A 135,943-nucleotide genomic window follows, 5' to 3' on the forward strand; every position below is an offset into this window, starting at 1 on the left:
TGGTGAGTGGGCTAGGTATGTTCCATGGGCCGAACTAGCCCAGAACTCCTTACGCCACTCCTCTACTAACTTGTCTCCTTTTGAGTGTGTGTTAGGTTACCAGCCGGTCCTGGCTCCATGGCATCAGAGTCAGACCGAGGCTCCTGCGGTGGAGGAATGGGTACAGCGCTCCAAGGACACCTGGAACGCCGTTCAGGACTCATTACGGTTAGCGGGAGAACGGCAGAAGAGGAGCGCTGACCAGCACCGCAGTGAGACCCCCGTGTTTGCACCGGGGGACAGGGTCTGGCTCTCGACCCGAAACCTGTCTCTCCGCCTGCCCTGTCGGAAGCTGGGGCCGCAGTGTGTGGGGCCGTTCAAAGTCCTGAGGAGAATAAACGAGGTGTGTTATAGGTTACAACTTCCTAGGTATTACCGTATTAACCCCTCGTTTCATGTGTCTCTCCTCAGGCCGGTGGTGGCTGGTCCCCTGCAAGAAGGTGAGGTGTCTGAGGTCCCTCCGCCCCTTCTGGACATCGAGGGGCCCCCGGCGTATACAGTTCGAGGCATTCTGGATTCGAGACGCCGGGTGGGGGGCCTACAGTACCTCGTGGACTGGGAGGGGTACGGCCCGGAGGAGAGATGCTGGGTTCCGGTGAGGGACATTTTGGACCCTTCTCTCATGATAGAATTCCACCGCCTCCACCCGGATCGCCCAGCACCTCGTCCTCCGGGTCGTCCTAGAGGACGGTGGCGGCGCAGCGGGAGCCTGGGGGGGGGGGTACTGTCACGACTTCCGCCGAGATTGGCTCTCCTGCCCGTTCAGGCGGTGCTCGGCGGTCGTCGTCACCGTCCTACTAGCCACTACCGATCCCTTTTCGTGTATCTGTTGGTTTTGTCTGATTGTTTTCACCTGTGTGTTGTTTAGTTAATTAGTGTCTGTATATAATGTAGGTTGTCCCACCCTTGTTTTGTGCGGGATTGTTTATTTTGTCATTCATTTTTCTTCTGTCGGTGTTATTGTGTTTCTTATTCTCCGGTTAGTCTGTTATCCTGTGTTGGATAATTTCACCCTGTGTGTGTTTGGGTTGACCGTGTTTGTTTTGTTCACCGGAGAATAAACTCTATATCGCATTCTGCTCTCTGCGCCTGATTCCACCCACCTTGATTAGACGTGACACCATGAGGTCGAAGGAATTGTCCTCCATCCTTCCTAAATGGAAGAAGTTTGGAACCCCAAAGACTCCTATAGCTGGCCGCCTGGTCAAACTGAGCTATCAGGAACCTGATGGTCACTATGACAGAGCTCCAGAGTTCCTCTGTGGAGATTAGAGAAACCTCCAGAAGGACAACCATCTCTGCAGCACTCCACCAACCAGGTCTTTATGGTAGAGTGGTCAGACGGAAGCCACTTCTCAGTAAAAAGCACATGACAGCACGCTTGGAGTTTGCCAAAACCCACCTAAAGACTCTCAGACCATGAGAATCAAGATTCTCTGGTCTGATGAAACCAAGATTGAACTCTTTGGCCTGAATGCCAAGCGCCATGTCTGGAGGAAACCTGGCACCATTTCTACGGTGAAGCATGGCGGTGGCAGCATCATGCTGTGGGGATGTTTTTCAGCAGCAAGGACTGGTAGACTAGTCAGAATCGAGGGAAAGATGAACGGCACAAAGTACAGAGAGATGCTTGATGAAAACCAGCTCCAGAGCGTTCGGGATCTCAGACTGGGCCGAAGGTTCACCTTCCAACAGGACAACGACCCTTAGCACACAGCCAAGACAAACGCAGGGGTGGCTTGGGGACAAGTCTCTGAATGTCCTTGAGTGGCCCAGCCAGAGCCCGGACTTGAACCTGATTGAACATCTCTGGAGACCTGAAAATAGCTGTGCAGCGATGCTCCCCATCCAACCTGACAGAGCATGAGAGGATCTGCAGAGAAGAATGAGAGAAACTCCCCAAATACAGATGTGCTAAGCTTATAGCGTCATACCCAATAAAACTTGAGGCTGTAATCGCTGCCAAAGGTGCTTCAACAAAGTACTGAGTAAAGAGTCTGAATATTTATGTAAATGTGATAGTTTAGCTTTATGTTTCCTTGAAAAATTTGCACAAAAATTTCTAAAAACCTGTTTTTGCTGTCATTATGGGGTAGATTGATGAGAAGAAGAAACAATAATTAATCCATTTTAGAACAAGGCTGTAACTTAACTAAATGTGGAACAAGTCAAGGGATCTGAATACTTTCTAAATGCACTGTAGGTACATTTATTCACTACCATGTACAGTAAAAGAACATTAATTGCACTCGGTCGGTGAGATGTTTTATATTTATATAATTGTAAACATACAGTAGATGGCCTAGAGTGGGTACATGCTTTGTGGTGTAGGCTGTTTCTTCTGGTGGTCTAGGGCAGCCTGATGTCCAGGTGGTCTAGGGCAGCTTGGTGTCTAGGTGGTTTAGGGCAGTGTGATGTCCTAATGGTCTAGGATAGTCTGATGGTGGTCTAGGGCAGCTTGATGGTGGTCTAGGATAGTCTGATGGTGGTGTAGGGCAGCTTGATGGTGGTGTAGGGCAGCTTGATGGTGGTCTAGGGCAGCTTGATGGTGGTGTAGGGCAGCTTGATGGTGGTCTAGGGCAGCTTGATGGTGGTCTAGGGCAGCTTGATGGTGGTCTAGGATAGTGTGATGGTGGTGTAGGGCAGCTTGATCGTGGTGTAGGGAGGCTTGATGGTGGTCTAAGGCAGTTGATGGTGGTCTAAGGCAGCTTGATGGTGGTGTAGGGCAACTTGATGGTGGTCTAGGGCAGCTTGATGGTGGCATAGGGCAGCTTGATGGTGGAGTAGGGCAGTCTGATGGTGGTGTAGGGCAGCTTGATGGTGGTGATGGGCAGCCTGATGGTGGTCTAAGGCAGCTTTATGGTGGTCTAAGGCAGTTGATGGTGGTGTAGGGCAGCCTAATTCGATTATTCTGATGTTTCTTGGTGTGTGGTACGTGCTACTCCAGGTGGTCCCTGAGCGCTGTGCCTCTCCCTGAGTTTAATGATGGGTTCTCCTGGTGCTTCTCCTGGTAGTGAGGGGCCTGGTCTCCTTCACCTGCTCCACTTCAATGAGAAATGACAGGGAGATCTTACATGTACATACAATGTCTGAAAAATAACACATACAGAGGGATTACAGGTTAAAGGCATAACTCTTAATGCGTGGTCAATGAATCATCTTTCTAGCTTTGGTAAACACTTTTTTTTTCTTGATAACTCATTGTCGTCATTGACTCCATTTGTGACATTCTTCTCAAATTTGTGGCCTAGAGCCTTACCTGCAGACATAGAACAGGATGTAGGCAGTCTGTGCAATCTCCTTCAGCACAGTGGCCTCATCTGTCCTAAAGACATGTGCGTCATCCAGGCAGAGCCACCCACTGCCACGGCTGTCCAAAACATCACTGATGTAGTGGCCTAGGGAACAAGGGAAATAAAATAGAGTGTATATTAAGCTTTCATAATTGTGTGTGCGTGCCTGCATACCTGCGTGCCTGCATACCTGCGTGCCTGCATACCTGTATACATGTTGTCTCCCAGATGTGAGATCACACTTGACAATTTGTAGATATTGTCTGGCTGGTGTCTCTGTAAGGAAACACATTTAATAATAGGATTGTTATTTTGTCTACAGGATAGGGGTGCCTTCTGTTATTTTTCTCTCTCTCTCTCTCTCTCTCTCTCTCTCTCTCTCTCTCTCTCTATATCTCTCTCTCTCTCTCTCTCTCTCTCTCCTCACCACACCGGCTGCCTGCTGCTTTTTCTCACTGTCAGCTGGTTTCTCTAGCTGGTCAGAGGAATTTGAAGCTGGTGGGGGTATATCAAATATAGTGTAAATACAAACCAGAAAGTGAAGTGGAAACCCATCAACAAATATACTCTTAACTTCAGCTTCCGACTTGCTTTCCTCAACAGTCCTGTTTCATGAGAGGGTGTTCTGCATGAAGTCAGTAACACAATGTCTTACCTGGTCTATCAAGGGTGCCTTTCGGGGAGTTTGCAGGTGTGTTGTCCATGTTGTTTCTCCCCAGGGAGCTTGCCCTGTGTAAATTGATGGCATTGAAAATAAATATCTAGTGTGTGAAAATCATGGTGTGTGTTGGCTACTCAATGTGCAATGTGCCCAAACAGAGTGTAAACCAACCTGGCTCCATACTGGACATGGGCTGTCTTCCCACATACGGCTGGGAGGGTTATTTCTGCAGGGATGGACATGGGATCATCCAACTTCTCTGGCTCCCAGTCGCCTGCAGTAAATCGCTTGATATGAAGCATTAGGACCCTGCTCAGAGACAGACAGGCAGGCAGGCAGGCATTCACAAAGACAGACAGACAGACAGACAGACAGACAGACAGACAGACAGACAGACAGACAGACAGACAGACAGACAGACGGACGGACGGACGACCAGGCAGGCATTCACACAGACAAAGGAATCAGTCTTGTACTCAATTCAATAACCCAGTTTGGTGAGTTAGATCAGGACTGTCAATTGCAATCTGAGATGATGATGGGGGGACTCACCGGGGCAGCGTGAGGAAGTGCCTAGTCACAGATGCTGTGCTGCCTGAGCACACCCTGCATGCACACTCTAACGCAGATGGCTAGGTGACAAAGGATAGCAATACAATTATGAACATTATGACATTAATGATAGTGTTCCTTGACATACTAACTCTTGGTTTAAGCTAAGTGCTGACCTTAAAGTAGAGGTCCAGGCTGTGTGGCAGGTAATGGCTCAGGCTCAGTGACAGGTGATTATAATCCTCCTGACCATACACTATAACTCCACAGCTTCAGAAGTACGGAGAGAAATGCATCAGCTATCCAACACAAATCTTTTGATCCCTCTACACACTATCTTAATGCTTTACCTCTGTATCCTGCATGTTATGCTGACATTAAACCTCTTCACAAATGTGATGACATCAAGGTACACCGTATACAAATGACAGCTGTTACCTGGTGCAGGTACGGGAAGTCTTCAGCTTGAATTCTAACTGCTTCACGGGGCAGGTGTATGGCTCTGGTGAGCCCTTTAATGCCATACCCTCCTCCTTCAGCTGAAAGAGGAGGAGCAACACACATTCATGGGCATCCTAAGAGAAGAATGGGAAAGAAGCAGAAAATACATCAACAACTACAACTGAAACAGAGCTGAGGAAAAACACTGTCACGTGTCCCAGGTTTATTGTTAAGTGAGTCTTTTAGCAAATAATATCTTACCTGTTCATAGTCTTCCTCATAGTCTTCATTGACAACGGAGAGACAGCGCTTGACTGTTTGAAGGATTTTCTTATTTTCCTTGTTCTTAGCATTAACAGTGCCTCCAGAAAGCCTGGCCTGATGTAACTTGGCAAAGCAGCTGTGGAGGGAGACAAAGAGCATGCATTCAGGTTTCAATCTCTCACCTTGGCCACAGATTAGCTCTGTGCTTCTACTTGAGCTTCTGGTCAAATATGATTCAACTCATTCCTGACTGTGACAGGAAATCATCTCTGGTGTTAATCAGAAGCTGAGTTGGGTTTGTTTTTATCTTAAAAATCATGAGACACTAAGAGTGTACGAAGGACAATATATATCCATCCATCCATCCATCCATAGACAGATAGATAGATAGATAGATAGATAGATAGATAGATAGATAGATAGATAGATAGATAGATAGATAGATAGATAGATAGATAGATAGATAGATAGATAGATAGATAGATAGATAGATAGATAGATAGATAGATAGATAGATAGATAGATAGATAGATAGATAGATAGATAGATAGATAGATAGATAGATAGATAGATAGATAGATAGATAGATAGATAGATAGATAGATAGATAGATAGATAGATAGATAGATAGATAGATAGATAGATAGATAGATAGATAGATAGATAGATAGATAGATAGATAGATAGATAGATAGATAGATAGATAGATAGATAGATAGATAGATAGATAAATAGATAGATAGATGGATACATACAAACATACATACATACATATCACAGGAGGTTGGCACCTTAATTGGGGAGGACGGGTTCGTGGTAATGGCTGGAGCAGAATCAGTGAATATTTGAATGCTATCAAATATATCAAACATATCGTTTCCATGTGTTTTATGCCATTCCATTTGCTCCGTTTCAGACATCATTACAAGCCGTCCTCCCCTCAGCAGCTTCCACTGAGACATACATTGAGGCGGAACTTGTGTACTGTAACTATAAGCGTCTAAGTGGGTGGGTCAGTGTGTGTACAGGTGGGACAGGAGGGTGAGAGCGAGGCTGTATACCATAGCAGTTTAGAGGAGGGGGAGGAAATCCAGATGTTCTGCTGTCTCAGGATGTCTCTGCAAAATGCTGGCAGCCCCAGCAGGCACTGCAGAGCAGAGTTCATGAAGCAGGTGTTGCCAATATTAGGCAACCTGTAGGAAAGAAGCCATCAGTTACACACTAATATCTGAACAGTGGACCAAAGGTAAACTAATGAATGGATTTGTAAGGCATGAACACAAGATAACTCTGAGTACCACACTGAATTATTTAAAACAAAAAGCAGATCTCATAGATAAGAGTAGGTTTGTGTGTGTGTGTGTGTAGATGTGTGTGTGTTTTACCCGAGGAGCTTGGTGTTGTCTTCGCCCTCGCCTGTGCAGCTCTGCTCCCCCAGCTGGGTGCTACTCTTGCTGACCAGGTTGGGGAGGCAAGCCATGGCTTCCCGAGACCTGACCAATGGCCTGGAGGAAGAGAGACAGGGTAGAGGCCTCAGTAGCAGTAGCTCAACACCAATCGGTCTGTTTGAACACTGTTTTAATGTACAGGCATACATATATTCCTTACCATGTCATGGTGTGAGTGACCACTCTTATGTAGAGTTTAGTGAGATGATGGTGGCTATTGTATACAGTACTTACCTCTCCAAGGAGACAGAGGAAGTCTTCAGGTCAATGGAGGCCTCTGCAGAGAGAGACCGAGAGACAGAGAGCGGTAAGAGAGAAGCTTTGTCAAAGATGAATTGAGACAAATAGCACCAAAAAATGGCACCCGTTTACAGACCTGCGATGCCAACAAATAGGGGTACCATTCTCTTTGTCTGTGGAACAACTGCCCCCACCTCTTTGACCTCAGAGCTCATAAGATCTCTGTAAAGACACACAGACATATGCATTAGGTTAGCTATATTATATTGTCTTTTTCATTTCAATCTAATGGTGTTGGTTGGCATGAAATTTGATATCAGGCTGCAGTACCTGGCAGTCTCACTGTCTTTGTTGGTCTCTCCATGGTGGTCCAGGGGGTTTGGAGAGGAGGACTGGGGGGCAGGGGAGGAGGAGGAAAACTGAGTTGAGACAGCCAGGGAAACAGAAGAAGCACTAAAAGGGGAGGTGGTCTGTGATCCTTCCAATGAAGAAGAAGAAGAAGAAGAAGAAGAAGAAGAGAGAGATGACATGTGGAGAGAGGAGAGGGAAGAGAGGCCGAAGAACTTGAAGAGAGTCGAAGGGGATCTGACAGGGGATCCAGGGGGTGTGGGGGGTGAGGGAGTGCAGATTGGTGTTCGGCCAGACAAGGGGTCGAGGGGTGTCAGAGATGTTGTAGACGGTTTCAAATGGAAAGAAGAGACAAAGGAAGATTCAAGTTGGTGGTGATCCTTTACGTTCTTCTTCTCCCGGTTTTTCCAAACTGACGCAGTTACCATGCCGGCATCCAATGACGTCAGTTTGGGTGGGATTGGGAACGGCGATGGACAGCGGCTCCCAATCCCGAGGCGAACTCTGCACTTCTTTTTCTGTTTGGAGAAACATTATATATGTTATATTTGAACTAGCAGCAAATGTCACACCCAAACCACATGATCTGACCATAAAATAAAGAACTCGTCGCCCAATCATATTGAATTCTGTATCATAGGCTAACAAATAGCAAAAATACATGTTTATAAAAATAAAACCATTGTAACCATACAGTTATACCCTCTGTCCCAAATCCTGCCATTTGGCACAAATAAATAGACAATGAAACAACTAGTAATAGCTGAAAAGAATAGAATATACTCTAAATTGTAACAGAATTAGACAAATTCTAGCCCAGAATAGACACATACCTTTTTACAGCAACACAAACATCCCATTTCAGTGTATTTGTAGACTGTGCCTTATTTGACAGAACTTCAAAATATGTTGCCCATTTCACATTGTGATGTCATAAACCAAATTATGATGCGCCTATCTACGCGTTACCAGCATAAATAGCCAACAAATCTCACACACACCAAAATGTTGAAAAATTATTTACAAAATGAATTGATCGTGTATTCAGAGTTATTCCTATTTCATAAAATATACAAAATAACTAGATTCTTGCCAATACACCTGTTTTTTATTGAGAAAACATTGGGTTATCTTTCTCCCACGCTCCCTGGGCCACTGACGTGTGATTGTATGGGATATGGGAAGAGACTAGGACATTCAAAGTAACGTTACTGTCTATCAAAATCAAAACAACTTTTATTGGCCAAGTGGCCTACATTCACACATTCACAGAATTTGACTCGATGAATTGGTGCTGCCATTAATAGACAAACGTAAAGACACATTTACAGCCTATACAATATACAGTAAACATAAAACATATTTATTAGCTTCTATCTTCTTAAGATACTTTAGAGTAACATTTTATTATTGTCACGTTCTGACCTTAGTTCCTTTGTTTTGTCTTTTGTTTTAGTATGGTCAGGGCGTGAGTTGGGTGGGTTGTCTGTGTTAGTTTTTCTATGTATTTCTATTTCTGTATTTGGCCTGATATTGTTCTCAATCAGAGGCAGCTGTCAATCGTTGTCCCTGATTGAGAACCATATTTAGGTAGCCTGTTTTCCTTTGTGTTTTGTGGGTGGTTATTTTCAGTCTTTGTGTGTCTGCACCAGACAGAACTGTTTCGGTTATCACTTTGTTGTTTTGTATTTTGAAGTGTTCTTTCATCATTAAATAAGATGAACACTTACCACGCTGTGCTTTGGTCCTCTCCTCCTTCCACCTACGAGGAGAATCGTTACAATTATGGAATGTAAAATGCCTATTCCACTTCAGTTGACTCTGGTCTGATACAGATCGAACATAGCTTTGCAATGGCTGTTAGGAGGACCTTTGAAAAGGAGAGCTGCACACTCTAGCGCAGACTCAGTCATTTAATAACCTAATATCCAACCTTTCCGACCGACAAGCTGTCTTCATCAGCGTATACTGTTAGGAGCACCTTAACACAGATGGATCTATTAATCTCTGACCGTACCTCATTGAAAAGGTGCCACTCTGCCTAGTGACTGTAAACTAAACAAAAATACTAACGTTAGTACATTTGTTGTATATTTGCTGTTCTGTAAACCCAGTTGGTCACTACCACACCAGTCACAACTGTCAACAGATCATTACATAAATGCAAAGCATCATTTGTTCTCGCAGAGTAGATTGTAGATCCGACTACCACCAGGGAACAATCCATTATTCAGCCCTACCATAAAAAATACTCTTATCTTTCTCTCACTTTCCCCTCTCTCCTTCATTCCCTGTTTTCCTCTCTCCACCTCTCTCTTCCCCCTCTCCTCCCCCAGATGGACACCCTGACCCTGGAGCTTGTGGCAGAGCGCAGCATGACCCAGAAGAGTGAGAATGCGCGCCAGCAGCTGGAGAGGCAGAACAAGGTCTTGCGGGCCAAGCTGGGTGAGCTGGAGGGCTCCGTGAAGTGCCGGTTCAAGGCCTCCATCACCGCCCTGGAGGCCAAGATACTGCAGCTGGAGGAGCAGCTGGAGCAGGAGGCTAGGTGAGAAACACAGCAACTCTCTTATAACAACTCCATATCTTATTAGACAAGGTGAAATAGGAGACCAAGACTCAGGAGTTCATGAGGGCCTTAGAACAAGCTCAGCCCGTTGGAAGAGAGGTTCTTGAATGTGATCTAAATGTTAATGTGATCAATGTAATGAGTCAAAAGCAATCTTAAGAGATGTACTTGAAGATCTATGACTGACAGCCTTTGTTACAGTGCGGTTCCTGTGGTGCTCTAACTGTCCTATGACCTCATTCCTCTGTCCTCCTATCAGGGAGCGAGCAGCGGCCAATAAGCTTGTGAGACGGACAGAGAAGAAGCTGAAGGAGGTGTGCATGCAGGTGGAGGACGAGCGCCGCCATTCCGACCAGTACAAGGAACAGGTGAGGAGCTTGTCACGGAAGTTTGGACGTCCCAGATATTATGTACATATGTACAATATGTAACTTTTTGGGAGACTTAACCAAATTAACATAGACATTTGAGTTATAGATATTTGCAAAGGTGGGCCAGGATTGGATAGGTGTGAAGATTTAGGATTGAAGTCTTTCCTAGAGTAGGTTATTTCCAGTAACCACTGGACCATAGGACTGCTGAGTATGGTAAGTATTAGTATTGACTGTTCATCATTGTTGATGTCTGTTGTGACTCCTGGCTGGGTCAGATGGAGAAGGCCAACTCTCGCATGAAGCAGCTGAAGAGGCAGCTTGAGGAGGCTGAGGAGGAGGCCACACGTGCCAACGCCTACCGCAGGAAGCTGCAGAGGGAGCTGGACGATGCAACTGAGAGCAGCGAGGGTCTCAGCCGTGAGGTCAACACACTCAAGAGCCGACTCAGGTATTTAGAGTCCCCCCCCACACACACACAAACAGATGTGTATATTGGCCAAATTGATGGTCCTCGTTAATAATACCTCTCCTGGCCCCCTCTGTCCCCTGCAGGCGTGGAGGCCCCATCAGTTTCTCCTCCAGCCGCTCAGGCAGGCGTCAGCTGCAGGTGGAGGGAACATCGCTCGACCTCCTATCCGACGATGAGGTGGAAAACAAGACCACGGACGCCAATGCCAACGAGACGCCAGCAGCTCCCCAACCAGAGTAGACGGTCTCCCTCAAGCCCACACGCAGCATGGCCTCCGCCCCCACAAACCTTACCCCTGTCCTCCTAACCCCAGACACCAGCAGTGGACCCCACTACTCTGCCTTACCCCTCTATGGCAAGCTGCAGGGCCAAGCAAATCCATCATCTCCTCTATATGAATATACCGCACATCCAGCCTTGGATTCGTTTTTAACATCAATTGCAGATAAAAGTGCATTTAAATTGCATAGGCGTCTGAGTGTGCATAGGCACTCGAAAACAAATAGCAGGAGTTTACCATAATTATGTTAAGCTACTTCCCTGGAACAGCCATTAGAATCAAACAGCCCTCTTGCTAGAATTAACCTCTGTCATTTCAGCTGGTTTACTGGCACACAGGTGGACGACTGCACACAAGTCGGTAAAAACATGTGTCTTTCATGATTGTACAGTATTGGACCAGGAAATGTAAAACAAAGCACAGCATAAGCGAGGGAATTATTTTTAAATGGTAGCCTAAATGATGATCCCACCAAATGTTTTCATCAAAACCACCACTGTCATAGAGATACTGCAATCCACTTAGTTTAGTATAAAAATAACTAGGTGAATAACTCCTTAGTAGAAGGTTGGTAGTAAATTAGATTGTACCACGCCATGTTGCCTCAGCATTCCCCCTATATATATGACCAGCAAAAGACCCTGTTAACTTTACCAATATAACCTTGTCCAATAACCCACCATTTTATATTTGACATATCAATCTACTTTAAGTGGTGTACGATAATGTGTGGAATTAGGTTTGTCAGACTTGGAGCAAAGGCCCTTTTTTTAGGAAGACAGCCCAAATGTGTGCTTGACATACTATAATATTGCTATGTATAATTCTGGCTATTCAGTTATGTTTTCTGTACCATGTACAAAATACTTAACTCAAAAAGGTCTCTTTGACATCTCGTGTCACCTTAATTTCAATACATTACAAATGGCTGAATAATATTAGCATGATTTACAGAAGGGTAATTCATGTTTTATTGAGTGTTAGAGCGTTGGTTTTAATTCAGTGGTTCAGGGTAGAGCAATCGATCAATTTGAATATGCACACTTGTTGATGCCTTGATTATTAAATGTTAAACATAAATGACCATTTTGTAAATGACTAATTACATATTTGAGGTCTTTATTATTATTTTAAACCAGAACAAATTGGGGGGAAAAAGGTTTATCTGTTTCTTTTGAAAGACAATAAAGACATGAGGGGAAAAAGTGTATCGTGTTTGAACCAGTTTCATAGCTTTAGTGTCATATTATACCATAAGCACCTCTCCCATCGTGTTGGTGTGAACCAGTGTTATAACAGAATGATTTATGGAGCCTTCTGTCTGCCAGGCAGAAAGTAGGATTTCATTGGGTTCAAAGCTTTAACATCCTGAAGGTTGTTATTATTAGTGGACTGGCTGTTGACGACCAGGTATTCATCATCTCCTTTTATTTCTTGTATTTCTAGACTTTTTTTGTTGTTGTTTGTAAAAGACCAATAAACACATCCATTATAGAAAATATTTTTTTTCTTCTATATTTCTTGTGCAACACATTGATGTCCTCTTAGTCTTTCCCACAGTAGTTGTAGGTCAAGACTGTCTCCAAACTGATATGTGATGTATGGTCTATGTTACATTGCCATTCATTGTTCCCTTACTTCATTGTATTTGTGGTTATATTAAAACCCTGAGGGAGTGCGTAGATAGACTGTGCACAGACAAACAATATTGTTGTAATATTAACTATTTCCTCTTTTTACGCAACATGAATGAATGATAGAGATTGCCTCTTATACAGTGCATTCAGAACGTATTCACACCCCTTGACTTTTTCCACATGTTATGTTACAGCCTTATTCAAAATGGATCTAAAAAATCATCAATCTACACACAATACCCCATAATGACAAAGTGAAGACAGGTTTTTAGACATTGTAGCAAATGTATACAAAATAAAAACAGAAATACTTGTACATGATTGTACATGATTTGAAAAGGCACACAGCCATCTATATAAGGTCCCAGTTCACAGTGCATGTCAGAACAAAAACCAAACCATGAGGTTGAAGGAATTGTCCTCCATCATTCCTAAATGGAAGAAGTTTGGAACCCCAAAGACTCCTAGAGCTGGCCGCCTGACCAAACTGAGCTATCAGGAACCTGATGGTCACTATGACAGAGCTCCAGATTTCCTCTGTGGAGATTAGAGAAACCTCCAGGACAACCATCTCTGCAGCACTCCACCAATCAGGTCTTTATGGTAGAGTGGCCAGACTGAAGCCACTTCTCAGTAAAAGGCACATGACAGCACGCTTGGAGTTTGCCAAAAGCCACCTAAAGACTCTCAGACTATGAGAATCAAGATTCTTGAACTCTTTGGCCTGAATGCCAAGCGCCATGTCTGGAGGAAACCTGGCACCATTTCTACGGTGAAGCATGGTGGTGGCAGCATCATGCTGTGGGGATGTTTTTCAGCAGCAGGGACTGGTAGACTAGTCAGAATCGAGGGAAAGATGAATGGCACAAAGCACAGAGAGATGCTTGATGAAAACCAGCTCCAGAGTGTTCAGGATCTCAGACTGGGGCGAAGGTTCACCTTCCAACAGGACAACGACCCTTAGCACACAGCCAAGACAACGCAGGTGTGGCTTGGGGACAAGTCTCTGAATGTCCTTGAGTGGCCCAGCCAGAGCCCGGACTTGAACCTGATTGAACATCTCTGGAGACCTGAAAATAGCTGTGCAGCGATGCTCCCCATCCAACCTGACAGAGCTTGAGAGGATCTGCAGAGAAGAATGAGAGAAACTCCCCAAATACAGATGTGCTAAGCTTATAGTGTCATACCCAAGAAAACTTGAGGCTGTAATCGCTGCCAAAGGTGCTTCAACAAAGTACTGAGTAAAGGGTCTGAATTCTTATGTATATGTGATAGTTTAGCTTTATGTTTCCTTGAAAAATTTGCAAAAAAATCTAAAAACCTGTTTTTGCTGTCATTATGGGGTAGATTGATGAGAAGAAGAAAAAAATAATTAATCCATTTTAGAATAAGGCTGTAACTTAACTAAATGTGGAACAAGTCAAGGGATCTGAATACTTTCTGAATGCACTGTAGGTACATTTATTCACTACCATGTACAGTAAAAGAACATTAATTGCACTCGGTCGGTGAGATGTTTTATATTTATATAATTGTAAACATACAGTAGATGGCCTAGAGTGGGTACATGCTTTGTGGTGTAGGCTGTTTCTTCTGGTGGTCTAGGGCAGCCTGGTGGTCTAGGGCACCCTGATGTCCAGGTGGTCTAGGGCAGCCTGGTGTTCTGGTGGTCTAGGGCAGCCTGGTGTTCTGGTGGTCTAGTGCAGCTTGGTGTCTAGGTGGTTTAGGCCAGCGTGATGTCCTAATGGTCTAGGATAGTCTGATGGTGGTATAGGGCAGCTTGATGGTGGTGTAGGGATAATTGATGGTGGTCTAGGGCAGCTTGATGGTTGTCTAGGGCAGCTTGATGGTGGTGTAGGGCAGCTTGATGGTGGTGTAGGGCAGCTTGATGGTGGTGTAGGGCAGCTTGATGGTGGTGTAGGGCAGCTTGATGGGGGTCTAGGGCAGCTTGATGGGGGTCTAGGGCAGCTTGATGGTGGTCTAGGGCAGCTTGATGGTGGTGTAGGGCAGCTTCATGGGGGTCTAGGGCAGCTTGATGGTGGAGTAGGGCAGCTTGATGGTGGTGTAGGGCAGCTTGATGGTGGTCTAGGGCAGCTTGATGGTGGAGTAGGGCAGTCTGATGGTGGTCTAGGGCAGCTTGATGGTGGTCTAAGGCAGTTGATGGTGGTGTAGGGCAGCCTAATTCGATTAATCTGATGTTTCTTGGTGTGTGGTAGGTGCTACTCCAGGTGGTCCCTGAGCGCTGTGCCACTCCCTGAGTTTAATGATGGGTTCTCCTGGTCCTTCTCCTGGTAGTGAGGGGCCTGGTCTCCTTCACCTGCTCCACTTTAATGAGAAATGACAGGGAGATCTTACATGTACATACAATGTCTGAAAAATAACACATACAGAGGGATTACAGGTTAAAGGGATAACTCTTAATGCGTGGTCAATGAATCATCTTTCTAGCTTTGGTAAACACTTTTTTTTCTTGATGACTCATTGTCGTCATTGACTCCATTTGTGACATTCTTCTCATATTTGTGGCCTAGAGCCTTACCTGCAGACATAGAACAGGATGTAGGCAGTCTGTGCAATCTCCTTCAGCACAGTGGCCTCATCTGTCCTCAAGACATGTGCGTCATCCAGGCAGAGCCACCCACTGCCACGGCTGTCCAAAACATCACTGATGTAGTGGCCTAGGGAACAAGGGAAACAAAATAGAGTGTACATTAAGCTTTCATAATTGTGTGTGCGTGCCTGCATACCTGCGTGCCTGCCTACCTGCATGCCTGCATACCTGTATACATGTTGTCTCCCAGATGTGAGATCACACTTGACAATTTGTAGATATTGTCTGGCTGGTGTCTCTGTAAGGAAACACATTTAATAATAGGATTGTTATTTTGTCTACAGGATAGGGGTGCCTTCTATAACTGCCTTATCTTGATCCGCCCACTATCTCAACTGGATCTAATTATCTGTTCTTTATTTCTCTCTCTCTCTCTCTCTCTCTCTCTCTCTCTCTCTCTCTCTCTCTCTCTCTCTCTCTCCTCACCACAGCGGCTGCCTGCTGCTTTTTCTCACTGTCAGCTGGTTTCTCTAGCTGGTCAGAGGAATTTGAAGCTGGTGGGGGTATATCAAATATAGTGTAAATACAAACCAGAAAGTGAAGTGGAAACCCATCAACAAATATACTCTTAACTTCAGCTTCCCACTTTTTTCCTCAACAGTCCTGTTTCATGAGAGGGTGTTCTGCATGATGTCAATAACACAATGTCCTACCTGGTCTATCAAGGGTGCCTTTCGGGGAGTTTGCAGGTGTGTTGTCCATGTTGTTTCTACCCAGGGAGCTTGCCCTGTGTAAATTGATGGCATTGAAAATAAATATCTAGTGTGTGAAAATCATGGTGTGTGTTGGCTACTCAATGTGCAATGTGCCCAAACAGAGTGTAAACCAACCTGGCTCCAGACTGGACATGGGCTGTCTTCCCACATACGGCTGGGAGGGTTATTTCTGCAGGGATGGACATGGGATCATCCACCTTCTCTGGCTCCCAGTCACCTGCAGTAAATCGCTTGATATGAAGCATTAGGACCCTGCTCAGAGACAGACAGGCAGGCGGGCAGGCATTCACAAAGACAGACAGACAGACAGACAGACAAACATTCACATACACAGACGAGCAGGCAGGCGTTCACACAGACAAAGGAATCAGTCTTGTACTCAAATCAATAACCCAGTTTGGTGAGTTAGATCAGGACTGTCAATTGTAATCTGAGATGATGATGGAGGGACTCACCGGGGCAGCGTGAGGAAGTGCCTAGTCACAGATGCCGTGCTGCCTGAGCACACCCTGCATGCACACTCTAACGCAGATGGCTAGGTGACAAAGGATAGCAATACAATTATGAACATTATGACATTAATGATAGTGTTCCTTGACATACTAACTCTTGGTTTAAGCTAAGTGCTGACCTTAAAGTAGAGGTCCAGGCTGTGTGGCAGGTAATGGCTCAGGCTCAGTGACAGGTGATTATAATCCTCCTGACCATACACTATAACTCCACAGCTTCAGAAGTACGGAGAGAAATGCATCAGCTATCCAACACAAACCTTTTGATCCCTCTACACACTATCTTAATGCTTTACCTCTGTATCCTGCATGTTATGCTGACATTAAACCTCCTCACAAATGTGATGACATCAAGGTACACCGTATACAAATGACAGCTGTTACCTGGTGCAGGTACGGGAAGTCTTCAGCTTGAATTCTAACTGCTTCACGGGGCAGGTGTATGGCTCTGGTGAGCCCTTTAATGCCATACCCTCCTCCTTCAGCTGAAAGAGGAGGAGCAACACACATTCATGGGCATCCTAAGAGAAGAATGGGAAAGAAGCAGAAAATACATCAACAACTACAACTGAAACAGAGCTGAGGAAAAACACTGTCACGTGTCCCAGGTTTATTGTTAAGTGAGTCTTTTAGCAAATAATATCTTACCTGTTCATAGTCTTCCTCATAGTCCTCATTGACAACGGAAAGACAGCGCTTGACTGTTTGAAGGATTTTCTTATTTTCCTTGTTCTTAGCATTAACAGTGCCTCCAGAAAGCCTGGCCTGATGTAACTTGGCAAAGCAGCTGTGGAGGGAGACAAAGAGCATGCATTCAGGTTTCACTCTCTCACCTTGGCCACAGATTAGCTCTGTGCTTCTACTTTAGCCTCTGATCAAATATGATTCAACTGATTCCTGGCTGTGACAGGAAATCATCTCTGGTGTTAATCAGAAGCTGAGTTGGGTGTGGTTTTATCTTAAAAATCATATGAGGCACTAAGAGTGTACGAAGGACAATATAAATCCATCCATCCTACATACTTACATTCATACATACATACAGTGGGGCAAAACATTATTTAGTCAGCCACCAATTGTGCATGTTCTCCCACTTATAAAGATGAGAGAGGCCTGTAATTTTCATCATAGGTACAGTTCAACTATGACAGACAAAATGAGAAATAAAATCCAGAAAATCACTTTGTAGGATTTTTTATGAATTTATTTGCAAATTATGGTGGAAAATAAGTATTTGGTCAATAACAAAAGTTTATCTCAAAACTTTGTTATATACCCTTTGTTGGCAATGACAGAGGTCAAACGTTGTCTGTAAGTCTTCATAAGGTTTTCATACACTGTTTCTGGTATTTTGGTCCATTCCTCCATGCAGATCTCCACTAGAGCAATGATGTTTTGGGGCTGTTGCTGGGCAACACAGACTTTCAACTCCCTCCAAAGATTTTCTATGGGGTTGAGATCTGGAGACTGGCTAGGCCACTCCAGGACCTTGAAATGCTTCTTACGAAGCCACTCCTTCGTTGCCCAGGCGGTGTGTTTGGGATCATTGTCATGCTGAAAGACCAAGCCACGTTTAATCTTCAATGCCCTTGCTGATGGAAGGAGGTTTTCACTCAAAATCTCATGATACATGGCCCCATTCATTCTTTCCTTTACACAGATCAGTCGTCCTGGTCCCTTTGCAGAAAAACATGCTTCACAGTAGGTATGGTGTTCTTTGGATGCAACTCAGCATTTTGGTTTCATCTGACCATATGACATTCTCCCAATCTTCTTCTGGATCATCCAAATGCTCTCTAGCAAACTTCAGACGGGCCTGTACATGTACTGGCTTAAGCAGGTGGACACGTCTGGCACTGCAGGATTTGAGTCCCTGGCGGCGTAGTGTGTTACTGATGGTAGGCTTTGTTACTTTGGTCCCAGCTCTCTGCAGGTCATTCACTAGGTGGGGGACCTAGTGAATGACCTGCAGAGAGCTGGGACCAAAGTGTGGTACTGGGATTTTTACTCACTGTTCTTGTGATCATTTTGACCCCACGGGTGAGATCTTGCGTGGAGCCCCAGATTGAGGGAGATTATCAGTGGTCTTGTATGTCTTCCCTTTCCTAATAATTGCTCCCACAGTTGATTTCTTCAAACCAAGCTGCTTACCTATTGCAGATTCAGTCTTCCCAGCCTGGTGCAGGTCTACAATTTTGTTTCTGGTGTCCTTTGACAGCTCTTTGGTCTTGGCCATAATGGAGTTTGGAGTGTGACTGTTTGAGGTTGTGGACAGGTGTCTTTTATACTGATAACAAGTTCAAACAGGTGCCATTAATACAGGTAACGAGTGGAGGACAGAAGAGCCTCTAAAATAAGAGGTTACAGGTCTGTGAGAGCCAGAAATCTTGCTTGTTAGTAGGTGACCAAATACTTATTTTCCACCATAATTTGCAAATAAATTCATAAAAATTCGTACAATGTGATTTTCTGGATTTTTTTTCTGTCATAGTTGAAGTGTACCTATGATGAAAATTACAGGCCTCTCCCATCTTTTTAAGTGGGAGAACTTGCACAATTGGTGGCTGACTAAATACTTTTTTGCCCCACTGTACATAAATACATGCATACATACATACATACATACATACATACATACATACATACATACATACATACATACATACATACATACATACATACATACATACATACATACATACATACATACATACACACACACATACATACATACATACAGTATACTGAACAAAAATATAAATGCAACATGTGAAGTATTGGTCCCATGTTTCATGAGCTGAAATAAAAGATCCTATACATTTTCCATACGCACAAAAAAGCTTATTTCTGTGCACAGATTTGTTTGCATATCTGTTAGTGAGCATTTATCCTTTGCCAAGATAATCCATCCACCTGACAGGTGGCATATCAAGAAGCTGATTAAACAGCATGATCATTACACAGGTGCACCTTGTGCTGAGGACAATAAAAGGCCACTCTAAAATGTGCAGTTTTGTTACACAACACAATACCACAGATGTCTCAGGTTTTGAGGGAGTGTGCAATTAGCATGCTGACAGCAGGAATCTCCACCAGAGCTATTGCCAGAGAATTGAATGTTCATTTCTATACCATAAGCCATCTCCAACATTGTTTTAGAAAATTTAGCAGTATGTCCAACCGGCCTCCCAACCGCAGACCACGTGTAACCACACAAGCCCAGGACCTCCATATCCAGCTTCTTCACCTGCGGCATCGTCTGAGGGGGTGCTGAGGAGTACTTCTGTCTGTAATAAAGCTCTTTTGTGGGGAAATCTCATTCTGATCGGCTGCGCCTAACTCCCCAGTGGGTGGGCCTATGCCCTCCCAGCCCCACCCATGGCTGCACCCTTGCTCAGTCGTGAAATCCATAGATTATGGCCTAATGAATTTATTTCAATAGACTAATTTCCTTATATGAATTGTAACTGAGTAAAATCTTTGAAATTGTTGCATGTTGCGTTTATATTTTTGTTTAGCACACATACATAAATAGATAAATACATACATAGATAAATAGATAAATACATACATACATACATACCACAGGAGGTTGATGGCACCTTAATTGGGGAGGACGGGTTCGTGGTAATGGCTGGAGCGGAATCAGTGGAATGCTATCAAATATATCAAACATATAGTTTCCATGTGTTTGATGCCATTCCATTTGTTCCGTTTCAGACATCATTACGAGCCGTCCTCCCCTCAGCAGCCTCCACTGACACATACATCGAGGCGGAACTTGTGTACTGTAACTATAAGCGTCTAGGTGGGTGGGTCAGTGTGTGTACAGGTGGGACAGGAGGGTGAGAGCGAGGCTGTATACCATAGCAGTTTAGAGGAGGGGGAGGAACTCCAGATGTTCTGCTGTCTCAGGATGTCTCTGCAAAATGCTGGCAGCCCCAGCAGGCACTGCAGAGCAGAGTTCATGAAGCAGGTGTTGCCAATATTAGGCAACCTGTGGGAAAGAAGCCATCAGATACACACTAATATCTGAACTGTGGACCAAAGGTAAAGTAATGAATGTATTTGTAAGGCATGAACACAAGATAACTCTGAGTACCACACTGAATTATTTAAAACAAAAAGCAGAGCTCAGAGATAAGAGTAGGTGTGTGTGTGTGTGTGTGTGTGTGTGTGTGTGTGTGTGTGTGTGTGTGTGTGTGTGTGTGTGTGTGTGTGTGTGTGTGTGTGTGTGTGTGTGTGTGTGTGTGTGTGTGTGTGTGTGTGTGTGTGTGTGTTTGTTTTACCCGAAGAGCTTGGTGTTGTCTTCGCCCTCGTCTGTGCAGCTCTGCTCCCCCAGCTGGGTGCTACTCTTGCTGACCAGGTTGGGGAGGCGAGCCATGGCTTCCCGAGACCTGACCAATGGCCTGGAGGAAGAGAGACAGGGTAGAGGCCTCAGTAGCAGTAGCTCAACACCAATCCGTCTGTTTGAACACTGTTTTAATGTACAGGCATACATATATTCCTTACCATGTCAGGGTGTGAGTGACCACTCTTATGTAGAGTTGAGTGAGATGAAGGTGGCTATTGTCTACAGTACTTACCTCTCCAAGGAGACAGAGGAAGCCTTCAGGTCAATGGAGGCCTCTGCAGAGAGAGACAGAGAGACGGAGAGCGGTAAGAGAGAAGCTTTGTCAAAGATGAATTGAGAAAAATAGCACCAAAAAATGGCACCCGTTTACAGACCTGCAATGCCAGCAAATAGGGGTATCATTCTCTTTGGAACAACTGCTCCCACCTCTTTGACCTCAGAGCTCATAAGATCTCTGTAAAGACACACAGACATATGCATTAGGTTAGCTATATTATATTGGCTTTTTCATTTCAATGGTTGGCATGAAATGTGATATCAGGCTGCAGTACCTGGCAGTCTCACTGTCTTTGTTGGTCTCTCCATGGTGGTCCAGGGGGTTTGGAGAGGAGGACTGGGGGGCAGGGGAGGAGACGTGGGTTGTGGAGGAAGGGCAGGCAGGACTGGGGGGAGTGGCAGAGGAGGAAAACTGAGTTGAGACAGCCAGGGAAACAGAAGATGCACTAAAAGGGGAGGAGGTCTGTGATCCTTCCTCTGAAGAAGAAGAAGAAGAAGAAGAAGAGAGAGATGACATGTGGAGAGAGGAGAGGCAAGAGAGGCCGAAGAACTTGGAGAGAGTGGAAGGGGATCTGGCAGGGGATCCAGGGGGTGAGGGGGATGGAGTGCCGATTGGTGTTCGGCCAGACAAGGGGTTGAGGGGCGTCAGAGATGTTGTAGACGGTTTCAAATGGAAAGAAGAGACAAAGGAAGAATCAAGTTGGTCGTGATCCTTTACGTTCTTCTTCTCCCGGTTTTTCCAAACTGACGCAGTTACCATGCTGGCATCCAATGACGTCAGTTTGGGTGGGATTGGGAACGGCGATGGACAGCGGCTCCCAATCCCGAGGCGAACTCTGCACTTCTTTTTCTGTTTGGAGAAACATTATATATGTTATATTTGAACTAGCAGCAAATGTCACAAATTGCCTAGTAATATAAAGGTAAAATAAAAAAAATAAACATTATCTGACCATAAAATAAAGAATTTGTCGCCCAATCATATTGAATTCTGTATCATAGGCAGACAAATAGCAAAAATAAAACCATTGTAACCATCATACAGTTATACCCTCTGTCCCAAATCCTGCCATTTGGCACACATAAATAGACAATGAAACAACTAGGAATAGCTGAAAAGAATAGAATATACTCTAAAGCGTAACAGAATTAGACAAATTCTAGCCCAGAATAGACATATACCTTTTTACAGCAACACAAACATCCCATTTCAGTGTATTTGTAGACTATGCCTGGGTTTGCAGAACATCAAAATATGTTGCCTATTTCACATTGTGATGTCATAAACCAAATGATGATGCGCCTGTCTATGCGTTACCAGCGTAAATAGCCAACAAATCACACACACCAAAATGTTGAAAAATAATTAACAAAATGAATTTATCGTGTATTCAGAGTTGGGATATGGGAAGAGTCTAGGACATTCGAAGTAACGTTACTGTCTATCAGAATCAAAACAACTTTTATTGGCCAAGTGGCCTACATTCACACATTCACAGAATTTGACTCGATGAATTGGTGCTGCCAGCAATAGACAAACGTAAAGACACATTTACAGCCTATACAATATACAGTAAACATAAAACATATTTATTAGCTTCTATCTTCTTAAGATACTTGAGAGTAACATTTTATTATGGAAAGTAAAATGCCTATTTCACTTCAGTTGACGATCATCTGATACAGATCGAACGTAGCTTTGCAATGGTTGTTAGGAGGACCTTTGAAATAGAAAAGGAGAGCTGGACACTCTAACTCAGACTCAATAATTTAATAACCTAATATTGTCACGTTCTGACCTTTATTTCCTTGTTTGTCATTATTTAGTATGGTCAGGGCGTGAGTTGGGGTGGGCAGTCTATGTTTGTTTTTCTATGATTTGGGGATTTCTATGTTTCGGCCTAGTATGGTTAGTTGTCTCTGATTGAGAATCATACTTAGGTAGCCTGGGTTGCACTGTTTGTTTGTGGGTGATTGTTTGTTTCAGCGCAGTTCGCATTAGCGTCACGGTTGTTATTTCGTTTATTGTTTTTGTATAGGGTTTTAGTGTTCAGTGTTTTCTTTATTAAAATTAATGATGAACACATACCACGCCGCATTTTGGTCCTCCGATCCATCTCGCCTCTCCTCTTCAGATGAAGAGGACGACCGTGACAAATATCCAACCTTTCCGACCGACAAACTGTCTTCATCAGCGTATACCGTCAGGAGCACCTTAACACAGATGGATATATTAATCTCTGACCGTACCTCATTGAAAAGGTGCCACTCGCCTCCCGGTTGGCGCAGTACTGTACTGCAGCGCCAGCTGTGCCATCAGAGACTCTGGGTTCGCGCCCAGGCTCTGTCGTAACCGGCAGCGACCGGGAGGTCCATGGGGCGACGCAGAATTGGCCTAGCGTCGTCCAGTAACCACTGGACCATAGGACTGCTGAGTATTGTAAGTATTAGTATTGACTGTTCATCATTGTTGTCTGTTGTGACTCCTAGCTGGGTCAGATGGAGAAGGCCAACTCTTGCATGAAGCAGCTGAAGAGGCAGCTTGAGGAGGCTGAGGAGGAGGCCACACGTGCCAACGCCTACCACAGGAAGCTGCAGAGGGAGCTGGACGATGCCACTGAGGCCAGCGAGGGTCTCAGACGTGAGGTCAACACACTCAAGAGCCGCCTCAGGTATTTAGAGCCCCCCCCACACACACACACACACACAAACAGTTGTGTATATTGGCCAAATTGATGGTCCTCGTTACTAATACCTCTCCACCTCTCCTGGCCCCCTCTGTCCCCTGCAGGCGTGGAGGCCCCATCAGTTTCTCCTCCAGCCGCTCAGGCAGGCGTCAGCTGCAGGTGGAGGGAACATCGCTCTACCTCCTATCTGACAATGAGGTGGAAAACAAGACCACGGACGCCAATGCCAACGAGACGCCAGCAGCTCCCCAACCAGAGTAGACGCGCTCCCTCCAGCCCACACGCAGCATGGCCTCTGCCCCCACAAACCTTACCCCTGTCCTCCTAACCCCAGACACCAGCAGTGGACCCCACTACTCTGCCTTACCCTTCTATGGCAAGCTGCAGGGCCAAGCAAATCCATCATCTCCTCTATATGAATATACCGCACATCCAGCCTTGGATTCATTTTTAACATCAATTGCAGATAAAAGTGCATTTAAATTGCATAGGCGTCTGAGTGTGCATAGGCACTCGAAAACAAGTAGCAGGAGTTTACCATAATTATGTTAAGCTACTTCCCTGGAACAGCCATTAGAATCAAACAGCCCTCTTGCTAGAATTAACCTCTGTCATTTCAGCTGGTTTACTGGCACACAGGTGGACGACTCACACAAGTCGGTAAAAACATGTCTTTCATGATTGTACAGTATTGGACCAGGAAATGTAAAACAAAGCACAGCATAAGCGAGGGAATTATTTTTAATTGGTAGCCTAAATGATGATCCCACCAAATGTTTTCATCAAAACCACCACTGTCATAGAGATACTGCAATCCACTTAGTTTAGTATATAAATAACTGTGAATAACTCTTTGGTAGCAGGTTTGTAGTAAATTAGATTGTACCATGCCATGTTGCCTCAGCATTCCCCCTATATATATGACCAGCAAAAGACCCTGTTAACTTTACCAATATAACCTTGTCCAATAACCCACCATTTTATATTTGACATATCAATCTACTTTAAGTGGTGTACGATAATGTGTGGAATTAGGTTTGTCAGACTTGGAACAAAGGCCCTTTTTTCAGAAAGACAGCCCAAATGTGTGCTTGACTGTCACACCCTGACCATAGTTTGCTTTGTATGTTTCTATGTTTTGTGTGATCTGAGTGGGCATTCTATGTTGGATGTCTTGTCTGTTTCTGTGTTTGGGCCTGATATGGTTCTCAATCAGAGGCAGGTGTTAGTCATTCTCTCTGATTGGGAACCATATTTAGGGAGCCTGTTTGGTTTTTTTATTTTATTTTTTTATTTGATTTCACCTTTATTTAACCAGGTAGGCTAGTTGAGAACAATTTCTCATTTGCAACTGCGACCTGGCCAAGATAAAGCATAGCAGTGTGAACAGACAACACAGAGTTACACATGGCGTAAACAATTAACAAGTCAATAACACAGTAGAAAAAAAGGGGAGTCTATACATTGTGTGCAAAAGGCATGAGGAGGTAGGCGAATAATTACAATTTTGCAGATTAACACTGGAGTGATAAATGATCAGATGGTCATGTACAGGTAGAGATATTGGTGTGCAAAAGAGCAGAAAAGTAAATCAATTTAAACAGCATGGGGATGAGGTAGGTAAAAATGTGTGGGCTATTTACCGATAGACTATGTACAGCTGCAGCGATCGGTTAGCTGCTCAGATAGCAGATGTTTGAAGTTGGTGAGGGAGATAAAAGTCTCCAACTTCAGTGATTTTTTTTTTGTTGCAATTCGTTCCAGTCACAGGCAGCAGAGAACTGGAACGAAAGGCGGTGTTGGGGTTTGTGGGTGATTGTTCCTGTCTTTGTGTTGGTTACACCAGATAGGGCTGTTTTCGTTTTTTCACGTTTTTGTATATTGTTCTATTTTCATCTTTATTAAAGATGTATCACAATAACCACGCTGCGTTTTGGTCCGCCTCTCCTTCAACAGAAGAATCCCGTTACATTGACATACTATAATATTGCTATGTATAATTCTGGCTATTCAGTTATGTTTTCTGTACCATGTACAAAATACTTAACTCAAAAAGGTCTCTTTGACATCTCGTGTCACCTTAATTTCAATACATTACAAATGGCTGAATAATATTCGCATGATTTACAGAAGGGTAATTCATGTTTTATTGAGTGTTAGAGCGTTGGTTTTAATTCAGTGGTTCAGGGAAGAGCAATCGATCAATTTGAATATGCACACTTGTTGATGCCTTGATTATTAAATGTTAAACATAAATTACCATTTTGTAAATGACTAATTACATATTTGAGGTCTTTATTATTTTAAACCAGAACAAATTGGGGGGAAAAAAGGTTTATCTGTTTCTTTTGAAAGACAATAAAGACATGAGGGGAAAAAAGTGTATCGTGTTTGAACCAGTTTCATAGCTTTAGTGTCATATTATACCATAAGCACCTCTCCCATCGTGTTGGTGTGAACCAGTGTTATAACAGAATGATTTATGGAGCCTTCTGTCTGCCAGGCAGAAAGTAGGATTCCATTGGGTTCAAAGCTTTAACATCCTGAAGGTTGTTATTAGTGGACTGGCTGTTGACGACCAGGTATTCATCATCTCCTTTTATTTCTTGTATTTCTAGACTTTTTTTGTTGCTGTTGTAAAAGACCAATAAACATATCCGTTATAGAAAACATATTTTTTCTTCTATATTTCTTGTGCAACACATTGATGTCCTCTTAGTCTTTCCCACAGTAGTTGTGGGTCAAGACTGTCTCCAAACTGATATGTGATGTATGGTCTATGTTACATTACCATTCATTGTTCCCTTACTTCATTGTATTTGTGGTTACATTAAAACCCTGAGGGAGTGCGTAGATAGACTGTGCACAGACACACAATATTGTTGTAATATTAACTTTTTCCTATTTTTACCCAACATGAATGAATGATAGAGATTGCCTCTTATACAGTGCATTCAGAACGTATTCACACCCCTTGAATTTTTCCACATGTTATGTTACAGCCTTATTCAAAATGGATCTAAAAAATCATCAATCTACACACAATACCCCATAATGACAAAGTGGAGACAGGTTTTTAGACATTGTAGCAAATGTATACAAAATAAAAACAGAAATACTTGTACATGATTGTACATGGTTTGGAACGGCACACACCTGTCTATTTATTTAATTTATTTTTGATTTCACCTTTATTTAACCAGGTAGGCAAGTTGAGAACAACTTCTCATTTACAATTGCGACCTGGCCAAGATAAAGCAAAGCAGTTCGACATACAACAACACAGAGTTACACATGGAGTAAAACAAACATGCAGTCAATAATAAGGTATAAACAAGACTATATACGATGTGAGCAAATGAGGTGAGATAAGGGAAGTAAAGGCAAAAAAAGGCCATGGTGGCAAAGTAAATACAATATAGCAAGTTAAACACTGGAATGGTAGATTTGCAGTGGAAGAATGTGAAAAGTAGAAATAGAAATAATGGGGTGCAAAGGAGCAAAATAAATAACATAAATACAGTAGGGAAAGAGGTAGTTGTTTGGGCTAAATTATAGGTGGGCTATGTACAGGTGCAGTAATCTGTGAGCTGCTCTGACAGTTGGTGCTTAAAGCTAGTGAGGGAGATAAGTGTTTCCAGTTTCAGAGATTTTTGTAGTTCGTTCCAGTCATTGGCAGCAGAGAACTGGAAGGAGAGGCGGCCAAAGAAATAATTGGTTTTGGGGGTGACCCTAGAGATATACCTGCTGGAGCGCGTGCTACAGGTGGGTGATGCTATGGTGACCAGCGAGCTGAGATAAGGGGGGACTTTACCTAGCAGGGTCTTGTAGATGACATGGAGCCAGTGGGTTTGGCGACGAGTATGAAGCGAGGGCCAGCCAACGAGAGGGTACAGGTCACAATGGTGGGTAGTATATGGGGCTTTGGTGACAAAACGGATTGCACTGTGATAGACTGCATCCAATTTGTTGAGTAGGGTATTGGAGGCTATTTGTAAATGACATCGCCGAAGTCGAGGATGGTAGGATGGTCAGTTTTACAAGGGTATGTTTGGCAGCATGAGTGAAGAATGCTTTGTTGCGAAATAGGAAGCCAATTCTAGATTTAACTTTGGATTGGAGATGTTTGATGTGGGTCTGGAGGGAGAGTTTACAGTCCAACCAGACACCTAGGTATTTGTAGTTGTCCACGTATTCTAAGTCAGAGTAGTGATGTTGGACAGGCGGGCAGGTGCAGGCAGCGATCGGTTGTAGAGCATGCATTTAGTTTTACTTGTATTTAAGAGCAATTGGAGGCCACGGAAGGAGAGTTGTATGGTATTGAAGCTTGCCTGGAGGGTTGTTAACACAGTGTCCAAAGAAGGGCCAGAAGTATACAGAATGGTGTCGTCTGCGTAGAGGTGGATCAGAGACTCACCAGCAGCAAGAGCGACATCATTGATGTATACAGAGAAGAGAGTCGGTCCAAGAATTGAACCCTGTGGCACACCCATAGAGACTGCCAGAGGTCCGGACAGCAGAGCCTCCGATTTGACACACTGAACTCTATCAGAGAAGTAGTTGGTGAACCAGCCGAGACAATCGTCTGCCGACGAGGATGTGGTGATTGACAGAGTCAAAAGCCTTGGCCAGATCAATGAATACGGCTGCACAGTCATGTTTCTTATCGATGGCGGTTAATATATCGTTTAGGACCTTGAGCGTGGCTGAGGTGCACCCATGACCAGCTCTGAAACCAGAGAAGGTATGGTGAGATTCGAAATGGTCGCTAATCTGTTTGTTGACTTGGCTTTCGAAGACCTTAGAAAGGCAGGGTAGGATAGATATAGGTCTGTAGCAGTTTGGGTCAAGAGTGATCCCCCCCCTTTAAAGAGGGGGATGACCGCAGCTGCTTTCCAATCTTTGGGAATCTCAGACGACACGAAAGAGAGGTTGAACAGGCTAGTAATAGGGGTGGCAACTATTTCGGCAGATCATTTTAGAAAGAAGGGGTCCAGATAGTCTAGCCCGGCTGATTTGTAGGGGTCCAGATTTTGCAGCTCTTTTAGAACATCAGCTGACTGGATTTGGGAGAAGGAGAAATGGGGAAGGCTTGGGCGAAATGCTGTGGGGGGTGCAGTGCTGTTGACCGGGGTAGGAGTAGCCAGGTGGAAAGCATGACCAGCCGTAGAAAAATGCTTATTGAAATTCTCAATTATAGTGGATTTATCAGTGGTGACAGTATTTCCTATCTTCAGTGCAGTGGGCAGCTGGGAGGAGGTGTTCTTATTCTCCATGGACTTTACAGTGTCCCAGAACTTTTTTGAGTTAGTGTTGCAGGAAGCAAATTTCTGCTTGAAAAAGCTAGCCTTGGCTTTTCTAACTGCTTGTGTATACTGGTTTCTAGCTTCCCTGAACAGCTGCATATCACGGGGGCTGTTCGATGCTAATGCAGAATGCCATAGGATGTTTTTGTGTTGTTTAAGGGCAGTCAGGTCTGGGGAGAACCAAGGGCTATATCTGTTCGTGGTTCTAAATTTCTTGAATGGGGCATGCTTATTTAAGATGGGTAGGAAGGCATTTAAAAAAAAAAACAGGCATCCTCTACTGACGGGATGAGATCAATATCCTTCCAGGATACCCCGGCCAGGTCGATTAGAAAGGCCTGTATAAGAAAGGTCTATATAAGGTCCCAGTTCACAGTGCATGTCAGAACAAAAACCAAACCATGTGTCACGACTTCCGCCGAGGTTGGCTCTCCTGCCCGTTCAGGCGGTGCTCGGCGGTCGTCGTCACCGTCCTACTAGCCACTACCGATCCCTTTTCGTGTATCTGTTGGTTTTGTCTGATTGGTTTCACCTGTGTGTTGTTTAGTTAATTAGTGTCTGTATATAATGTAGGTTGTCCCACCCTTGTTTTGTGCGGGATTGTTTATTTTGACATTCATTTTTCGTCTGTCGGTGTTATTGTGTTTCTTATTCTCCGGTTAGTCTGTTATCCTGTGTTGGATAATTTCACCCTGTGTGTGTTTGGGTTGACCGTGTTTGTTTTGTTCACCGGAGAATAAACTCTATATCGCATTCTGCTCTCTGCGCCTGATTCCACCCACCTTGATTAGACGTGACAGAATCCCGCACCCGCCATGGAATCAGCAGGAGCAGCAGCGTCTCCTCTCCCATCGATGGAAGAGAGGGTCCTCCATCATACCAGCGTGCTTCACCGGATTGGTTCTGCTATGGACCAAATGATGGAGAGAATGGATCGATGGGAGAGGAGTGGCCTCCCCACCTCACCTCTAGCAACCCCTTCTCCAGCACCTCCTGTTTCTGCGACCACATCTGGCTCTGGGGCTCTTCGGCTGACACTCCCACGGGAGTTTGACGGATCGGCGGCTGGGTGCCAGGGTTTCCTCCTTCAGCTGGAACTATACCTGGCTACCGTGCGTCCTGCTCCCTCTGGAGAGGAGAGCGTGTGCGCCCTCGTCTCCTGCTTGACTGGGCGAACCCTCGAGTGGGCCAACGCAGTGTGGAATGGTCCGGACACTGGAACTATACCTGGCTACCGTGCGTCCTGCTCCCTCTGGAGAGGAGAGCGTGTGCGCCCTCGTCTCCTGCTTGACTGGGCGAGCCCTCGAGTGGGCCAACGCAGTGTGGAATGGTCCAGACACGGCTAAGGATAATTACCCAGAGTTCACCCGCCGATTCCGAGCTGTTTTTGACCATCCACCCGAGGGTCGGGCGGCGGGTGAACGGCTGTTTCACCTGCGTCAGGAGACGAGGAGCGTACAGGATTTTGCCCTAGAGTTTAGGACTTTGGCAGCAGGAGCAGGATGGAACGACAGGGCCTTGATTGATCATTTTAGATGTAGTCTCAGTGAGGACGTCCGCAGGGAGCTGGCATGTCGGGACACCACATTCACTCTGGATGGACTTATCGATCTGGCTATCCGTCTCGACAACCTGCTGGCTGCTCGCGGGCGTTCGGATCAGGTCCTGTCGTTTCCAATCCCCAGCCCCCCTGTTCCTATCCCTATGGAATTAGGAGGTACGGCTTCAAGGGGGACCGGAGGAGGAGTGTCCTCCTGCACCAGTTGTGGTCGACGAGGGCACACGTCCGACCGGTGCTGGAGGAACTCGCCTAGGAGTCGGGAGGACAGGCGGAACACTGCTCGATCACCCCAGGTGAGTAAGCACCAAACTCATTCATTCATTCATGTGTTTGTATTGATTTCTTTCCCTGGGTTTTCCCCCTCTCTACAGCATAAGGCGCTAGTCGATTCAGGCGCAGCTGGGAATTTTATGGATCGTGGGCTTGCGTTAAGGCTAGGGATTCCCCTGGTGTCGTTAGATCGACCTTTCCCCGTGCACTCCTTAGATAGCCGACCATTAGGGTCAGGAGTAATTAGGGAGGCTACGGTGCCGCTGGACATGGTAACGCAGGGTGATCATAAGGAGCAGATTAGCCTGTTCCTTATAGATTCACCTGCGTTTCCAGTGGTGTTGGGGGTTCCCTGGTTAGCTCAACACAGCCCGGTGATTTTCTGGCGACAGTGGGCTCTAAAGGGGTGGTCAGAGGAGTGTTCAGGTAGGTGTATAGGAGTTGCCGTTGGTGCGACTACGGTGGAGAGTCCAGACCAAGTTTCCACCGTGCGCATTCCCTCTGAATATGCCGATTTGGCTATCGCCTTCAGTAAAGGGAGGGCGACCCAATTACCAACTCATCGTCGAGAGGACTGCGCGATAAACCTTCTGGAAAACGCTGCACTTCCTAGGAGTCACGTGTATCCATTGTCCCAGGAGGAGACAGTTGCGATGGAAACATATGTTTCCGAATCGCTGGGACAGGGGTACATTCAGCCCTCCATATCACCCGTCTCCTCAAGCTTCTTTTTTGTGAAGAAGAAGGATGGAGGTCTGCGTCCGTGTATTGATTATAGAGGTCTAAATTCCATCACAGTGGGGTTTAGTTACCCACTACCTCTCATCGCTACGGCAATGGAATAATTTCACGGGGCTCGATTCTTCACAAAACTGGACCTGAGGAGCGCGTATAATCTGGTACGTATCCGGGGAGGAGATGAGTGGAAGACCGCATTTAGTACTACTTCTGGTCATTATGAGTACTGCGTCATGCCATACGGGTTGAAGAATGCTCCAGCCGTTTTCCAATCCTTCGTAGATGAGATTCTCCGAGACCTGCTCGGGCAGGGAGTGGTAGTGTACATTGATGACATCTTGATCTATTCTGCCACACGCGCGGAGCATGTGTCTCTGGTGCGTAAGGTACTTGGGCGACTACTGGAGCATGACCTGTATTGCAAGGCGGAGAAATGTGAGTTTTTTAAACAGTCCGTTTCCTTCCTGGGGTATCGTATTTCCACCTCCGGGGTGGTGATGGAGGATGATCGCGTTACAGCCGTGCGTAATTGGCCGACTCCGACCACGGTGAAAGAAGTGCAGCGGTTTTTAGGGTTTGCCAATTACTACCGGAGGTTTATCCGGGGTTTTGGTCAGGTGGCTGCTCCCATCACCTCACTGCTGAAGGGAGGACCGGTGCGCTTGCGCTGGTCAGCAGAGGCGGGCAGAGCTTTCAGTCGTCTGAAGGAGCTGTTCACCAATGCGCCCGTGTTGGCGCATCCGGACCCCTCTTTAGCGTTCATAGTGGAGGTGGATGCATCCGAGGCTGGGGTTGGAGCCGTGCTGTCCCAACGCTCGGGCGTGCCATCCAAACTCCGCCCGTGTGCTTTCTTTTCGAGCAAGCTCAGCCCAGCGGAGCGAAACTATGATGTGGGGGACCGGGAGTTGTTAGCTGTAGTAAAGGCTCTGAAGGTGTGGAGACATTGGCTTGAGGGGGCTAAATACCCTTTTCTCATCTGGACTGACCATCGTAATCTCGAGTACATCCGGGCAGCTAAGAGACTAAATCCACGTCAGGCTAGATGGGCCATGTTTTTTACTAGGTTCCAGTTTACCCTCACATATCGACCAGGCTCCCAAAACACCAAAGCTGACGCACTGTCTCGCCTCTATGATACCGAGGAACGGTCAGTAGAGCCAACTCCCATCATTCCACCGTCATGTCTTGTGGCACCGGTGGTATGGGAGGTGGATGCTGAGATAGAGAGGGCCTCACGGTCAGAGCCGGCTCCTCCTAACTGTCCAGTAGGGACCAAGTACGTGCCGAGGGTGGTCCGGGACAAGCTGATTAGGTGGGCTCATACTCTTCCCTCCTCGGGTCATCCTGGTATCAAGAGGACAGTGCAGAGTCTGAGAGGGAGATATTGGTGGCCCACACTGGCTAAAGACGTGAGATTTTATGTCTCCTCCTGCTCAGTGTGTGCTCAGAGCAAGGCTCCTCGGCACCTACCTAGAGGGAAATTACAACCCCTCCCCGTTCCACAACGGCCGTGGACACATTTATCGGTGGATTTTCTTACCGACCTTCCCCCGTCCCAGGGAAGTACTACGATCCTGGTCGTTGTGGATCGGTTTTCTAAGTCCTGTCGTCTCATTCCGTTGCCTGGTCTTCCTACGGCCCTGCAGACTGCTGAGGCTTTGTTTACCCATGTCTTCCGGCACTATGGGGTGCCTGAGGACATCGTCTCTGATCGGGGTCCCCAATTCACATCCAGAGTGTGGAGGGCGTTTATGGAGAGACTGGGGGTCTCGGTTAGCTTAACCTCAGGTTTTCACCCCGAGAGTAATGGGCAGGTGGAGCGCGTTAACCAGGATGTGGGCAGGTTTCTGCGGTCCTATTGTCGGGACCGGCCTGGTGAGTGGGCTAGGTATGTTCCATGGGCCGAACTAGCCCAGAACTCCTTACGCCACTCCTCTACTAACTTGTCTCCTTTTGAGTGTGTGTTAGGTTACCAGCCGGTCCTGGCTCCATGGCATCAGAGTCAGACCGAGGCTCCTGCGGTGGAGGAATGGGTACAGCGCTCCAAGGACACCTGGAACGCCGTTCAGGACTCATTACGGTTAGCGGGAGAACGGCAGAAGAGGAGCGCTGACCAGCACCGCAGTGAGACCCCCGTGTTTGCACCGGGGGACAGGGTCTAGCTCTCGACCCGAAACCTGTCTCTCCGCCTGCCCTGTCGGAAGCTGGGGCCGCAGTGTGTGGGGCCGTTCAAAGTCCTGAGGAGAATAAACGAGGTGTGTTATAGGTTACAACTTCCTAGGTATTACCGTATTAACCCCTCGTTTCACGTGTCTCTCCTCAGGCCGGTGGTGGCTGGTCCCCTGCAAGAAGGTGAGGTGTCTGAGGTCCCTCCGCCCCCTCTGGACATCGAGGGGCCCCCGGCGTATACAGTTCAAGGCATTCTGGATTCGAGACGCCGGGTGGGGGGCCTACAGTACCTCGTGGACTGGGAGGGGTACGGCCCGGAGGAGAGATGCTGGGTTCCGGTGAGGGACATTTTGGACCCTTCTCTCATGATAGAATTCCACCGCCTCCACCCGGATCGCCCAGCACCTCGTCCTCCGGGTCGTCCTAGAGGACGGTGGCGGCGCAGCGGGAGCCTGGGGGGGGGGGGTACTGTCACGACTTCCGCCGAGGTTGGCTCTCCTGCCCGTTCAGGCGGTGCTCGGCGGTCGTCGTCACCGTCCTACTAGCCACTACCGATCCCTTTTCGTGTATCTGTTGGTTTTGTCTGATTGGTTTCACCTGTGTGTTGTTTAGTTAATTAGTGTCTGTATATAATGTAGGTTGTCCCACCCTTGTTTTGTGCGGGATTGTTTATTTTGTCATTCATTTTTCTTCTGTCGGTGTTATTGTGTTTCTTATTCTCCGGTTAGTCTGTTATCCTGTGTTGGATAATTTCACCCTGTGTGTGTTTGGGTTGACCGTGTTTGTTTTGTTCACCGGAGAATAAACTCTATATCGCATTCTGCTCTCTGCGCCTGATTCCACCCACCTTGATTAGACGTGACACCATGAGGTCGAAGGAATTGTCCTCCATCCTTCCTAAATGGAAGAAGTTTGGAACCCCAAAGACTCCTATAGCTGGCCGCCTGGTCAAACTGAGCTATCAGGAACCTGATGGTCACTATGACAGAGCTCCAGAGTTCCTCTGTGGAGATTAGAGAAACCTCCAGAAGGACAACCATCTCTGCAGCACTCCACCAACCAGGTCTTTATGGTAGAGTGGTCAGACGGAAGCCACTTCTCAGTAAAAAGCACATGACAGCACGCTTGGAGTTTGCCAAAACCCACCTAAAGACTCTCAGACCATGAGAATCAAGATTCTCTGGTCTGATGAAACCAAGATTGAACTCTTTGGCCTGAATGCCAAGCGCCATGTCAGGAGGAAACCTGGCACCATTTCTACGGTGAAGCATGGCGGTGGCAGCATCATGCTGTGGGGATGTTTTTCAGCAGCAAGGACTGGTAGACTAGTCAGAATCGAGGGAAAGATGAACGGCACAAAGTACAGAGAGATGCTTGATGAAAACCAGCTCCAGAGCGTTCGGGATCTCAGACTGGGCCGAAGGTTCACCTTCCAACAGGACAACGACCCTTAGCACACAGCCAAGACAAACGCAGGGGTGGCTTGGGGACAAGTCTCTGAATGTCCTTGAGTGGCCCAGCCAGAGCCCGGACTTGAACCTGATTGAACATCTCTGGAGACCTGAAAATAGCTGTGCAGCGATGCTCCCCATCCAACCTGAAAGAGCTTGAGAGGATCTGCAGAGAAGAATGAGAGAAACTCCCCAAATACAGATGTGCTAAGCTTATAGCGTCATACCCAAGAAAACTTTAGGCTGTAATCGCTGCTAAAGGTGCTTCAACAAAGTACTGAGTAAAGGGTCTGAATACTTATGTAAATGTGATAGTTTAGCTTTATGTTTCCTTGAAAAAGTTGCAAAAAAAATCTAAAAACCTGTTTTTGCTGTCATTATGGGGTAGATAACAATAATTGAATCCATTTTGGAATAAGGCTGTAACTTAACTAAATGTGGAACAAGTCAAGGGATCTGAATACTTTCTGAATGCACTGTAGGTACATTTATTCACTACCATGTACAGTAAAAGAACATTAATTGCACTCGGTCGGTGAGATGTTTTATATTTATATAATTGTAAACATACAGTAGATGGCCTAGAGTGGGTACATGCTTTGTGGTGTAGGCTGTTTCTTCTGGTGGTCTAGGGCAGCCTGATGTCCAGGTGGTCTAGGGCAGCCTGGTGTTCTGGTGGTCTAGGGCAGCCTGGTGTTCTGGTGGTCTAGGGCAGCTTGGTGTCCAGGTGGTTTAGGGCAGTGTGATGTCCTAATGGTCTAGGATAGTCTGATGGTGGTCTAGGGCAGCTTGATGGTGGTCTAGGATAGTCTGATGGTGGTGTAGGGCAGCTTGATGGTGGTGTAGGGAGGCTTGATGGTGGTCTAGGGCAGCTTGATGGTGGTGTAGGGCAGCTTGATGGTGGTCTAGGGCAGCTTGATGGTGGTCTAGGGCAGCTTGATGGTGGTCTAGGGCAGCTTGATGGTGGTATAGGGCAGCTTGATGGTGGAGTAGGGCAGCTTGATGGTGGTGTAGGGAGGCTTGATGGTGGTCTAGGGCAGCTTGATGGTGGTGTAGGGCAGCTTGATGGTGGTCTAAGGCAGTTGATGGTGGTCTAAGGCAGCTTGATGGTGGTGTAGGGCAGCTTGATGGTGGTGTAACGCAGCTTGATGGTGGTCTAGGGCAGCTTGATGGTGGTATAGGGCAGCTTGATGGTGGAGTAGGGCAGTCTGATGGGGGTGTAGGGCAGCTTGATGGTGGTCTAAGGCAGCTTGATGGTGGTCTAAGGCAGTTGATGGTGGTGTAGGGCAGCCTAATTCGATTAATCTGATGTTTCTTGGTGTGTGGTACGTGCTACTCCAGGTGGTCCCTGAGCGCTGTGCCTCTCCCTGAGTTTAATGATGGGTTCTCCTGGTGCTTCTCCTGGTAGTGAGGGGCCTGGTCTCCTTCACCTTCTCTACTTCAATGAGAAATGACAGGGAGATCTTACATGTACATACAATGTCTGAAAAATAACACATACAGAGGGATCACAGGTTAAAGGGATAACTCTTAATGCGTGGTCAAGGAATCATCTTTCTAGCTTTGGTAAACACTTTTTTTTTCTTGATAACTCATTGTCGTCATTGACTCCATTTGTGACATTCTTCTCAAATTTGTGGCCTAGAGCCTTACCTGCAGACATAGAACAGGATGTAGGCAGTCTGTGCAATCTCCTTCAGCACAGTGGCCTCATCTGTCCTCAAGACATGTGCGTCATCCAGGCAGAGCCACCCACTGCCACGGCTGTCCAAAACATCACTGATGTAGTGGCCTAGGGAACAAGGGAAACAAAATAGAGTGTACATTAAGCTTTCATAATTGTGTGTGCGTGCCTGCATACCTGCGTGCCTGCCTACCTGCATGCCTGCCTACCTGCATGCCTGCATACCTGTATACATGTTGTCTCCCAGATGTGAGATCACACTTGACAATTTGTAGATATTGTCTGGCTGGTGTCTCTGTAAGGAAACACATTTAATAATAGGATTGTTATTTTGTCGACAGGATAGGGGTGCCTTCTATAACTGCCTTATCTTGATCCGCCCACTATCTCAACTGGATCTAATTATCTGTTATTTATTTTTCTCTCTCTCTCTCTCTCTCTCTCTCTCTCTCTCCTCACCACAGCGGCTGCCTGCTGCTTTTTCTCACTGTCAGCTGGTTTCTCTAGCTGGTCAGAGGAATTTGAATCTGGTGGGGGTATATCAAATATAGTGTAAATACAAACCAGAAAGTGAAGTGGAAACCCATCAACAAATATACTCTTAACTTCAGCTTCCGACTTGCTTTCCTCAACAGTCCTGTTTCATGAGAGGGTGTTCTGCATGAAGTCAGTAACACAATGTCCTACCTGGTCTATCAAGGGTGCCTTTCGGGGAGTTTGCAGGTGTGTTGTCCATGTTGTTTCTACCCAGGGAGCTTGCCCTGTGTAAATTGATGGCATTGAAAATAAATATCTAGTGTGTGAAAATCATGGTGTGTGTTGGCTACTCAATGTGCAATGTCCCCAAACAGAGTGTAAACCAACCTGGCTCCATACTGGACATGGGCTGTCTTCCCACATACGGCTGGGAGGGTTATTTCTGCAGGGATGGACATGGGATCATCCAACTTCTCTGGCTCCCAGTAGCCTGCAGTAAATCGCTTGATATGAAGCATTAGGACCCTGCTCAGAGACAGACAGGCAGGCAGGCAGGCATTCACAAAGACAGACAGACAGACAGACAGACAGACAGACAGACAGACAGACAGACAGACAGACAGACAGACAGACAGACAGACAGACAGACAGACAGACAGACAGACAGACAGACAGACAGACAGACAGACGACCAGGCAGGCATTCACACAGACAAAGGAATCAGTCTTGTACTCAATTCAATAACCCAGTTTGGTGAGTTAGATCAGGACTGTCAATTGCAATCTGAGATGATGATGGGGGGACTCACCGGGGCAGCGTGAGGAAGTGCCTAGTCACAGATGCTGTGCTGCCTGAGCACACCCTGCATGCACACTCTAACGCAGATGGCTAGGTGACAAAGGATAGCAATACAATTATGAACATTATGACATTAATGATAGTGTTCCTTGACATACTAACTCTTGGTTTAAGCTAAGTGCTGACCTTAAAGTAGAGGTCCAGGCTGTGTGTCAGGTAATGGCTCAGGCTCAGTGACAGGTGATTATAATCCTCCTGACCATACACTATAACTCCACAGCTTCAGAAGTACGGAGAGAAATGCATCAGCTATCCAACACAAACCTTTTGATCCCTCTACACACTATCTTAATGCTTTACCTCTGTATCCTGCATGTTATGCTGACATTAAACCTCCTCACAAATGTGATGAAGACATCAAGGTACACCGTATACAAATGACAGCTGTTACCTGGTGCAGGTACGGGAAGTCTTCAGCTTGAATTCTAACTGCTTCACGGGGCAGGTGTATGGCTCTGGTGAGCCCTTTAATGCCATACCCTCCTCCTTCAGCTGAAAGAGGAGGAGCAACACACATTCATGGGCATCCTAAGAGAAGAATGGGAAAGAAGCAGAAAATACATAAACAACTACAACTGAAACAGAGCTGAGGAAAAACACTGTCACGTGTCCCAGGTTTATTGTTAAGTGAGTCTTTTAGCAAATAATATCTTACCTGTTCATAGTCTTCCTCATAGTCCTCATTGACAACGGAAAGGCAGCGCTTGACTGTTTGAAGGATTTTCTTATTTTCCTTGTTCTTAGCATTAACAGTGCCTCCAGAAAGCCTGGCCTGATGTAACTTGGCAAAGCAGCTGTGGAGGGAGACAAAGAGCATGCATTCAGGTTTCAATCTCTCACCTTGGCCACAGATTAGCTCTGTGCTTCTACTTGAGCTTCTGGTCAAATATGATTCAACTCATTCCTGACTGTGACAGGAAATCATCTCTGGTGTTAATCAGAAGCTGAGTTGGGTTTGTTTTTATCTTAAAAATCATGAGACACTAAGAGTGTACGAAGGACAATATATATCCATCCATCCATCCATCCATCCATCCATCCATCCATACATAGACAGATAGATAGATAGATAGATAGATAGATGGATACATACAAACATACATGTGTGTTTGATGCCATTCCATTTGCTCCGTTTCAGACATCATTACAAGCCGTCCTCCCCTCAGCAGCCTCCACTGACACATACATCGAGGCGGAACTTGTGTACTGTAACTATAAGCGTCTAGGTGGGTGGGTCAGTGTGTGTACAGGTGGGACAGGAGGGTGAGAGCGAGGCTGTATACCATAGCAGTTTAGAGGAGGGGGAGGAAATCCAGATGTTCTGCTGTCTCAGGATGTCTCTGCAAAATGCTGGCAGCCCCAGCAGGCACTGCAGAGCAGAGTTCATGAAGCAGGTGTTGCCAATATTAGGCAACCTGTAGGAAAGAAGCCATCAGTTACACACTAATATCTGAACAGTGGACCAAAGGTAAACTAATGAATGGATTTGTAAGGCATGAACACAAGATAACTCTGAGTACCACACTGAATTATTTAAAACAAAAAGCAGATCTCATAGATAAGAGTAGGTTTGTGTGTGTGTGTGTGTAGATGTGTGTGTGTTTTACCCGAGGAGCTTGGTGTTGTCTTCGCCCTCGCCTGTGCAGCTCTGCTCCCCCAGCTGGGTGCTACTCTTGCTGACCAGGTTGGGGAGGCAAGCCATGGCTTCCCGAGACCTGACCAATGGCCTGGAGGAAGAGAGACAGGGTAGAGGCCTCAGTAGCAGTAGCTCAACACCAATCGGTCTGTTTGAACACTATTTTAATGTACAGGCATACATATATTCCTTACCATGTCATGGTGTGAGTGACCACTCTTATGTAGAGTTTAGTGAGATGAAGGTGGCTATTGTATACAGTACTTACCTCTCCAAGGAGACAGAGGAAGTCTTCAGGTCAATGGAGGCCTCTGCAGAGAGAGACCGAGAGACAGAGAGCGGTAAGAGAGAAGCTTTGTCAAAGATGAATTGAGACAAATAGCACCAAAAAATGGCACCCGTTTACAGACCTGCGATGCCAACAAATAGGGGTACCATTCTCTTTGTCTGTGGAACAACTGCCCCCACCTCTTTGACCTCAGAGCTCATAAGATCTCTGTAAAGACACACAGACATATGCATTAAGTTAGGTATATTATATTGTCTTTTTCATTTCAATCTAATGGTGTTGGTTGGCATGAAATTTGATATCAGGCTGCAGTACCTGGCAGTCTCACTGTCTTTGTTGGTCTCTCCATGGTGGTCCAGGGGGTTTGGAGAGGAGGACTGGGGGGCAGGGGAGGAGGAGGAAAACTGAGTTGAGACAGCCAGGGAAACAGAAGAAGCACTAAAAGGGGAGGAGGTCTGTGATCCTTCCAATGAAGAAGAAGAAGAAGAAGAGAGAGATGACATGTGGAGAGAGGAGAGGGAAGAGAGGCCGAAGAACTTGAAGAGAGTCGAAGGGGATCTGACAGGGGATCCAGGGGGTGAGGGGGGTGAGGGAGTGCAGATTGGTGTTCGGCCAGACAAGGGGTCGAGGGGCGTCAGAGATGTTGTAGACGGTTTCAAATGGAAAGAAGAGACAAAGGAAGATTCAAGTTGGTGGTGATCCTTTACGTTCTTCTTCTCCCGGTTTCTCCAAACTGACGCAGTTACCATGCCGGCATCCAATGACGTCAGTTTGGGTGGGATTGGGAACGGCGATGGACAGCGGCTCCCAATCCCGAGGCGAACTCTGCACTTCTTTTTCTGTTTGGAGAAACATTATATATGTTATGTTTGAACTAGCAGCAAATGTCACACCCAAACCACATGATCTGACCATAAAATAAAGAACTCGTCGCCCAATCATATTGAATTCTGTATCATAGGCTAACAAATAGCAAAAATACATGTTTATAAAAATAAAACCATTGTAACCATACAGTTATACCCTCTGTCCCAAATCCTGCCATTTGGCACAAATAAATAGACAATGAAACAACTAGTAATAGCTGAAAAGAATAGAATATACTCTAAATTGTAACAGAATTAGACAAATTCTAGCCCAGAATAGACACATACCTTTTTACAGCAACACAAACATCCCATTTCAGTGTATTTGTAGACTGTGCCTAATTTGACAGAACTTCAAAATATGTTGCCCATTTCACATTGTGATGTCATAAACCAAATTATGATGCGCCTATCTACGCGTTACCAGCATAAATAGTAAACAAATCTCACACACACCAAAATGTTGAAAAATTATTTACAAAATTAATTGATCGTTTATTCAGAGTTATTCCTATTTCATAAAATATACAAAATAACTAGATTCTTGCCAATACACCTGTTTTTTATTGAGAAAACATTGGGTTATCTTTCTCCCACGCTCCCTGGGCCACTGACGTGTGATTGTATGGGATATGGGAAGAGACTAGGACATTCAAAGTAACGTTACTGTCTATCAGAATCAAAACAACTTTTATTGGCCAAGTGGCCTACATTCACACATTCACAGAATTTGACTCGATGAATTGGTGCTGCCATTAATAGACAAACGTAAAGACACATTTACAGCCTATACAATATACAGTAAACATAAAACATATTTATTAGCTTCTATCTTCTTAAGATACTTTAGAGTAACATTTTATTATTGTCACATTCTGACCTTAGTTCCTTTGTTTTGTCTTTTGTTTTAGTATGGTCAGGGCGTGAGTTGGGTGGGTTGTCTGTGTTAGTTTTTCTATGTATTTCTATTTCTGTATTTGGCCTGATATTGTTCTCAATCAGAGGCAGCTGTCAATCGTTGTCCCTGATTGAGAACCATATTTAGGTAGCCTGTTTTCCTTTGTGTTTTGTGGGTGGTTATTTTCAGTCTTTGTGTGTCTGCACCAGACAGAACTGTTTCGGTTATCACTTTGTTGTTTTGTATTTTGAAGTGTTCTTTCATCATTAAATAAGATGAACACTTACCACGCTGTGCTTTGGTCCTCTCCTCCTTCCACCTACGAGGAGAATCGTTACAATTATGGAATGTAAAATGCCTGTTCCACTTCAGTTGACTCTGGTCTGATACAGATCGAACATAGCTTTGCAATGGCTGTTAGGAGGACCTTTGAAAAGGAGAGCTGCACACTCTAGCGCAGACTCAGTCATTTAATAACCTAATATCCAACCTTTCCGACCGACAAGCTGTCTTCATCAGCGTATACTGTTAGGAGCACCTTAACACAGATGGATCTATTAATCTCTGACCGTACCTCATTGAAAAGGTGCCACTCTGCCTAGTGACTGTAAACTAAACAAAAATACTAACGTTAGTACATTTGTTGTATATTTGCTGTTCTGTAAACCCAGTTGGTCACTACCACACCAGTCACAACTGTCAACAGATCATTACATAAATGCAAAGCATCATTTGTTCTCGCAGAGTAGATTGTAGATCCTACTACCACCAGGGAACAATCCATTATTCAGCCCTACCATAAAAAATACTCTTATCTCTCTCACTTTCCCCTCTCTCCTTCATTCCCTGTTTTCCTCTCTCCACCTCTCTCTTCCCCCTCTCCTCCCCCAGATGGACACCCTGACCCTGGAGCTTGTGGCAGAGCGCAACATGACCCAGAAGAGTGAGAATGCGCGCCAGCAGCTGGAGAGGCAGAACAAGGACTTGCGGGCCAAGCTGGGCGAGCTGGAGGGCTCCGTGAAGAGCCGGTTCAAGGCCTCCATCACCGCCCTGGAGGCCAAGATACTGCAGCTGGAGGAGCAGCTGGAGCAGGAGGCTAAGTGAGAAACACAGCAACTCTCTTATAACAACTCCATACCTTATTAGACAAGGTGAAATAGGAGACCAAGACTCAGGAGGAGTTCATGAGGGCCTTAGAACAAGCTCAGCCCGTTGGAAGAGAGGTTCTTGAATGTGATCTAAATGTTAATGTGATCAATGTAATGAGTCAAAAGCAATCTTAAGAGATGTACTTGAAGATCTATGACTGACAGCCTTTGTTACAGTGCGGTTCCTGTGGTGCTCTAACTGTCCTATGACCTCATTCCTCTGTCCTCCTATCAGGGAGCGAGCAGCGGCCAATAAGCTTGTGAGACGGACAGCGAAGAAGCTGAAGGAGGTGTGCATGCAGGTGGAGGACGAGCGCCGCCATTCCGACCAGTACAAGGAACAGGTGAGGAGCTTGTCACTGAAGTTTGGACGTCCCAGATATTAAAGCTACAGTATGTAACTTTTTGGGAGACTTAACCAAATTAACATAGACATTTGAGTTATAGATATTTAATTCTCATTGAAAACAAGTCTAAGAAGCGATAGATCTGTTCTAAGTGCTCCATTTCTATGCTTTGCGTTCTTAAGTTTAGTTTTTGCGTCTTTTACTTTCGGTTTTGTACAACAGCTGAAAATATATAGATTTTTGGTTATGGATTCTCTACACAATGACTGCTTGTTTTGACACAAACAGAAATGAGGTGAATTCTGCAGAGTCCATTTTTAAGATGTTCCACAGCTAAAGAAGGATTTCTATCCAATTCAGTACAACTTGCAAAGGTGGGCCAGGATTGGATAGGTGTGAAGATTTAGGATTGGAGTCTTTCCTACAGTAGGTTAATTCCAGTAACCACTGGACCATAGGACTGCTGAGTATTGTAAGTATTAGTATTGACTGTTCATCATTGTTGTCTGTTGTGATCTTGGCTGGGTCAGATGGAGAAGGCCAACTCTCGCATGAAGCAGCTGAAGAGGCAGCTTGAGGAGGCTGAGGAGGAGGCCACACGTGCCAACGCCTACCGCAGGAAGCTGCAGAGGGAGCTGGACGATGCCACTGAGGCCACTCTCAGCCGTGAGGTCAACACACTCAAGAGCCGCCTCAGGTATTTAGAGCCCCCGCACACACACACACACAAACAGCTGTGTATATTGGCCAAATTGATGGTCCTCTTTACTAATACCTCTCCTGGCCCCCTCTGTCCCCTGCAGGCGTGGAGGCCCCGTCAGTTTCTCCTCCAGCCGCTCAGGCAGGCGTCAGCTGCAGGTGGAGGGAACATCGCTCGACCTCCTATCCGACGATGAGGTGGAAAACAAGACCACGGACGCCAATGCCAACGAGACGCCAGCAGATCCCCAACCAGAGTAGACGAGCTCCCTCCAGGCAACACGCAGCATGGCCTCTGCCCCCACAAACCTTACCCCTGTCCTCCTAACCCCAGACACCAGCAGTGGACCCCACTACTCTGCCTTACCCCTCTATGGCAAGCTGCAGGGCCAAGCAAATCCATCATCTCCTCTATATGAATATACCGCACATCAAGCCTTGGATTCGTTTTTAACATCAATTGCAGATAAAAGTGCATTTAAATTGCATAGGCGTCTGAGTGTGCATAGGCACTCGAAAACAAATAGCAGGAGTTTACCATAATTATGTTAAGCTACTTCCCTGGAACAGCCATTAGAATCAAACAGCCCTCTAGCTAGAATTAACCACTGTCATTTCAGCTGGTTTACTGGCACACAGGTGGACAACTGCACACAAGTCGGTAAAAACATGTGTCTTTCATGATTGTACAGTATTGGACCAGGAAATGTAAAACAAAGCACAGCATAAGCGAGGGAATTATTTTTAAATGGTAGCCTAAATGATGATCCCACCAAATGTTTTCATCAAAACCACCACTGTCATAGAGATACTGCAATCCACTTAGTGGATAAAAATAACTGTGAATAAATCTTTGGTAGCAGGTTTGTAGTAAATTAGATTGTACCACGCCATGTTGCCTCAGCATTCCCCCTATATATATGACCAGCAAAAGACCCTGTTAACTTTACCAATATAACCTTGTCCAATAACCCACCATTTTATATTTGACATATCAATCTACTTTAAGTGGTGTACGTTAATGTGTGGAATTAGGTTTGTCAGACTTGGAACAAAGGCCCTTTTTTTAGAAAGACAGCCCAAATGTGTGCTTGACTGTCACACCCTGACCATAGTTTGCTTTGTATGTTTGTATGTTTTGTTTGGTCAGGGTGTGATCTGAGTGGGCATTCTATGTTGGATGTCTTGTTTGTCTGTTTCTGTGTTTGGGCCTGATATGGTTCTCAATCAGAGGCAGGTGTTAGTCATTGTCTCTGATTGGGAACCATATTTAGGTAGCCTGTTTGGTGTTGGGTTTTGTGGGTGATTGTTCCTGTCTTTGTGTTGGTTACACCAGACAGGGCTGTTTTCGGTTTTTCACATTTCTTGTTAGGAGGTAGGAGACCTGCTCCGACTTCCTGTGCTTACCGGAGAGCGAGAGAGACCGGGCAGGCACCGTGTTATGCTGTGGAGCGCACGCTGTCTCCAGTGCGGGTGCATAGCCCGGTGCGGTATATACCAGCTAATCTTATCGGCCGGGCTAGAGTGGGCATCGAGCCAGGTAAGGTTGGGCAGGCTCGGTGCTCAAGAGCTCCAGTGCACCTGCACGGTCCGGTCTATCCAGTGCCACCTACACGCACCAACCCTCCGGTGGCAGCCCCCCGCACCAGGCTTCCTGTGCGTGTCCAGAGCCCAGTACTCCCTGTTTCTCCTCCCCGCACTCGCCCTGAGGTGCGTGTCCTCGGCCCAGTACCACCAGTGCCGGCACCACGCATCAGGCCGATAGTGCGTCCCGCCTGTCCAGCGCTGCTAGAGCCTTCCTCCTCTCCAGCGCAGCCGGAGTCTCCCGCCTATCCGGCGCTGCCAGAGCTCCCGCCCCTCAGTCCAGAGGCGCCAGAGCCCCTCAGTCCAGAGGAGCCAGAGCCCCTCAGTCCAGCGCTGCCAGAGCCTTCCTCTCCAGTGTTGCCAGAGCCTTCCTCTCCAGCGTTGCCAGAGCTGCCCGTCTGCCCAGTGCCGCCTGAGCTACCCATCTGCCCAGCGCCATCAGAGTTGCCAGTCTGCCCAGCGCTGCCTGAGCTACCCGTCTGCCCAGCGCCATCAGAGTCGCCAGTCTGCCCAGCGCCGCCTGAGCTACCAGTCTGCCCAGTGCCCGCCTGAGCTACCCGTCTGCTCAGCAAATTCAGAGTCGCCAGTCTGCCCAGCGTCGCCTGAGCCACCCGTCTGCCCAGTGCCGCCAGTGCCGCCAGTCTGCAAGGAGCCGCCAGTGCCGCCAGTCTGCAAGGAGCCGCCAGTGCCGCCAGTCTGCAAGGAGCCGCCAGTGCCGGCAGTCTGCAAGGAGCCGCCAGTGCCGCCAGTCTGCAAGGAGCCACCAGTGCCGCCAGTCTGCAAGGAGCCGCCAGTCTGCTAGCAGCCGCCAGTGCCGCCAGTCTGCAAGGTGCCGCCAGTGCCGCCAGTCTGCAAGGAGCCGCCAGTGCCGCCAGTCTGCAAGGAGCCGCCAGTGCCGCCAGTCTGCAAGGAGCCGCCAGTGCCGCCATTCTGCAAGGAGCCGCCAGTGCCGCCAGTCTGCAAGGTGCCGCCAGTGCCGCCAGTCTGCAAGGAGCCGCCAGTGCCGCCAGTCTGCAAGGAGCCGCCAGAGCCGCCAGTCTGCCAGGATCCGCCAGAGCCTCCAGTGTTGTGTTGGTTACACCAGATAGGGCTGTTTTCGTTTTTTCACGTTGTTTTTGTATATTGTTCTATTTTCATCTTTATTAAAGATGTATCACAATAACCACGCTGCGTTTTGGTCCGCCTCTCCTTCAACAGAAGAATCCCGTTACATTGACATACTATAATATTGCTATGTATAATTCTGGCTATTCAGTTATGTTTTCTGTACCATGTACAAAATACTTAACTCAAAAAGGTCTCTTTGACATCTCGTGTCACCTTAATTTCAAAACATTACAAATGGCTGAATAATATTAGCATGATTTACAGAAGGGTAATTCATGTTTTATTGAGTGTTAGAGCGTTGGTTTTAATTCAGTGGTTCAGGGTAGAGCAATCGATCAATTTGAATATGCACACTTGTTGATGCCTTGATTATTAAATGTTAAACATAAATTACCATTTTATAAATTACTAATTACATATTTGAGGTCTTTATTATTATTTTAAACCATAACAAATTGGGGGAAAAAAGGTTTATCTGTTTCTTTTGAAAGACACTTCTCAATAAAGACATGAGGGGAAAAAAAGTGTATAGTGTTTGAACTGTTTGAAATATTATACCATTAAGCACCTTTCTCATCGTGTTGGTGTGAACCAGTGTTATAACAGAATGATTTATGGAGCCTTCTGTCTGCCAGGCAGAAAGTAGGATTTCATTGGGTTCAAAGCTTTAACATCCTGAAGGTTGTTATTATTAGTGGACTGGCTGTTGACGACCAGGTATTCATCATCTCCTTTTATTTCTTGTATTTCTCGACTTTTTTTGTTGTTGTTGTAAAAGACCAATAAACATATCCATTATAGAAAATATTTCTTCTATATTTCTTGTGCAACACATTGATGTCCTCTTACTCTTTCCCACAGTAGTTGTGGGTCAAGACTGTCTCCAAACTGATATGTGATGTATGGTCTATGTTACATTGCCATTCATTGTTCCCTTACTTCATTGTATTTGTGGTTATATTAAAACCCTGAGGGAGTGCGTAGATAGACTGTGCACAGACACACAATATTGTTGTAATATGAACTTTTTCCTCTTTTTACCCAACATGAATGAATGATAGAGATTGCCTCTTATACAGTGTATTCAGAACGTATTCACACCCCTTGACTTTTTCCACATGTTGTTGTGTTACAGCCTTATTCAAAATGGATATAAAAAAATAATCAATCTACACACAATACCCCATAATGACAAAGTGAAGACAGGTTTTTAGACATTGTAGATGACATTGTAAATAAAAACAGGAATACTTGTACATGATTGTACATGATTTGAAAAGGCACACAGCCGTCTATATAAGGTCCCAGTTCACAGTGCATGTCAGAACAAAAACCAAACCATGAGGTTGAAGGAATTGTCCTCCATCATTCCTAAATGGAAGAAGTTTGGAACCCCAAAGACTCTTAGAGCTGGCCGCCTGACCAAACTGAGCTATCAGGAACCTGATGGTCACTATGACAGAGCTCCAGAGTTCCTCTGTGGAGATTAGAGAAACCTCCAGAAGGACAACCATCTCTGCAGCACTCCACCAATCAGGTCTTTATGGTAGAGTGGCCAGACTGAAGCCACTTCTCAGTAAAAGGCACATGACAGCACGTTTGGAGTTTGCCAAAAGCAACCTAAAGACTCTCAGACTATGAGAATCAAGATTCTCTGGTCTGATGAAACCAAGATTGAACTCTTTGGCCTGAATGCCAAGCGCCATGTCTGGAGGAAACCTGGCACCATTTCTACGGTGAAACATGGTGGTGGCAGCATCATGCTGTGGGGATGTTTTTCAGCAGCAGGGACTGGTAGACTAGTCAGAATCGAGGGAAAGATGAATGGCACAAAGCACAGAGAGATGCTTGATGAAAACCAGCTCCAGAGTGTTCAGGATCTCAGAATGGGGCAAAGGTTCACCTTCCAACAAGACAACGACCCTTAGTACACAGCCAAGACAACGCAGGTGTGGCTTGGGGACAAGTCTCTGAATGTCCTTGAGTGGCCCAGCCAGAGCCCGGACTTGAACCTGATTGAACATCTCTGGAGACCTGAAAATAGCTGTGCAGCGATGCTCCCCATCCAACCTGACAGAGCTTGAGAGGATCTGCAGAGAAGAATGAGAGAAACTCCCCAAATACAGATGTGCTAAGCTTATAGTGTCATACCCAAGAAAACTTGAGGCTGTAATCGCTGCCAAAGGTGCTTCAACAAAGTACTGAGTAAAGTGTCTGAATTCTTATGTATATGAGATAGTTTAGCTTTATGTTGTCTTGATAAATTTGCTAAAAAATCTAAAAACCTGTTTTTGCTGTCATTATGGGGTAGATTGATGAGAAGAAGAAAAAATGTATTAATCCATTTTAGAATAAGGCTGTAACTTAACTAAATGTGGAACAAGTCAAGGGATCTGAATACTTTCTGAATGCACTGTAGGTACATTTATTCACTACCATGTACAGTAAAAGAACATTAATTGCACTCGGTCGGTGAGATGTTTTATATTTATATAATTGTAAACATACAGTAGATGGCCTAGAGTGGGTACATGCTTTGTGGTGTAGGCTGTTTCTTCTGGTGGTCTAGGGCAGCCTGGTGGTCTAGGGCACCCTGATGTCCAGGTGGTCTAGGGCAGCCTGGTGTTCTGGTGGTCTAGGGCAGCCTGGTGTTCTGGTGGTCTAGAGCAGCCTGGTGCTCTGGTGGTCTAGGGCAGCTTGGTGTCTAGGTGGTTTAGGCCAGCGTGATGTCCTAATGGTCTAGGATAGTCTGATGGTGGTCTAGGGCAGCTTGATGGTGGTGTAGGGATAATTGATGGTGGTCTAGGGCAGCTTGATGGTTGTCTAAGGCAGTTGATGGTGGTCTAGGGCAGCTTGATGGTGGTGTAGGGCAGCTTGATGGTGGTCTAGGGCAGCTTGATGGTGGTGTAGGGCAGCTTGATGGTGGTGTAGGGCAGCTTCATGGGGGTCTAGGGCAGCTTGATGGTGGAGTAGGGCAGTCTGATGATGGTCTAGGGCAGCTTGATGGTGGTGTAGGGCAGCTTGATGGTGGTGTAGGGCAGCTTGATGGTGGTATAGGGCAGCTTGATGGTGGAGTAGGGCAGTCTGATGGTGGTCTAGGGCAGCTTGATGGTGGAGTAGGGCAGTCTGATGGTGGTGTAGGGCAGCCTAATTCGATTAATCTGATGTTTCTTGGTGTGTGGTACGTGCTACTCCAGGTGGTCCCTGAGCGCTGTGCCTCTACCTGAGTTTAATGATGGTTTCTCCTGGTCCTTCTCCTGGTAGTGAGGGGCCTGGTCTCCTTCACCTGCTCCACTTTAATGAGAAATGACAGGGAGATCTTACATGTACATACAATGTCTGAAAAATAACACATACAGAGGGATTACAGGTTAAAGGGATAACTCTTAATGCGTGGTCAATGAATCATCTTTCTAGCTTTGGTAAACACTTTTTTTTTCTTGATGACTCATTGTCGTCATTGACTCCATTTGTGACATTCTTCTCAAATTTGTGGCCTAGAGACTTACCTGCAGACATAGAACAGGATGTAGGCAGTCTGTGCAATCTCCTTCAGCACAGTGGCCTCATCTGTCCTCAAGACATGTGCGTCATCCAGGCAGAGCCACCCACTGCCACGGCTGTCCAAAACATCACTGATGTAGTGGCCTAGGGAACAAGGGAAACAGAATAGAGTGTACATTAAGCTTTCATAATGGTGTGTGCGTGCCTGCATACCTGCGTGCCTGCCTACCTGCATGCCTGCATACCTGTATACATGTTGTCTCCCAGATGTGAGATCACACTTGACAATTTGTAGATATTGTCTGGCTGGTGTCTCTGTAAGGAAACACATTTAATAATAGGATTGTTATTTTGTCGACAGGATAGGGGTGCCTTCTATAACTGCCTTATCTTGATCCGCCCACGGGCAGGCATTCACAAAGACAGACAGACAGACAAACATTCACATACACAGACGAGCAGGCAGGCGTTCACACAGACAAAGGAATCAGTCTTGTACTCAAATCAATAACCCAGTTTGGTGAGTTAGATCAGGACTGTCAATTGTAATCTGAGATGATGATGGGGGGGACTCACCGGGGCAGCGTGAGGAAGTGCCTAGTCACAGATGCTGTGCTGCCTGAGCACACCCTGCATGCACACTCTAACGCAGATGGCTAGGTGACAAAGGATAGCAATACAATTATGAACATTATGACATTAATGATAGTGTTCCTTGACATACTAACTCTTGGTTTAAGCTAAGTGCTGACCTTAAAGTAGAGGTCCAGGCTGTGTGGCAGGTAATGGCTCAGGCTCAGTGACAGGTGATTATAATCCTCCTGACCATACACTATAACTCCACAGCTTCAGAAGTACAGAGAGAAATGCATCAGCTATCCAACACAAACCTTTTGATCCCTCTACACACTATCTTAATGCTTTACCTCTGTATCCTGCATGTTATGCTGACATTAAACCTCCTCACAAATGTGATGACATCAAGGTACACCGTATACAAATGACAGCTGTTACCTGGTGCAGGTACGGGAAGTCTTCAGCTTGAATTCTAACTGCTTCACGGGGCAGGTGTATGGCTCTGGTGAGCCCTTTAATGCCATACCCTCCTCCTTCAGCTGAAAGAGGAGGAGCAACACACATTCATGGGCATCCTAAGAGAAGAATGGGAAAGAAGCAGAAAATACATCAACAACTACAACTGAAACAGAGCTGAGGAAAAACACTGTCACGTGTCCCAGGTTTATTGTTAAGTGAGTCTTTTAGCAAATAATATCTTACCTGTTCATAGTCTTCCTCATAGTCTTCATTGACAACGGAGAGACAGCGCTTGACTGTTTGAAGGATTTTCTTATTTTCCTTGTTCTTAGCATTAACAGTGCCTCCAGAAAGCCTGGCCTGATGTAACTCGGCAAAGCAGCTGTGGAGGGAGTCAAAGAGCATGCATTCATGTTTCACTCTCTCACCTTGGCCACAGATTAGCTCTGTGCTTCTACTTTAGCCTCTGATCAAATATGATTCAACTGATTCCTGGCTGTGACAGGAAATCATCTCTGGTGTTAATCAGAAGCTGAGTTGGGTGTGGTTTTATCTTAAAAATCATATGAGGCACTAAGAGTGTACGAAGGACAATATATATCCATCCATCCATACATACTTACATTCATACATACAGTGGGGCAAAAAAAGTATTTAGTCAGCCACCAATTGTGCAAGTTCTCCCACTTATAAAGATGAGGCCTGTAATTTTCACCATAGGTACAGTTCAACTATGACAGACAAAATGAGAAATAAAATCCAGAAAATCACTTTGTTGGATTTTTTATGAATTTATTTGCAAATTATGGTGGAAAATAAGTATTTGGTCAATAACAAAAGTTTATCTCAAAACTTTGTTATATACCCTTTGTTGGCAATGACAGAGGTCAAACGTTGTCTGTAAGTCTTCATAAGGTTTTCATACACTGTTGCTGGTATTTTGGTCCATTCCTCCATGCAGATCTCCACTAGAGCAATGATGTTTTGGGGCTGTTGCTGGGCAACACAGACTTTCAACTCCCTCCAAAGATTTTCTATGGGGTTGAGATCTGGAGACTGGCTAGGCCACTCCAGGACCTTGAAATGCTTCTTACGAAGCCACTCCTTCGTTGCCCAGGCGGTGTGTTTGGGATCATTGTCATGCTGAAAGACCAAGCCACGTTTAATCTTCAATGCCCTTGCTGATGGAAGGAGGTTTTCACTCAAAATCTCATGATACATGGCCCCATTCATTCTTTCCTTTACACAGATCAGTCGTCCTGGTCCCTTTGCAGAAAAACATGCTTCACAGTAGGTATGGTGTTCTTTGGATGCAACTCAGCATTTTGGTTTCATCTGACCATATGACATTCTCCCAATCTTCTTCTGGATCATCCAAATGCTCTCTAGCAAACTTCAGACGGGCCTGTACATGTACTGGCTTAAGCAGGTGGACACGTCTGGCACTGCAGGATTTGAGTCCCTGGCGGCGTAGTGTGTTACTGATGGTAGGCTTTGTTACTTTGGTCCAAGCTCTCTGCAGGTCATTCACTAGGTGGGGGACCTAGTGAATGACCTGCAGAGAGCTGGGACCAAAGTGTGGTACTGGAATTTTTACTCACCGTTCTTGTGATCATTTTGACCCCACGGGTGAGATCTTGCGTGGAGCCCCAGATTGAGGGAGATTATCAGTGGTCTTGTATGTCTTCCCTTTCCTAATAATTGCTCCCACAGTTGATTTCTTCAAACCAAGCTGCTTACCTATTGCAGATTCAGTCTTCCCAGCCTGGTGCAGGTCTACAATTTTGTTTCTGGTGTCCTTTGACAGCTCTTTGGTCTTGGCCATAATGGAGTTTGGAGTGTGACTGTTTGAGGTTGTGGACAGGTGTCTTTTATACTGATAACAAGTTCAAACAGGTGCCATTAATACAGGTAACGAGTGGAGGACAGAAGAGCCTCTAAAATAAGAGGTTACAGGTCTGTGAGAGCCAGAAATCTTGCTTGTTAGTAGGTGACCAAATACTTATTTTCCACCATAATTTGCAAATAAATTCATTAAAATTCGTACAATGTGATTTTCTGGATTTTTTTTCTGTCATAGTTGAAGTGTACCTATGATGAAAATTACAGGCCTCTCCCATCTTTTTAAGTGGGAGAACTTGCACAATTGGTGGCTGACTAAATACTTTTTTGCCCCACTGTACATAAATACATGCATACATACATACATACATACATACATACATGCATGCATGCATGCATACATACATACATACATACATACATACATACATACACACACACATACATACATACAGTATACTGAACAAAAATATAAATGCAACATGTGAAGTATTGGTCCCATGTTTCATGAGCTGAAATAAAAGATCCTATACATTTTCCATACGCACAAAAAAGCTTATTTCTGTGCACAGATTTGTTTGCATATCTGTTAGTGAGCATTTATCCTTTGCCAAGATAATCCATCCACCTGACAGGTGGCATATCAAGAAGCTGATTAAACAGCATGATCATTACACAGGTGCACCTTGTGCTGAGGACAATAAAAGGCCACTCTAAAATGTGCAGTTTTGTTACACAACACAATACCACAGATGTCTCAGGTTTTGAGGGAGTGTGCAATTAGCATGCTGACAGCAGGAATCTCCACCAGAGCTATTGCCAGAGAATTGAATGTTCATTTCTATACCATAAGCCATCTCCAACATTGTTTTAGAAAATTTAGCAGTATGTCCAACCGGCCTCCCAACCGCAGACCACGTGTAACCACACAAGCCCAGGACCTCCATATCCAGCTTCTTCACCTGCGGCATCGTCTGAGGGGGTGCTGAGGAGTACTTCTGTCTGTAATAAAGCTCTTTTGTGGGGAAATCTCATTCTGATCGGCTGGGCCTAACTCCCCAGTGGGTGGGCCTATGCCCTCCCAGCCCCACCCATGGCTGCACCCTTGCTCAGTCGTGAAATCCATAGATTATGGCCTAATGAATTTATTTCAATAGACTAATTTCCTTATATGAATTGTAACTGAGTAAAATCTTTGAAATTGTTGCATGTTGCGTTTATATTTTTGTTTAGCACACATACATAAATAGATAAATACATACATAGATAAATAGATAAATACATACATACATACATACCACAGGAGGTTGATAGCACCTTAATTGGGGAGGACGGGTTCGTGGTAATGGCTGGAGCGGAATCAGTGGAATGCTATCAAATATATCAAACATATAGTTTCCATGTGTTTGATGCCATTCCATTTGTTCTGTTTCAGACATCATTACGAGCCGTCCTCCCCTCAGCAGCCTCCACTGACACATACATCGAGGCGGAACTTGTGTACTGTAACTATAAGCGTCTAGGTGGGTGGGTCAGTGTGTGTACAGGTGGGACAGGAGGGTGAGAGCGAGGCTGTATACCATAGCAGTTTAGAGGAGGGGGAGGAACTCCAGATGTTCTGCTGTCTCAGGATGTCTCTGCAAAATGCTGGCAGCCCCAGCAGGCACTGCAGAGCAGAGTTCATGAAGCAGGTGTTGCCAATATTAGGCAACCTGTAGGAAAGAAGCCATCAGATACACACTAATATCTGAACTGTGGACCAAAGGTAAAGTAATGAATGTATTTGTAAGGCATGAACACAAGATAACTCTGAGTACCACACTGAATTATTTAAAACAAAAAGCAGAGCTCAGAGATAAGAGTAGGTGTGTGTGTGTGTGTGTGTGTGTGTTTTACCCGAAGAGCTTGGTGTTGTCTTCGCCCTCTTCTGTGCAGCTCTGCTCCCCCAGCTGGGTGCTACTCTTGCTGACCAGGTTGGGGAGGCGAGCCATGGCTTCCCGAGACCTGACCAATGGCCTGGAGGAAGAGAGACAGGGTAGAGGCCTCAGTAGCAGTAGCTCAACACCAATCGGTCTGTTTGAACACTGTTTTAATGTACAGGCATACATATATTCCTTACCATGTCAGGGTGTGAGTGACCACTCTTATGTAGAGTTGAGTGAGATGAAGGTGGCTATTGTCTACAGTACTTACCTCTCCAAGGAGTCAGAGGAAGCCTTCAGGTCAATGGAGGCCTCTGCAGAGAGAGACAGAGAGACGGAGAGCGGTAAGAGAGAAGCTTTGTCAAAGATGAATTGAGAAAAATAGCACCAAAAAATGGCACCCGTTTACAGACCTGCAATGCCAGCAAATAGGGGTATCATTCTCTTTGGAACAACTGCTCCCACCTCTTTGACCTCAGAGCTCATAAGATCTCTGTAAAGACACACAGACATATGCATTAGGTTAGCTATATTATATTGGCTTTTTCATTTCAATGGTTGGCATGAAATGTGATATCAGGCTGCAGTACCTGGCAGTCTCACTGTCTTTGTTGGTCTCTCCATGGTGGTCCAGGGGGTTTGGAGAGGAGGACTGGGGGGCAGGGGAGGAGACGTGGGTTGTGGAGGAAGGGCAGGCAGGACTGAGGGGAGTGGCAGAGGAGGAAAACTGAGTTGAGACAGCCAGGGAAACAGAAGAAGCACTAAAAGGGGAGGAGGTCTGTGATCCTTCCAATGAAGAAGAAGAAGAAGAAGAAGAAGAGAGAGATGACATGTGGAGAGAGGAGAGGCAAGAGAGGCCGAAGAACTTGGAGAGAGTGGAAGGGGATCTGGCAGGGGATCCAGGGGGTGAGGGGGATGGAGTGCCGATTGGTGTTCGGCCAGACAAGGGGTTGAGGGGCGTCAGAGATGTTGTAGACGGTTTCAAATGGAAAGAAGAGACAAAGGAAGAATCAAGTTGGTGGTGATCCTTTACGTTCTTCTTCTCCCGGTTTTTCCAAACTGACGCAGTTACCATGCCGGCATCCAATGACGTCAGTTTGGGTGGGATTGGGAACGGCGATGGACAGCGGCTCCCAATCCCGAGGCGAACTCTGCACTTCTTTTTCTGTTTGGAGAAACATTATATATGTTATATTTGAACTAGCAGCAAATGTCACAAATTGCCTAGTAATATAAAGGTAAAATAAAAAATAAAAACATTATCTGACCATAAAATAAAGAATTTGTCGCCCAATCATATTGAATTCTGTATCATAGGCAGACAAATAGCAAAAATAAAACCATTGTAACCATCATACAGTTATACCCTCTGTCCCAAATCCTGCCATTTGGCACACATAAATAGACAATGAAACAACTAGGAATAGCTGAAAAGAATAGAATATACTCTAAAGCGTAACAGAATTAGACAAATTCTAGCCCAGAATAGACATATACCTTTTTACAGCAACACAAACATCCCATTTCAGTGTATTTGTAGACTATGCCTGGGTTTGCAGAACATCAAAATATGTTGCCTATTTCACATTGTGATGTCATAAACCAAATTATGATGCGCCTGTCTATGCGTTACCAGCGTAAATAGCCAACAAATCACACACACCAAAATGTTGAAAAATAATTAACAAAATGAATTTATCGTGTATTCAGAGTTGGGATATGGGAAGAGTCTAGGACATTCGAAGTAACGTTACTGTCTATCAGAATCAAAACAACTTTTATTGGCCAAGTGGCCTACATTCACACATTCACAGAATTTGACTCGATGAATTGGTGCTGCCAGCAATAGACAAACGTAAAGACACATTTACAGTCTATACAATATACAGTAAACATAAAACATATTTATTAGCTTCTATCTTCTTAAGATACTTGAGAGTAACATTTTATTATGGAAAGTAAAATGCCTATTTCACTTCAGTTGACGATCATCTGATACAGATCGAACGTAGCTTTGCAATGGTTGTTAGGAGGACCTTTGAAAAAGAAAAGGAGAGCTGCACACTCTAGCTCAGACTCAATAATTTAATAACCTAATATTGTCACGTTCTGACCTTTGTTTTGTCATTATTTAGTATGGTCAGGGCGTGAGTTGGGGTGGGCAGTCTATGAAAAAAAAGTAAAAAGAAAAAAAAAACATTTTCGTCTTTTGAGCTTCTAGTCATGAAATCTATGCAGCCTACTCAATCACTTTTTATAGCTACTGTTTACAGGCCTCCTGGGCCATATACAGCGTTTCTCACTGAGTTCCCTGAATTCCTATCGGACCTTGTAGTCATAGCAGATAATATTCTAATCTTTGGTGACTTTAATATTCACATGGAAAAGTCCACAGACCCACTCCAAAAGGCTTTCAGAGCCATCATCGACTCAGTGGGTTTTGTCCAACATGTCTCTGGACCCACTCACTGTCACAGTCATACGCTGGACCTAGTTTTGTCCCATGGAATAAATGTGGTGGATCTTAATGTTTTTCCTCATAATCCTGGACTATCGGACCACCATTTTATTACGTTTGCAATTGCAACAAATAATCTGCTTAGACCCCAACCAAGGAACATCAAAAGTCGTGCTATAAATTCACAGACAACACAAAGATTCCTTGATGCCCTTCCAGACTCCCTCTGCCTACCCAAGGACGCCAGAGGACAAAAATCAGTTAACCACCTAACTGAGGATCTCAATCTAACCTTGCGCAATACCCTAGATGCAGTTGCACCCCTAAAAACCAAAAAAATGTCTCATAAGAAACTAGCTCCCTGGTACACAGAAAATACCCGAGCTCTGAAGCAAGCTTCCAGAAAATTGGAACGGAAATGGCGCCACACCACCAAACTGGAAGGACGGTACCGTGCAGTACCGTAGAGCCCTTACTGCTGCTCGATCATCCTATTTTTCTAACTTAATTGAGGAAAATAAGAACAATCCGAAATTCCTTTTTAATACTGTCGCAAAGCTAACTAAAAAGCAGCATTCCCCAAGAGAGGATGACTTTCACTTTAGCAGTGATAAATTCATGAACTTCTTTGAGGAAAAGATTATGATTATTAGAAAGCAAATTACGGACTCCTCTTTAAACCTGCGTATTCCTCCAAACCTCAGTTGTCCTGAGTCTGCACAACTCTGCCAGGACCTAGGATCAAGAGAGACGCTCAAGTGTTTTAGTACTATATCTCTTGACACAATGATGAAAATAATCATGGCCTCTAAACCTTCAAGCTGCATACTGGACCCTATTCCAACTAAACTACTGAAAGAGCTGCTTCCTGTGCTTGGCCCTCCTATGTTGAACATAATAAACGGCTCTCTATCCACTGGATGTGTACCAAACTCACTAAAAGTGGCAGTAATAAAGCCTCTCTTGAAAAAGCCAAACCTTGACCCAGAAAATATAAAAAACTATCGGCCTATATCGAATCTTCCATTCCTCTCAAAAAATTTAGAGAAGGCTGTTGCGCAGCAACTCACTGCCTTCCTGAAGACAAACAATGTATACGAAATGCTTCAGTCTGGTTTTAGACCCCATCATAGCACTGAGACGGCACTTGTGAAGGTGGTAAATGACATTTTAATGGCATCGGACCGAGGCTCTGCATCTGTCCTCGTGCTCCTAGACCTTAGTGCTGCTTTTGATACCATCGATCACCACATTCTTTTGGAGAGATTGGAAACCCAAATTGGTCTACACGGACATGTTCTGGCCTGGTTTAGATCTTATCTGTCGGAAAGATATCAGTTTGTCTCTGTGAATGGTTTGTCCTCTGACAAATCAACTGTAAATTTCGGTGTTCCTCAAGGTTCCGTTTTAGGACCACTATTGTTTTCACTATATATTTTACCTCTTGGGGATGTTATTCGAAAACATAATGTAAACTTTCACTGCTATGCGGATGACACACAGCTGTACATTTCAATGAAACATGGTGAAGCCCCAAAATTGCCCTCGCTAGAAGCATGTGTTTCAGACATAAGGAAGTGGATGGCTGCAAACTTTCTACTATTAAACTCGGACAAAACAGAGATGCTTGTTCTAGGTCCCAAGAAACAAAGAGATCTTCTGTTGAATCTGACAATTAATCTTAATGGTTGTACAGTCGTCTCAAATAAAACTGTGAAGGACCTCGGCGTTACTCTGGACCCTGATCTCTCTTTTGAAGAACATATCAAGACCATTTCGAGGACAGCTTTTTTCCATCTACGTAACATTGCAAAAATCAGAAACTTTCTGTCCAAAAATGATGCAGAAAAATTAATCCATGCTTTTGTCACTTCTAGGTTAGACCCCTGCAATGCTCTATTTTCCGGCTACCCGGATAAAGCACTAAATAAACTTCAGTTAGTGCTAAATACGGCTGCTAGAATCCTGACTAGAACCAAAAAATTTGATCATATTACTCCAGTGCTAGCCTCTCTACACTGGCTTCCTGTCAAAGCAAGGGCTGATTTCAAGGTTTTACTGCTAACCTACAAAGCATTACATGGGCTTGCTCCTACGTATCTCTCTGATTTGGTCCTGCCGTACATACCTATACGTACGCTACGGTCACAAGACGCAGGCCTCCTAATTGTCCCTAGAATTTCTAAGCAAACAGCTGGAGGCAGGGCTTTCTCCTATAGAGCTCCATTTTTATGGAACGGTCTGCCTACCCATGTCAGAGACGCAAACTCGGTCTCAACCTTTAAGTCTTTACTGAAGACTCATCTCTTCAGTGGGTCATATGATTGAGTGTAGTCTGGCCCAGGAGTGGGAAGGTGAACGGAAAGGCTCTGGAGCAACGAACCGCCCTTGCTGTCTCTGCCTGGCCGGTTCCCCTCTTTCCACTGGGATTCTCTGCCTCTAACCCTATTACAGGGGCTGAGTCACTGGCTTGCTGGGGCTCTCTCATGCCGTCCCTGGAGGGGGTGCGTCACCTGAGTGGGTTGATTCACTGTTGTGGTCATCCTGTCTGGGTTGGCGCCCCCCCCCCTTGGGTTGTGCCGTGGCGGAGATCTTTGTGGGCTATACTCAGCCTTGTCTCAGGATGGTAAGTTGGTGGTTGAAGATATCCCTCTAGTGGTGTGGGGGCTGTGCTTTGGCAAAGTGGGTGGGGTTATATCCTTCCTGTTTGGCCCTGTCCGGGGGTGTCCTCGGATGGGGCCACAGTGTCTCCTGACCCCTCCTGTCTCAGCCTCCAGTATTTATGCTGCAGTAGTTTATGTGTCGGGGGGCTGGGGTCAGTTTGTTATATCTGGAGTACTTCTCCTGTCCTATTCGGTGTCCTGTGTGAATCTAAGTGTGCGTTCTCTAATTCTCTCCTTCTCTCTTTCTTTCTCTCTCTCGGAGGACCTGAGCCCTAGGACCATGCCCCAGGACTACCTGACATGATGACTCCTTGCTGTCCCCAGTCCACCTGGCCATGCTGCTGTTCCAGTTTCAACTGACCTGAGCCCTAGGACCATGCCCCAGGACTACCTGACATGATGACTCCTTGCTGGCCCCAGTCTACCTGGCCATGCTGCTGCTCCAGTTTCAACTTCCACCTGACTGTGCTGCTGCTCTAGTTTCAACTGTTCTGCCTTATTATTATTCGACCATGCTGGTCATTTATGAACATTGAACATCTTGACCATGTTCTGTTATAATCTCCACCCGGCACAGCCAGAAGAGGACTGGCCACCCCACATAGCCTGGTTCCTCTCTAGGTTTCTTCCTAGGTATTGGCCTTTCTAGGGAGTTTTTCCTAGCCACCGTGCTTCTACACCTGCATTGCTTGCTGTTTGGGGTTTTAGGCTGGGTTTCTGTACAGCACTTTGAGATATCAGCTGATGTACGAAGGGCTATATAAATACATTTGATTTGATTTGATTTGATATGTTTGTTTTTCTATGATTTGGGGATTTCTATGTTTCGGCCTAGTATGGTTCTCAATCAGAGGCAGGTGTCATTAGTTGTCTCTGATTGAGAATCATACTTAGGTAGCCTGGGTTGCACTGTTTGTTTGTGGGTGATTGTCTATGTTGATTGCTTGTTTCAGCGCAGTTCGCATTAGCGTCACGGTTGTTATTTCGTTTATTGTTTTTGTATAGGGTTTTAGTGTTCAGTGTTTTCTTTATTAAAATTAATGATGAACACATACCACGCCGCATTTTGGTCCTCCGATCCATCTCGCCTCTCCTCTTCAGATGAAGAGGACGACCGTGACAAATATCCAACCTTTCCGACCGACAAACTGTCTTCATCAGCGTATACCGTCAGGAGCACCTTAACACAGATGGATATATTAATCTCTGACCGTACCTCATTGAAAAGGTGCCACTCGGTCTCCCGGGTGGCGCAGTACTGTACTGCAGCGCCAGCTGTGCCATCAGAGACTCTGGGTTCGCGCCCAGGCTCTGTCGTAACCGGCAGCGACCGGGAGGTCCATGGGGCGACGCAGAATTGGCCTAGCGTCGTCCGGGTTAGGGAGGGCTTGGTCGGTAGGGATGTCCTTGTCTCATCGCGCACCAGCGACTCCTGTGACGAGCCGGGCGCAGTGCGAGCTAACCAAGGTACCAGGTGCACGGTGTTTCCTCCGACACATTGGCGCGGCTGGCTTCCGGGTTGGATGCGCGCTGTGTTAAGAAGCAGTGCGGTTGGGTTGTGTATCGGAGGAAGCATGACTTTCAACCTTCGTCTCTCCGGAGCCGGTACGGGAATTGTAGCGATGAGACAAGATAGTAGCTACTACAACAATTGGACACCACGAAATTGGGGAGAAAAAGGGGTAAAAAAAGAAAAAAGAAAAGAAAAGGTGCCACTCTGCCTAGTGACTGTAAACAAAACAAAAACTAACGTTAGTACATTTGTATATTTTCTGTTCTGTAAACCCAGTTGGTCGCCACCACACCAGTCACAACTGTCAACAGATAATGACATAAATGCAAAGCATCATTTGTTCTCGCAGAGTAGATTGTAGATCCTACTACCACCAGGGAACAATCCATTATTCAGCCCTACCATAAAAAGTACCCTTATCTCTCTCCCACTTTCCCCTCTCTCCTTCATTCCCTGTTTTCCTCTCTCCACCTCTTTCTTCCCCCTCTCCTCCCCCAGGTGGACACCCTGACCCTGGAGCTTGTGGCAGAGCGCAGCATGGCCCAGAAATGAGAATGCGCGCCAGTAGCTGGAGAGGCAGAACAAGGACTTGCGGGCCAAGCTGGGCGAGCTGGAGGGCTCCGTAAAGAGCCGGTTTAAGGCCTCCATCACTGCCCTGGAGGCCAAGATACTGCAGCTGGAGGAGCAGCTGGAGCAGGAGGCTAAGTGAGAAACACAGCAACTCTCTTATAACAACTCGATACCTTATTAGACAATGTGATATAGGAGACCAAGACTCAGGAGTTCATGAGGGCCTTAGAACAAGCTCAGCCCGTTGGAAGAGGTTCTTGAATGTGATCTAAATGTTAATGTGATCAATGTAATGAGTCAAAAGCAATCTTAAGAGATGTACTTGAAGATCTATGACTGACAGCCTTTGTTACAGTGCGGTTCCTGTGGTGCTCTAACTGTCCTATGACCTCATTCCTCTGTCCTCCTATCAGGGAGCGAGCAGCGGCCAATAAGCTTGTGAGACGGACAGAGAAGAAGCTGAAGGAGGTGTGCATGCAGGTGGAGGACGAGCGCCGCCATTCCGACCAGTACAAGGAACAGGTGAGGAGCTTGTCACGGAAGTTTGGACGTCCCAGATATTAAAGCTACAGTATGTAACTTTTTGGGAGACTTAACCAAATTAACAGAAATTTGAGTTATAGATATTTAATTCTCATTGAAAACAAGTCTAAGAAGCAATATGTTCTAAGTGCTCCATTTCTATGCTTTCCATTCTTAAGTTTAGTGTATGCGTGTCTTTCGGTTTTGTACAACAGCTGAAAATATATTGATTTTTGGTTATGGATTCTCTACACAATGACTGCTTGTTTTGACACAAACAGAAATTAGGCGAATTCTGCATAGTGCATTTTTAAGGTGTACACAGCTAAAGAAGGAATTCTATCCAATTCAGTACAACTTGCAAAGGTGGGCCAGGATTGGATAGGTGTGAAGATTTAGGATTGGAGTCTTTCCTACAGTAGGTTATTTCCAGTAACCACTGGACCATAGGAATGCTGAGTATTTTAAGTATTAGTATTGACTGTTCATCATTGTTGTCTGTTGTGACTCCTAGCTGGGTCAGATGGAGAAGGCCAACTCTCGCATGAAGCAGCTGAAGAGGCAGCTTGAGGAGGCTGAGGAGGAGGCCACACGTGCCAACGCCTACCGCAGGAAGCTGCAGAGGGAGCTGGACGATGCAACTGAGGCCAGCGAGGGTCTCAGACGTGAGGTCAACACACTCAAGAGCCGCCTCAGGTATTTAGAGCCCCCCACACACACACACACAAACAGTTGTGTATATTGGCCAAATTGATGGTCCTCGTTACTAATACCTCTCCTGGCCCCCTCTGTCCCCTGGAGGCCCCATCAGTTTCTCCTCCAGCCGCTCAGGCAGGCGTCAGCTGCAGGTGGAGGGAACATCGCTCGACCTCCTATCCGACGATGAGGTGGAAAACAAGACCACGGACGCCAATGCCAACGAGACGCCAGCAGCTCCCCAACCAGAGTAGACGCGCTACCTCCAGCCCACACGCAGCATGGCCTCTGCCCCCACAAACCTTACCCCTGTCCTCCTAACCCCAGACACCAGCAGTGGACCCCACTACTCTGCCTTACCCTTCTATGGCAAGCTGCAGGGCCAAGCAAATCCATCATCTCCTCCATATGAATATACCGCACATCCAGCCTTGGATTCGTGTTTAACATCAATTGCAGATAAAAGTGCATTTAAATTGCATAGGAGTCTGAGTGTGCATAGGCACTCGAAAACAAATAGCAGGAGTTTACCATAATTATGCTAAGCTACTTCCCTGGAACAGCCATTAGAATCAAACAGCCCTCTAGCTAGAATTAACCACTGTCATTTCAGCTGGTTTACTGGCACACAGGTGGACGACTGCACACAAGTCGGTAAAAACATGTGTCTTTCATGATTGTACAGTATTGGACCAGGATATGTAAAACAAAGCACAGCATAAGCGAGGGAATTATTTTTAAATGGTAGCCTAAATGATGATCCCACCAAATGTTTTCATCAAAACCACCACTGTCATAGAGATACTGCAATCCACTTAGTGGATAAAAATAACTGAATAAATCTTTGGTAGCAGGTTTGTAGTAAATTAGATTGTACCACGCCATGTTGCCTCAGCATTCCCCCTATATCTATGACCAGCAAAAGACCCTGTTAACTTTACCAATATAACCTTGTCCAATAACCCACCATTTTATATTTGACATATCAATCTACTTTAAGTGGTGTACGATAATGTGTGGAATTAGGTTTGTCAGACTTGGAACAAAGGCCCTTTTTTTTTAAAGACAGCCCAAATGTGTGCTTGACTGTCACACCCTGACCATAGTTTGCTTTGTATGTTTTGTTTGGTCAGGGTGTGATCTGAGTGGGCATTCTATGTTGGATGTCTTGTTTCTGTGTTTGGGCCTGATATGGTTCTCAATCAGAGGCAGTTATAGATATTTAATTCTCATCGTCGGATAGGAGGTCGAGCGATGTTCCCTCCACCTGCAGCTGACGCCTGCCTGAGCGGCTGGAGGAGAAACTGATGGGGCCTCCAGGGGACAGAGGGGGCCAGGAGAGGTATTAGTAACGAGGACCATCAATTTGGCCAATATACACAACTGTTTGTGTGTGTGTGTGTGGGGGGCTCTAAGTCATTGTCTCTGATTGAGAACCATATTTAGGTAGCCTGTTTGGTGTTGGGGTTTGTGGGTGATTATTCCTGTCTTTGTGTTGGTTACACCAGATAGGGCTGTTCGGTTTTTCACGTTGTTTTTGTATATTGTTCTATTTTCATCTTTATTAAAGATGTATCACAATAACCACGCTGCGTTTTGGTCCGCCTCTCCTTCAACAGAAGAATCCCGTTACATTGACATACTATAATATTGCTATGTATAATTCTGGCTATTCAGTTATGTTTTCTGTACCATGTACAAAATACTTAACTCAAAAAGGTCTCTTTGACATCTCGTGTCACCTTAATTTCAATACATTACAAATGGCTGAATAATATTAGCATGATTTACAGAAGGGTAATTCATGTTTTATTGAGTGTTAGAGCGTTGGTTTTAATTCAGTGGTTCAGGGCAGAGCAATCGATCAATTTGAATATGCACACTTGTTAAACATAAATGACCATTTTGTAAATGACTAATTACATATTTGAGGTCTTTATTTTAAACCATAACAAATTGGGGGAAAAAAGGTTTATCTGTTTCTTTTGAAAGACACTTCTCAATAAATTTATATACAATTTATTTCTTGTATTTCTAGACTTTTTTTGTTGCTGTTGTAAAAGACCAATAAACATATCCATTATAGAAAATATTTTTTTTCTTCTATATTTCTTGTGCAACACATTGATGTCCTCTTACTCTTTCCCACAGTAGTTGTGGGTCAAGACTGTCTCCAAACTGATATGTGAAGTAACATACAGAGGGATCACAGGTTAAAGGGATAACTCTTAAGGGCAGCTTGATGGTGGTATAGGGCTTCTTGATGGTGGAGTAGGGCAGCTTGATGGTGGTGTAGGGAGGCTTGATGGTGGTCTAGGGCAGCTTGATGGTGGTGTAGGGCAGCTTGATGGTGGTCTAAGGCAGTTGATGGTGTTCTAAGGCAGCTTGATGGTGGTGTAGGGCAGCTTGATGGTGGTGTAAGGCAGCTTGATGGTGGTCTAGGGCAGCTTGATGGTGGTATAGGGCAGCTTGATGGTGCAGTAGGGCAGTCTGATGGGGGTGTAGGGCAGCTTGATGGTGGTCTAAGGCAGCTTGATGGTGGTCTAAGGCAGTTGATGGTGGTGTAGGGCAGCCTAATTCGATTAATCTGATGTTTCTTGGTGTGTGGTACGTGCTACTCCAGGTGGTCCCTGAGCGCTGTGCCTCTCCCTGAGTTTAATGATGGGTTCTCCTGGTGCTTCTCCTGGTAGTGAGGGGCCTGGTCTCCTTCACCTGCTCCACTTCAATGAGAAATGACAGGGAGATCTTACATGTACATACAATGTCTGAAAAATAACACATACAGAGGGATCACAGGTTAAAGGGATAACTCTTAATGCGTGGTCAAGGAATCATCTTTCTAGCTTTGGTAAACACTTTTTTTTTCTTGATAACTCATTGTCGTCATTGACTCCATTTGTGACATTCTTCTCAAATTTGTGGCCTAGAGCCTTACCTGCAGACATAGAACAGGATGTAGGCAGTCTGTGCAATCTCCTTCAGCACAGTGGCCTCATCTGTCCTCAAGACATGTGCGTCATCCAGGCAGAGCCACCCACTGCCACGGCTGTCCAAAACATCACTGATGTAGTGGCCTAGGGAACAAGGGAAACAAAATAGAGTGTACATTAAGCTTTCATAATTGTGTGTGCGTGCCTGCATACCTGCGTGCCTGCCTACCTGCATGCCTGCATACCTGTATACATGTTGTCTCCCAGATGTGAGATCACACTTGACAATTTGTAGATATTGTCTGGCTGGTGTCTCTGTAAGGAAACACATTTAATAATAGGATTGTTATTTTGTCGACAGGATAGGGGTGCCTTCTATAACTGCCTTATCTTGATCCGCCCACTACCTCAACTGGATCTAATTATCTGTTATTTATTTCTCTCTCTCTCTCTCTCTCTCTCTCTCTCTCTCTCTCTCTCTCTCTCTCTCTCTCTCTCTCTCTCTCTCTCTCTCTCTCTCTCTCTCTCTCTCTCTCTCTCTCTCTCTCTCTCTCTCTCTCTCTCTCTCTCTCTCTCTCTCTCTCTCCTCACCACACCGGCTGCCTGCTGCTTTTTCTCACTGTCAGCTGGTTTCTCTAGCTGGTCAGAGGAATTTGAAGCTGGTGGGGGTATATCAAATATAGTGTAAATACAAACCAGAAAGTGAAGTGGAAACCCATCAACAAATATACTCTTAACTTCAGCTTCCGACTTGCTTTCCTCAACAGTCCTGTTTCATGAGAGGGTGTTCTGCATGAAGTCAGTAACACAATGTCTTACCTGGTCTATCAAAGGTGCCTTTCGGGGAGTTTGCAGGTGTGTTGTCCATGTTGTTTCTCCCCAGGGAGCTTGCCCTGTGTAAATTGATGGCATTGAAAATAAATATCTAGTGTGTGAAAATCATGGTGTGTGTTGGCTACTCAATGTGCAATGTGCCCAAACAGAGTGTAAACCAACCTGGCTCCATACTGGACATGGGCTGTCTTCCCACATACGGCTGGGAGGGTTATTTCTGCAGGGATGGACATGGGATCATCCAACTTCTCTGGCTCCCAGTCGCCTGCAGTAAATCGCTTGATATGAAGCATTAGGACCCTGCTCAGAGACAGACAGGCAGGCAGGCAGGCATTCACAAAGACAGACAGACAGGCATTCACAAAGACAGACAGACAGACAGACAGACAGACAGACAGACAGACAGACAGACAGACAGACAGACAGACAGACAGACAGACAGACAGACAGACAGACAGACAGACAGACAGACAGACAGACAGACGACCAGGCAGGCATTCACACAGACAAAGGAATCAGTCTTGCACTCAATTCAATAACCCAGTTTGGTGAGTTAGATCAGGACTGTCAATTGCAATCTGAGATGATGATGGGGGGACTCACCGGGGCAGCGTGAGGAAGTGCCTAGTCACAGATGCTGTGCTGCCTGAGCACACCCTGCATGCACACTCTAACGCAGATGGCTAGGTGACAAAGGAAAGCAATACAATTATGAACATTATGACATTAATGATAGTGTTCCTTGACATACTAACTCTTGGTTTAAGCTAAGTGCTGACCTTAAAGTAGAGGTCCAGGCTGTGTGGCAGGTAATGGCTCAGGCTCAGTGACAGGTGATTATAATCCTCATGACCATACACTATAACTCCACAGCTTCAGAAGTACGGAGAGAAATGCATCAGCTATCCAACACAAACCTTTTGATCCCTCTACACACTATCTTAATGCTTTACCTCTGTATCCTGCATGTTATGCTGACATTAAACCTCCTCACAAATGTGATGACATCAAGGTACACCGTATACAAATGACAGCTGTTACCTGGTGCAGGTACGGGAAGTCTTCAGCTTGAATTCTAACTGCTTCACGGGGCAGGTGTATGGCTCTGGTGAGCCCTTTAATGCCATACCCTCCTCCTTCAGCTGAAGGAGGAGGAGCAACACACATTCATGGGCATCCTAAGAGAAGAATGGGAAAGAAGCAGAAAATACATCAACAACTACAACTGAAACAGAGCTGAGGAAAAACACTGTCACGTGTCCCAGGTTTATTGTTAAGTGAGTATTTTAGCAAATAATATCTTACCTGTTCATAGTCTTCCTCATAGTCCTCATTGACAACGGAAAGACAGCGCTTGACTGTTTGAAGGATTTTCTTATTTTCCTTGTTCTTAGCATTAACAGTGCCTCCAGAAAGCCTGGCCTGATGTAACTTGGCAAAGCAGCTGTGGAGGGAGACAAAGAGCATGCATTCAGGTTTCAATCTCTCACCTTGGCCACAGATTAGCTCTGTGATTCTACTTGAGCTTCTGGTCAAATATGATTCAACTCATTCCTGACTGTGACAGGAAATCATCTCTGGTGTTAATCAGAAGCTGAGTTGGGTTTGTTTTTATCTTAAAAATCATGAGACACTAAGAGTGTACGAAGGACAATATATATCCATCCATCCATCCATACATAGACAGATAGATAGATAGATAGATAGATAGATAGATAGATAGATAGATAGATGGATACATACAAACATACATACATACATACATACATACATACATACATACATACATACATATCACAGGATGTTGGCACCTTAATTGGGGAGGACGGGTTCGTGGTAATGGCTGGAGCGGAATCAGTGGAATGCTATCAAATATATCAAACATATCGTTTCCATGTGTTTGATGCCATTCCATTTGCTCCGTTTCAGACATCATTACAAGCCGTCCTCCCCTCAGCAGCCTCCACTGACACATACATCGAGGCGGAACTTGTGTACTGTAACTATAAGCGTCTAGGTGGGTGGGTCAGTGTGTGTACAGGTGGGACAGGAGGGTGAGAGCGAGGCTGTATACCATAGCAGTTTAGAGGAGGGGGAGGAAATCCAGATGTTCTGCTGTCTCAGGATGTCTCTGCAAAATGCTGGCAGCCCCAGCAGGCACTGCAGAGCAGAGTTCATGAAGCAGGTGTTGCCAATATTAGGCAACCTGTAGGAAAGACGCCATCAGTTACACACTAATATCTGAACTGTGGACCAAAGGTAAACTAATGAATGGATTTGTAAGGCATGAACACAAGATAATTCTGAGTACCACACCAAATTATTTAAAACAAAAAGAGATCTCATAGATAAGAGTAGGTTTGTGTGTGTGTGTGTAGATGTGTGTGTGTTTTACCCGAGGAGCTTGTTGTTGTCTTCACCCTCGCCTGTGCAGCTCTGCTCCCCCAGCTGGGTGCTACTCTTGCTGACCAGGTTGGGGAGGCAAGCCATGGCTTCCCGAGACCTGACCAATGGCCTGGAGGAAGAGAGACAGGGTAGAGGCCTCAGTAGCAGTAGCTCAACACCAATCGGTCTGTTTGAACACTGTTTTAATGTACAGGCATACATATATTCCTTACCATGTCATGGTGTGAGTGACCACTCTTATGTAGAGTTTAGTGAGATGAAGGTGGCTATTGTATACAGTACTTACCTCTCCAAGGAGACAGAGGAAGTCTTCAGGTCAATGGAGGCCTCTGCAGAGAGAGACCGAGAGACAGAGAGAGGTAAGAGAGAAGCTTTGTCAAAGATGAATTGAGACAAATAGCACCAAAAAATGGCACCCGTTTACAGACCTGCGATGCCAACAAATAGGGGTACCATTCTCTTTGTCTGTGGAACAACTGCCCCCACCTCTTTGACCTCAGAGCTCATAAGATCTCTGTAAAGACACACAGACATATACATTAGGTTAGCTATATTATATTGTCTTTTTCTTTTCAATCTAATGGTGTTGGTTGGCATGAAATTTGATATCAGGCTGCAGTACCTGGCAGTCTCACTGTCTTTGTTGGTCTCTCCATGGTGGTCCAGGGGGTTTGGAGAGGAGGACTGGGGGGCAGGGGAGGAGGAGGAAAACTGAGTTGAGACAGCCAGGGAAACAGAAGAAGCACTAAAAGGGGAGGAGGTCTGTGATCCTTCCAATGAAGAAGAAGAAGAAGAAGAAGAAGAAGAGAGAGATGACATGTGGAGAGAGGAGAGGGAAGAGAGGCCGAAGAACTTGAAGAGAGTGGAAGGGGATCTGACAGGGGATCCAGGGGGTGAGGGGGGTGAGGGAGTGCCGATTGGTGTTCGGCCAGACAAGGGGTCGAGGGGTGTCAGAGATGTTGTAGACGGTTTCAAATGGAAAGAAGAGACAAAGGAAGAATCAAGTTGGTGGTGATCCTTTACGTTCTTCTTCTCCCGGTTTTTCCAAACTGACGCAGTTACCATGCCGGCATCCAATGACGTCAGTTTGGGTGGGATTGGGAACGGCGATGGACAGAGGCTCCCAAACCCGAGGCGAACTCTGCACTTCTTTTTCTGTTTGGAGAAACATTATATATGTTATATTTGAACTAGCAGCAAATGTCACACCCAAACCACATGATCTGACCATAAAATAAAGAACTCGGCGCCCAATCATATTGAATTCTGTATCATAGGCTAACAAATAGCAAAAATACATGTTTATAAAAATACAACCATTGTAACCATACAGTTATACCCTCTGTCCCAAATCCTGCCATTTGGCACAAATAAATAGACAATGAAACAACTAGTAATAGCTGAAAAGAATAGAATATGCTCTAAATTGTAACAGAATTAGACAAATTCTAGCCCAGAATAGACACATACCTTTTTACAGCAACACAAACATCCCATTTCAGTGTATTTGTAGACTGTGCCATATTTGACAGAACTTCAAAATATGTTGCCCATTTCACATTGTGATGTCATAAACCAAATTATGATGCGCCTATCTACGCGTTACCAGCATAAATAGTAAACAAATCACACACACCAAATGTTGAAAAATTATTTACAAAATTAATTGATCGTGTATTCAGAGTTATTCCTATTTCATAAAATATACAAAATTACTAGATTCTTGCCAATACACCTGTTTTTTATTGAGAAAACATTGGGTTATCTTTCTCCCACGCTCCCTGGGCCACTGACGTGTGATTGTATGGGATATGGGAAGAGACTAGGACATTCAAAGTAACGTTACTGTCTATCAGAATCAAAACAACTTTTATTGGCCAAGTGGCCTACATTCACACATTCACAGAATTTGACTCGATGAATTGGTGCTGCCATTAATAGACAAACGTAAAGACACATTTACAGCCTATACAATATACAGTAAACATAAAACATATTTATTAGCTTCTATCTTCTTAAGATACTTTAGAGTAACATTTTATTATTGTCACGTTCTGACCTTAGTTCCTTTGTTTTGTCTTTTGTTTTAGTATGGTCAGGGCGTGAGTTGGGTGGGTTGTCTGTGTTAGTTTTTCTATGATTTTCTATTTCTGTATTTGGCCTGATATTGTTCTCAATCAGAGGCAGCTGTCAATCGTTGTCCCTGATTGAGAACCATATTTAGGTAGCCTGTTTTCCTTTGTGTTTTGTGGGTGGTTATTTTCAGTCTTTGTGTGTCTGCACCAGACAGAACTGATCTGATACAGATCGAACATAGCTTTGCAATGGCTGTTAGGAGGACCTTTGAAAAGGAGAGCTGCACACTCTAGCGCAGACTCAGTCATTTAATAACCTAATATCCAACCTTTCCGACCGACAAGCTGTCTTCCTCAGCGCATACTTTTAGGAGCACCTTAACACAGATGGATCTATTAATCTCTGACCGTACCTCATTGAAAAGGTGCCACTCTGCCTAGTGACTGTAAACTAAACAAAAATACTAACGTTAGTACATTTGTTGCATATTTGCTGTTCTGTAAACCCAGTTGGTCACTACCACACCAGTCACAACTGTCAACAGATCATTACATAAATGCAAAGCATCATTTGTTCTCGCAGAGTAGATTGTAGATCCTACTACCACCAGGGAACAATCCATTATTCAGCCCTACCATAAAAAAGACTCTTATCTCTCTCTCACTTTCCCCTCTCTCCTTCATTCCCTGTTTTCCTCTCTCCACCTCTCTCTTCCCCCTCTCCTCCCCCAGATGGACACCCTGACCCTGGAGCTTGTGGCAGAGCGCAGCATGACCCAGAAGAGTGAGAATGCGCGCCAGCAGCTGGAGAGGCAGAACAAGGACTTGCGGGCCAAGCTGGGCGAGCTGGAGGGCTCCGTGAAGAGCCGGTTCAAGGCCTCCACCTCCGCCCTGGAGGCCAAGATACTGCAGCTGGAGGAGCAGCTGGAGCAGGAGGCTAAGTGAGAAACACAGCAACTCTCTTATAACAACTCCATACCTTATTAGACAAGGTGAAATAGGAGACCAAGACTCAGGAGGAGTTCACGAGGGCCTTAGAACAAGCTCAGCCCGTTGGATGAGAGGTTCTTGAATGTGATCTAAATGTTAATGTGATCAATGTAATGAGTCAAAAGCAATCTTAAGAGATGTACTTGAAGATCTATGACTGACAGCCTTTGTTACAGTGCGGTTCCTGTGGTGCTCTAACTGTCCTATGACCTCATTCCTCTGTCCTCCTATCAGGGAGCGAGCAGCGGCCAATAAGCTTGTGAGACGGACAGAGAAGAAGCTGAAGGAGGTGTGCATGCAGGTGGAGGACGAGCGCCGCCATTCCGACCAGTACAAGGAACAGGTGAGGAGCTTGTCACGGAAGTTTGGACGTCCCAGATATTAAAGCTACAGTATGTAACTTTTTGGGAGACTTAACCAAATTAACATAGACATTTGAGTTATAGATATTTAATTCTCATTGAAAACAAGTCTAAGAAGCGATAGATCTGTTCTAAGTGCTCCATTTCTATGCTTTGCGTTCTTACGTTTAGTTTTTGCGTCTTTTACTTTCAGTCTTGTACAACAGCTGAAAATATATAGATTTTTGGTTATGGATTCTCTACACAATGACTGCTTGTTTTGACACAAACAGAAATTAGGTGGCATTTTTAAGTCCATTTTTAAGATGTTCCACAGCTAAAGAAGGATTTCTATCCAATTCAGTACAACTTGCAAAGGTGGGCCAGGATTGGATAGGTGTGAAGATTTAGGATTGGAGTCTTTCCTACAGTAGGTTAATTCCAGTAACCACTGGACCATAGGACTGCTGAGTATTGTAAGTATTAGTATTGACTGTTCATCATTGTTGATGTCTGTTGTGACTCCTGGCTGGATCAGATGGAGAAGGCTAACTCTCGCATGAAGCAGCTGAAGAGGCAGCTTGAGGAGGCTGAGGAGGAGGCCACACGTGCCAACGCCTACCGCAGGAAGCTGCAGAGGGAGCTGGACGATGCCACTGAGGCCAGCGAGGGTCTCAGCCGTGAGGTCAACACACTCAGGTATTTAGAGCCCCCGCACACACACACACAAACAGCTGTGTATATTGGCCAAATTGATGGTCCTCTTTACTAATACCTCTCCTGGCCCCCTCTGTCCCCTGCAGGCGTGGAGGCCCCATCAGTTTCTCCTCCAGCCGCTCAGGCAGGCGTCAGCTGCAGTTGGAGGGAACATCGCTCGACCTCCTATCCGACGATGAGGTGGAAAACAAGACCACGGACGCCAATGCCAACGAGACGCCAGCAGCTCCCCAACCAGAGTAGACACGCTCTCTCCAGCCCACACGCAGCATGGCCTCCGCCCCCACAAACCTTACCCCTGTCCTCCTAACCCCAGACACCAGCAGTGGACCCCACTACTCTGCCTTACCCTTCTATGGCAAGCTGCAGGGCCAAGCAAATCCATCATCTCCTCTATATGAATATACCGCACATCAAGCCTTGGATTCGTTTTTTAACATCAATTGCAGATAAAAGTGCATTTAAATTGCATAGGAGTCTGAGTGTGCATAGGCACTCGAAAACAAATAGCAGGAGTTTACCATAATTATGTTAAGCTACTTCCCTGGAACAGCCATTAGAATCAAACAGCCCTCTAGCTAGAATTAACCACTGTCATTTCAGCTGGTTTACTGGCACACAGGTGGACGACTGCACACAAGTCGGTAAAAACATGTGTCTTTCATGATTGTACAGTATTGGACCAGGAAATGTAAAACAAAGCACAGCATAAGCGAGGGAATTATTTTTAAATGGTAGCCTAAATGATGATCCCACCAAATGTTTTCATCAAAACCACCACTGTCATACAGATACTGCAATCCACTTAGTTTAGTATAAAAATAACTATGTGAATAACTCCTTAGTAGCAGGTTTGTAGTAAATTAGATTGTACCACGCCATGTTGCCTCAGCATTCCCCCTATATATATGACCAGCAAAAGACCCTGTTAACTTTACCAATATAACCTTGTCCAATAACCCACCATTTTATATTTGACATATCAATCTACTTTAAGTGGTGTACGATAATGTGTGGAATTAGTTTTGTCAGACTTGGAACAAAGGCCCTTTTTTTTAGAAAGACAGCCCAAATGTGTGCTTGACTGTCACACCCTGACCATAGTTTGCTTTGTATGTTTGTATGTTTTGTTTGGTCAGGGTGTGATCTGAGTGGGCATTCTATGTTGGATGTCTTGTTTGTCTGTTTCTGTGTTTGGGCCTGATATGGTTCTCAATCAGAGGCAGGTGTTAGTCATTGTCTCTGATTGGGAACCATATTTAGGTAGCCTGTTGGGTTTTGTGGGTGATTGTTCCTGTCTTTGTGTTGGTTACACCAGATAGGGCTGTTTTCGGTATTTCACGTTTCTTGTTTTTGTATATTGTTCTATTTTCATCTTTATTAAAGATGTATCACAATAACCACGCTGCGTTTTGGTCCGCCTCTCCTTCAGCGGAAGAAAACCGTGTTATGCTGTGGAGCGCACGCTGTCTCCAGTGCGGGTGCATAGCCCGGTGCGGTACGAGCCAGGTAAGGCTGGGCAGGCCCAGTGCACCTGCACGGTCCGGTCTATCCAGTGCCACCTACACGCACCAACCCTCCGGTGGCAGCCCCCCACACCAGGCTTCCTGTGCGTGTCCAGAGCCCAGTACTCCCTGTTTCTCCTCCCCGCACTCGCCCTGAGGTGCGTGTCCTCGGCCCAGTACCACCAGTGCCGGCACCACGCATCAGGCCTATAGTGCGTCCCGCCTGTCCAGCGCTGCTAGAGCCTTCCTCCTCTCCAGCGCAGCCGGAATCTCCCGCCTATCCGGCGCTGCCAGAGCTCCCGCCCCTCAGTCCAGAGGCGCCAGAGCCCCTCAGTCCAGAGGTGCAAGAGCCCCTCAGTCCAGCGCTGCCAGAGCCTTCCTCTCCAGTGTTGCCAGAGCCTTCCTCTCCAGTGTTGCCAGAGCTGCCCGTCTGCCAAGCGCCGCAGGAGCTACCCGTCTGCCCAGCGCCATCAGAGTCACCAGTCTGCCCAGCACCGCCAGTCTGCAAGGAGCCGCCAGTGCCGCCAGTCTGCAAGGTGCCGCCAGTCTGCAAGGAGCCGCCAGTCTGCAAGGAGCCGCCAGTGCCGCCAGTCTGCAAGGAGCCGCCAGTGCCGCCAGTCTGCAAGGAGCCGCCAGTGCCGCCAGTCTGCAAGCAGCCGCCAGTGCCGCCAGTCTGCAAGGAGCCGCCAGTGCCGCCAGTCTGCAAGGAGCCGCCAGTGCCGCCAGTCTGCCAGGATCCGCCAGAGCCGCCAGTCTGCCAGGATCCGCCAGAGCCGCCAGTGTTGTGTTGGTTACACCAGATAGGGCTGTTTTCGTTTTTTCACGTTGTTTTTGTATATTCTATTTTCATCTTTATTAAAGATGTATCACAATAACCACGCTGCGTTTTGGTCCGCCTCTCCTTCAACAGAAGAATCCCGTTACATTGACATACTATAATATTGCTATGTATAATTCTGTCTATTCAGTTATGTTTTCTGTACCATGTACAAAATACTTAACTCAAAAAGGTCTCTTTGACATCTCGTGTCACCTTAATTTCAATACATTACAAATGGCTGAATAATATTAGCATGATTTACAGAAGGGTAATTCATGTTTTATTGAGTGTTAGAGCGTTGGTTTTAATTCAGTGGTTCAGGGAAGAGCAATCGATCAATTTGAATATGCACACTTGTTGATGCCTTGATTATTAAATGTTAAACATAAATGACCATTTTGTAAATGACTAATTACATATTTGAGGTCTTTATTATTTTAAACCAGAACAAATTGGGGGGAAAAAACGTTTATCTGTTTCTTTCGAAAGACAAAGACATGAGGGGAAAAAAGTGTATCGTGTTTGAACCAGTTTCATAGCTTTAGTGTCATATTATACCATAAGCACCTCTCCCATCGTGTTGGTGTGAACCAGTGTTATTACAGAATGATTTATGGAGCCTTCTGTCTGCCAGGCAGAAAGTAGGATTCCATTGGGTTCAAAGCTTTAACATCCTGAAGGTTGTTATTAGTGGACTGGCTGTTGACGACCAGGTATTCATCATCTCCTTTTATTTCTTGTATATCTAGACTTTTTTTGTTGTTGTTGTAAAAGACCAATAAACATATCCGTTATAGAAAACATATTTTTTCTTCTATATTTCTTGTGCAACACATTGATGTCCTCTTAGTCTTTCCCACAGTAGTTGTGGGTCAAGACTGTCTCCAAACTGATATGTGATGTATGGTCTATGTTACATTACCATTCATTGTTCCCTTACTTCATTGTATTTGTGGTTACATTAAAACCCTGAGGGAGTGCGTAGATAGACTGTGCACAGACACACAATATTGTTGTAATATTAACTTTTTCCTATTTTTACCCAACATGAATGAATGATAGAGATTGCCTCTTATACAGTGCATTCAGAACGTATTCACACCCCTTGACTTTTCCACATGTTGTGTTACAGCCTTATTCAAAATGGATCTAAAAAATCATCAATCTACACACAATACCCCATAGTGACAAAGTGAAGACATGTTTTTAGACATTGTAGCAAATGTATACAAAATAAAACCAGAAATACTTGTACATGATTGTACATGGTTTGGTACGGCACACACCTGTCTATTTAACTTATTTTTGATTTCACCTTTATTTAACCAGGTAGGCAAGTTGAGAACAACTTCTCATTTACAATAGCGACCTGGCCAAGATAAAGCAAAGCAGTTCGACACATACAACAACACAGAGTTACACATGGAGTAAAACAAACATGCAGTCAATAATAAGGTATAAACAAGACTATATACGATGTGAGCAAATGAGGTGAGATAAGGGAAGTAAAGGCAAAAAAAGGCCATGGTGGCAAAGTAAATACAATATAGCAAGTTAAACACTGGAATGGTAGATTTGCAGTGGAAGAATGTGAAAAGTAGAAATAGAAATAATGGGGTGCAAAGGAGCAAAATAAATAACATAAATACAGTAGGGAAAGAGGTAGTTGTTTGGGCTAAATTATAGGTGGGCTATGTACAGGTGCAGTAATCTGTGAGCTGCTCTGACAGTTGGTGCTTAAAGCTAGTGAGGGAGATAAGTGTTTCCAGTTTCAGAGATTTTTGTAGTTTGTTCAAGTCATTGGCAGCAGAGAACTGGAAGGAGAGGCGGCCAAAGAAATAATTGGTTTTGGGGGTGACCCTAGAGATATACCTGCTGGAGCGCGTGCTACAGGTGGGTGATGCTATGGTGACCAGCGAGCTGAGATAAGGGGGGACTTTACCTAGCAGGGTCTTGTAGATGACATGGAGCCAGTGGGTTTGGCGACGAGTATGAAGCGAGGGCCAGCCAACGAGAGGGTACAGGTCACAATGGTGGGTAGTATATGGGGCTTTGGTGACAAAACGGATTGCACTGTGATAGACTGCATCCAATTTGTTGAGTAGGGTATTGGAGGCTATTTGTAAATGACATCGCCGAAGTCGAGGATGGTAGGATGGTCAGTTTTACAAGGGTATGTTTGGCAGCATGAGTGAAGAATGCTTTGTTGCGAAATAGGAAGCCAATTCTAGATTTAACTTTGGATTGGAGATGTTTGATGTGGGTCTGGAGGGAGAGTTTACAGTCCAACCAGACACCTAGGTATTTGTAGTTGTCCACGTATTCTAAGTCAGAGTAGTGATGTTGGACAGGCGGGCAGGTGCAGGCAGCGATCGGTTGTAGAGCATGCATTTAGTTTTACTTGTATTTAAGAGCAATTGGAGGCCACGGAAGGAGAGTTGTATGGTATTGAAGCTTGCCTGGAGGGTTGTTAACACAGTGTCCAAAGAAGGGCCAGAAGTATACAGAATGGTGTCGTCTGCGTAGAGGTGGATCAGAGACTCACCAGCAGCAAGAGCGACATCATTGATGTATACAGAGAAGAGAGTCGGTCCAAGAATTGAACCCTGTGGCACACCCATAGAGACTGCCAGAGGTCCGGACAGCAGAGCCTCCGATTTGACACACTGAACTCTATCAGAGAAGTAGTTGGTGAACCAGCCGAGACAATCGTCTGCCGACGAGGATGTGGTGATTGACAGAGTCAAAAGCCTTGGCCAGATCAATGAATACGGCTGCACAGTCATGTTTCTTATCGTTTATATCGTTTAGGACCTTGAGCGTGGCTGAGGTGCACCCATGACCAGCTCTGAAACCAGAGAAGGTATGGTGAGATTCGAAATGGTCGCTAATCTGTTTGTTGACTTGGCTTTCGAAGACCTTAGAAAGGCAGGGTAGGATAGATATAGGTCTGTAGCAGTTTGGGTCAAGAGTGATCCCCCCCTTTAAAGAGGGGGATGACCGCAGCTGCTTTCCAATCTTTGGGAATCTCAGACGACACGAAAGAGAGGTTGAACAGGCTAGTAATAGGGGTGGCAACTATTTCGGCAGATCATTTTAGAAAGAAGGGGTCCAGATAGTCTAGCCCGGCTGATTTGGAGGGGTCCAGATTTTGCAGCTCTTTTAGAACATCAGCTGACTGGATTTGGGAGAAGGAGAAATGGGGAAGGCTTGGGCGAAATGCTGTGGGGGGTGCAGTGCTGTTGACCGGGGTAGGAGTAGCCAGGTGGAAAGCATGACCAGCCGTAGAAAAATGCTTATTGAAATTCTCAATTATAGTGGATTTATCAGTGGTGACAGTATTTCCTATCTTCAGTGCAGTGGGCAGCTGGGAGGAGGTGTTCTTATTCTCCATGGACTTTACAGTGTCCCAGAACTTTTTTGAGTTAGTGTTGCAGGAAGCAAATTTCTGCTTGAAAAAGCTAGCCTTGGCTTTTCTAACTGCTTGTGTATACTGGTTTCTAGCTTCCCTGAACAGCTGCATATCACGGGGGCTGTTCGATGCTAATGCAGAATGCCATAGGATGTTTTTGTGTTGTTTAAGGGCAGTCAGGTCTGGGGAGAACCAAGGGCTATATCTGTTCCTGGTTCTACATTTCTTGAATGGGGCATGCTTATTTAAGATGGGTAGGAATGCATTTACAAAAAAAAAACAGGCATCCTCTACTGACGGGATGAGATCAATATCCTTTCAGGATACCCCGGCCAGGTCGATTAGAAAGTCCTGTATAAGAAAGGTCTATATAAGGTACCAGTTCACAGTGCATGTCAGAACAAAAACCAAACCATGTGTCACAACTTCCGCCGAGGTTGGCTCTCCTACCCGTTCAGGCGGTGCTCGGCGGTCGTCGTCACCGTCCTACTAGCCACTGCCGATCCCTTTTCGTGTATCTGTTGGTTTTGTCTGATTGGTTTCACCTGTGTGTTGTTTAGTTAATTAGTGTCTGTATATAATGTAGGTTGTCCCACCCTTGTTTTGTGCGGGATTGTTTATTTTGTCATTCATTTTTCGTCTGTCGGTGTTATTGTGTTTCTTATTCTCCGGTTAGTCTGTTATCCTGTGTTGGATAATTTCACCCTGTGTGTGGAGAATAAACTCTATATCGCATTCTGCTCTCTGCGCCTGATTCCACCCACCTTGATTAGACGTGACAGAATCCCGCACCCGCCATGGAATCAGCAGGAGCAGCAGCGTCTCCTCTCCCATCGATGGAAGAGAGGGTCCTCCATCATACCAGCGTGCTTCACCGGATTGGTTCTGCTATGGACCAAATGATGGAGAGAATGGATCGATGGGAGAGGAGTGGCCACCCCACCTCACCTCTAGCAACCCCTTCTCCAGCACCTCCTGTTTCTGCGACCACATCTGGCTCTGGGGCTCGGCTGACACTCCCACGGGAGTTTGACGGATCGGCGGCTGGGTGCCAGGGTTTCCTCCTTCAGCTGGAACTATACCTGGCTACCGTGCGTCCTGCTCCCTCTGGAGAGGAGAGCGTGTGCGCCCTCGTCTCCTGCTTGACTGGGCGAACCCTCGAGTGGGCCAACGCAGTGTGGAATGGTCCGGACACTGGAACTATACCTGGCTACCGTGCGTCCTGCTCCCTCTGGAGAGGAGAGCGTGTGCGCCCTCGTCTCCTGCTTGACTGGGCGAGCCCTCGAGTGGGCCAACGCAGTGTGGAATGGTCCAGACACGGCTAAGGATAATTACCCAGAGTTCACCCGCCGATTCCGAGCTGTTTTTGACCATCCACCCGAGGGTCGGGCGGCGGGTGAACGGCTGTTTCACCTGCGTCAGGAGACGAGGAGCGTACAGGATTTTGCCCTAGAGTTTAGGACTTTGGCAGCAGGAGCAGGATGGAACGACAGGGCCTTGATTGATCATTTTAGATGTAGTCTCAGTGAGGACGTCCGCAGGGAGCTGGCATGTCGGGACACCACATTCACTCTGGATGGACTTATCGATCTGGCTATCCGTCTCGACAACCTGCTGGCTGCTCGCGGGCGTTCGGATCAGGTCCTGTCGTTTCCAATCCCCAGCCCCCCTGTTCCTATCCCTATGGAATTAGGAGGTACGGCTTCAAGGGGGACCGGAGGAGGAGTGTCCTCCTGCACCAGTTGTGGTCGACGAGGGCACACGTCCGACCGGTGCTGGAGGAACTCGCCTAGGAGTCGGGAGGACAGGCGGAACACTGCTCGATCACCCCAGGTGAGTAAGCACCAAACTCATTCATTCATTCATGTGTTTGTATTGATTTCTTTCCCTGGGTTTTCCCCCTCTCTACAGCATAAGGCGCTAGTCGATTCAGGCGCAGCTGGGAATTTTATGGATCGTGGGCTTGCGTTAAGGCTAGGGATTCCCCTGGTGTCGTTAGATCGACCTTTCCCCGTGCACTCCTTAGATAGCCGACCATTAGGGTCAGGAGTAATTAGGGAGGCTACGGTGCCGCTGGACATGGTAACGCAGGGTGATCATAAGGAGCAGATTAGCCTGTTCCTTATAGATTCACCTGCGTTTCCAGTGGTGTTGGGGGTTCCCTGGTTAGCTCAACACAGCCCGGTGATTTTCTGGCGACAGTGGGCTCTAAAGGGGTGGTCAGAGGAGTGTTCAGGTAGGTGTATAGGAGTTGCCGTTGGTGCGACTACGGTGGAGAGTCCAGACCAAGTTTCCACCGTGCGCATTCCCTCTGAATATGCCGATTTGGCTATCGCCTTCAGTAAAGGGAGGGCGACCCAATTACCAACTCATCGTCGAGAGGACTGCGCGATAAACCTTCTGGAAAACGCTGCACTTCCTAGGAGTCACGTGTATCCATTGTCCCAGGAGGAGACAGTTGCGATGGAAACATATGTTTCCGAATCACTGGGACAGGGGTACATTCAGCCCTCCATATCACCCGTCTCCTCAAGCTTCTTTTTTGTGAAGAAGAAGGATGGAGGTCTGCGTCCGTGTATTGATTATAGAGGTCTAAATTCCATCACAGTGGGGTTTAGTTACCCACTACCTCTCATCGCTACGGCAATGGAATAATTTCACGGGGCTCGATTCTTCACAAAACTGGACCTGAGGAGCGCGTATAATCTGGTACGTATCCGGGGAGGAGATGAGTGGAAGACCGCATTTAGTACTACTTCTGGTCATTATGAGTACTGCGTCATGCCATACGGGTTGAAGAATGCTCCAGCCGTTTTCCAATCCTTCGTAGATGAGATTCTCCGAGACCTGCTCGGGCAGGGAGTGGTAGTGTACATTGATGACATCTTGATCTATTCTGCCACACGCGCGGAGCATGTGTCTCTGGTGCGTAAGGTACTTGGGCGACTACTGGAGCATGACCTGTATTGCAAGGCGGAGAAATGTGAGTTTTTTAAACAGTCCGTTTCCTTCCTGGGGTATCGTATTTCCACCTCCGGGGTGGTGATGGAGGATGATCGCGTTACAGCCGTGCGTAATTGGCCGACTCCGACCACGGTGAAAGAAGTGCAGCGGTTTTTAGGGTTTGCCAATTACTACCGGAGGTTTATCCGGGGTTTTGGTCAGGTGGCTGCTCCCATCACCTCACTGCTGAAGGGAGGACCGGTGCGCTTGCGCTGGTCAGCAGAGGCGGGCAGAGCTTTCAGTCGTCTGAAGGAGCTGTTCACCAATGTGCCCGTGTTGGCGCATCCGGACCCCTCTTTAGCGTTCATAGTGGAGGTGGATGCATCCGAGGCTGGGGTTGGAGCCGTGCTGTCCCAACGCTCGGGCGTGCCATCCAAACTCCGCCCGTGTGCTTTCTTTTCGAGCAAGCTCAGCCCAGCGGAGCGAAACTATGATGTGGGGGACCGGGAGTTGTTAGCTGTAGTAAAGGCTCTGAAGGTGTGGAGACATTGGCTTGAGGGGGCTAAATACCCTTTTCTCATCTGGACTGACCATCGTAATCTCGAGTACATCCGGGCAGCTAAGAGACTAAATCCACGTCAGGCTAGATGGGCCATGTTTTTTACTAGGTTCCAGTTTACCCTCACATATCGACCAGGCTCCCAAAACACCAAAGCTGACGCACTGTCTCGCCTCTATGATACCGAGGAACGGTCAGTAGAGCCAACTCCCATCATTCCACCGTCATGTCTTGTGGCACCGGTGGTATGGGAGGTGGATGCTGAGATAGAGAGGGCCTCACGGTCAGAGCCGGCTCCTCCTAACTGTCCAGTAGGGACCAAGTACGTGCCGAGGGTGGTCCGGGACAAGCTGATTAGGTGGGCTCATACTCTTCCCTCCTCGGGTCATCCTGGTATCAAGAGGACAGTGCAGAGTCTGAGAGGGAGATATTGGTGGCCCACACTGGCTAAAGACGTGAGATTTTATGTCTCCTCCTGCTCAGTGTGTGCTCAGAGCAAGGCTCCTCGGCACCTACCTAGAGGGAAATTACAACCCCTCCCCGTTCCACAACGGCCGTGGACACATTTATCGGTGGATTTTCTTACCGACCTTCCCCCGTCCCAGGGAAGTACTACGATCCTGGTCGTTGTGGATCGGTTTTCTAAGTCCTGTCGTCTCATTCCGTTGCCTGGTCTTCCTACGGCCCTGCAGACTGCTGAGGCTTTGTTTACCCATGTCTTCCGGCACTATGGGGTGCCTGAGGACATCGTCTCTGATCGGGGTCCCCAATTCACATCCAGAGTGTGGAGGGCGTTTATGGAGAGACTGGGGGTCTCGGTTAGCTTAACCTCAGGTTTTCACCTCGAGAGTAATGGGCAGGTGGAGCGCGTTAACCAGGATGTGGGCAGGTTTCTGCGGTCCTATTGTCGGGACCGGCCTGGTGAGTGGGCTAGGTATGTTCCATGGGCCGAACTAGCCCAGAACTCCTTACGCCACTCCTCTACTAACTTGTCTCCTTTTGAGTGTGTGTTAGGTTACCAGCCGGTCCTGGCTCCATGGCATCAGAGTCAGACCGAGGCTCCTGCGGTGGAGGAATGGGTACAGCGCTCCAAGGACACCTGGAACGCCGTTCAGGACTCATTACGGTTAGCGGGAGAAAGGCAGAAGAGGAGCGCTGACCAGCACCGCAGTGAGACCCCCGTGTTTGCACCGGGGGACAGGGTCTAGCTCTCGACCCGAAACCTGTCTCTCCGCCTGCCCTGTCGGAAGCTGGGGCCGCAGTGTGTGGGGCCGTTCAAAGTCCTGAGGAGAATAAACGAGGTGTGTTATAGGTTACAACTTCCTAGGTATTACCGTATTAACCCCTCGTTTCACGTGTCTCTCCTCAGGCCGGTGGTGGCTGGTCCCCTGCAAGAAGGTGAGGTGTCTGAGGTCCCTCCGCCCCCTCTGGACATCGAGGGGCCCCCGGCGTATACAGTTCAAGGCATTCTGGATTCGAGATGCCGGGTGGGGGGCCTACAGTACCTCGTGGACTGGGAGGGGTACGGCCCGGAGGAGAGATGCTGGGTTCCGGTGAGGGACATTTTGGACCCTTCTCTCATGATAGAATTCCACCGCCTCCACCCGGATCGCCCAGCACCTCGTCCTCCGGGTCGTCCTAGAGGACGGTGGCGGCGCAGCGGGAGCCTGGGGGGGGGGGGTACTGTCACGACTTCCGCCTAGATTGGCTCTCCTGCCCGTTCAGGCGGTGCTCGGCGGTCGTCGTCACCGTCCTACTAGCCACTACCGATCCCTTTTCGTGTATCTGTTGGTTTTGTCTGATTGGTTTCACCTGTGTGTTGTTTAGTTAATTAGTGTCTGTATATAATGTAGGTTGTCCCACCCTTGTTTTGTGCGGGATTGTTTATTTTGTCATTCATTTTTCTTCTGTCGGTGTTATTGTGTTTCTTATTCTCCGGTTAGTCTGTTATCCTGTGTTGGATAATTTCACCCTGTGTGTGTTTGGGTTGACCGTGTTTGTTTTGTTCACCGGAGAATAAACTCTATATCGCATTCTGCTCTCTGCGCCTGATTCCACCCACCTTGATTAGACGTGACACCATGAGGTCGAAGGAATTGTCCTCCATCCTTCCTAAATGGAAGAAGTTTGGAACCCCAAAGACTCCTATAGCTGGCCGCCTGGTCAAACTGAGCTATCAGGAACCTGATGGTCACTATGACAGAGCTCCAGAGTTCCTCTGTGGAGATTAGAGAAACCTCCAGAAGGACAACCATCTCTGCAGCACTCCACCAACCAGGTCTTTATGGTAGAGTGGTCAGACGGAAGCCACTTCTCAGTAAAAAGCACATGACAGCACGCTTGGAGTTTGCCAAAACCCACCTAAAGACTCTCAGACCATGAGAATCAAGATTCTCTGGTCTGATGAAACCAAGATTGAACTCTTTGGCCTGAATGCCAAGCGCCATGTCAGGAGGAAACCTGGCACCATTTCTACGGTGAAGCATGGCGGTGGCAGCATCATGCTGTGGGGATGTTTTTCAGCAGCAAGGACTGGTAGACTAGTCAGAATCGAGGGAAAGATGAACGGCACAAAGTACAGAGAGATGCTTGATGAAAACCAGCTCCAGAGCGTTCGGGATCTCAGACTGGGCCGAAGGTTCACCTTCCAACAGGACAACGACCCTTAGCACACAGCCAAGACAAACGCAGGGGTGGCTTGGGGACAAGTCTCTGAATGTCCTTGAGTGGCCCAGCCAGAGCCCGGACTTGAACCTGATTGAACATCTCTGGAGACCTGAAAATAGCTGTGCAGCGATGCTCCCCATCCAACCTGAAAGAGCTTGAGAGGATCTGCAGAGAAGAATGAGAGAAACTCCCCAAATACAGATGTGCTAAGCTTATAGCGTCATACCCAAGAAAACTTTAGGCTGTAATCGCTGCTAAAGGTGCTTCAACAAAGTACTGAGTAAAGGGTCTGAATACTTATGTAAATGTGATAGTTTAGCTTTATGTTTCCTTGAAAAAGTTGCAAAAAAAATCTAAAAACCTGTTTTTGCTGTCATTATGGGGTAGATAACAATAATTGAATCCATTTTGGAATAAGGCTGTAACTTAACTAAATGTGGAACAAGTCAAGGGATCTGAATACTTTCTGAATGCACTGTAGGTACATTTATTCACTACCATGTACAGTAAAAGAACATTAATTGCACTCGGTCGGTGAGATGTTTTATATTTATATAATTGTAAACATACAGTAGATGGCCTAGAGTGGGTACATGCTTTGTGGTGTAGGCTGTTTCTTCTGGTGGTCTAGGGCAGCCTGATGTCCAGGTGGTCTAGGGCAGCCTGGTGTTCTGGTGGTCTAGGGCAGCCTGGTGTTCTGGTGGTCTAGGGCAGCTTGGTGTCCAGGTGGTTTAGGGCAGTGTGATGTCCTAATGGTCTAGGATAGTCTGATGGTGGTCTAGGGCAGCTTGATGGTGGTCTAGGATAGTCTGATGGTGGTGTAGGGCAGCTTGATGGTGGTGTAGGGAGGCTTGATGGTGGTCTAGGGCAGCTTGATGGTGGTGTAGGGCAGCTTGATGGTGGTCTAGGGCAGCTTGATGGTGGTCTAGGGCAGCTTGATGGTGGTCTAGGGCAGCTTGATGGTGGTATAGGGCAGCTTGATGGTGGAGTAGGGCAGCTTGATGGTGGTGTAGGGAGGCTTGATGGTGGTCTAGGGCAGCTTGATGGTGGTGTAGGGCAGCTTGATGGTGGTCTAAGGCAGTTGATGGTGGTCTAAGGCAGCTTGATGGTGGTGTAGGGCAGCTTGATGGTGGTGTAACGCAGCTTGATGGTGGTCTAGGGCAGCTTGATGGTGGTATAGGGCAGCTTGATGGTGGAGTAGGGCAGTCTGATGGGGGTGTAGGGCAGCTTGATGGTGGTCTAAGGCAGCTTGATGGTGGTCTAAGGCAGTTGATGGTGGTGTAGGGCAGCCTAATTCGATTAATCTGATGTTTCTTGGTGTGTGGTACGTGCTACTCCAGGTGGTCCCTGAGCGCTGTGCCTCTCCCTGAGTTTAATGATGGGTTCTCCTGGTGCTTCTCCTGGTAGTGAGGGGCCTGGTCTCCTTCACCTTCTCTACTTCAATGAGAAATGACAGGGAGATCTTACATGTACATACAATGTCTGAAAAATAACACATACAGAGGGATCACAGGTTAAAGGGATAACTCTTAATGCGTGGTCAAGGAATCATCTTTCTAGCTTTGGTAAACACTTTTTTTTTCTTGATAACTCATTGTCGTCATTGACTCCATTTGTGACATTCTTCTCAAATTTGTGGCCTAGAGCCTTACCTGCAGACATAGAACAGGATGTAGGCAGTCTGTGCAATCTCCTTCAGCACAGTGGCCTCATCTGTCCTCAAGACATGTGCGTCATCCAGGCAGAGCCACCCACTGCCACGGCTGTCCAAAACATCACTGATGTAGTGGCCTAGGGAACAAGGGAAACAAAATAGAGTGTACATTAAGCTTTCATAATTGTGTGTGCGTGCCTGCATACCTGCGTGCCTGCCTACCTGCATGCCTGCCTACCTGCATGCCTGCATACCTGTATACATGTTGTCTCCCAGATGTGAGATCACACTTGACAATTTGTAGATATTGTCTGGCTGGTGTCTCTGTAAGGAAACACATTTAATAATAGGATTGTTATTTTGTCGACAGGATAGGGGTGCCTTCTATAACTGCCTTATCTTGATCCGCCCACTATCTCAACTGGATCTAATTATCTGTTATTTATTTTTCTCTCTCTCTCTCTCTCTCTCTCTCTCTCTCTCTCCTCACCACAGCGGCTGCCTGCTGCTTTTTCTCACTGTCAGCTGGTTTCTCTAGCTGGTCAGAGGAATTTGAATCTGGTGGGGGTATATCAAATATAGTGTAAATACAAACCAGAAAGTGAAGTGGAAACCCATCAACAAATATACTCTTAACTTCAGCTTCCGACTTGCTTTCCTCAACAGTCCTGTTTCATGAGAGGGTGTTCTGCATGAAGTCAGTAACACAATGTCCTACCTGGTCTATCAAGGGTGCCTTTCGGGGAGTTTGCAGGTGTGTTGTCCATGTTGTTTCTACCCAGGGAGCTTGCCCTGTGTAAATTGATGGCATTGAAAATAAATATCTAGTGTGTGAAAATCATGGTGTGTGTTGGCTACTCAATGTGCAATGTCCCCAAACAGAGTGTAAACCAACCTGGCTCCATACTGGACATGGGCTGTCTTCCCACATACGGCTGGGAGGGTTATTTCTGCAGGGATGGACATGGGATCATCCAACTTCTCTGGCTCCCAGTAGCCTGCAGTAAATCGCTTGATATGAAGCATTAGGACCCTGCTCAGAGACAGACAGGCAGGCAGGCAGGCATTCACAAAGACAGACAGACAGACAGACAGACAGACAGACAGACAGACAGACAGACAGACAGACAGACAGACAGACAGACAGACAGACAGACAGACAGACAGACAGACAGACAGACAGACAGACAGACAGACAGACAGACGACCAGGCAGGCATTCACACAGACAAAGGAATCAGTCTTGTACTCAATTCAATAACCCAGTTTGGTGAGTTAGATCAGGACTGTCAATTGCAATCTGAGATGATGATGGGGGGACTCACCGGGGCAGCGTGAGGAAGTGCCTAGTCACAGATGCTGTGCTGCCTGAGCACACCCTGCATGCACACTCTAACGCAGATGGCTAGGTGACAAAGGATAGCAATACAATTATGAACATTATGACATTAATGATAGTGTTCCTTGACATACTAACTCTTGGTTTAAGCTAAGTGCTGACCTTAAAGTAGAGGTCCAGGCTGTGTGTCAGGTAATGGCTCAGGCTCAGTGACAGGTGATTATAATCCTCCTGACCATACACTATAACTCCACAGCTTCAGAAGTACGGAGAGAAATGCATCAGCTATCCAACACAAACCTTTTGATCCCTCTACACACTATCTTAATGCTTTACCTCTGTATCCTGCATGTTATGCTGACATTAAACCTCCTCACAAATGTGATGAAGACATCAAGGTACACCGTATACAAATGACAGCTGTTACCTGGTGCAGGTACGGGAAGTCTTCAGCTTGAATTCTAACTGCTTCACGGGGCAGGTGTATGGCTCTGGTGAGCCCTTTAATGCCATACCCTCCTCCTTCAGCTGAAAGAGGAGGAGCAACACACATTCATGGGCATCCTAAGAGAAGAATGGGAAAGAAGCAGAAAATACATAAACAACTACAACTGAAACAGAGCTGAGGAAAAACACTGTCACGTGTCCCAGGTTTATTGTTAAGTGAGTCTTTTAGCAAATAATATCTTACCTGTTCATAGTCTTCCTCATAGTCCTCATTGACAACGGAAAGGCAGCGCTTGACTGTTTGAAGGATTTTCTTATTTTCCTTGTTCTTAGCATTAACAGTGCCTCCAGAAAGCCTGGCCTGATGTAACTTGGCAAAGCAGCTGTGGAGGGAGACAAAGAGCATGCATTCAGGTTTCAATCTCTCACCTTGGCCACAGATTAGCTCTGTGCTTCTACTTGAGCTTCTGGTCAAATATGATTCAACTCATTCCTGACTGTGACAGGAAATCATCTCTGGTGTTAATCAGAAGCTGAGTTGGGTTTGTTTTTATCTTAAAAATCATGAGACACTAAGAGTGTACGAAGGACAATATATATCCATCCATCCATCCATCCATCCATCCATCCATCCATACATAGACAGATAGATAGATAGATAGATAGATAGATGGATACATACAAACATACATGTGTGTTTGATGCCATTCCATTTGCTCCGTTTCAGACATCATTACAAGCCGTCCTCCCCTCAGCAGCCTCCACTGACACATACATCGAGGCGGAACTTGTGTACTGTAACTATAAGCGTCTAGGTGGGTGGGTCAGTGTGTGTACAGGTGGGACAGGAGGGTGAGAGCGAGGCTGTATACCATAGCAGTTTAGAGGAGGGGGAGGAAATCCAGATGTTCTGCTGTCTCAGGATGTCTCTGCAAAATGCTGGCAGCCCCAGCAGGCACTGCAGAGCAGAGTTCATGAAGCAGGTGTTGCCAATATTAGGCAACCTGTAGGAAAGAAGCCATCAGTTACACACTAATATCTGAACAGTGGACCAAAGGTAAACTAATGAATGGATTTGTAAGGCATGAACACAAGATAACTCTGAGTACCACACTGAATTATTTAAAACAAAAAGCAGATCTCATAGATAAGAGTAGGTTTGTGTGTGTGTGTGTGTAGATGTGTGTGTGTTTTACCCGAGGAGCTTGGTGTTGTCTTCGCCCTCGCCTGTGCAGCTCTGCTCCCCCAGCTGGGTGCTACTCTTGCTGACCAGGTTGGGGAGGCAAGCCATGGCTTCCCGAGACCTGACCAATGGCCTGGAGGAAGAGAGACAGGGTAGAGGCCTCAGTAGCAGTAGCTCAACACCAATCGGTCTGTTTGAACACTATTTTAATGTACAGGCATACATATATTCCTTACCATGTCATGGTGTGAGTGACCACTCTTATGTAGAGTTTAGTGAGATGAAGGTGGCTATTGTATACAGTACTTACCTCTCCAAGGAGACAGAGGAAGTCTTCAGGTCAATGGAGGCCTCTGCAGAGAGAGACCGAGAGACAGAGAGCGGTAAGAGAGAAGCTTTGTCAAAGATGAATTGAGACAAATAGCACCAAAAAATGGCACCCGTTTACAGACCTGCGATGCCAACAAATAGGGGTACCATTCTCTTTGTCTGTGGAACAACTGCCCCCACCTCTTTGACCTCAGAGCTCATAAGATCTCTGTAAAGACACACAGACATATGCATTAAGTTAGGTATATTATATTGTCTTTTTCATTTCAATCTAATGGTGTTGGTTGGCATGAAATTTGATATCAGGCTGCAGTACCTGGCAGTCTCACTGTCTTTGTTGGTCTCTCCATGGTGGTCCAGGGGGTTTGGAGAGGAGGACTGGGGGGCAGGGGAGGAGGAGGAAAACTGAGTTGAGACAGCCAGGGAAACAGAAGAAGCACTAAAAGGGGAGGAGGTCTGTGATCCTTCCAATGAAGAAGAAGAAGAAGAAGAAGAGAGAGATGACATGTGGAGAGAGGAGAGGGAAGAGAGGCCGAAGAACTTGAAGAGAGTCGAAGGGGATCTGACAGGGGATCCAGGGGGTGAGGGGGGTGAGGGAGTGCAGATTGGTGTTCGGCCAGACAAGGGGTCGAGGGGCGTCAGAGATGTTGTAGACGGTTTCAAATGGAAAGAAGAGACAAAGGAAGATTCAAGTTGGTGGTGATCCTTTACGTTCTTCTTCTCCCGGTTTCTCCAAACTGACGCAGTTACCATGCCGGCATCCAATGACGTCAGTTTGGGTGGGATTGGGAACGGCGATGGACAGCGGCTCCCAATCCCGAGGCGAACTCTGCACTTCTTTTTCTGTTTGGAGAAACATTATATATGTTATGTTTGAACTAGCAGCAAATGTCACACCCAAACCACATGATCTGACCATAAAATAAAGAACTCGTCGCCCAATCATATTGAATTCTGTATCATAGGCTAACAAATAGCAAAAATACATGTTTATAAAAATAAAACCATTGTAACCATACAGTTATACCCTCTGTCCCAAATCCTGCCATTTGGCACAAATAAATAGACAATGAAACAACTAGTAATAGCTGAAAAGAATAGAATATACTCTAAATTGTAACAGAATTAGACAAATTCTAGCCCAGAATAGACACATACCTTTTTACAGCAACACAAACATCCCATTTCAGTGTATTTGTAGACTGTGCCTATTTGACAGAACTTCAAAATATGTTGCCCATTTCACATTGTGATGTCATAAACCAAATTATGATGCGCCTATCTACGCGTTACCAGCATAAATAGTAAACAAATCTCACACACACCAAAATGTTGAAAAATTATTTACAAAATTAATTGATCGTTTATTCAGAGTTATTCCTATTTCATAAAATATACAAAATAACTAGATTCTTGCCAATACACCTGTTTTTTATTGAGAAAACATTGGGTTATCTTTCTCCCACGCTCCCTGGGCCACTGACGTGTGATTGTATGGGATATGGGAAGAGACTAGGACATTCAAAGTAACGTTACTGTCTATCAGAATCAAAACAACTTTTATTGGCCAAGTGGCCTACATTCACACATTCACAGAATTTGACTCGATGAATTGGTGCTGCCATTAATAGACAAACGTAAAGACACATTTACAGCCTATACAATATACAGTAAACATAAAACATATTTATTAGCTTCTATCTTCTTAAGATACTTTAGAGTAACATTTTATTATTGTCACATTCTGACCTTAGTTCCTTTGTTTTGTCTTTTGTTTTAGTATGGTCAGGGCGTGAGTTGGGTGGGTTGTCTGTGTTAGTTTTTCTATGTATTTCTATTTCTGTATTTGGCCTGATATTGTTCTCAATCAGAGGCAGCTGTCAATCGTTGTCCCTGATTGAGAACCATATTTAGGTAGCCTGTTTTCCTTTGTGTTTTGTGGGTGGTTATTTTCAGTCTTTGTGTGTCTGCACCAGACAGAACTGTTTCGGTTATCACTTTGTTGTTTTGTATTTTGAAGTGTTCTTTCATCATTAAATAAGATGAACACTTACCACGCTGTGCTTTGGTCCTCTCCTCCTTCCACCTACGAGGAGAATCGTTACAATTATGGAATGTAAAATGCCTATTCCACTTCAGTTGACTCTGGTCTGATACAGATCGAACATAGCTTTGCAATGGCTGTTAGGAGGACCTTTGAAAAGGAGAGCTGCACACTCTAGCGCAGACTCAGTCATTTAATAACCTAATATCCAACCTTTCCGACCGACAAGCTGTCTTCATCAGCGTATACTGTTAGGAGCACCTTAACACAGATGGATCTATTAATCTCTGACCGTACCTCATTGAAAAGGTGCCACTCTGCCTAGTGACTGTAAACTAAACAAAAATACTAACGTTAGTACATTTGTTGTATATTTGCTGTTCTGTAAACCCAGTTGGTCACTACCACACCAGTCACAACTGTCAACAGATCATTACATAAATGCAAAGCATCATTTGTTCTCGCAGAGTAGATTGTAGATCCTACTACCACCAGGGAACAATCCATTATTCAGCCCTACCATAAAAAATACTCTTATCTCTCTCACTTTCCCCTCTCTCCTTCATTCCCTGTTTTCCTCTCTCCACCTCTCTCTTCCCCCTCTCCTCCCCCAGATGGACACCCTGACCCTGGAGCTTGTGGCAGAGCGCAACATGACCCAGAAGAGTGAGAATGCGCGCCAGCAGCTGGAGAGGCAGAACAAGGACTTGCGGGCCAAGCTGGGCGAGCTGGAGGGCTCCGTGAAGAGCCGGTTCAAGGCCTCCATCACCGCCCTGGAGGCCAAGATACTGCAGCTGGAGGAGCAGCTGGAGCAGGAGGCTAAGTGAGAAACACAGCAACTCTCTTATAACAACTCCATACCTTATTAGACAAGGTGAAATAGGAGACCAAGACTCAGGAGGAGTTCATGAGGGCCTTAGAACAAGCTCAGCCCGTTGGAAGAGAGGTTCTTGAATGTGATCTAAATGTTAATGTGATCAATGTAATGAGTCAAAAGCAATCTTAAGAGATGTACTTGAAGATCTATGACTGACAGCCTTTGTTACAGTGCGGTTCCTGTGGTGCTCTAACTGTCCTATGACCTCATTCCTCTGTCCTCCTATCAGGGAGCGAGCAGCGGCCAATAAGCTTGTGAGACGGACAGCGAAGAAGCTGAAGGAGGTGTGCATGCAGGTGGAGGACGAGCGCCGCCATTCCGACCAGTACAAGGAACAGGTGAGGAGCTTGTCACTGAAGTTTGGACGTCCCAGATATTAAAGCTACAGTATGTAACTTTTTGGGAGACTTAACCAAATTAACATAGACATTTGAGTTATAGATATTTAATTCTCATTGAAAACAAGTCTAAGAAGCGATAGATCTGTTCTAAGTGCTCCATTTCTATGCTTTGCGTTCTTAAGTTTAGTTTTTGCGTCTTTTACTTTCGGTTTTGTACAACAGCTGAAAATATATAGATTTTTGGTTATGGATTCTCTACACAATGACTGCTTGTTTTGACACAAACAGAAATGAGGTGAATTCTGCAGAGTCCATTTTTAAGATGTTCCACAGCTAAAGAAGGATTTCTATCCAATTCAGTACAACTTGCAAAGGTGGGCCAGGATTGGATAGGTGTGAAGATTTAGGATTGGAGTCTTTCCTACAGTAGGTTAATTCCAGTAACCACTGGACCATAGGACTGCTGAGTATTGTAAGTATTAGTATTGACTGTTCATCATTGTTGTCTGTTGTGATCTTGGCTGGGTCAGATGGAGAAGGCCAACTCTCGCATGAAGCAGCTGAAGAGGCAGCTTGAGGAGGCTGAGGAGGAGGCCACACGTGCCAACGCCTACCGCAGGAAGCTGCAGAGGGAGCTGGACGATGCCACTGAGGCCACTCTCAGCCGTGAGGTCAACACACTCAAGAGCCGCCTCAGGTATTTAGAGCCCCCGCACACACACACACACAAACAGCTGTGTATATTGGCCAAATTGAGGGTCCTCTTTACTAATACCTCTCCTGGCCCCCTCTGTCCCCTGCAGGCGTGGAGGCCCCGTCAGTTTCTCCTCCAGCCGCTCAGGCAGGCGTCAGCTGCAGGTGGAGGGAACATCGCTCGACCTCCTATCCGACGATGAGGTGGAAAACAAGACCACGGACGCCAATGCCAACGAGACGCCAGCAGATCCCCAACCAGAGTAGACGAGCTCCCTCCAGCCCACACGCAGCATGGCCTCTGCCCCCACAAACCTTACCCCTGTCCTCCTAACCCCAGACACCAGCAGTGGACCCCACTACTCTGCCTTACCCCTCTATGGCAAGCTGCAGGGCCAAGCAAATCCATCATCTCCTCTATATGAATATACCGCACATCAAGCCTTGGATTCGTTTTTAACATCAATTGCAGATAAAAGTGCATTTAAATTGCATAGGCGTCTGAGTGTGCATAGGCACTCGAAAACAAATAGCAGGAGTTTACCATAATTATGTTAAGCTACTTCCCTGGAACAGCCATTAGAATCAAACAGCCCTCTAGCTAGAATTAACCACTGTCATTTCAGCTGGTTTACTGGCACACAGGTGGACGACTGCACACAAGTCGGTAAAAACATGTGTCTTTCATGATTGTACAGTATTGGACCAGGAAATGTAAAACAAAGCACAGCATAAGCGAGGGAATTATTTTTAAATGGTAGCCTAAATGATGATCCCACCAAATGTTTTCATCAAAACCACCACTGTCATAGAGATACTGCAATCCACTTAGTGGATAAAAATAACTGTGAATAAATCTTTGGTAGCAGGTTTGTAGTAAATTAGATTGTACCACGCCATGTTGCCTCAGCATTCCCCCTATATATATGACCAGCAAAAGACCCTGTTAACTTTACCAATATAACCTTGTCCAATAACCCACCATTTTATATTTGACATATCAATCTACTTTAAGTGGTGTACGTTAATGTGTGGAATTAGGTTTGTCAGACTTGGAACAAAGGCCCTTTTTTTAGAAAGACAGCCCAAATGTGTGCTTGACTGTCACACCCTGACCATAGTTTGCTTTGTATGTTTCTATATTTTGTTTGGTCAGGGTGTGATCTGAGTGGGCATTCTATGTTGGATGTCTTGTTTGTCTGTTTCTGTGTTTGGGCCTGATATGGTTCTCAATCAGAGGCAGGTGTTAGTCATTGTCTCTGATTGGGAACCATATTTAGGTAGCCTGTTTGGTGTTGGGTTTTGTGGGTGATTGTTCCTGTCTTTGTGTTGGTTACACCAGACAGGGCTGTTTTCGGTTTTTCACATTTCTTGTTAGGAGGTAGGAGACCTGCTCCGACTTCCTGTGCTTACCGGAGAGCGAGAGAGACCGGGCAGGCACCGTGTTATGCTGTGGAGCGCACGCTGTCTCCAGTGCGGGTGCATAGCCCGGTGCGGTATATACCAGCTAATCTTATCGGCCGGGCTAGAGTGGGCATCGAGCCAGGTAAGGTTGGGCAGGCTCGGTGCTCAAGAGCTCCAGTGCACCTGCACGGTCCGGTCTATCCAGTGCCACCTACACGCACCAACCCTCCGGTGGCAGCCCCCCGCACCAGGCTTCCTGTGCGTGTCCAGAGCCCAGTACTCCCTGTTTCTCCTCCCCGCACTCGCCCTGAGGTGCGTGTCCTCGGCCCAGTACCACCAGTGCCGGCACCACGCATCAGGCCGATAGTGCGTCCCGCCTGTCCAGCGCTGCTAGAGCCTTCCTCCTCTCCAGCGCAGCCGGAGTCTCCCGCCTATCCGGCGCTGCCAGAGCTCCCGCCCCTCAGTCCAGAGGCGCCAGAGCCCCTCAGTCCAGAGGAGCCAGAGCCCCTCAGTCCAGCGCTGCCAGAGCCTTCCTCTCCAGTGTTGCCAGAGCCTTCCTCTCCAGCGTTGCCAGAGCTGCCCGTCTGCCCAGTGCCGCCTGAGCTACCCGTCTGCCCAGCGCCATCAGAGTTGCCAGTCTGCCCAGCGCTGCCTGAGCTACCCGTCTGCCCAGCGCCATCAGAGTCGCCAGTCTGCCCAGCGCCGCCTGAGCTACCCGTCTGCCCAGCGCCGCCTGAGCTACCCGTCTGCCCAGCGACATCAGAGTCGCCAGTCTGCCCAGTGCCCGCCTGAGCTACCCGTCTGCTCAGCAACATCAGAGTCGCCAGTCTGCCCAGCGTCGCCTGAGCCACCCGTCTGCCCAGTGCCGCCAGTGCCGCCAGTCTGCAAGGAGCCGCCAGTGCCGCCAGTCTGCAAGGAGCCGCCAGTGCCGCCAGTCTGCAAGGAGCCGCCAGTGCCGGCAGTCTGCAAGGAGCCGCCAGTGCCGCCAGTCTGCAAGGAGCCACCAGTGCCGCCAGTCTGCAAGGAGCCGCCAGTCTGCTAGCAGCCGCCAGTGCCGCCAGTCTGCAAGGTGCCGCCAGTCTGCAAGGAGCCGCCAGTGCCGCCAGTCTGCAAGGAGCCGCCAGTGCCGCCATTCTGCAAGGAGCCGCCAGTGCCGCCAGTCTGCAAGGTGCCGCCAGTGCCGCCAGTCTGCAAGGAGCCGCCATTCTGCAAGGAGCCGCCAGTGCCGCCAGTCTGCAAGGTGCCGCCAGTGCCGCCAGTCTGCAAGGAGCCGCCAGTGCCGCCAGTCTGCAAGGAGCCGCCAGTGCCGCCAGTCTGCAAGGAGCCGCCAGTGCCGCCATTCTGCAAGGAGCCGCCAGTGCCGCCAGTCTGCAAGCAGCCGCCAGTGCCGCCAGTCTGCAAGGAGCCGCCAGTGCCGCCATTCTGCAAGGAGCCGCCAGTGCCGCCAGTCTGCCAGGAGCCGCCAGAGCCGCCAGTCTGCCAGGATCCGCCAGAGCCTCCAGTGTTGTGTTGGTTACACCAGATAGGGCTGTTTTCGTTTTTTCACGTTGTTTTTGTATATTGTTCTATTTTCATCTTTATTAAAGATGTATCATAATAACCACGCTGCGTTTTGGTCCGCATCTCCTTCAACAGAAGAATCCCGTTACATTGACATACTATAATATTGCTATGTATAATTCTGGCTATTCAGTTATGTTTTCTGTACCATGTACAAAATACTTATCTCAAAAAGGTCTCTTTGACATCTCGTGTCACCTTAATTTCAATACATTACAAATGGCTGAATAATATTAGCATGATTTACAGAAGGGTAATTCATGTTTTATTGAGTGTTAGAGCGTTGGTTTTAATTCAGTGGTTCAGGGTAGAGCAATCGATCAATTTGAATATGCACACTTGTTGATGCCTTGATTATTAAATGTTAAACATAAATTACCATTTTATAAATTACTAATTACATATTTGAGGTCTTTATTATTATTTTAAACCATAACAAATTGGGGGAAAAAAGGTTTATCTGTTTCTTTTGAAAGACACTTCTCAATAAAGACATGAGGGGAAAAAAAGTGTATAGTGTTTGAACTGTTTGAAATATTATACCATAAGCACCTCTCCCATCGTGTTGGTGCGAACCAGTGTTATAACAGAATGATTTATGGAGCCTTCTGTCTGCCAGGCAGAAAGTAGGATTTCATTGGGTTCAAAGCTTTAACATCCTGAAGGTTGTTATTATTAGTGGACTGGCTGTTGACGACCAGGTATTCATCATCTCCTTTTATTTCTTGTATTTCTAGACTTTTTTTGTTGTTGTTTGTAAAAGACCAATAAACACATCCATTATAGAAAATATTTTTTTTCTTCTATATTTCTTGTGCAACACATTGATGTCCTCTTAGTCTTTCCCACAGTAGTTGTAGGTCAAGACTGTCTCCAAACTGATATGTGATGTATGGTCTATGTTACATTGCCATTCATTGTTCCCTTACTTCATTGTATTTGTGGTTATATTAAAACCCTGAGGGAGTGCGTAGATAGACTGTGCACAGACACACAATATTGTTGTAATATTAACTATTTCCTCTTTTTACGCAACATGAATGAATGATAGAGATTGCCTCTTATACAGTGCATTCAGAACGTATTCACACCCCTTGACTTTTTCCACATGTTATGTTACAGCCTTATTCAAAATGGATCTAAAAAATCATCAATCTACACACAATACCCCATAATGACAAAGTGAAGACAGGTTTTTAGACATTGTAGCAAATGTATACAAAATAAAAACAGAAATACTTGTACATGATTGTACATGATTTGAAAAGGCACACAGCCATCTATATAAGGTCCCAGTTCACAGTGCATGTCAGAACAAAAACCAAACCATGAGGTTGAAGGAATTGTCCTCCATCATTCCTAAATGGAAGAAGTTTGGAACCCCAAAGACTCCTAGAGCTGGCCGCCTGACCAAACTGAGCTATCAGGAACCTGATGGTCACTATGACAGAGCTCCAGAGTTCCTCTGTGGAGATTAGAGAAACCTCCAGGACAACCATCTCTGCAGCACTCCACCAATCAGGTCTTTATGGTAGAGTGGCCAGACTGAAGCCACTTCTCAGTAAAAGGCACATGACAGCACGCTTGGAGTTTGCCAAAAGCCACCTAAAGACTCTCAGACTATGAGAATCAAGATTCTTGAACTCTTTGGCCTGAATGCCAAGTGCCATGTCTGGAGGAAACCTGGCACCATTTCTACGGTGAAGCATGGTGGTGGCAGCATCATGCTGTGGGGATGTTTTTCAGCAGCAGGGACTGGTAGACTAGTCAGAATCGAGGGAAAGATGAATGGCACAAAGCACAGAGAGATGCTTGATGAAAACCAGCTCCAGAGTGTTCAGGATCTCAGACTGGGGCGAAGGTTCACCTTCCAACAGGACAACGACCCTTAGCACACAGCCAAGACAACGCAGGTGTGGCTTGGGGACAAGTCTCTGAATGTCCTTGAGTGGCCCAGCCAGAGCCCGGACTTGAACCTGATTGAACATCTCTGGAGACCTGAAAATAGCTGTGCAGCGATGCTCCCCATCCAACCTGACAGAGCTTGAGAGGATCTGCAGAGAAGAATGAGAGAAACTCCCCAAATACAGATGTGCTAAGCTTATAGTGTCATACCCAAGAAAACTTGAGGCTGTAATCGCTGCCAAAGGTGCTTCAACAAAGTACTGAGTAAAGGGTCTGCATTCTTATGTATATGTGATAGTTTAGCTTTATGTTGTCTTGATAAATTTGCAAAAAAATCTAAAAACCTGTTTTTGCTGTCATTATGGGGTAGATTGATGAGAAGAAGAAAAAATTAATTAATCCATTTTAGAATAAGGCTGTAACTTAACTAAATGTGGAACAAGTCAAGGGATCTGAATACTTTCTGAATGCACTGTAGGTACATTTATTCACTACCATGTACAGTAAAAGAACATTAATTGCACTCGGTCGGTGAGATGTTTTATATTTATATAATTGTAAACATACAGTAGATGGCCTAGAGTGGGTACATGCTTTGTGGTGTAGGCTGTTTCTTCTGGTGGTCTAGTGCAGCTTGGTGTCTAGGTGGTTTAGGCCAGCGTGATGTCCTAATGGTCTAGGATAGTCTGATGGTGGTATAGGGCAGCTTGATGGTGGTGTAGGGATAATTGATGGTGGTCTAGGGCAGCTTGATGGTTGTCTAGGGCAGCTTGATGGTGGTGTAGGGCAGCTTGATGGTGGTGTAGGGCAGCTTGATGGTGGTGTAGGGCAGCTTGATGGGGGTCTAGGGCAGCTTGATGGGGGTCTAGGGCAGCTTGATGGTGGTCTAGGGCAGCTTGATGGTGGTGTAGGGCAGCTTCATGGGGGTCTAGGGCAGCTTGATGGTGGAGTAGGGCAGCTTGATGGTGGTGTAGGGCAGCTTGATGGTGGTCTAGGGCAGCTTGATGGTGGAGTAGGGCAGTCTGATGGTGGTCTAGGGCAGCTTGATGGTGGTCTAAGGCAGTTGATGGTGGTGTAGGGCAGCCTAATTCGATTAATCTGATGTTTCTTGGTGTGTGGTAGGTGCTACTCCAGGTGGTCCCTGAGCGCTGTGCCACTCCCTGAGTTTAATGATGGGTTCTCCTGGTCCTTCTCCTGGTAGTGAGGGGCCTGGTCTCCTTCACCTGCTCCACTTTAATGAGAAATGACAGGGAGATCTTACATGTACATACAATGTCTGAAAAATAACACATACAGAGGGATTACAGGTTAAAGGGATAACTCTTAATGCGTGGTCAATGAATCATCTTTCTAGCTTTGGTAAACACTTTTTCGTCATTGACTCCATTTGTGACATTCTTCTCATATTTGTGGCCTAGAGCCTTACCTGCAGACATAGAACAGGATGTAGGCAGTCTGTGCAATCTCCTTCAGCACAGTGGCCTCATCTGTCCTCAAGACATGTGCGTCATCCAGGCAGAGCCACCCACTGCCACGGCTGTCCAAAACATCACTGATGTAGTGGCCTAGGGAACAAGGGAAACAAAATAGAGTGTACATTAAGCTTTCATAATTGTGTGTGCGTGCCTGCATACCTGCGTGCCTGCCTACCTGCATGCCTGCATACCTGTATACATGCTGTCTCCCAGATGTGAGATCACACTTGACAATTTGTAGATATTGTCTGGCTGGTGTCTCTGTAAGGAAACACATTTAATAATAGGATTGTTATTTTGTCTACAGGATAGGGGTGCCTTCTATAACTGCCTTATCTTGATCCGCCCACTATCTCAACTGGATCTAATTATCTGTTATTTATTTATTTCTCTCTCTCTCTCTCTCTCTCTCTCTCTCTCCTCACCACAGCGGCTGCCTGCTGCTTTTTCTCACTGTCAGCTGGTTTCTCTAGCTGGTCAGAGGAATTTGAAGCTGGTGGGGGTATATCAAATATAGTGTAAATACAAACCCCAGAAAGTGAAGTGGAAACCCATCAACAAATATACTCTTAACTTCAGCTTCCCACTTTTTTCCTCAACAGTCCTGTTTCATGAGAGGGTGTTCTGCATGAAGTCAGTAACACAATGTCCTACCTGGTCTATCAAGGGTGCCTTTCGGGGAGTTTGCAGGTGTGTTGTCCATGTTGTTTCTACCCAGGGAGCTTGCCCTGTGTAAATTGATGGCATTGAAAATAAATATCTAGTGTGTGAAAATCATGGTGTGTGTTGGCTACTCAATGTGCAATGTGCCCAAACAGAGTGTAAACCAACCTGGCTCCATACTGGACATGGGCTGTCTTCCCACATACGGCTGGGAGGGTTATTTCTGCAGGGATGGACATGGGATCATCCACCTTCTCTGGCTCCCAGTCACCTGCAGTAAATCGCTTGATATGAAGCATTAGGACCCTGCTCAGAGACAGACAGGCAGGCGGGCAGGCATTCACAAAGACAGACAGACAGACAGACAAACATTCACATACACAGACGAGCAGGCAGGCGTTCACACAGACAAAGGAATCAGTCTTGTACTCAAATCAATAACCCAGTTTGGTGAGTTAGATCAGGACTGTCAATTGTAATCTGAGATGATGATGGAGGGACTCACCGGGGCAGCGTGAGGAAGTGCCTAGTCACAGATGCCGTGCTGCCTGAGCACACCCTGCATGCACACTCTAACGCAGATGGCTAGGTGACAAAGGATAGCAATACAATTATGAACATTATGACATTAATGATAGTGTTCCTTGACATACTAACTCTTGGTTTAAGCTAAGTGCTGACCTTAAAGTAGAGGTCCAGGCTGTGTGGCAGGTAATGGCTCAGGCTCAGTGACAGGTGATTATAATCCTCCTGACCATACACTATAACTCCACAGCTTCAGAAGTACGGAGAGAAATGCATCAGCTATCCAACACAAACCTTTTGATCCCTCTACACACTATCTTAATGCTTTACCTCTGTATCCTGCATGTTATGATGACATTAAACCTCCTCACAAATGTGATGACATCAAGGTACACCGTATACAAATGACAGCTGTTACCTGGTGCAGGTACGGGAAGTCTTCAGCTTGAATTCTAACTGCTTCACGGGGCAGGTGTATGGCTCTGGTGAGCCCTTTAATGCCATACCCTCCTCCTTCAGCTGAAAGAGGAGGAGCAACACACATTCATGGGCATCCTAAGAGAAGAATGGGAAAGAAGCAGAAAATACATCAACAACTACAACTGAAACAGAGCTGAGGAAAAACATTGTCACGTGTCCCAGGTTTATTGTTAAGTGAGTCTTTTAGCAAATAATATCTTACCTGTTCATAGTCTTCCTCATAGTCCTCATTGACAACGGAAAGACAGCGCTTGACTGTTTGAAGGATTTTCTTATTTTCCTTGTTCTTAGCATTAACAGTGCCTCCAGAAAGCCTGGCCTGATGTAACTTGGCAAAGCAGCTGTGGAGGGAGACAAAGAGCATGCATTCATGTTTCACTCTCTCACCTTGGCCACAGATTAGCTCTGTGCTTCTACTTTAGCCTCTGATCAAATATGATTCAACTGATTCCTGGCTGTGACAGGAAATCATCTCTGGTGTTAATCAGAAGCTGAGTTGGGTGTGGTTTTATCTTAAAAATCATATGAGGCACTAAGAGTGTACGAAGGACAATATAAATCCATCCATCCATACATACTTACATTCATACATACATACAGTGGGGCAAAACATTATTTAGTCAGCCTCCAATTGTGCATGTTCTCCCACTTATAAAGATGAGAGAGGCCTGTAATTTTCATCATAGGTACAGTTCAACTATGACAGACAAAATGAGAAATAAAATCCAGAAAATCACTTTGTAGGATTTTTTATGAATTTATTTGCAAATTATGGTGGAAAATAAGTATTTGGTCAATAACAAAAGTTTATCTCAAAACTTTGTTATATACCCTTTGTTGGCAATGACAGAGGTCAAACGTTGTCTGTAAGTCTTCATAAGGTTTTCATACACTGTTGCTGGTATTTTGGTCCATTCCTCCATGCAGATCTCCACTAGAGCAATGATGTTTTGGGGCTGTTGCTGGGCAACACAGACTTTCAACTCCCTCCAAAGATTTTCTATGGGGTTGAGATCTGGAGACTGGCTAGGCCACTCCAGGACCTTGAAATGCTTCTTACGAAGCCACTCCTTCGTTGCCCAGGCGGTGTGTTTGGGATCATTGTCATGCTGAAAGACCAAGCAGCGTTTAATCTTCAATGCCCTTGCTGATGGAAGGAGGTTTTCACTCAAAATCTCATGATACATGGCCCCATTCATTCTTTCCTTTACACAGATCAGTCGTCCTGGTCCCTTTGCAGAAAAACATGCTTCACAGTAGGTATGGTGTTCTTTGGATGCAACTCAGCATTTTGGTTTCATCTGACCATATGACATTCTCCCAATCTTCTTCTGGATCATCCAAATGCTCTCTAGCAAACTTCAGACGGGCCTGTACATGTACTGGCTTAAGCAGGTGGACACGTCTGGCACTGCAGGATTTGAGTCCCTGGCGGCGTAGTGTGTTACTGATGGTAGGCTTTGTTACTTTGGTCCCAGCTCTCTGCAGGTCATTCACTAGGTGGGGGACCTAGTGAATGACCTGCAGAGAGCTGGGACCAAAGTGTGGTACTGGGATTTTTACTCACTGTTCTTGTGATCATTTTGACCCCACGGGTGAGATCTTGCGTGGAGCCCCAGATTGAGGGAGATTATCAGTGGTCTTGTATGTCTTCCCTTTCCTAATAATTGCTCCCACAGTTGATTTCTTCAAACCAAGCTGCTTACCTATTGCAGATTCAGTCTTCCCAGCCTGGTGCAGGTCTACAATTTTGTTTCTGGTGTCCTTTGACAGCTCTTTGGTCTTGGCCATAATGGAGTTTGGAGTGTGACTGTTTGAGGTTGTGGACAGGTGTCTTTTATACTGATAACAAGTTCAAACAGGTGCCATTAATACAGGTAACGAGTGGAGGACAGAAGAGCCTCTAAAATAAGAGGTTACAGGTCTGTGAGAGCCAGAAATCTTGCTTGTTAGTAGGTGACCAAATACTTATTTTCCACCATAATTTGCAAATAAATTCATTAAAATTCGTACAATGTGATTTTCCTGATTTTTTTTCTGTCATAGTTGAAGTGTACCTATGATGAAAATTACAGGCCTCTCCCATCTTTTTAAGTGGGAGAACTTGCACAATTGGTGGCTGACAAAATACTTTTTTGCCCCACTGTACATAAATACATGCATACATACATACATGCATGCATGCATACATACATACATACATACATACATACATACATACATACATACATACATACATACATACATACATACATACATACATACATACATACATACATACATACATACATACATACATACACACACACATACATACATACATACAGTATACTGAACAAAAATATAAATGCAACATGTGAAGTATTGGTCCCATGTTTCATGAGCTGAAATAAAAGATCCTATACATTTTCCATACGCACAAAAAAGCTTATTTCTGTGCACAGATTTGTTTGTATATCTGTTAGTGAGCATTTATCCTTTGCCAAGATAATCCATCCACCTGACAGGTGGCATATCAAGAAGCTGATTAAACAGCATGATCATTACACAGGTGCACCTTGTGCTGAGGACAATAAAAGGCCACTCTAAAATGTGCAGTTTTGTTACACAACACAATACCACAGATGTCTCAGGTTTTGAGGGAGTGTGCAATTAGCATGCTGACAGCAGGAATCTCCACCAGAGCTATTGCCAGAGAATTGAATGTTCATTTCTATACCATAAGCCATCTCCAACATTGTTTTAGAAAATTTAGCAGTATGTCCAACCGGCCTCCCAACCGCAGACCACGTGTAACCACACAAGCCCAGGACCTCCATATCCAGCTTCTTCACCTGCGGCATCGTCTGAGGGGGTGCTGAGGAGTACTTCTGTCTGTAATAAAGCTCTTTTGTGGGGAAATCTCATTCTGATCGGCTGCGCCTAACTCCCCAGTGGATGGGCCTATGCCCTCCCAGCCCCACCCATGGCTGCACCCTTGCTCAGTCGTGAAATCCATAGATTATGGCCTAATGAATTTATTTCAATAGACTAATTTCCTTATATGAATTGTAACTGAGTAAAATCTTTGAAATTGTTGCATGTTGCGTTTATATTTTTGTTTAGCACACATACATAAATAGATAAATACATACATAGATAAATAGATAAATACATACATACATACATACCACAGGAGGTTGATAGCACCTTAATTGGGGAGGACGGGTTCGTGGTAATGGCTGGAGCGGAATCAGTGGAATGCTATCAAATACATCAAACATATAGTTTCCATGTGTTTGATGCCATTCCATTTGTTCCGTTTCAGACATCATTACGAGCCGTCCTCCCCTCAGCAGCCTCCACTGACACATACATCGAGGCGGAACTTGTGTACTGTAACTATAAGCGTCTAGGTGGGTGGGTCAGTGTGTGTACAGGTGGGACAGGAGGGTGAGAGCGAGGCTGTATACCATAGCAGTTTAGAGGAGGGGGAGGAACTCCAGATGTTCTGCTGTCTCAGGATGTCTCTGCAAAATGCTGGCAGCCCCAGCAGGCACTGCAGAGCAGAGTTCATGAAGCAGGTGTTGCCAATATTAGGCAACCTGTGGGAAAGAAGCCATCAGATACACACTAATATCTGAACTGTGGACCAAAGGTAAACTAATGAATGTATTTGTAAGGCATGAACACAAGATAACTCTGAGTACCACACTGAATTATTTAAAACAAAAAGCAGAGCTCAGAGATAAGAGTAGGTGTGTGTGTGTGTGTGTGTGTGTGTGTGTGTGTGTGTGTGTGTGTGTGTGTGTGTGTGTGTGTGTGTGTGTGTGTGTGTGTGTGTGTGTGTGTGTGTGTGTGTGTGTGTGTGTGTGTGTGTGTGTGTGTGTGTTTTACCCGAAGAGCTTGGTGTTGTCTTCGCCCTCGTCTGTGCAGCTCTGCTCCCCCAGCTGGGTGCTACTCTTGCTGACCAGGTTGGGGAGGCGAGCCATGGCTTCCCGAGACCTGACCAATGGCCTGGAGGAAGAGAGACAGGGTAGAGGCCTCAGTAGCAGTAGCTCAACACCAATCCGTCTGTTTTAATGTACAGGCATACATATATTCCTTACCATGTCAGGGTGTGAGTGACCACTCTTATGTAGAGTTGAGTGAGATGAAGGTGGCTATTGTCTACAGTACTTACCTCTCCAAGGAGACAGAGGAAGCCTTCAGGTCAATGGAGGCCTCTGCAGAGAGAGACAGAGAGACGGAGAGCGGTATAAGAGAGAAGCTTTGTCAAAGATGAATTGAGAAAAATAGCACCAAAAAATGGCACCCGTTTACAGACCTGCAATGCCAGCAAATAGGGGTATCATTCTCTTTGGAACAACTGCTCCCACCTCTTTGACCTCAGAGCTCATAAGATCTCTGTAAAGACACACAGACATATGCATTAGGTTAGCTATATTATATTGGCTTTTTCATTTCAATGGTTGGCATGAAATGTGATATCAGGCTGCAGTACCTGGCAGTCTCACTGTCTTTGTTGGTCTCTCCATGGTGGTCCAGGGGGTTTGGAGAGGAGGACAGGGGGGCAGGGGAGGAGACGTGGGTTGTGGAGGAAGGGCAGGCAGGACTGGGGGGAGTGGCAGAGGAGGAAAACTGAGTTGAGACAGCCAGGGAAACAGAAGATGCACTAAAAGGGGAGGAGGTCTGTGATCCTTCCTCTGAAGAAGAAGAAGAAGAAGAAGAAGAAGAAGAAGAGAGAGATGACATGTGGAGAGAGGAGAGGCAAGAGAGGCCGAAGAACTTGGAGAGAGTGGAAGGGGATCTGGCAGGGGATCCAGGGGGTGAGGGGGATGGAGTGCCGATTGGTGTTCGGCCAGACAAGGGGTTGAGGGGCGTCAGAGATGTTGTAGACGGTTTCAAATGGAAAGAAGAGACAAAGGAAGAATCAAGTTGGTCGTGATCCTTTACGTTCTTCTTCTCCCGGTTTTTCCAAACTGACGCAGTTACCATGCTGGCATCCAATGACGTCAGTTTGGGTGGGATTGGGAACGGCGATGGACAGCGGCTCCCAATCCCGAGGCGAACTCTGCACTTCTTTTTCTGTTTGGAGAAACATTATATATGTTATATTTGAACTAGCAGCAAATGTCACAAATTGCCTAGTAATATAAAGGTAAAATAAAAAAAATAAACATTATCTGACCATAAAATAAAGAATTTGTCGCCCAATCATATTGAATTCTGTATCATAGGCAGACAAATAGCAAAAATAAAACCATTGTAACCATCATACAGTTATACCCTCTGTCCCAAATCCTGCCATTTGGCACACATAAATAGACAATGAAACAACTAGGAATAGCTGAAAAGAATAGAATATACTCTAAAGCGTAACAGAATTAGACAAATTCTAGCCCAGAATAGACATATACCTTTTTACAGCAACACAAACATCCCATTTCAGTGTATTTGTAGACTATGCCTGGGTTTGCAGAACATCAAAATATGTTGCCTATTTCACATTGTGATGTCATAAACCAAATGATGATGCGCCTGTCTATGCGTTACCAGCGTAAATAGCCAACAAATCACACACACCAAAATGTTGAAAAATTATTAACAAAATGAATTTATCGTGTATTCAGAGTTGGGATATGGGAAGAGTCTAGGACATTCGAAGTAACGTTACTGTCTATCAGAATCAAAACAACTTTTATTGGCCAAGTGGCCTACATTCACACATTCACAGAATTTGACTCGATGAATTGGTGCTGCCAGCAATAGACAAACGTAAAGACACATTTACAGCCTATACAATATACAGTAAACATAAAACATATTTATTAGCTTCTATCTTCTTAAGATACTTGAGAGTAACATTTTATTATGGAAAGTAAAATGCCTATTTCACTTCAGTTGACGAGACATCTGATACAGATCGAACGTAGCTTTGCAATGGTTGTTAGGAGGACCTTTGAAATAGAAAAGGAGAGCTGGACACTCTAACTCAGACTCAATAATTTAATAACCTAATATTGTCACGTTCTGACCTTTATTTCCTTTGTTTTGTCATTATTTAGTATGGTCAGGGCGTGAGTTGGGGTGGGCAGTCTATGTTTGTTTTTCTATGATTTGGGGATTTCTATGTTTCGGCCTAGTATGGTTAGTTGTCTCTGATTGAGAATCATACTTAGGTAGCCTGGGTTGCACTGTTTGTTTGTGGGTGATTGTTTGTTTCAGCGCAGTTCGCATTAGCGTCACGGTTGTTATTTCGTTTATTGTTTTTGTATAGGGTTTTAGTGTTCAGTGTTTTCTTTATTAAAATTAATGATGAACACATACCACGCCGCATTTTGGTCCTCCGATCCATCTCGCCTCTCCTCTTCAGATGAAGAGGACGACCGTGACAAATATCCAACCTTTCCGACCGACAAACTGTCTTCATCAGCGTATACCGTCAGGAGCACCTTAACACAGATGGATATATTAATCTCTGACCGTACCTCATTGAAAAGGTGCCACTCGGCCTTACTGCAGCGCCAGCTGTGCCATCAGAGACTCTGGGTTCGCGCCCAGGCTCTGTCGTAACCGGCAGCGACCGGGAGGTCCATGGGGCGACGCAGAATTGGCCTAGCGTCGTCCAGTAACCACTGGACCATAGGACTGCTGAGTATTGTAAGTATTAGTATTGACTGTTCATCATTGTTGTCTGTTGTGACTCCTAGCTGGGTCAGATGGAGAAGGCCAACTCTTGCATGAAGCAGCTGAAGAGGCAGCTTGAGGAGGCTGAGGAGGAGGCCACACGTGCCAACGCCTACCACAGGAAGCTGCAGAGGGAGCTGGACGATGCCACTGAGGCCAGCGAGGGTCTCAGACGTGAGGTCAACACACTCAAGAGCCGCCTCAGGTATTTAGAGCCCCCCACACACACACACACACACACACAAACAGTTGTGTATATTGGCCAAATTGATGGTCCTCGTTACTAATACCTCTCCACCTCTCCTGGCCCCCTCTGTCCCCTGCAGGCGTGGAGGCCCCATCAGTTTCTCCTCCAGCCGCTCAGGCAGGCGTCAGCTGCAGGTGGAGGGAACATCGCTCGACCTCCTATCTGACAATGAGGTGGAAAACAAGACCACGGACGCCAATGCCAACGAGACGCCAGCAGCTCCCCAACCAGAGTAGACGCGCTCCCTCCAGCCCACACGCAGCATGGCCTCTGCCCCCACAAACCTTACCCCTGTCCTCCTAACCCCAGACACCAGCAGTGGACCCCACTACTCTGCCTTACCCTTCTATGGCAAGCTGCAGGGCCAAGCAAATCCATCATCTCCTCTATATGAATATACCGCACATCCAGCCTTGGATTCATTTTTAACATCAATTGCAGATAAAAGTGCATTTAAATTGCATAGGCACTCGAAAACAAGTAGCAGGAGTTTACCATAATTATGTTAAGCTACTTCCCTGGAACAGCCATTAGAATCAAACAGCCCTCTTGCTAGAATTAACCTCTGTCATTTCAGCTGGTTTACTGACACACAGGTGGACGACTCACACAAGTCGGTAAAAACATGTCTTTCATGATTGTACAGTATTGGACCAGGAAATGTAAAACAAAGCACAGCATAAGCGAGGGAATTATTTTTAATTGGTAGCCTAAATGATGATCCCACCAAATGTTTTCATCAAAACCACCACTGTCATAGAGATACTGCAATCCACTTAGTTTAGTATATAAATAACTGTGAATAACTCTTTGGTAGCAGGTTTGTAGTAAATTAGATTGTACCATGCCATGTTGCCTCAGCATTCCCCCTATATATATGACCAGCAAAAGACCCTGTTAACTTTACCAATATAACCTTGTCCAATAACCCACCATTTTATATTTGACATATCAATCTACTTTAAGTGGTGTACGATAATGTGTGGAATTAGGTTTGTCAGACTTGGAACAAAGGCCCTTTTTTTAGAAAGACAGCCCAAATGTGTGCTTGACTGTCACACCCTGACCATAGTTTGCTTTGTATGTTTCTATGTTTTGTGTGATCTGAGTGGGCATTCTATGTTGGATGTCTTGTCTGTTTCTGTGTTTGGGCCTGATATGGTTCTCAATCAGAGGCAGGTGTTAGTCATTCTCTCTGATTGGGAACCATATTTAGGGAGCCTGTTTGGTTTTTTTATTTTATTTTTTTATTTGATTTCACCTTTATTTAACCAGGTAGGCTAGTTGAGAACAATTTCTCATTTGCAACTGCGACCTGGCCAAGATAAAGCATAGCAGTGTGAACAGACAACACAGAGTTACACATGGCGTAAACAATTAACAAGTCAATAACACAGTAGAAAAAAAGGGGAGTCTATATACATTGTGTGCAAAAGGCATGAGGAGGTAGGCGAATAATTACAATTTTGCAGATTAACACTGGCGTGATAAATGATCAGATGGTCATGTACAGGTAGAGATATTGGTGTGCAAAAGAGCAGAAAAGTAAATCAATTTAAACAGCATGGGGATGAGGTAGGTAAAAATGTGTGGGCTATTTACCGATAGACTATGTACAGTTGCAGCGATCGGTTAGCTGCTCAGATAGCAGATGTTTGAAGTTGGTGAGGGAGATAAAAGTCTCCAACTTCAGCGATTTTTTTTTTGTTGCAATTCGTTCCAGTCACAGGCACCAGAGAACTGGAACGAAAGGCGGTGTTGGGGTTTGTGGGTGATTGTTCCTGTCTTTGTGTTGGTTACACCAGATAGGGCTGTTTTCGTTTTTTCACGTTTTTGTATGTTGTTCTATTTTCATCTTTATTAAAGATGTATCACAATAACCACGCTGCGTTTTGGTCCGCCTCTCCTTCAACAGAAGAATCCCGTTACATTGACATACTATAATATTGCTATGTATAATTCTGTCTATTCAGTTATGTTTTCTGTACCATGTACAAAATACTTAACTCAAAAAGGTCTCTTTGACATCTCGTGTCACCTTAATTTCAATACATTACAAATGGCTGTATAATATTAGCATGATTTACAGAAGGGTAATTCATGTTTTATTGAGTGTTAGAGCGTTGGTTTTAATTCAGTGGTTCAGGGAAGAGCAATCGATCAATTTGAATATGCACACTTGTTGATGCCTTGATTATTAAATGTTAAACATAAATTACCATTTTGTAAATGACTAATTACATATTTGAGGTCTTTATTATTTTAAACCAGAACAAATTGGGGGGAAAAAAGGTTTATCTGTTTCTTTTGAAAGACAATAAAGACATGAGGGGAAAAAAGTGTATCGTGTTTGAACCAGTTTCATAGCTTTAGTGTCATATTATACCATAAGCACCTCTCCCATCGTGTTGGTGTGAACCAGTGTTATAACAGAATGATTTATGGAGCCTTCTGTCTGCCAGGCAGAAAGTAGGATTCCATTGGGTTCAAAGCTTTAACATCCTGAAGGTTGTTATTAGTGGACTGGCTGTTGACGACCAGGTATTCATCATCTCCTTTTATTTCTTGTATTTCTAGACTTTTTTTGTTGCTGTTGTAAAAGACCAATAAACATATCCGTTATAGAAAACATATTTTTTCTTCTATATTTCTTGTGCAACACATTGATGTCCTCTTAGTCTTTCCCACAGTAGTTGTGGGTCAAGACTGTCTCCAAACTGATATGTGATGTATGGTCTATGTTACATTACCATTCATTGTTCCCTTACTTCATTGTATTTGTGGTTACATTAAAACCCTGAGGGAGTGCGTAGATAGACTGTGCACAGACACACAATATTGTTGTAATATTAACTTTTTCCTATTTTTACCCAACATGAATGAATGATAGAGATTGCCTCTTATACAGTGCATTCAGAACGTATTCACACCCCTTGAATTTTTCCACATGTTATGTTACAGCCTTATTCAAAATGGATCTAAAAAATCATCAATCTACACACAATACCCCATAATGACAAAGTGGAGACAGGTTTTTAGACATTGTAGCAAATGTATACAAAATAAAAACGGAAATACTTGTACATGATTGTACATGGTTTGGAACGGCACACACCTGTCTATTTATTTAATTTATTTTTGATTTCACCTTTATTTAACCAGGTAGGCAAGTTGAGAACAACTTCTCATTTACAATTGCGACCTGGCCAAGATAAAGCAAAGCAGTTCGACATACAACAACACAGAGTTACACATGGAGTAAAACAAACATGCAGTCAATAATAAGGTATAAACAAGACTATATACGATGTGAGCAAATGAGGTGAGATAAGGGAAGTAAAGGCAAAAAAAGGCCATGGTGGCAAAGTAAATACAATATAGCAAGTTAAACACTGGAATGGTAGATTTGCAGTGGAAGAATGTGAAAAGTAGAAATAGAAATAATGGGGTGCAAAGGAGCAAAATAAATAACATAAATACAGTAGGGAAAGAGGTAGTTGTTTGGGCTAAATTATAGGTGGGCTATGTACAGGTGCAGTAATCTGTGAGCTGCTCTGACAGTTGGTGCTTAAAGCTAGTGAGGGAGATAAGTGTTTCCAGTTTCACAGATTTTTCTACTTCCTTCCAGTCATTGGCAGCAGAGAACTGGAAGGAAGGAGAGGCGGCCAAAGAAAGATTTGGTTTTGGGGGTGACTAGAGAGATATACATACACCTGTTTAGCAGAAATGCTTGTGTTACTAGCTCCAACAGCACAGTCAAGTCTAACAAGTAAGATCGAACCATGTTCCAACATTCCACACAATACACCCAAATGGAATTGGAATACATCAATATATGGACGAGCCATGTCAGACAGTCCGTAGACTAACATACCTTACAATACAATACTTTATATATCCACATGACATGAGCTATGCAAACGACCTCCACGTTAGGAATGTGCCCAGTGATATCTAACAAAAACACACATGGCAAGACAGGAAGGAAGACATGCAGAAGTGCTCATGAAGAGGACACGAAGAAGACCGGAATCATCTCCAAGTGAACAATGTCAAAGGAATAGGTCAAGTCATATAGATAGGGAGGCATTTCACCACCACCCACTGGACCACAAGTCATTTAGCCAACACTGGCTCATCATTCAAGCCACATAGGGAGGGATCTTAACACCACCTGCTGGATCAGAAGTGCCACTCACAATGGCCACACAGAGCATTTCTCCCTCAACCTGATGCAATTGTCACAACAAGTACGTGGTCAAAATCAAACATTAACTACCAACAGATCATCAAATAGGCAAACACATGCTCATGTAGAGTACCTCAAATTATACAGTTACTTTGTCACCAAACCTAATCTGTCATTCATCTACAAATACATGCTCTTCTAAAGCCACAATGCAATGTTCACATGGTAGATTTCAGTTCTTACAATCTATGTCACTATTACTTCATTTGACTGCTCTTAAATCATATTCACTTAACCCTTTTGTTCACCTGCTGATTTTCTGCTGGTTTGTCTCTTGCAGATTTGGACATCATGTGAATCTATGTTTCTCAAGTATCAAAAGAGGGTAAGTTACATTGACCTACTTTATGAAAAACGGAATGCTACTTTTCTCTCTAGCCTAGTGCACTCTTTATCTGTAAGCTCTCCTACTGGTGTAGGTAGCTCCAAAAAAAAAGCTCCAGATGCCATTACCCCATGTAGCCTATAGAACTTTATCTCGACGACCACATTTTACACCAATGCACCCCGAGAATCGGTTGGTGGTCGGGAATCAAGTGGATGATTCTGGGACCAATTACAGGAGGGGGTCTGTCTGTTGGATGAGGGGTGTACTGAACTGTGCCTATAGCATGTCAAGAATCCCTCCAACGGGAAATAGGCTTTGGCAAATGGCCAGGGGCGCTGTCCTTTTCAGCACCACGGAGCTCCGCTATTACCTGTCTCATGAGTGAAGATGCAACAGCAGACAATTCCTGCTCTTTGGTCCGGCAATTACACACTTTAGCCGTGTCATTGCTGCATTTAACTGGCAGCCTGTATTTAGGGCCTTTACTTTGTCTTATCATTTCGATTCCTCAGCAAATCTTCTTTTAAAAATGAACTAAATCCCACATCAGAAGTCGACTTCAAATCACGTCAAGGACACACGACTCGACTCAACGGAAGTCAGTAGTATCAAATATTCTCCACTGTGAAGGTGTCATGTGCTGAGCCATTTAGTTCCTTATGAAGCCTATTTACGAAGCCAATACAGCAATCAACACGTACCTGCCCGCATTGCTGATTGCTATTTTGTAATTGGTCAACTACTAATAGGGCAATCATCCCGGCTGCTTGTGTCCTGTTTCGTAACAGCTCTTTTGCAAGCCCTTGATGATTACATCTATTGATTCCTGCCGTCCTGATACCTTTTCTCTTCATTCTCTTAAGGGATCTCGGATCTAGTCTAAAGGACTAACAATGGGTATGGCATTGGAATATTCAATCGCACACTGAATTCATCCCACTAAATACATTCCTTTCATTTCTCCATTTATTCCACCATATCGAAACAACTTACCTATGCACTCACACAAACAAGCACAAAAGGGTGACTTAATAATATCACGTCTAATTGGGTGGCCTACAACATTTCCTGTACCTTCAACCAAAACGTTGGTACCACTTTTTTTCGACCACCTTTCACTTGCGCTGGACAGAGTAATATCATTTGAATTTCAATAGCTTAGTCAGTCGCATGAATTATGGGGTGCACACAGCTAACGTTGTAATGATCGGATCAAAACATGGATTTTTTGGGCCATCGAGGAATGTCACATGGCCCAGAAATGATTGAATGGCCATTTTCACAAAGGAAAAGACATACTCTAGCATGTTACATTCCAAGAGCAATTGGATTCGAAAAAACACAACGTGCCCCACTTGGGGACCCGAGGACCGAGTTTGGGAAACACTGGCCTGAAGATCAAATACCAATAGGGAGCAACTATGACGTGCTCACACGCTGACAGTACCCGCGTTTAACCACACTAGGCCTCCGTGCTCCACGGTAAAACTTTTCCCCTCTCAACCCCTCTCAACCTTTCAAAGTCAGTTGTTCTTAGCTACATAGTGACCATTTTCGCCACTTTTTGCCCTATATCATTACTATCACTCATTACTGCTACTGTATTTTTCCCCTCTTCTACTCTAGGCATACATCTAATCACATATAGAGAGCGTTATTGAAACGACTCAAGTCAGTTAAGAACAAACTCTTATTTACAATCACGGCCGGTGGTGATACAGCCTGGAATCGAACCACGGTCTGTAGGGACTCGAGAGCAGGGAACACTGTGGGAAAGGGGCGTGTACAAATGGAACAATTGTGCCTTTTTGACTGAAATATGGAGGTGGCTCTTAAAAGAGCCTTTGGGGGATTTTGGAGATCAGGTCATCGTTTATGCGCGCTCTCCGCGAATACGACGGGCCAGCTGGATGTCCTTGGGCATGATGGTCACCCTCTTGGCGTGGATGGCGCACAGGTTGGTGTCCTCGAACAGGCCGACCAGGTAAGCCTCGCTTGCTTCCTGCAGGGCCATCACTGCGGAACTCTGGAAGCGCAGGTCGGTCTTAAAGTCCTGGGCAATTTCTCGCACCAGGCGCTGGAAAGGCAGTTTGCGGATCAGCAGCTCAGTGGACTTCTGGTAACGACGGATCTCTCTAAGAGCCACGGTGCCGGGCCTGTAACGGTGAGGCTTCTTCACGCCGCCGGTGGCCGGGGCGCTCTTGCGCGCAGCCTTGGTGGCGAGCTGCTTCCTGGGTGCTTTGCCACCGGTGGATTTGCGAGCGGTTTGCTTGGTTCTGGCCATGGCGCTAGCTAGCTTCCTTCTTTCACAGTCGGAGTATAGCCTCCAAATGCCTATGTGAAGTTTATAAAGCCGGCAGCGGCGTCTGCTGATTGGTCACCATCTCCGCACCGCCCTGATTGGCCCGTTGCGGAGGCCTCCTCCGCCGCCCAATGGACGGGAGGCTCGACCTCTCCGTGCCTTCCCAAAATGCAACCCCCTCCCTCGCCGAGGCGCGCTTGGGTCTTTTGTTAGGGCCGCGAGTAACGTTACACTAGAGAGATTAAAGTAGATGTCACGTGTCAAAATTTTGATTGATGACCCTATGTGAACCTATGTGAACTCTATGTGAACCCTATGTAGTGATGACGTGTGCATGTCTTCTGGTCAGGCAAGCCTGGTTAGGTGGGGGCTATGGGGTGAGTAAGGGTCCATTTGACAGGCCGTTAATGATTGATGACCCAAGCCTGATTTATGACCCTATGTAATGATTTATGACCCTATGTCATGTAGAAGGGTGCATGCCCAGGGGGGTTGGTGGGGTTGAGTAAGTGACCATGTGTCAGGTCAACCTGTTACTGTTTCTCACGGTTTGGGTTGGTTAAGGCCCCTTATAAAGCCGCTGAACAATACCTGTTTAAGAGTGCACAAGATCTTAAGAATAACCATGGAATTTGGGATCGGTACCAAAGCAGTGATGACGGTAACAACTGAAACAGGCCTTCGGGTTGCCCATAGAGCAAGGGCAAAGTATCAACCAGCAATATATGATGCGCCAAAAAAACGTTTTTTTAAATGTGTATAGAACCCAAATACCGCCAGCAAATGCTCTGACAGATCAAGTGTTGATGTCTAATGGCCAGCAGTGGGGGTATCGGTTTGATTACCTGGCCTGTAGAGTGACCCTCTATACGGTAGATGAAGGAGAAGAATATACAGACCAGACTGTAGGCTTGGAATATGGTGTTGAAGACTGGTCGGTTTTTCGCAAGGTTGTGTGTCCTGAACTGAGCCTTATCACCAAGGGGTATAGTGTGTTCACGGGCCACGAGACCCGTTGGGAAGGTACCCCTGACTCCTCAGGACAAATATTTCACAGGGTGAAAATACAAAGAAAGAATGGCCGACCGTGCGGCAGCGTGGAGTTCTATATCGGCACCGAGGCAATCCGAAACCACAACCTTAGGGGTGGTGGCCTGACTGGGGATACCCGACTGCGTCTGCTTATTCCTTTTAAGAGTTGGGATGTACTGGAATTGAAAATGTTGCAACCGTTGGATGCTCTCTTTGTACAGAGCCAACAGCGTCAGAGCCTTGTTCATTTAAAGAAGTGCATAATATATACGAATCGTAAAGATTACGATGCAAAAGAGCCTCAAGAAGATACAGCGTCAGAAGAAAACTAAGTAAGCGGATGCTTTAACCCCGCCCCCCCAGATACCCAATGGCCTTGTTCTACAATAAAAAGAAAAAAGCAGCCAGTTCTTCATTTCAGCATACACCATGGATCTCCAGACCATCTACGAGGAAGCCACTACGTCATGGGGGCCCGACACTAAAGACTCTATGCCACGAAGCCCTACACTCTACGCACCCCTGGCAAGACCCGTGACACCCCCGACATTTACCCAGCCTGAGGATGTGTTTGATGGGGTGGCCAGTACTATTTTTGTGGATACAATCAAGGCCTCTGTAGCTACACTTTTAAACGTGGTGATTGGCGAATATATACGAGAAAAATGCATCGGCTGTGAGATCAATCATCCCAGCCAGCGTCGTCATCCTTGCCTCTACGACCCTCCTAGATACTACTTTTTCAATCATTTTGAGGAGCTGGTGAAAAGACTGTGGTCCTGCCGTTTTATACCAGCGCTGGTCATCGCCCTGGAGTCTATGGGTATTGCGCCGTCTATCCCTAGAGTTTACGGGGTAACCGAAGCCTTCCTACATGAACTGAAGGAGGCCATCTTCATCCATGAGAAACTCAAAGAAATCCGACACACCCTGGTGGACGACAACAAATACAGGGAAGCTGTGGTGGCTGATGTGATGCTTTTCTGGCTCAATAAATCCCAAGAGACCGAGTGACATTTTGTTTATTTAGAGCTATGGGTAACTATGTGTCTACGATGTTTGAGCGAATAAATACATTTTTTCTTTTGAGAGACCTTACAAATGTTATGCATCAGATTATTGAAAATAAAGTGAACAATGTAAAGTTCTACACAACCCACAATACAGGGGTTATTGTAGAGCGTGTGTTAAAAATGGAGCAAATCATGAAACATGTCCGACATACGGGCGAGAGTTTACAATGGTCACATATGGTATCAAGGCTTGTTGAGGATTCTGAAGAACTAGAAATAACTTTGGCTAAGATTTTACATTATTTGTTTGAACCACCCTTTAATGTGAATGTGTATCATATTTGTTGTTTATATACTTATATATCAGACGTGTGTGTTTTAAAAATTCAGCGAAACAAACCTGTAAATCTAAACAATATATACAGGGTGTTGCATGCTGTGATTGTTGAGAAAACGGGGACTTGTATCTTGCAACAAATCCTGAATTGTCTGTATACGTAATAATTGTTGCATTCTTAAAATAAAAATTCACAAACTGAAATGTTGTCGTTATATGAAAGTGGCTCATTACAGTTATTGTACCTCAGAGAGGCAAGAAGGATGGCTGAGCAGCTGTTGAAAAACATATATTATAATCCCTCTAACCCCGGGTCTTATGGGGGTAAAGAGCGTTTACAGAGAGCTATAGTCGAAGAAACAGGTAGTCTGTTAAGCGATGCTAAAGTGAATGAATGGTTATCAGAGCAAGATGCCTACACTCTACATAAACCTGTAAGAAAACATTTTCCAAGAAATAGAGTTTTTTCTACGCATCCATTATCCCAATTTCAGGCGGATCTATGTGACATGCAGTCCCTTGCCGATAAAAATGATGGAAATCGCTACATGCTAACGGTTATAGATATTTTCTCTAAATTAGCCTATGTAAGGGTGTTAAAAAATAAGAGCGGGGCAGAGGTGACCAGGGCCTTTGAATCGATCTTGAAGGCAGGAGGCGCCCCCAAGAAAGTGCAGACGGATGGCGGAAAAGAATTTTTTAATAAAACATTTCAGAAGCTAATGAATAAGTATAATATAGTACATTTTGCTACAGGCTCTGATTTGAAAGCTTCGGTTGTGGAACGCTTTAATAGGACTTTGAAAGAGCGGATGTGGCGCTATTTTACAGCTCACAACACCAACCGATATACAGACATAGTTCAGGATTTAGTAAACGGGTACAACCACAGCTACCATAAGACTATACGTATGAAGCCCTCGGAGGTCTCTTCGGAAAACTCTTTTCAAGTCTTTAAAAATATGTATGGTTTGTTCCCACTTCGCCGTAAGAAAAAAATGACTTTTAAATTCCTAGTGGGTGACTTGGTGCGTATATCAAAGTTGAGGGGTGTTTTCGACAAAAAATACGAACAAGGCTTTAGCTCGGAGTTGTTTACCGTTACCGAATGTCTGCCACGCATTCCGCCGGTCTACAAATTAAAAGATTATGACGGGGATCTTATAGAGGGATCTTTTTATGAGAAGGAATTACAGAAGGTCCAGTTGGGTAAAGACAAAGTCTTTCACGTGGAGGAGATTCTAGATCAGAAGAGAGAAAAGGGTAAAAAATGGTTACTGGTCCGCTGGAAAAACTGGCCTCAAAAGTTCAACAGTTGGGTATTGGAGCAGGATGTGGTGGAGGCAACGGGGCTTAATTTAAACCCCTAGTCATGATAACTAGCGCATCATTCGCGTGTACACAGTTGGGCATCATGGAACACAGCGGCTTCTACCTGACTCTCCCCAGTAATGCGTCGGCACAGATATATCGTAATAATCAGAGTTCGAAGTATACAACCAATTTTCCAAAGCCTATAGAGTTATCAGAGGCTTGGGAAGTAGGTCTCAGCGAGATTACATACCCCCATAGTTGGTATAATATCAAAGCTAAGGACCGTGATTTTTATTGCAAAAGGTTCTCGGAACCTGCGATACTTATTAAGCTTAAAAAAGGTTTCTATAGAACCGTCGACAGGATCGTCTCAGAGTTGAATGAACACCTAACCCTGAACAAGATGGAAATATTCCTATTCTACAATCCAATCCATAAAAGGATACAAATCTCAGGGCCTGCTAACGGAGGTATAAAGACCAGCGGTAATTTATCCTACATGTTGGGGATGGGTCCCAATAAATGGACGTATGTGAACGATAAATTATTCCCATTCCCTGCGGATATACATGCAGGCTTTTACAACATATTTGTCTATACCGACATCATAACCTATCAAAGGGTCGGAGACAGCTGTGTGCCCCTCCTGCGAACAGTTCATATAGACGGCAAGGATGGGGACATCGTCACTGTCAATTATGACAAGCCGCACTACGTACATGTCAGCAAGAACTATATTGAAAACATTCTGGTTGAGCTTAAAACGGATCAGAACGAAAACATTGAATTTACTTATGGTAAAACGATTGTAAAACTCCACTTTAGACCCACCAAAACCTCTCTACATATATAATAGCTGTATTATATTTATAAACATAATACAAATAAAAGTGTTATGGAGCACCATCAGCTCGACCCTAACCGTTATGTTTCATACTATGTGGATCAAGTGGGTAATGGACTACCAGGATATCATGGAGCGCCGACAATGTATGGTTCGGGGATAGGAGGTATATTCCGTAACCTCTTCAGGATGGTTTTACCGTTTATGAAGAGAGGCTTCAGCATAGCCAAACCACATTTAAAATCAGCGGCTAAAAATATAGTAAGTGAGGTTGTAGCCAATGCTATGACCCGAAGGGCGTCACCAGAGGTGGAGCATCAAGAAGGCTCGGGGCTTATGATATTGTCTCGAAGGCCAAAAAAGAGACCCCCTGGTTTAAGGCGTAGGCCGGCACCTAAAAAGCGGCGGTTAACTGTTAAAAGAACCTCAGTAAGTCAAAGACGGGGTAAAGTGAGGAGGTCTGTACCAAAACAGGCTAAAAGAATACTAGGAAGTATTTTCTAAAAGAATAAGTGACATGGCTCTTTTACATCGAATGTCCTCTGAAGCTATAAAGACAGAACTTGATCTTTTCACGGCACCGTTAACGCAGCATTCAATAGATAGATCCAGTTATGTGGAGATAGCCCCTCTCTCTGCTATTACCGATAACGGGCCTATCGAATTTTTCATACCAGGCCATGGTGACAACTATCTGGACCTCAACAACACCTTGGTGCATTTACGTCTAAAAGTGACCAAAAGAGATGGGTCTAATATTGCAGACGATGCCAAAGTGAGTCTCATTAATTACCCCTTGGCCACCATTTTCTCCCAAGTTGATGTGACTTTGGGTGAACGCCTAATCAGTCAAAGCAGCGCTACATACCCTTATAGAGCCATCATGGAGTGTTTACTAAACTACTCCGAAGACACTCTCAAAACCCAATTTAGCGCCGGGCTGTTTAGCAAGGATACTGCAGGAGCCTCTATGGAATCGACAGACCCTTCCACCGGTGCAAACAAAGGACTAGTGGCACGAGCTCGCTACTGCGCCGAATCTCGAGAGTTTCATTTGCTAGGCCCTATACACTCTGACATTTTCTTTCAAGAACGGTTACTCTTAAATTCGGTTGATTTAAGATTAAAATTAACCAGGGCCAAGGATGATTTTTGCCTGATGTCTCCCCAAGACGGGGATTTTAGTTTGAAAGTGTTGGGGGCAACCCTTTTTATTAAAAAAGTATCTGTATCTCCGGCCGTGCGCCTGGGTCACTCACATGCTTTGATGAAAGGAAATGCCCTTTACCCTCTCCAAAGAATTACCATGAAAACCTTTAGCATACCTGTGGGCAGTAGAATCTGCAGTCAAGAAAACCTATTTCTAGGCCCTTTACCTAGATATGTGGTTATAGGTCTGGTTGATCACGCCTCTAATACGGGCAGTTTAGATAAAAACCCCTTTAATTTTCAGCACTTCAATGCAGAGTATGTAGCGCTCTGTCAGGACGGACGTCAGGTTCCGGCGAAGGCTTTCCAACCACAATTTAATAACAACATATCTGTGCGAGAATTTTACAATCTATTCCTGGCTACAGGGCGACATCTAAAAGATCTCTCTTTACCTATTGACAGAAATGATTTTGCAGAGGGTTACACATTGTATGCTTTCAATTTATCACCTGATGATGACACCTCAGGAAATCTGTCTGTGGTGTCCCAAGGTAACCTCAGGCTGGAAATGCGTTTCCGTACACCTTTAGCCTGTACAGTTAGCATGATTGTTTACGCATGCTCTGATTCAATCTTGGAAGTGAATGCCCGAAGACAGGTCTTAGTGGATTATTATTAAGGACCTTTGAACAAAGACATGAATACCCAAGAGTTGGACGGGCTCATGAGCCGCTTGATTGGAAAACAATTTTGTGGAGTGTTGGCTTGTGATGAATTACCTATTGAGATATGGCCTGAGAGGCCTGCAATGTTTATTGTCAATACCCATCCTAAACACATGCCTGGTGAACATTGGCTAGCTATGACATTAGAACAGGAAGGTGGACGAAAAATCTCAACTTTTTTTGATTCCTATGGCTTTCCCCCCGGTTTTTCACATTTCCCTAAATCTATTAAAGATTTTTTGACCCTAAACGGTACAAAGATCTACTACAACATCAAACAAGTGCAAGATAACCTTTCCACTACATGCGGTCACCACTGTGTATTTTACCTGTGCCAAAGAGCCCGGGGAGTTTCTTTTGAAGATGTTATGTCTCTTTATAAGGATGATTTAAGAAGTAATGATAACCTTGTATCTTGTTTTGTTAGAAAATATCAAAAGTGTTCAAATGTGTGTCCTTTAAGAACGCGTAATCAAGGCGTATGCTCACGTCATATGTTTCAAGAATGCCACAAATGTTAACTTGCTTATTTTTCAAATAAAAAATTTATTGAATTTAATCATAGTCATTCAAAAGTCATTTTCAAAAGTCTAACCACGCCGAGAGATCGGGTTTAGGAAAAGGTCCTGAGACGTTCATGGGAGTAAATGAGTTAGCATCATCGCTTTCATAGGGGGACGGTGTCGTTGGGGCATCTTTAGGGGTGCTGTATCTCGTTGAAGGCTTTTGTTTTAAAGCTTGAATCTGTTGACGAAGCTTATGGTTGGGTACACCGGAGAGGGGGATGTTGAGGATTGCCAGGGCCTTAAGAAACTGACGCCAGCCGGGAGGCCTTCGGTCATCAGCAACCTTGTGGGCAGCCGTGGTACTTTTAAGCAAGTCCTGCATATGGGACCCCCTAACCACAGAGCCCTGAAGGATAAACTCTCCAGAGTCGTTCCAAGCAGCTATCCCCTTTGAGTCTTTTATCTTGTTCATAATGTATTTAACATTCTTCCTGTTACGTAAAGGCACATGTGTCAGTAGGTCATGCATAACTTTATCTTCAAATGGCATTTGAGCTTCACCCGACATATTATCTCCACTAGGTAAGATCGACGGTACAGGCCTTACAGGGGCATGGCTATCGTTAGGTTCGACATCTGTTAAAGGGTCCGGTAGGGAAAGGGTTAAATGGTTAGTCTCTCTCTCCCCTTGCTTTACCCGAGTCAAATACCTTTGCATTAGGTTTGTGTATTTTTGAATCTTATCATAGGGGTTCAATCCTTTTCGGTTCAAAACATCCTTCATGGCCGTATCCAAATCATTTTCCGCTGTTTGTCTGATATCTTCAGGACCCTGCATTTGTTTTTTAAGTCTATCCAACTCTTGTTGAGGCACCAAGTACATTTTAGTGGCCATCACACCACGTGTTCAACCCCCACGTCTGGCCGCAATAAGGCTGGTGATGAAGGGCACGGCTATACTGAGTAAAGGTAGAAGAAAACCCCCAGACTGTTGTATACTATGTCTTTTCTTTTGAAGACTGGCCCTTTTATTGGCAAAGAGTTTGATCGCTGTCTTTTGTCTCCTTAATTTTTTCAATTGGTTCAGGGTGAGTGGAATGCGTCCTTTGAGAAGATTCAAAGCAATCTCACATAGGGCTAATATGAGATCTGAAGAACAGCGACCCAAGATGGCCTTCCGTTCTTTAGCTGTAGAACCCACTAGCCTTCTCAAGAGGGGGAGGTTTCTTTTTAAACGCAGAGACATAGCGTTTACTTTTTAGGAAGGTATGCAGCAGGCCTCTCCCCCGGAAACAGCCCTGTACGTAGCCTAAGGTGTTCTGGAGTATTTGCTTTTAAATCCACGATTAAATAAGAAAATGGCTCTTTGGTAGCGTCCTCATAGCTCTCCATAAAGTATGATTTCCGTCCAGGGTACATCTGCTGAGCTAGAGTGCTAATTTGCAGTTTGTCTCTAGGATTTTTAAACAATACCATGTAGTTGGCATTCAAGCTAATGGTCCGACTATTTTTACCTTGGTGAAACACATTCTGGACCAAGTAAAGCACGGACAGGTTTCTATGATGAGTATATTGGGTAAAAGCTCGTGCAATTTCAGGGTGTTCGCTACCAGCAAATAGCATATCGTCCAAAACCAGCAGATTATTTACATGTGGGGGGAGAAGTTCATCATCAGACAGAGAATCGGGTATTCCTTCAACAAACTTGATTTTTATTGTCTTCAATAATTCATCATACAGAGGTTGGTAACATGAATAACACCATACAATATTGTCAGGCTTTTGAGATAACACATGTTCAGAATTCTCTAAAATACTTTTTACAAAAAAAGTTTTACCACTGTTTGAAGGGCCTGCAATTAATGCTGAAAAAGGCAATTGTAGACGGGGGTCAAAACCCTCGACAGCAGTCATAATATCTTAAGCTTTAAGACACACTGGGGCTTGTAGCATAAGTCAGTAGCCAAAGGGCAATGTGGTACCGTCAGGCAATAGCTGTCTCTTGTCATAGACTACCCTGAATCTTTTAGTGAGTGGTGCGTTTCTTAGATGGAACCCCTTTTTATCCCTCACTATTTTGTTGTAGGAGCTCAAAATCTCCAAGTCACTATTCTTGTCCTTTACGAACCCCTCGACCAAGCGCGTGATTGATTCCAAGTTTACACGCGGTGCATTTTCATAGTTTTGAGTCACGCCTTTGGCTTTCAACACCACGTGATTGGCTTTAGTCCTAAAAGCATAGCTTTTTGGACCACATGAGGACCATTCTGTAATATGGTCACCCTCTTCGAGTTCACTCGTTAAACCCCCAAGATAGTTGCTAAGTGGGGGGGTCCAATCCCCCGGTTTGCTTACATAGACCACAGAGTCTGTGTCGTGGTAAAGAACCCGCCTCTGAAGCTGTTCCATGAGGGTGTACAGTTCAAGGCGGCCATAGGCTGTGGTAAATGCTGCAAGAAACACATTTACATTACCCGGGGGTAGAACCCACTTTTGGTGGCGCCTCCATTGCACCAAGGCAATGTCTTGACTCAAGAAGGAAAAATGTGAAATTTCGTATTGGTCCGAAAAAACTAATTCCAAAAATTCTTCGGGGTCTTTAATGATCGAAGTTGTTAGCATATTGCATCTCTGCGCTAATTTCCCCCAAAGGGAGTTCAAGTACAATTTCGACACATTTCTTTTGGTTTTGTTGACCTCTATTCTGTCAGGGTCAAGAAGTATGCCTTCTCTGTCATGGTAGTCTTGAATGTACTGGTCTTTACTTTCTTGATCTGTGACCGATGCAGGATAGCCTGAAGCCATCTGCTTGCATCTCAAGAAGGTTTTGATGTACTCTTTAAAAAGTGTGTCTGATTTCCTGGAAAAGTTCCACACTTCAAAGATTTTGGCCACACGATACCCCTTCTCTAAAGCCTTAGAGAATTCTACAGTGACCCATACACCGGTCAGGGCTCTTTCTTGATCTGTGTGATCACAGGGGTTTTCCTGGTTGTGGTTTTCACAGCATGTGCGACAAAGGGGAAAGAAAAGTTTTCCTTTAGGACCCTTGTAAGGCAACACAGGTATAAACAGCCCCCTAGGAGGGTAGACAGTCGCTTTGATTAAACCAAAATAATTTTGGGGTTCGTCAAAGTCGCTGTGAATAATTTCAGGATGCCCTATAGGATAGAATGAGGAACTCATTACATGAGGATATAGGGATGTAAAATCTACATAGCCTATTGTCTTGTCGGGTTGAGCTACATAACGCAATGTCAAAGCATTGGTCCGGCCTCCAAACAAGGCCTGTCGCGGTTCCAGGGGCTCTGGAGGGTCATAATGGGTAAGGAAGGCCTTAACACTAGGATCTGCCTTTTTGAGGGCTGTCCATTCGTGCTCCCACAAAACCACAACTTTTAACCCGTAAGTAGCCTTTAAAGAATTCAGTTTGTCTTGAAACTCTTGGTACATTTCCCCAAAAGTCTTTTGGGTTAGGACACACAAGGCGTGGGGGACAAAGCATAATTTACAACCGTGGAAGAAACAACCGTTGTACTCATACACTGTCTCAACCCCGTCAATCTGTGTGTATCCATCTACATGGTAAGGCCCAAAAGCCTTCTCCCCCCGATTCAAAGCATGTTGGATAAAAATATCTTTATCCTGGGCCAAGTACTCCAACCATTGAATGGAACCACTAGAGTAGGCCTTGAATTGGCGTCGGTAGTTGTCTGGCGATGGGATAGCTATAGATTCAGGAGTTAGATAGTGTGTACGATAGGTTTTCATGCACGCTGATGCAATAGTTGTACAGCTCCAGGGGTCAATGCCCGCATCTTTGATTACCTCTTCTCTGAATCTGAGGCATCCTTCACGAAGTATAACAACGTCATTGTCACAGTATGATTCCATCTCTTTATGGAAATCAAAAGTGCCATGTCTTACGGTCTCGTACCATGTCATGAATCTCTCACGCTCTTTGGGAGACATTTGATCACACCCGTACATTTCGGGGGCTGGATAAGATCCTATATAATGTAGATTCTCCTCAGATGTGAAGAAATGAGGGAAATAGCCTTTGACAGAGTTTTCAAAACCCAAGGCCTCTGGCATTTGAGCCAATCTCATGGGTAAGAAGCTTAAGCTGTCAATGTATCTCTGTTTGAAGGTGGGGTCAACAAAGCATAATATTTTACTCCCTTGAGCTATGACACTGGGGGCCACGCCTTGCTGTATCAAAGGGTTCAGAAGCAGATAGGCGTCATAGGCCCTAGCATTGTGAGCTATAAACGTGAAGTTTCTGTACTGGGCTTTTCTAAAATGTTTTAGAAAGAGCCTGGCACAATTGGGTCCCTCGGCCGACCATTTTTCACCCTTGAAAGTCATGGTTGACACAAAAATAGGCAAATGAACCCCTGATTGCTGATTTGTCTCAAAATCATAAAACACATATTTCTCTGTATGTTCATCTTCAGCCAAGGGCTGAATGTAACACTCATGTGTTACTTCTTGAACCGCTTCCGCGTCTCTGCTTTTCAAAGGACCTTTACAGATTGGGCAGTGTATAATTCCACAAACATGAGGTTTAGGGCTATCTATTTTAAGGTTGTAATTGCAATGACATTTTGGACATTTCTTGTTAATGTCACAACTGCTTACAGATTTACATGCCTTGGGATGCCATGTTTCAGTTTTGTGTTTTTCGTAACAGTAGGCCGAACGACATGTGCGGTGACAATCCGCACAGGGGGTCAAGTTTAGCGGCTGCATAGGGCAATGTTTATCCAGACATACTGAACAGTTGTAACGGCACGAGTGCCCCCCCATGCGTGTGTAGCCGGTATGACAGGCTGGACAGACATATGGAGCGCCTAAAAAGGCTGTGATGTTAGTTACGGCATAGTAATGCTCATTTTGCACATAAAAGTACATAGTCTTAGGATGTGGTTCGGGTATATTTTGGAACTTGAGGAGAGCGTCATTAGCCCTACTGTGGTACAAAACCACAATCTTGATGTTCAGAAAGTTTTCAAATTTGACTATGTCTGAGAAAGCCACAGCATCCTGTATACCGAGACCCACCGCAGTTTGTAGCTCTCGAGCTTTTTGTAACGCGGCTTGATCAGTACATCCTGGGCTGAGTAAGTGGGCCAAACCTATGGCAAAACATAGCTTATTACCTGGATTGTGAACGTTTATGAGATAGGCCCTTTTATTGCTTATGATTTCGGACTGCATTAAACTCTCGAGCTTTCGTCTCTGACCCCCGCCCCCTTGTGGTTGTCGTACTAATTGTACTACAAGTTCGAGGGTCCTATCTGCTAGCACGTTTAAATTTGACTGAACAAGGCGTTCTAGCAGTTTAACAAATTGTTCAAGCTCTGCTTCACCATTCTGTAAAATAAGCGATACCTTGCTCTGTAGACTGTCTCCACAAATTTCCAACTGTAAGAGATCCCTAGGTTCGCTATAATCTCTAATCCTAGCTAACAGTTCATTCAAAGTGTCCATAAGCATTACGTAAAACACAGCATATTCCCGAATCTGACCCCCCCATGCGAAATTGAAAAACTGGCGAACCTCAATATTGCTGAATTTATTTTGACGCAAAACATGTACACTTCGATCAAGACCTCCCCCCTCCAGATTTGCTAGGCAATTGTCCAACTGTTCAAAAACATCGTATTGGGTTTCAGACTCTTCGGACATTGGTGTTAAAGGCTGATTTATAGGTGTCTGGGGTGCCGAATTAAACCTAGCGCTCTCGTTCTGTACACTGATCTCAAGACCGCCCCCCTCCAGATTTGCTAGACATTTGTCCAACTGTTCAAAAACATCATATTGACTTTCAGACTCTTCGGACAATGTTGTTAAAGGCTGTCTTAGAGGTGTCTGTGGGGCCGAATTAAACCTAGGGCTCGCGTTAAGCTGGGTAATTAGAGATATGATGGTTTCGGGAATCTGTGTTAACATGTTTTCCTCGGAAGGCCCTGACTCATTCATACGTGTAATAATGTCTATGAGTTCGGAGGGAATCTGTGATAATAGATTTTCATCTATTGTCATTATGTCAATTACCCCCGAATCATTCATATGGTTAACTATATCTTGGAGCTCTGTAGGGATCATGGCTAAGAGGGTTTCAATTGTCTCACTTTGGTCTATAGGGGGCGCCATCTGTCTAATTAAGGATGTGTGTGTGTGTGTGTTTACATGTGTGTTTTTTAACGGCGGTATTTGCTTGTTTTAGCCCTAATGTTTTTTAACATACGGGGTAGCTCGCTACGCCAGAATGACACATCCTGATTGTATTGATGCTCGAGTAGAATACACACGCGCCTCTGGAGTAGAGCCTTTCGTGATTTTAAACCCAGGGTAAACGCTTTGAAAAAACGTTCTTGGTCTATTTCAGAATCTGCTGTTTCCCCCACAGAATTGGCCGATTCAAGAAGGTTGGCAGCTTCACAGAACATCAAATCGTCTACCTCAGAAATGTCATTTAAATCTTTGAAATCATCAGGTTTCGCTGTTTTCTTGACTGGTGTCTTTGGAGCCTCCTCGGGGATGCTTGTCTGGGCATCCTCCGATGTTTGTGCGTTGTCTTTATAAGCCGGTGAGGAGTCTGAAATAAAAATAATACATACAAAAATAGGTTATTAACCCTAAAATATGTTAAAAATGCCAAATACATTTCAGATATAAGCCTATATATTAACAATACATTAATTAAATACCTCGGCTTTTTTGACGAGGGCTGTTCTGAAGAAGCTCTGAAACCAGGGGCTGATGTCTTTGTTCAACCTGTATTACAGCATCTGCAGGTTCGGTAGATGGTGAGCCTGAAAAAAAACACACAAAAAAAAAAAAAAAAAAAACAGCATTAGGCCTTGTTTTAACATATTCCGGCATAAAAAAAAAAATATATATAAATATTAAAATAATAATATATAATTGATTCATACCTTGTCCTTGGAACGACGTCTCGTGAATATCGGCCAAGTAGAATTGTTCGGGTGAAGCGGAACTGTGGATCTGAGCACTAATTATCCTTTGGTGTTTAGAAATATGGGGGACAACGTTGTCCTGGCCAAGGGGAGTTGACCTGCCGTTTAAAGTCTCTGTTCGCTGCTTTTGTGTAAATACATCCTGGGAGTAGGGCAGAATTGTCTCGTAGTCATATGCTTCGCAGAAACCGTTCAGGCTCCATAGGGCCTCGTTTAACCTTCTAGGCTTTAGGTCCTCTGTAAACATATAAAATAACTTTTAATATAAGATGCCCACACTTTTTGTTTTTAAGGTATAAATATTTTTATGTATGGAATTCTTGGAGCTTACTTACGTTTACAATTCAGGGTAGGCGTTTGTTTGTCTGCACTTTGTTCCGGAGCCCCATTGGATGGTTCGAGCTCAGTTATACCTCGGAGTATCTGCGTGAATGCTTCAGAATCTATAAAACATTCGACAATATTAAAGCTATAATCACTTTAGCTAATATTGCCTTGTTATACGGTAAGCATACTGATCCTAATGATTGTTTAATATTTCTATAACATCCCACGCTTTTCAAACAATTCCCCACAACAACCAAATCTAATAAAGATTTATTTCAAGAACTCACCTTGCGATAGATCCATTAGACTGTTTTCCCCGATTATCTTTTTTAACGCTTCAGTCCGATAACGATTCTTGGAGTTTCTGGAGGTGCTGTTTGCATCGGAACTAAAACGCTGCTAACATTGCCCCCTGGTTTCTAGCGCTTTTGTACCCTACGACCTAGAGAAAAACCCCTGAATGATTTTTACATAGCATTTGGGGTTTGTCGTTTTTTTCGGGCTATACCCCCGCCCATGGTATATTTGACACATTTCAAACACATGGTATTGGGTGTGTCTAAACATTAGGATCCTTTTGGATCTTCTAAAATCTCCGGGGTGCTAGCACCTAGATGCAGGGGGTGGGTTGGTCTCGACATCGCTGGGATGAATGACTTTTTAGCCCACCTAAAAAATAGTTTTATGAAAGGCCTTTAAGATTAGGAGTCGTAAGACACAATATTATTGTTGGGGGGTAGGCATCTGTTTTGCAGGCTAGTGTAAACCTTGGTTTCAAACGACCCACCAGGCATAGAGAGAGAGAGAGAGAGAGAGAGAGAGAGAGAGAGAGAGAGAGAGAGAGAGAGCCTTGAGCGCAGATGCAAGGGTATTTTTTTAACAAACAACCCGCCCCCCTTTTTCTGTTTTTGAAACACACACACACACACACACACACACACACACACACACACACACACAGCCACTACAGAAAACTCCCTCACGCACATACGCGCGCACATGGCTTTTTCCGCAAGTTTTTTCTCAGGGACAGACTGCGCTAAGAGTGAACAAACGCGAGAGTTCATAACGTGGTGAGATTCTGATTTTAAAACCATTTATTTCATTCAAAATATTTAGTACATACATTTTATATCCTTACATTCTTAAGGTATTTTACGATGCCTTTCTTACAGATCCTGGGAGCTTATGCAACCAACCGCCATTGTCCGTGTCGAGTTCGCCCTCAAAAGGCAAGGCTCTCTTGCTAGGTCCATCAACACTTGGTAAGTTTTCACTCCAGGGGTAGATCCTCCGTCGGGCCTTTTGGTCTTGACTCTGTCTCAAGGAAAGCCTCGCCCAGCGCTTTAACTGTTCCCCATTTTGGAAGAGAATGTCCAGCTTATTCATAAGTGTTATGAAAATTGGATAATCCACCCATTTAAAACTAAACACAGGAATAAAAAAGTTTACATGTTTGCGTGCTCTGGAAGCTACAGGAGAATTGACAGACTTTGTAGCATTAGACTTATCATAAAGGTCACAGGCTAAAATTGTCACTTTGTTGTCAGGGCTATAGTCCATTGAAGCAATTCTTAGAGCCTTGAGATCACTGCGGCCGCAGACCTGTTCTTCCAACGCATATCCTGGCACATTTGTACCACTCAGGACCTGTTCAATTTTACAAAGAGCCAGCCTGATGTTTAGCCATTCTCTCATCCCCAGAGCCGGGGGAAAACTCCCAGGTTTTGCAGGATAAAGGGGTTTGGGTCCACGGTCTGTGAATATCTTTACCGTAGAATCCTCCGGGTGGAATATGTAAGACATGTGGCCCTCACTCGTACCCAAAAATCCTTTAAAACATTCTGGAGCTTCACACAGAACTTCTTCAAGGCTTTGGTCACTGGGTTCATGACAAGCCGAGCATAACATCCCTAAAATTGGCATAGGTGTCATTTTTGTTTAATATTCAGGGGGGTTATCATGTACAGTCTTAAACAGGTATTGTTCAGGCGCTTTATAAGGGGCATTAACCACCCCAAACCGTGAGAAACAGTAACAGGTTGACCTGACACATGGTCACTTACTCAACCCCACCAACCCCCCTGGGCATGCACCCTTCTACATGACATAGGGTCATAAATCATTACATAGGGTCATAAATCAGGTTTGGGTCATCAATCATTAACGGCCTGTCAAATGGACCCTTACTCACCCCATAGCCCCCACCTAACCAGGCTTGCCTGACCAGAAGACATGCACACGTCATCACTACATAGGGTTCACATAGAGTTCACATAGGTTCACATAGGGTCATCAATCAAAATTTTGACACGTGACATCTACTTTAATCTCTCTGGTAGTATATGGGGCTTTGGTGACAAAACGGATTGCACTGTGATAGACTGCATCCAATTTGTTGAGTAGGGTATTGGAGGCTATTTGTAAATGACATCGCCGAAGTCGAGGATGGTAGGATGGTCAGTTTTACAAGGGTATGTTTGGCAGCATGAGGGAAGAATGCTTTGTTGCGAAATAGGAAGCCAATTCTAGATTTAACTTTGGATTGGAGATGTTTGATGTGGGTCTGGAGGGAGAGTTTACAGTCCAACCAGACACCTAGGTATTTGTAGTTGTCCACGTATTCTAAGTCAGAGTAGTGATGTTGGACAGGTGGGCAGGTGCAGGCAGCGATCGGTTGTAGAGCATGCATTTAGTTTTACTTGTATTTAAGAGCAATTGGAGGCCACGGAAGGAGAGTTGTATGGTATTGAAGCTTGCCTGGAGGGTTGTTAACACAGTGTCCAAAGAAGGGCCAGAAGTATACAGAATGGTGTCGTCTGCGTAGAGGTGGATCAGAGACTCACCAGCAGCAAGAGCGACATCATTGATGTATACAGAGAAGAGAGTCGGTCCAAGAATTGAACCCTGTGGCACACCCATAGAGACTGCCAGAGGTCCGGACAGCAGAGCCTCCGATTTGACACACTGAACTCTATCAGAGAAGTAGTTGGTGAACCAGCCGAGACAATCGTCTGCCGACGAGGATGTGGTGATTGACAGAGTCAAAAGCCTTGGCCAGATCAATGAAAATGGCTGCACAGTCATGTTTCTTATCGATGGCGGTTAATATATCGTTTAGGACCTTGAGCGTGGCTGAGGTGCACCCATGACCAGCTCTGAAACCAGAGAAGGTATGGTGAGATTCGAAATGGTCGCTAATCTGTTTGTTGACTTGGCTTTCGAAGACCTTAGAAAGGCAGGGTAGGATAGATATAGGTCTGTAGCAGTTTGGGTCAAGAGTGATCCCCCCCCTTTAAAGAGGGATGTGACCGCAGCTGCTTTCCAATCTTTGGGAATCTCAGACGACACGAAAGAGAGGTTGAACAGGCTAGTAATAGGGGTGGCAACTATTTCGGCAGATCATTTTAGAAAGAAGGGGTCCAGATAGTCTAGCCCGGCTGATTTGGAGGGGTCCAGATTTTGCAGCTCTTTTAGAACATCAGCTGACTGGATTTGGGAGAAGGAGAAATGGGGAAGGCTTGGGCGAAATGCTGTGGGGGGTGCAGTGCTGTTGACCGGGGTAGGAGTAGCCAGGTGGAAAGCATGACCAGCCGTAGAAAAATGCTTATTGAAATTCTCAATTATAGTGGATTTATCAGTGGTGACAGTATTTCCTATCTTCAGTGCAGTGGGCAGCTGGGAGGAGGTGTTCTTATTCTCCATGGACTTTACAGTGTCCCAGAACTTTTTTGAGTTAGTGTTGCAGGAAGCAAATTTCTGCTTGAAAAAGCTAGCCTTGGCTTTTCTAACTGCTTGTGTATACTGGTTTCTAGCTTCCCTGAACAGCTGCATATCACGGGGGCTGTTCGATGCTAATGCAGAATGCCATAGGATGTTTTTGTGTTGTTTAAGGGCAGTCAGGTCTGGGGAGAACCAAGGGCTATATCTGTTCCTGGTTCTACATTTCTTGAATGGGGCATGCTTATTTAAGATGGGTAGGAAGGCATTTAAAAAAAAAACAGGCATCCTCTACTGACGGGATGAGATCAATATCCTTTCAGGATACCCCGGCCAGGTCGATTAGAAAGTCCTGTATAAGAAAGGTCTATATAAGGTACCAGTTCACAGTGCATGTCAGAACAAAAACCAAACCATGTGTCACAACTTCCGCCGAGGTTGGCTCTCCTACCCGTTCAGGCGGTGCTCGGCGGTCGTCGTCACCGTCCTACTAGCCACTACCGATCCCTTTTCGTGTATCTGTTGGTTTTGTCTGATTGGTTTCACCTGTGTGTTGTTTAGTTAATTAGTGTCTGTATATAATGTAGGTTGTCCCACCCTTGTTTTTTGCGGGATTGTTTATTTTGTCATTCATTTTTCGTCTGTCGGTGTTATTGTGTTTCTTATTCTCCGGTTAGTCTGTTATCCTGTGTTGGATAATTTCACCCTGTGTGTGTTTGGGTTGACCGTGATTGTTTTGTTCACCGGAGAATAAACTCTATATCGCATTCTGCTCTCTGCGCCTGATTCCACCCACCTTGATTAGACGTGACAGAATCCCGCACCCGCCATGGAATCAGCAGGAGCGTGCTTCACCGGATTGGTTCTGCTATGGACCAAATGATGGAGAGAATGGATCGATGGGAGAGGAGTGGCCACCCCACCTCACCTCTAGCAACCCCTTCTCCAGCACCTCCTGTTTCTGCGACCACATCTGGCTCTGGGGCTCTTCGGCTGACACTCCCACGGGAGTTTGACGGATCGGCGGCTGGGTGCCAGGGTTTCCTCCTTCAGCTGGAACTATACCTGGCTACCGTGCGTCCTGCTCCCTCTGGAGAGGAGAGCGTGTGCGCCCTCGTCTCCTGCTTGACTGGGCGAACCCTCGAGTGGGCCAACGCAGTGTGGAATGGTCCGGACACTGGAACTATACCTGGCTACCGTGCGTCCTGCTCCCTCTGGAGAGGAGAGCGTGTGCGCCCTCGTCTCCTGCTTGTGGAATGGTCCAGACACGGCTAAGGATAATTACCCAGAGTTCACCCGCCGATTCCGAGCTGTTTTTGACCATCCACCCGAGGGTCGGGCGGCGGGTGAACGGCTGTTTCACCTGCGTCAGGAGACGAGGAGCGTACAGGATTTTGCCCTAGAGTTTAGGACTTTGGCAGCAGGAGCAGGATGGAACGACAGGGCCTTGATTGATCATTTTAGATGTAGTCTCAGTGAGGACGTCCGCAGGGAGC

At 45.4% G+C, this 135,943-nt stretch overlaps 14 protein-coding genes and 1 pseudogene across 29 annotated transcripts; 7 read left to right on the top strand and 8 right to left on the bottom strand.

The window, feature by feature from the left end:
• Positions 1 to 2,636: 2,636 nt before the first annotated feature.
• LOC116375747 (ubiquitin carboxyl-terminal hydrolase 37-like) lies at positions 2,637 to 6,811 on the bottom strand. 2 transcript variants are annotated; one of them, XM_031832814.1, is made up of 12 exons: positions 6,636 to 6,811; positions 6,312 to 6,443; positions 5,248 to 5,386; positions 4,984 to 5,120; positions 4,722 to 4,815; positions 4,546 to 4,625; positions 4,165 to 4,302; positions 3,988 to 4,061; positions 3,760 to 3,827; positions 3,539 to 3,608; positions 3,299 to 3,437; positions 2,637 to 3,083 (listed from the first exon to the last, which is right to left on the bottom strand). In XM_031832814.1, exons 1-12 carry the CDS (start codon positions 6,728 to 6,730, stop codon positions 2,978 to 2,980), a joined length of 1,272 nt encoding a protein of 423 aa, XP_031688674.1. In that variant the 5' UTR covers positions 6,731 to 6,811; the 3' UTR covers positions 2,637 to 2,977. The 2 variants fall into 2 exon arrangements, with proteins under 2 accessions (XP_031688674.1, XP_031688675.1); XM_031832815.1 differs by having other exon boundaries at positions 2,968 to 3,128.
• A 2,089-nt stretch (positions 6,812 to 8,900) lies between these two features.
• Positions 8,901 to 12,471, top strand: LOC116375885 (myosin heavy chain, embryonic smooth muscle isoform-like). The gene is made up of 5 exons (XM_031834393.1): positions 8,901 to 9,315; positions 9,623 to 9,831; positions 10,112 to 10,220; positions 10,502 to 10,674; positions 10,779 to 12,471. The coding sequence occupies exons 2-5, from the start codon at positions 9,623 to 9,625 to the stop codon at positions 10,933 to 10,935; spliced, it is 648 nt and encodes a 215-aa protein (XP_031690253.1). The 5' UTR covers positions 8,901 to 9,315; the 3' UTR covers positions 10,936 to 12,471.
• Positions 12,472 to 14,126: 1,655 nt separating this feature from the next.
• LOC116375884 (ubiquitin carboxyl-terminal hydrolase 37-like) lies at positions 14,127 to 23,277 on the bottom strand. 4 transcript variants are annotated; one of them, XM_031834389.1, is made up of 16 exons: positions 23,168 to 23,277; positions 21,354 to 21,928; positions 21,177 to 21,256; positions 21,035 to 21,077; positions 20,738 to 20,857; positions 20,314 to 20,445; positions 17,097 to 17,235; positions 16,833 to 16,969; positions 16,571 to 16,664; positions 16,395 to 16,474; positions 16,054 to 16,191; positions 15,877 to 15,950; positions 15,650 to 15,717; positions 15,392 to 15,461; positions 15,152 to 15,290; positions 14,689 to 14,937 (listed from the first exon to the last, which is right to left on the bottom strand). In XM_031834389.1, the coding sequence occupies exons 2-16, from the start codon at positions 21,836 to 21,838 to the stop codon at positions 14,832 to 14,834; spliced, it is 1,905 nt and encodes a 634-aa protein (XP_031690249.1). In that variant the 5' UTR covers positions 21,839 to 21,928; positions 23,168 to 23,277; the 3' UTR covers positions 14,689 to 14,831. The 4 variants fall into 4 exon arrangements, 2 of the variants coding, with proteins under 2 accessions (XP_031690249.1, XP_031690250.1); XR_004211305.1 differs by lacking the exon at positions 15,650 to 15,717 and having other exon boundaries at positions 14,127 to 14,937; XR_004211304.1 differs by lacking the exon at positions 15,650 to 15,717 and having other exon boundaries at positions 14,821 to 14,937; positions 15,376 to 15,461.
• On the top strand, positions 23,225 to 24,597 carry LOC116375886 (myosin heavy chain, embryonic smooth muscle isoform-like). 2 transcript variants are annotated; one of them, XM_031834395.1, is made up of 3 exons: positions 23,225 to 23,340; positions 23,569 to 23,750; positions 23,870 to 24,597. In XM_031834395.1, exons 2-3 carry the CDS (start codon positions 23,578 to 23,580, stop codon positions 24,024 to 24,026), a joined length of 330 nt encoding a protein of 109 aa, XP_031690255.1. In that variant the 5' UTR covers positions 23,225 to 23,340; positions 23,569 to 23,577; the 3' UTR covers positions 24,027 to 24,597. The 2 variants fall into 2 exon arrangements, with proteins under 2 accessions (XP_031690255.1, XP_031690254.1); XM_031834394.1 differs by lacking the exon at positions 23,225 to 23,340 and having other exon boundaries at positions 23,397 to 23,750.
• Positions 24,598 to 35,801: 11,204 nt separating this feature from the next.
• Positions 35,802 to 39,993, bottom strand: LOC109898619 (ubiquitin carboxyl-terminal hydrolase 37-like). Of its 3 annotated transcripts, none has more exons than XR_004211307.1 (11): positions 39,887 to 39,993; positions 39,563 to 39,694; positions 38,935 to 39,073; positions 38,671 to 38,807; positions 38,406 to 38,499; positions 38,230 to 38,309; positions 37,809 to 37,946; positions 37,632 to 37,705; positions 37,170 to 37,239; positions 36,914 to 37,052; positions 35,802 to 36,698 (listed from the first exon to the last, which is right to left on the bottom strand). XR_004211307.1 is itself a non-coding variant. In XM_031834392.1 (10 exons), the coding sequence occupies exons 1-10, from the start codon at positions 39,979 to 39,981 to the stop codon at positions 36,593 to 36,595; spliced, it is 1,134 nt and encodes a 377-aa protein (XP_031690252.1). In that variant the 5' UTR covers positions 39,982 to 39,993; the 3' UTR covers positions 36,358 to 36,592. The 3 variants fall into 3 exon arrangements, 1 of the variants encoding a protein (XP_031690252.1); XR_004211306.1 differs by having other exon boundaries at positions 36,586 to 36,698; positions 37,154 to 37,239; XM_031834392.1 differs by lacking the exon at positions 37,170 to 37,239 and having other exon boundaries at positions 36,358 to 36,698.
• A 2,233-nt stretch (positions 39,994 to 42,226) lies between these two features.
• On the top strand, positions 42,227 to 45,255 carry LOC116375888 (myosin heavy chain, embryonic smooth muscle isoform-like). Its single transcript, XM_031834399.1, has 5 exons — positions 42,227 to 42,554; positions 42,860 to 43,068; positions 43,352 to 43,460; positions 43,994 to 44,160; positions 44,267 to 45,255. Exons 2-5 carry the CDS (start codon positions 42,860 to 42,862, stop codon positions 44,421 to 44,423), a joined length of 642 nt encoding a protein of 213 aa, XP_031690259.1. The 5' UTR covers positions 42,227 to 42,554; the 3' UTR covers positions 44,424 to 45,255.
• A 4,467-nt stretch (positions 45,256 to 49,722) lies between these two features.
• On the bottom strand, positions 49,723 to 50,669 carry LOC116375889 (ubiquitin carboxyl-terminal hydrolase 37-like). Its single transcript, XM_031834400.1, has 3 exons — positions 50,603 to 50,669; positions 50,363 to 50,501; positions 49,723 to 50,147 (listed from the first exon to the last, which is right to left on the bottom strand). The coding sequence occupies exons 1-3, from the start codon at positions 50,610 to 50,612 to the stop codon at positions 50,042 to 50,044; spliced, it is 255 nt and encodes an 84-aa protein (XP_031690260.1). The 5' UTR covers positions 50,613 to 50,669; the 3' UTR covers positions 49,723 to 50,041.
• A 146-nt stretch (positions 50,670 to 50,815) lies between these two features.
• On the bottom strand, positions 50,816 to 61,607 carry LOC116375887 (ubiquitin carboxyl-terminal hydrolase 37-like). 2 transcript variants are annotated; one of them, XM_031834396.1, is made up of 10 exons: positions 61,333 to 61,607; positions 55,747 to 56,321; positions 55,570 to 55,649; positions 55,428 to 55,470; positions 55,131 to 55,250; positions 54,815 to 54,946; positions 51,636 to 51,774; positions 51,372 to 51,508; positions 51,110 to 51,203; positions 50,816 to 51,013 (listed from the first exon to the last, which is right to left on the bottom strand). In XM_031834396.1, exons 2-10 carry the CDS (start codon positions 56,229 to 56,231, stop codon positions 50,930 to 50,932), a joined length of 1,314 nt encoding a protein of 437 aa, XP_031690256.1. In that variant the 5' UTR covers positions 56,232 to 56,321; positions 61,333 to 61,607; the 3' UTR covers positions 50,816 to 50,929. The 2 variants fall into 2 exon arrangements, with proteins under 2 accessions (XP_031690256.1, XP_031690257.1); XM_031834397.1 differs by lacking the exon at positions 51,110 to 51,203 and having other exon boundaries at positions 50,907 to 51,013.
• Positions 56,230 to 64,707, top strand: LOC109897365 (myosin heavy chain, embryonic smooth muscle isoform-like; annotated as a pseudogene).
• A 1,099-nt stretch (positions 64,708 to 65,806) lies between these two features.
• LOC116375890 (ubiquitin carboxyl-terminal hydrolase 37-like) lies at positions 65,807 to 69,543 on the bottom strand. Of its 3 annotated transcripts, none has more exons than XM_031834401.1 (10): positions 69,417 to 69,543; positions 68,648 to 68,786; positions 68,384 to 68,520; positions 68,122 to 68,215; positions 67,946 to 68,025; positions 67,505 to 67,642; positions 67,100 to 67,401; positions 66,754 to 66,823; positions 66,514 to 66,652; positions 65,807 to 66,298 (listed from the first exon to the last, which is right to left on the bottom strand). In XM_031834401.1, the coding sequence occupies exons 1-7, from the start codon at positions 69,518 to 69,520 to the stop codon at positions 67,308 to 67,310; spliced, it is 786 nt and encodes a 261-aa protein (XP_031690261.1). In that variant the 5' UTR covers positions 69,521 to 69,543; the 3' UTR covers positions 65,807 to 66,298; positions 66,514 to 66,652; positions 66,754 to 66,823; positions 67,100 to 67,307. The 3 variants fall into 3 exon arrangements, with proteins under 3 accessions (XP_031690261.1, XP_031690262.1, XP_031690263.1); XM_031834402.1 differs by having other exon boundaries at positions 65,807 to 66,343; XM_031834403.1 differs by having other exon boundaries at positions 66,738 to 66,823.
• A 2,450-nt stretch (positions 69,544 to 71,993) lies between these two features.
• LOC116375891 (myosin heavy chain, embryonic smooth muscle isoform-like) lies at positions 71,994 to 75,269 on the top strand. Its single transcript, XM_031834404.1, has 5 exons — positions 71,994 to 72,248; positions 72,556 to 72,764; positions 73,048 to 73,156; positions 73,693 to 73,853; positions 73,958 to 75,269. Exons 2-5 carry the CDS (start codon positions 72,556 to 72,558, stop codon positions 74,112 to 74,114), a joined length of 636 nt encoding a protein of 211 aa, XP_031690264.1. The 5' UTR covers positions 71,994 to 72,248; the 3' UTR covers positions 74,115 to 75,269.
• An 11,048-nt stretch (positions 75,270 to 86,317) lies between these two features.
• LOC116375748 (ubiquitin carboxyl-terminal hydrolase 37-like) lies at positions 86,318 to 90,519 on the bottom strand. Of its 3 annotated transcripts, none has more exons than XR_004211124.1 (11): positions 90,413 to 90,519; positions 90,089 to 90,220; positions 89,461 to 89,599; positions 89,197 to 89,333; positions 88,932 to 89,025; positions 88,756 to 88,835; positions 88,327 to 88,464; positions 88,150 to 88,223; positions 87,686 to 87,755; positions 87,430 to 87,568; positions 86,318 to 87,214 (listed from the first exon to the last, which is right to left on the bottom strand). XR_004211124.1 is itself a non-coding variant. In XM_031832817.1 (10 exons), the coding sequence occupies exons 1-10, from the start codon at positions 90,505 to 90,507 to the stop codon at positions 87,109 to 87,111; spliced, it is 1,134 nt and encodes a 377-aa protein (XP_031688677.1). In that variant the 5' UTR covers positions 90,508 to 90,519; the 3' UTR covers positions 86,874 to 87,108. The 3 variants fall into 3 exon arrangements, 1 of the variants encoding a protein (XP_031688677.1); XR_004211123.1 differs by having other exon boundaries at positions 87,102 to 87,214; positions 87,670 to 87,755; XM_031832817.1 differs by lacking the exon at positions 87,686 to 87,755 and having other exon boundaries at positions 86,874 to 87,214.
• Positions 90,520 to 92,743: 2,224 nt separating this feature from the next.
• On the top strand, positions 92,744 to 95,727 carry LOC116375892 (myosin heavy chain, embryonic smooth muscle isoform-like). The gene is made up of 5 exons (XM_031834405.1): positions 92,744 to 93,082; positions 93,388 to 93,596; positions 93,880 to 93,988; positions 94,522 to 94,688; positions 94,795 to 95,727. The coding sequence occupies exons 2-5, from the start codon at positions 93,388 to 93,390 to the stop codon at positions 94,949 to 94,951; spliced, it is 642 nt and encodes a 213-aa protein (XP_031690265.1). The 5' UTR covers positions 92,744 to 93,082; the 3' UTR covers positions 94,952 to 95,727.
• Positions 95,728 to 100,535: 4,808 nt separating this feature from the next.
• On the bottom strand, positions 100,536 to 109,115 carry LOC116375893 (ubiquitin carboxyl-terminal hydrolase 29-like). 3 transcript variants are annotated; one of them, XM_031834407.1, is made up of 16 exons: positions 109,006 to 109,115; positions 107,180 to 107,763; positions 107,003 to 107,082; positions 106,859 to 106,901; positions 106,573 to 106,692; positions 106,149 to 106,280; positions 102,899 to 103,037; positions 102,635 to 102,771; positions 102,373 to 102,466; positions 102,197 to 102,276; positions 101,860 to 101,997; positions 101,683 to 101,756; positions 101,454 to 101,521; positions 101,220 to 101,289; positions 100,980 to 101,118; positions 100,536 to 100,784 (listed from the first exon to the last, which is right to left on the bottom strand). In XM_031834407.1, exons 2-16 carry the CDS (start codon positions 107,671 to 107,673, stop codon positions 100,679 to 100,681), a joined length of 1,914 nt encoding a protein of 637 aa, XP_031690267.1. In that variant the 5' UTR covers positions 107,674 to 107,763; positions 109,006 to 109,115; the 3' UTR covers positions 100,536 to 100,678. The 3 variants fall into 3 exon arrangements, with proteins under 3 accessions (XP_031690267.1, XP_031690268.1, XP_031690269.1); XM_031834408.1 differs by lacking the exons at positions 101,220 to 101,289; positions 101,454 to 101,521; XM_031834409.1 differs by lacking the exons at positions 100,536 to 100,784; positions 101,454 to 101,521 and having other exon boundaries at positions 100,995 to 101,118.
• LOC116375895 (myosin heavy chain, embryonic smooth muscle isoform-like) lies at positions 109,063 to 110,401 on the top strand. 2 transcript variants are annotated; one of them, XM_031834416.1, is made up of 3 exons: positions 109,063 to 109,178; positions 109,389 to 109,570; positions 109,692 to 110,401. In XM_031834416.1, the coding sequence occupies exons 2-3, from the start codon at positions 109,398 to 109,400 to the stop codon at positions 109,846 to 109,848; spliced, it is 330 nt and encodes a 109-aa protein (XP_031690276.1). In that variant the 5' UTR covers positions 109,063 to 109,178; positions 109,389 to 109,397; the 3' UTR covers positions 109,849 to 110,401. The 2 variants fall into 2 exon arrangements, with proteins under 2 accessions (XP_031690276.1, XP_031690274.1); XM_031834414.1 differs by lacking the exon at positions 109,063 to 109,178 and having other exon boundaries at positions 109,376 to 109,570.
• The last annotated feature ends 25,542 nt before the right edge of the window (positions 110,402 to 135,943 follow it).

The sequence above is a fragment of the Oncorhynchus kisutch genome, linkage group LG10, assembly GCF_002021735.2.
Source record: "Oncorhynchus kisutch isolate 150728-3 linkage group LG10, Okis_V2, whole genome shotgun sequence".
NCBI lineage: Eukaryota > Metazoa > Chordata > Actinopteri > Salmoniformes > Salmonidae > Oncorhynchus > Oncorhynchus kisutch.

Excerpts from the sequence above, each read along its gene's own strand:
- LOC116375747 (XM_031832814.1), bottom strand. The coding sequence starts at position 6,730 with ATGGCTTGCCTCCCCAACCTGGTCAGCAAGAGTAGCACCCAGCTGGGG. Across the intron at positions 4,303-4,545 it reads CACTTCCTCACGCTGCCCCG|GGTCCTAATGCTTCATATCA; the intron begins GTGAGTCCCCCC and ends GTCTCTGAGCAG. Across the intron at positions 3,609-3,759 it reads AGCAGCAGGCAGCCGGTGTG|AGACACCAGCCAGACAATAT; the intron begins GTGAGGAGAGAG and ends GTTTCCTTACAG.
- LOC116375885 (XM_031834393.1), top strand. The coding sequence starts at position 9,623 with ATGGACACCCTGACCCTGGAGCTTGTGGCAGAGCGCAGCATGACCCAG. Across the intron at positions 9,832-10,111 it reads CAGCTGGAGCAGGAGGCTAG|GGAGCGAGCAGCGGCCAATA; the intron begins GTGAGAAACACA and ends TCCTCCTATCAG. Across the intron at positions 10,221-10,501 it reads CCGACCAGTACAAGGAACAG|ATGGAGAAGGCCAACTCTCG; the intron begins GTGAGGAGCTTG and ends TGGCTGGGTCAG.
- LOC116375884 (XM_031834389.1), bottom strand. The coding sequence starts at position 21,838 with ATGGTAACTGCGTCAGTTTGGAAAAACCGGGAGAAGAAGAACGTAAAG. Across the intron at positions 15,718-15,876 it reads AGGCACCCTTGATAGACCAG|CTTCAAATTCCTCTGACCAG; the intron begins GTAGGACATTGT and ends TACCCCCACCAG. Across the intron at positions 15,462-15,649 it reads AGCAGCAGGCAGCCGCTGTG|AGACACCAGCCAGACAATAT; the intron begins GTGAGGAGAGAG and ends GTTTCCTTACAG.
- LOC116375886 (XM_031834395.1), top strand. The coding sequence starts at position 23,578 with ATGGAGAAGGCCAACTCTTGCATGAAGCAGCTGAAGAGGCAGCTTGAG. Across the intron at positions 23,751-23,869 it reads ACACTCAAGAGCCGCCTCAG|GCGTGGAGGCCCCATCAGTT; the intron begins GTATTTAGAGCC and ends TGTCCCCTGCAG.
- LOC109898619 (XM_031834392.1), bottom strand. The coding sequence starts at position 39,981 with ATGGCTTGCCTCCCCAACCTGGTCAGCAAGAGTAGCACCCAGCTGGGG. Across the intron at positions 38,500-38,670 it reads ACTTCCCGTACCTGCACCAG|CTGTGGAGTTATAGTGTATG; the intron begins GTAACAGCTGTC and ends GTACTTCTGAAG. Across the intron at positions 37,053-37,631 it reads AGGCACCCTTGATAGACCAG|GCCACTACATCAGTGATGTT; the intron begins GTAGGACATTGT and ends CTTGTTCCCTAG.
- LOC116375888 (XM_031834399.1), top strand. The coding sequence starts at position 42,860 with ATGGACACCCTGACCCTGGAGCTTGTGGCAGAGCGCAACATGACCCAG. Across the intron at positions 43,461-43,993 it reads CCGACCAGTACAAGGAACAG|ATGGAGAAGGCCAACTCTCG; the intron begins GTGAGGAGCTTG and ends TGGCTGGGTCAG. Across the intron at positions 44,161-44,266 it reads ACACTCAAGAGCCGCCTCAG|GCGTGGAGGCCCCGTCAGTT; the intron begins GTATTTAGAGCC and ends TGTCCCCTGCAG.
- LOC116375889 (XM_031834400.1), bottom strand. Across the intron at positions 50,148-50,362 it reads ATCCTGTTCTATGTCTGCAG|TGGAGCAGGTGAAGGAGACC; the intron begins GTAAGTCTCTAG and ends TTCTCATTAAAG.
- LOC116375887 (XM_031834396.1), bottom strand. The coding sequence starts at position 56,231 with ATGGTAACTGCGTCAGTTTGGAAAAACCGGGAGAAGAAGAACGTAAAG. Across the intron at positions 55,471-55,569 it reads CCTATTTGCTGGCATTGCAG|AGGCCTCCATTGACCTGAAG; the intron begins GTCTGTAAACGG and ends CTCTCTCTGCAG. Across the intron at positions 51,204-51,371 it reads ACTTCCCGTACCTGCACCAG|CTGTGGAGTTATAGTGTATG; the intron begins GTAACAGCTGTC and ends GTACTTCTGAAG.
- LOC116375890 (XM_031834401.1), bottom strand. The coding sequence starts at position 69,520 with ATGAACTCTGCTCTGCAGTGCCTGCTGGGGCTGCCAGCATTTTGCAGA. Across the intron at positions 68,521-68,647 it reads ATGAGGAAGACTATGAACAG|GATGCCCATGAATGTGTGTT; the intron begins GTAAGATATTAT and ends TTCTTCTCTTAG. Across the intron at positions 68,216-68,383 it reads ACTTCCCGTACCTGCACCAG|CTGTGGAGTTATAGTGTATG; the intron begins GTAACAGCTGTC and ends GTACTTCTGAAG.
- LOC116375891 (XM_031834404.1), top strand. The coding sequence starts at position 72,556 with ATGGACACCCTGACCCTGGAGCTTGTGGCAGAGCGCAGCATGACCCAG. Across the intron at positions 73,157-73,692 it reads CCGACCAGTACAAGGAACAG|ATGGAGAAGGCTAACTCTCG; the intron begins GTGAGGAGCTTG and ends TGGCTGGATCAG. Across the intron at positions 73,854-73,957 it reads CGTGAGGTCAACACACTCAG|GCGTGGAGGCCCCATCAGTT; the intron begins GTATTTAGAGCC and ends TGTCCCCTGCAG.
- LOC116375748 (XM_031832817.1), bottom strand. The coding sequence starts at position 90,507 with ATGGCTTGCCTCCCCAACCTGGTCAGCAAGAGTAGCACCCAGCTGGGG. Across the intron at positions 89,334-89,460 it reads ATGAGGAAGACTATGAACAG|GATGCCCATGAATGTGTGTT; the intron begins GTAAGATATTAT and ends TTCTTCTCTTAG. Across the intron at positions 88,836-88,931 it reads GCCTGGACCTCTACTTTAAG|CCATCTGCGTTAGAGTGTGC; the intron begins GTCAGCACTTAG and ends TTTGTCACCTAG.
- LOC116375892 (XM_031834405.1), top strand. The coding sequence starts at position 93,388 with ATGGACACCCTGACCCTGGAGCTTGTGGCAGAGCGCAACATGACCCAG. Across the intron at positions 93,597-93,879 it reads CAGCTGGAGCAGGAGGCTAA|GGAGCGAGCAGCGGCCAATA; the intron begins GTGAGAAACACA and ends TCCTCCTATCAG. Across the intron at positions 94,689-94,794 it reads ACACTCAAGAGCCGCCTCAG|GCGTGGAGGCCCCGTCAGTT; the intron begins GTATTTAGAGCC and ends TGTCCCCTGCAG.
- LOC116375893 (XM_031834407.1), bottom strand. The coding sequence starts at position 107,673 with ATGGTAACTGCGTCAGTTTGGAAAAACCGGGAGAAGAAGAACGTAAAG. Across the intron at positions 102,772-102,898 it reads ATGAGGAAGACTATGAACAG|GATGCCCATGAATGTGTGTT; the intron begins GTAAGATATTAT and ends TTCTTCTCTTAG. Across the intron at positions 101,119-101,219 it reads GGGAGACAGCATGTATACAG|GCCACTACATCAGTGATGTT; the intron begins GTATGCAGGCAT and ends CTTGTTCCCTAG.
- LOC116375895 (XM_031834416.1), top strand. The coding sequence starts at position 109,398 with ATGGAGAAGGCCAACTCTTGCATGAAGCAGCTGAAGAGGCAGCTTGAG. Across the intron at positions 109,571-109,691 it reads ACACTCAAGAGCCGCCTCAG|GCGTGGAGGCCCCATCAGTT; the intron begins GTATTTAGAGCC and ends TGTCCCCTGCAG.